This window comes from Mesoplodon densirostris, chromosome 3, assembly GCF_025265405.1.
Source record: "Mesoplodon densirostris isolate mMesDen1 chromosome 3, mMesDen1 primary haplotype, whole genome shotgun sequence".
In the NCBI taxonomy this organism is placed as follows: Eukaryota; Metazoa; Chordata; class Mammalia; order Artiodactyla; family Ziphiidae; genus Mesoplodon; species Mesoplodon densirostris.
Genome location: NC_082663.1, coordinates 45,140,514 through 45,268,563, shown reverse-complemented (window position 1 = coordinate 45,268,563; position 128,050 = coordinate 45,140,514). Strand labels below are relative to the sequence as shown.

Genomic DNA, 128,050 nt, shown 5'->3' with positions numbered 1-128,050 from the left:
TTTTAATTTAGTCCCTGGGATATAGCACTGTTTACAATTTCCCACCCAGGTAAGTGATCTCTGATCTTTATTCTCTTTTCTGTGGCTATCTGGGTTCTCTGACAGAACAGTGCACAGGGTAGTGACGTCATAGTCCTAGACCAGAAATGCTCACATTTTTCAAGGTTTAATATACTATAGCTGGCATATTCACTTTAGAGAGACACATGCTCTATAGTGTACCTCGATTTTGATGACATTGTTTTTACACAAAAAGCCAATACTGCCACAAAGGTGTTTCCTGGTGTAGAATTAATAAAAGCATTTCATAAGCATGTCAGAAATGATATGTCATTTATAAACCTTAAAAAATTATTCTAGTAAGGAGAACGTGGTTCTTTAAAAAAAAAAAATCAATGTTTTATTTTTTAAAAATATCTTCACCTCTCCAGTCCAGACCAAGTCATGGTACTGGGCACGCTTTATAGTCCAATTGTAAGCATTTTATCAGCAGGAACCATGTTTTATTCTTTGAATCTTCCAGGACCCTTCACACAGTAGGCATTCACTAAATGTTTGATGAGTCTTAAGCTGATGGTGACGTTTCTCCCAACTTAAAATAATAAAACTTTTAAGACAAAAGTTAAAATAATAGTATAAAGAACAATCCAGGTTGAACAATTAACTTTTTACCATATTTGTTCTCTTTCTATATAATATGCATTTTTTCTGACATTTATTTATAAATTTATTTTATTTTTATTTATTTTTGGCTGCGTTGGGTCCTTGTTGCAGTGCGTGGGCTTCTCACTGCGGCGGCCTCAGCTGCGGAACACGGGCTCTAGAGCGCAGGCTCAGCAGCTGTGGCGCACTGGGCCAGCCACTCCGCGGCATGTGGTATCCCCCCGGACCAGGGCTCGAACCCATATCCCCTGCATCGGCAGGGAGACTCCCAACCAGTGCGCCACCAGGGAAGTCCTCTGACTCATTTTTAAAGTCTTTGACGTTGCAATACTTCACTCCTAAATACCTAATATGGCCACAGGAGTTAAGTTTCTGTATTTTACATAAAGTTCTGAGTAATAGGATCATATTTTTATTTATTTATTTATTTATTTATTTTTTTGCTGTACGTGGCCCTCTCACTGTTGTGGCCTCTCCCATTGTGGAGCACAGGCTCCAGACGTGCAGGCTCAGCGGCCATGGCTCACGGGCCCAGCCGCTCCGCGGCATGTGGGATCTTCCCGGACCGGGGCACGAACCCGTGTCCCCTGCATCGGCAGGCGGACTCTCAATCACTGCGCCACCAGGTAAACCCAATAGGATCTTCTTGGTCAAGCGGCTTGGCTTTTTTAACAATATGAGTCCCCCTGGCCTCTCAGAATCTTGGCAGCACAAATAAAAAACAAATGAGCCTGAGAAAAAGAGATGCTTCCATGGATTTACATGGACATACATGATAAATGCTACAGAGAAGGAATGGGAATTTTAGGGGTTGGCGGTTGGGCGTTGTAAATTTCCATAGGTTGGTTAGGCAAGGTGACAGGGAATGAGCTGTATGGCTATCTGGGGGGAGGTTTTTGGAGGCAGAGAACTAGTGCAAAAGCCCTGAGGTGGGAGTGTGCCCGGCACGCTCAAGGAGTGGCAAGGAGGCAGGTGTGGCTGGGTGGAGTGAGCAGGACGTGAGATCAGAGGTAATGAAAGACTGGCATTTACTCCAAAGCAAGAGTAGTCAAAGAGTTCTGAGCAGAGGCGGGTTAGGATCTGATTTGTGTTTGAAAGAATCCCTCTTGGTGGTCTACTCTGTAAAAGGGGCAGGAATGGAAACAGGGAAGGCAATCAGGAGGCCACTGAAATTGCAATAAACTGAGAAAAGCTGTTGGTGTAGCAGTGAAGATGGCCAGGATCCGGTTGTATAGGTGCCATTGTTAGGATTTGAGGGGCCCAATAAGTAACACCCCCCTCCCTATCCAAGTTTGGAACTGAGGGCTGGATGCAGGAGTCAGGTTGATGGAGATCAAAGTAACTCTTACTAATAAAACTGGAGGATGTGGCTTCAGAGCTGAGGCCAGGTCAGCTCACTAATACTCCACCTCTGAACTAGACTCACTCCTTCACTGGCTGGGCTGACTACAGGATACTCCCTGCACAGGGCAGAGAGCAGCCCAGAACAGACTCAGCTGGGAGAGTCCACAGAAAAGGAACTAGAGGGGTTTGGGCCTTGGGTGCCTAGTTCTTCTCTAAAGATAATCTCAGAAAATCACTCTTTCTCCAGTGGGTAGAGAAAGAGGCAGGAGAATTACTAATGGAAGCCGTCCAAATATGAGAAATGTGGAATAGGGGATAGGTGTTCTTCCCACCACCATCTTTTAACTATAATTCCATGCCAAAACAATCTTATACTCTTAAACTGTGTGTGTGTGTAAATGTTCACATAAAGTAAATAGTATGATGACCCCCCCATCTTTCCCTTAACCAGCTAAAACAATCTTTTTTTTTGTTTCTGTTAATTTTTTTAAAAAATAAATTTATTTTATTTATTTTTGGCTGCGTTGGGTCTTTGTTGCTGCGCGTGGGCTTTCTCTAGTTGCAGCAAGCCGGGGCTACTCTTCGTTGCAGTGCACGGGCTTCTCATTGTGGTGGCTTCTCTTGTTGTGGAGCACGGGCTCTAGGTGCATGGGCTTCAGTAGTTGTGGCATGTGGGCTCAGTAGTTGTGGCTCACAGGCTCTAGAGCACAGGTTCAGTAGTTGTGGCTCACGGGCTTAGTTGCTCTGCGGCATGTGGGATCTTCCCGGACCAGGGCTCGAACCCATGTCCCCTGCACTGGCAGGCAGATTCTTAACCACTGTGCCACCAGGGAAGTCCCTAAAACAATCTTTATATCACACACAAACACACCCCAATTAACTCATGACAACACAACAAATATTTTTGGTTTTAGAATATTCTGGAAAAATTAAGTCTTTATGGAAGTTAGTACACATCAATAGTACAAGAATTGCTGATGACCTGGCTAAAATTTGATAAACCACCACAGAGATAATCAAAATATACAAAAGAAAAGTTGAAACTGTAAGTTCAGACAGTGGGTTTTAATTTAGTAAACTACTGTGTACTTAGGTGAAAACCAATTAACACTGGAATTGCATTACAAATTTGAAATTGTAATGAAGCAAATAGCTTTCATGATGGAACTGAAACACAAATATCAATAAAAACAAAAAAGTTCCCACTCCAATTAGGTTTCAAAATATTTGCTCTGCAGGTGGAACTCAGAGAAGCAACAAAAACATTTAGAATTAACTCAATAGCTGAATAGAAAACCTTATTTCATACAGTTAGCTGACAATTGTATAGTAGTTTGAAAAAAGCTCTTCTCCTTGTTTGATGTCCCTGAGTGCGACAAGAATGACACATCGAAGTGGACTGAAAACAAAAAGAAACATAGACAAAATTAGGAGTATTAACAGATACAAGCTCATGTTTTAATTCAACCAATATGGATTTTAGAGAGAGAATTTTATTCAGATTCCTTACTGTCATCTTACTTTATGTATTTGATTTCCATGAGGAAATAGTTCTTATCACTGATGAAGGCATTTTAGAGTATGTTTATTTTGTATTATTTAAAAAGACCAAAAATCAATTGTTTATACAACTGACTACTTCTTTTGAAAATGTTGTTTCTATGTTCAAGCCCTCAAAACTGGTATCACAAAAAGCATTTTAAAATGACATTTATTACAATTCAACACTTTAAAGAAATTAATTTGTATCTTTGTATTCTGCAAAGCTGGAAACATTACTTTATAATTTATGGGAATTAAAAAAAATACTTTTTATGGACACAACAAAACATAATGCACACCTTCAATGTTCCTACTCATTTAACTTTTCCTGTACTTGTTGAACAGTAATAATATTATGCCCCAGAGTATAAGGCTAAAAAAACCTCATTGTTAAATACACACACACAGAGAGACATGAAAGTTATCAAGGTTTAAGTACAGGGAATAGTCTAAGTTTTAAATATCATTCATCTTCAAAAGACAATTTAATAGGACCTGTACAAAATAAAGTTTGCTAGCAATTGGCAGCTCAGTGAAATGATATAAAGACAATGTCTTCCTATAGCATTGTTAATAAAGAACTCTTAGCTCTACATAATTACTTATATTTAAAAATTGTTACTTGAGTATTCTCGGTAGACTTTCCACGTAATGATCAATCAGAGAAGAAATGTTACAATAAAAATACAGGGACTTCCCTGGTGGTGCAGTGGTTAAGAATCTTCCTGCCAATGCAGGGGACACGGGTTCAATCCCTGGTCCGGGAAGATCCCACGTGCTATGGAGCAACTAAGCCCGTGCACCACAACTACTGAGCCTGTGCTCTAGAGCCCGCGAGCCACAATTGCTGACCCTGCGTGCCAGCACTACTGAAGCCTGTGTGCTCTAGGGCCTGCATGCCACAACTACTGAGCCCACATGCTGCAACTACTGAAGCCCGCACGCCTAGAGCCCGTGCTCTGCAACGAGAAGCCACCGCAATGAGAAGCCCACGCACTGCAATGAAGAGTAGCCCCTGCTCGCTGCAACTAGAGAAAGCCCATGCGCAATAATGAAGACCCAATGCTGCCCAAAATAAATAACATTATTAAAAAAATACATATATTCTAATCACTTATATGTGGAATCTAAAAAATACAACAAACCAGTGAATATAACAAAAAAGAAGCAGACTTAGAGATACAGAGAGCAAACTAGTGGTTACTAAGGTCAATATAGGGGTGGGGGAATGAGAGGTACAAACTTCTGGGTGTAAGGCCACAAGGGTGTACTGTACAACATGGGGAATATAGCCAATAATTTGTAATAGCTGTAAATGGAAAGTAACCTTTAACAATTGTATAAAAAATAAATTATGGTAAAAACAAAAGCAAATAAAAAAATACATATCTTCTGAATATTTCCCTTTTTTGGACTAAGTTTCTGAACCTAATAGTGAAGTAGGCAAAAGAAGTAATAGTGTAATTTGGTCCCTTTCTTCAACTGGGTGCTTCCATGTAAAATGGAGAACAGGATCCTTAAAATAATTAAAGTAAAATTTATTTGAAGATTTTGTAGGTAGGAAACACAACAGAGTCACCTGAAACAAACTTTAAGGTTGATAACTTATAAAATACTACACAGAATAAAAGTGGGTAATAATAAGCAGAATAAGCTAAGTTAATGGAAAATTTTTAATTTCAAATAACCTACATTAACACACTAAAGTGTGATGCACATAAAAATCTGTTATAATTTTTCACTAAAAAAACTTACCCCAATCTCTATATAGTTTTTTCATAGAAAATATATATTTTTTAGGTACAGCATAAGACAGAAGATAGGAAAAGCTCTTCCAGAAGACTAACCTTTGTTTGTCATAGCTGTATGCAATGTTTGGAAGATATTGCTTCAGTTCTATAGGGAAAACTGCAGGCACATCAAATTCCTGATAACAGACATTAGCTGCTCTGTCTAGGAACAAGTACAAAATTTTTAGAAACAGACATTTTATAAGGTCATGGAAAACAGTACTGAATTATGGCACTTGATGTATGGTTTTCTAAATTATCAGAAAATGTTCAAATTAATAATCACTATTGTGTTCCAGGCACTGCTAGATTATATATCTATATACATATGTTTGGATGTTGTATTTACTTTTTGAAGATCAGGAAACAGGTTCAGAGAGGGTAAAGGTTAAGTAGAAGAATCAGGCTTCAAATTCATGTCTCCCTAACACCAAAGTCTATGTTAAATGTAGCCATATGATCAAACTTGTAGGAAAGTTAAGTCCTAGAGAAGGTAGGTAACTCACAAACTTAGCAACAGAAAGGGGATACCAGTCTAGTGTCTAGTGATTAATCTATAAGGCTATGTTGAGGCACTGACAAAATAATGTCTAAGTTAACTATTAAAAATATTAAAATAATAATGATCAAAAGGGCAGTTATCAATTGCCTATATTTACTGAAAAATCAGAATAAAAATAGTAAGTTAAAGAATTCCAGTTAATGTATATCATTATCTCCCCAAATTCTCTCTTTGATATCAGCTATTATAAAGTTAGAGTTTACTCAAGGGCTTAGAATAGCTGAAATGTTAACTGCCTCTGGCACTCAGTCACATGGCAAAGGAGGAGCATTACCACTGCTGTATTTATATCTCACAGCCCCAAGGTGCCAACTTACCATTTGAACAATTGTTGACGTACTGTCCTACAGCCAGTGGATTATGAATTTCTGACATTAGCCATGTACTATCACTCATTTTTAAAGGGCCAAGTTGATCCCTCCCATTGCAAGATCTGAAACAGGTGAAAGCATTAGCTAAGAGATTGTTAAAATTGAAAGTTAACCCTAGAATTGAAGAGTGAAATTTTTCTTAAAAAACTTTTGTCTAATCAATAGGGCAGCTGCCTAAATGATTTTTCTTTAAAGTACAAACGCTAGTGGTCAGAGTCATTGTGGTGTGGTTCTACCTCCTATAATTGAATTTGAACATGGCACCAGCTTACCTATACACGACTTTTGATATTCCTTTGTCATTTCCATCAATGAGTACCCCATCCAGGCATCTAAAAATAAATGGATTTCCAATGGACTGGAAAAAGATTGGCTCGTAGTTTTGATATACTGTACCTAGTATCCAAGACAAAGACATTATTATAGCAACCTATAAAAATCATAAACATCATGATAAGGACCTTTCTCTGGAACATAAACATAATGTGGAAGAATCTGTTTTAATTTCTCTGCCTTTTTCTAAAGTTTCACCTCCAGTCTAGACCATCAGATTCTCTTCGGATACCTTCCCTCTTTAAAGAGTGGCCAATAGCAGAAGGAGCACAGAACCAACTTGTCCACACAGCCAAATAAAATATGACTATTTTGGTTAAAAAAATGTGAACACCACATTTTAGGTTCAGTTTTACAAAGCTGTGTTTTTGTTATTATTTTTATTTTTTAAAGTAGAGTGTGAAAAAAAAAGTAGAGTGTGATTTGTCATCTATTAAAGAGCCTTTTAAGAAAAGTATTTTTATTAATAATCAAATAATGTAGATATATACGGGAATAGATGAGTCTGACATTCAGGTTGTTTTTCCTTTCATTGGCAATGAAGGAAAGGAGAGAATTAATATTTACAGGGTGCTTCCTATGTTCCAGGCATCTTAATCTATTTAGTTTACTATTAATTTGTTTGTTGCTGGCTTGTCCTATTTAGTCTTTATGGAGTTAGGATAGTTGTGTAGGAGGAAACTGAGACTCACTTGCTTAGGGACACAGAATTAAAAAATAGTAGAATGACTTTTTAAAAACACAGGTCTATCTGACAAACATTCACGCAGACTTTCCACTACACCAAATAATATGTTTAACAAGTAACATTCTACTTAGCATTCTTGTCAATGATCTTTTGAAAAGAAGCTTCTTTACTTTTCAAGTTTAGAAATGGCAGGAAGATCTTTATTCAGTGATTTATAGGTTTAAATTTTATCTTTCATGTTTTAACCCATATCATTTTTTACCTTTAATTATTAATTAGCTAAGCCAAACTGACTTATTCTCTAGTGATTTCTAAGTAATCAGTCTTATCAAAGTAGGCCATACTATAATCTCCTAAATTTAAACGTTGATTAGAAAAATTTCCTTAAAAGAAAAATGTATTTATCCCAACAAATACTCCAGGATACTTTCTAATACATGAGATAATTTACAAACAGTTAATTTCCAAATCAGGGTTTAAAAATCTGTGGAAAAAAGAAATCTGTGGAAATCAGAGTTTCCAATACAACCCCTTACTCTAAGGATTACAGGGATAGGCATTTTGTTGAACTTATATTTTTTTATAAGAAACTCTTGGCCAAGTACTAATTATGTCATTACCAGGATACATAGATACAACCGCGCCTTTTGGTACCAATCCTTTGTTAACGAAGACACCTTTTCCAGCCGAAATTAATGTGCTAGGTGCTCGGGTGACACTGAAACCCAGTGTCTTATAAAGAATTTCTTCTGGTGTAAAGGTATTTTGCTGTTGATGTCTGTATTCAAGCTGTTTCACCCCTGGATGCTGAACTGACAGTAGGTCTTGATATTTTGATTTAACAGGTTCTGGAAGCACAGTCAAGATATCTGATTGTTTATTGAAATCATTTACGAATAGAGCCTGGAAAACTTTCAGTAATGTTCCTAGGACCTCTTCATCTGAGATAACTTTGTCTTTGGATTCCTCTGGAACATATCGGAGGGTCCTGAAAATGGGAAAAGTTTCTATTCACTACCCTCAACTGATAAAAGCCAGACTGTCTTGATGTCTTCTGGGTTACTGGCCTGTATGAAGATTATTCTCATGTGTTTGAAGGGCATAAAACCAAGTAGTTCAGAAAAGAGTTTTTTAGGTTTAGTTCTAGTTACCTGACTCCCAACAATACCTACACAAGTCAACAACAGCTAATGCTTATGAAAGGCCCATTACATACCAAATTCTGTTGGGTCCTTACATTCATTACCCTATTTTTGCAGACAAGGAAACTCAAGCTTGGAGATGTTAGGGAAATTGCCCATGGTCCGAAAGCGGGTAAATGGGAAAGCCAGAAGCGGAAACAGGGCTAGTTCCCCACTACACCCAAAGCCATTATGTGAATGTTATTACATAATGAGAATCCTCATATTGCAATGGCTCTTTTCACACGCGTGTAGTTTCAAAGACAAATTTAAGTTAACATTATATATTTTGTCACATTCTCTCCCAGGAGTAATTACTTTTTTGTTTTTAATTTAATTTTATGTATTTTTTTATACAGCAGGTTGTTATCTATTTTATACATATTAGTGTATATACGTCAATCCCAATCTCCCAATTCATCACACCACCACAGTAATTACTTCTTTAATGATCACTTATTTCCGTAAATAATTTTTAAGTATTATTTTTACTTCTTGGTTTACTTAAAGGAACCAATTTCCGCCTCACAATTCGATAGTAATGATGCAGGTGAATTCACGTTTCCGTAGTATGAAACTCTGGGAAAGCTCTTTGGTTATTAACCAGCCTTCAACGGAGCTCGTTTGCCTATTTAAGTGAGCATTACGTTGACTTCTTCCAGACCACAAGCAGGCCACTTACTAAAGCCGGCAATAACAATGATCCTACGGCCACCCACTCAGCTAGAGCCCCTTCTTCAAGTGCTGAATCCGTATTCTAAATCCAATATTCCGACACGCTTTTATTGGATTTTTACTCGTTTTTATACATCAGCTACACCAAGCTGTTATCCTCACAGCCGAGCTGCGCTGTTTTCTCCATACCAACTACGGAGCTGTGAAAATAAACCACGGTTTGGCTTTTCTAAGGAACTTCAAGCTTCTAACTGCCTTGGCGGAGAGAACGCCACGCACCCTCACGTTGTACAAGTTCTTTTCTTTTTCAGAAGTTCCTATTTTTCCCCCAAACCCAGGCACCCCAGCCCCTCCAGAAGCAAAAGCGAGAACTCGAGCCAAAGCCCGCGGGCGATCAGGTCCCAGCGGACCTCGCCGCGCCGGGGACGACGGGAAATAGGCCTTAGGCCCCGCCCACCTAAAAGCCCCGTACCCTCTTCAGGCCCCCAGCCCAACTCGGACTCCATCAGCCTCCGCGTCGCCCACCTCGGGCGCTGCCCACCTAGGGCCCCGCCCACTCAGGTCCCTGGGTCGTCTTAGGCTCCGCCTGCTTGAGGCTTCGCCCTCCAGAAGCTCCGCCCACCTCGGCCCTCTAGCTCAAGTCCCAGTGGTCTAGATGGCGTCGCTGGGTTAGAGGAAAACGGCCCTGGTCGAGCCGCCCCGCCCTCTCACCTCGGGTTGTGGCTTAGGTTCAGCGCGATCCAGGGTACGAAGCGGTACTTGTAACGACGCCATCGCTGCCAGAGGCCGCGCAGCAGGCGGCCCGGCATGGGTGTCCTGTGGTGCCGTGATGAGGACGGCACGGGGGAGGCGGGTCTTCTCGGGCCCGCCCCGACCCGAGGAGGAGTAGAGGCCGCGCCGTCCCTCCCCTTTGCGGTCTCAGCACTCAGTGCCGCGCTCGGCGACCCTGGTACCTCCTGGCCTCCTGTCGCCGCGTCTCCGTGCCTCTGCTTTATTGACCCCAGCTCGCTGAAACAGAGGTGCGTAGAGCTGTGGGAGGGCTCCGTATTCCCTTTTCCTTTCTCCATTCGCTCGTGTATTTTCACAAACACGCGCGCACATTTAGGAGAGGATTAATTAGACCACGCTTAGTTGCAGGGGGGGGGGTAAACTACTAGAATAACTCAACCATCTTCAAATCAGCAGGTGTTTATTAAAAAATAAATGTGTTGATGCCGTTTCCTCAGTCTGGAAAGTCAGCTTTCCTGTTCTTTGCCTGAGATTGAGGGTAAATAACCTAAAAGTCTAAATTGAACTAGTCAGATCTAGTGAAAATTCAGGCAAATTCAAGTAGCCTTAGGACTAATTTGTTGTATTCCAAAAAGGAATAAAAAGAAAGAAAAAATATCTGTCAAAGTTTCTATTTCACTCTCCTATATAGGATAATTGGCAAACTCTAGAGGCTGTGCTGTCAGGTGTTGGGTTTGGTAAATTGACATCCTCCAGGTTTACCTGATTTGCTAAATGGGGGCAATCCAGTTCCAGGATGTGTAACAAATGGCATTCAAAGAGTAACTTTAAGGTCTCCAAACTTAAAAGGAACTAAAAGGAACTAGTTGACTTCTTACCTATAGTAATATACTTATCTTTAAAAACAAAAAAGTAGTTTTTGTATATATTTCCAGTGCTTTTAAAATTTTTACCATATAGTTTAATCATCTACAATGTACCTCTGGTACAAAGGACCGTTTTGCCCAGATCTTACTTATTTACTAATTTCTTTACTTTTTTGAGGTATAATTGACATATAACATAATATTAGTTTCAAGTGTGCTACATAATGATGAGATATTTGTATACATTGCAAAATGATCACAATAATCTAGTTAACATCTGTCACCATATATAGAAAATTTTCTTCTTGTCATGAGGACTTTTAAGATGTACTCTCTTAGTGACTTTCAAATGTACAATACAATTTTGTTAACTATAGTTACCATGCTGTACATTACATCCCCATGACTTACTATTTTATAAAAGGAAGTTTGTACCTTTTGACCCCCTTCATGCATTTCCTCCACCCCCCAACTCCTGGCAGCCACCAGTCTGTTCTCTGTTTCTATGAACTTTTTTTTTTTTTTGATTCCACATGTAAGTGAGATTATACGCTATTTGTCTGTCTCTGTCTTATTTCACTTAATAATGCCCTCAGGGTCCATCCATGTTGTTGCAAATAGCAAGATAACGTGTTTTTTTTTATGGCTGAGTAGTATTCATTGTATATATATATATACTGCATCTTCTTTATCCATTCATTTATTGATGGGCACTTAGGTTGTTTCCATGTCTTGGCTATTGTAAATAATGCTGCAATGAACGTGAGGGTGCAGATAATCTTTTCAAGACAGTGATTTGGTTTCCTTCAGATACATAACCAGAAGTAGAATTGCTGGATCATATGGTAGTTTTATTTTTAATTTTTTGAGGAACCTTCATACTGTTTTCCATAGTGACTGCACGAATTTACAGTCCCACAAATGGTGTACGAGGGTTCCCTTTTCTCTACATCCTCACCAACACTTGTTTTTTGTTGTCTTTTTGATAATAGCCATTCTGACAGGTGTGAGGTGATATCTGTTGTGGTTTTAATTTGCATTTCCCTGGTGATTAGTGATGTTGAGCATCTTTGCATGTACCTGTTGGCTATTTAGATATCTTCTTTGGAAAACTATCTGTTCAGATCTTGAGGCCATTTTAAAACTCAGGTTGTTTTTCTGCTGTTGATAAGTATGAGTTCTTTATATATTTTGGACGTTAACCCTTTTTCTTCCATTCAGCAGCTTACCTTTTCATTTTGTTGATGGTTTCCTTTGCTGTACAGAAGCTTTTTAGTTTGATGTAGTCCCACTTATTTATTTTTGCTTTTGTTGAGTTTGCTTTTGGTGTCAGATCCAAAAAATCACTGCCAAGAATGATGTTAAGGAGCTTACTGCCTATATTTTCTTTGAGGAGTTTTATGGTTTCAGGTCTTACATTCAAGTGTTTAACCTATTTTGAGTTAATTTTTGTGTATGGTGTAAGACAGTAGTCCAGTGTCATTCTTTTGCATGTTGGCTGTCCAGTTATCCCAGCAATATTTATTGAAGAGACTGTCCTTTCTCCATTGTATATTCTTCTTTCCTTTCTTGTAAATTAATTGTTGTAAATTTATTTATATGCATGGGTTTATTTCTGGGCTCTCTATTCTGTTTTATTGATCTGTGTGTCTGTTTTTATGACAATACCATTCTGTTTTGATTACTATAGCTTTGTAATACAGTTTGATATCAGGGAGCATTTTGCCTCCTGCTATGCTCTTCTTTCTCAATACTGCTTTGGCTATTTGGGATCTTTTGTGGTTCCATACAAATTTTAGAATTGTTTGTTTTATTTCTGTGAAAAATGCCATTGGGATTTTGATAGGGATTGCATTGAATCTGTAGATTGCTTTGGGTCATATGGACATTTTAACAATATTAATTCTTCTAATCAATGATAATTTAATATCTTTCCATCTGTGTCATCTTCAGTTTATTTCATTAATGTCTTATAGTTTTCACTGGACAGGTCTTTCACCTCCTTGGTTAAATTTATTCCTAGGTATTTTATTCTTTTTGTTACAATTGTAAATGGGGTTGTTTTCTTAATTTTTCTTTCTGCTAGTTCTTTATTAGTGTATAGAAATGCAACAGATTTTTGCATGTTGAAATTGTACCCCACAAGTTTACTGAATTTGTTTAGTAGTTTAACAGTTTTTTGGTGGAGTCTTTAGGGTTTCCTATATATAATATCATGTCATCTGCAAATAGTGACAGTTTTACTTCTTCCTTTCTAATTTGGATGTCTTTTATTTCTTTTTCTTGCCTAATTGCTCTGGTTTGGACTTCCAATACTATGTTGAGTTTAAATTTATGGTGTTAAAATTACCTGTTGGTTATCTAAGTAATTCATGAAAACAGCATTCTCCTTATAACAAACAGAAACATGGTAGATAAGGCTAAAAAGTCTCCTATAACCACACCCTGTAACCTGTGCTTCCAGCAATCCTGGTCCTTACCACTCTCCTCAGAGGTTATCAGGCTGATGTGTTTTCTGCCAATCTTATTTCTATGTATGTACCTATCTGTGTATGTTCCTGTAGAAAATCATAGAATTGTGTGTGAGTGTGTTTTGTATATTCAACTTTTATTTATTAAAGATATATTTTAGAATCTCCCCTTATTATTTTGTATGAATATACTTCATTCTTCTATTTCTGAGGTTTCACCTTTGAGTTTAATATTTACTGTAATTTTCTGGTAGGTATAATTTATAGAGTTTAAAAAGTTCTCTTCTATTTTTGATTTGTCAAGAATTTTTGTCTTAAGTTTTGAATGATGAATATGAAATGCTTTTCTTTGCTATTTATTGAGATGATCACATGACTTTTCTCTGTTTTTCTGTTAATAGAGTGAATTATAATGACACACTGTCAAATGTTGCACCATCCTTGGATTCCTGAGATAACCCTACTCAGTTGTGAGTAACACTTTGGTCATACCCTATTGGTTTTTATATGCTTTTGTTGTCATCCCATGTTTATTTTGAAGTATTTTAAAATTTTTGGTTTCATGGCTTGTTTGTAGTTTTATTTCAGGTTTTGGTATTAGGCTTATGCTGACCTCCTAAAATGAGTTAAGAAGTGTTTCCTTCTCCTCTACTTTCTAAAAAAAATTTTTTTAAATATAAGATTGGTGTTATTCCTTTATTAAATATTGATAGACTTCTCTGGTGAAACTGTGGGTTTCTAGTTTTCATTGAAAATGAATTCAATTTCTTTTAAAGATGTAGGGTTATTCAGAATTTCTGTTTCATCTTGTTTCAAGTTTAGCCATGGAATTTTGTTCATTTCATCTAAGTTGTCAAATTTGGTAGCATAAAGTTGTTCATAAATATAATCTTACTATCCTTTTAATGTCTATATGATCTGTAGTGATAATTCATTCTTGATTTTGGTGATATGTTTTCTTTTTTCTTTCATCATTGTAACTGGAAGTTTGTGGATCTTTTCAAAGAAACAGCTTTTGACTTTATTAATTTTCTCTGTTGTTTGTCTATTTTCTATTTTGGCCATTTCTCTTTGTTATTATTTTATATGTCCTACTTACTTTGGGTTTATTTTGCCCTTTTTCTAGCTTCTTAAAGTAGAACCTTAACATCACTGATATTAAGCGAGTTTAATATTTACTGTAATTCTCTTCTTTTCTAATATATGTATCTAAAGTTAAAAATTTCCTTCCAAGCATTATGTTTGCTGAATCCTGGGAATTTTGATATATTGTATTTTCATTAGCATTCAGTATAAAATATTTTTTAAATTTCCTTGTGATTTATTTTTTGATCTATGAATTATTTAGAAGTGTTTTTTATTTTATTTATTATTTTTTAATAACTATTTTATTATTTACTTTGGGCTATGTTGGGTCTTCATTGCTGTGCTCAGGCTTTCTCTAGTTGTGGTGAGTGGGGGCTACTCTTCATAGTGGTGCGCAGGCTTCTTATTGTGGTGGCTTCTCTTGTTGCGGAGCATGGGCTCTAGGTGCATGGCCTTCAATAGTTGTGGCACATGGGCTCAGTAGTTGTGGCTCGGCTCTAGAGCACAGGCTCAGTAGTTGTGGCACACAGGCTTAGTTGCTCTGCAGCATGTGGGATCTTCCTGAACCAGGGCTTGAACCCATGTACCCTGCATTGGCAGGTGGATTCTTTTTTTTTTTTTTAACATCTTTATTGGAGTATAATTGCTTTACAATGGTGTGTCAGTTTCTGCTGTATAACAAAATGAATCAGCTATACATATACATACATCCCCATATCTCCTCCCTCTTGCGTCTCCCTCCCACCCTCCCTGTCCCACCCCTCTAGGTGGACACAAGCACCGAGCTGATCACCCTGTACTATGCAGCTGCTTCCCACTAGCTATCTATTTTACATTTGGTAGTGTATATATGTCCATGCCACTCTCTCACTTTGTCCCAGCTTACCCTTCCCCCTCCCCGTATCCTCAAGTCCATTCTCTATGTCTGCGTCTTTATTCCTGTTGGCAGGTGGATTCTTAACCACTGCACCACCAGGGAAGTCCCTAGAAGTGTTTTTAATTTCCAAATATTTTGAGTTTTCCTAGATATCTTATTGTAATTGGTTCTTAATTCTGTTGTGGTCAGAGAACACGTATGTTTTCAGTTCTTTTAAATTTATTGACTTGTTTTATGTCCCAGGATATGCTCTCTTGATGAACATACCAAATGCAGTTGAAAAGAGTGTATATTTTGTAGTTGTTTTGTCTTTAATGATTTACATAAAATTTTAAATACAAATAAATGAGAAACAACAGACAGGCAGACAATTTTCTAATATATAATATACAACAAGCAAAAGGTTAGCATTGGTAGGCATAGAGATGTGCTGCTGTCCAAAATTACCTTCTTTGCTCTGATTCTTTACCCCTACTTCCTATTGTTTCCAGTCTCTTGAAATAGTCTACCCAACTAAAGATATGTGTGCTGTATTTTTTCATTTAAAAGCCATTTATGCTATTAATCACAAAAATGCCATGTAGGATAGATAAACTTTATTATTAATATCCTTAAAATCCACAAATAGTGTCCCTAAATGGATTGTAACTTCCAGAGTTCAAAATGAGATTTCAACATATAATTTATTGACCACCTACTACATCCCAGGCTCTAGTGTAGGAGACAGATATTAAACACATAAATAATATCAGATAGCGATTAGTGCCCTGAAGAAAATGAGGTAGGGTACTGAGAAGGGAGTGGGATGGATAATTTTGTGTGTGTCATCTGTTTCCTCCTGTGACTTCACCCTCTTTATAAGGGTCAGTTGGGGTGGGAATAGGGGTAGCAACATTGGATAGGGTGGTGCCATGTATGATTGAGACCTAAATGACAAGAAGGCACCAAACTTGGGAAGATCTATGGGGAAAGTCTCTGGATAGGAAATGCAAAGGCACTGAGGTGGGGAGGAGTTTGATATATTCAAGCAAGGAAAAGAGGGCCATGTGGCTGGAACATGATAGTAAAGGAGAAGGGAAAGGTGATGTCAGGGAAGTGGCCAAATCATGGAGGGCCTTACAGGTTTGAGTGAGGATTTAGCATTCTTAGTGTGCATGGGAAGTCATTGGAGGGTTATGAGCAGAGAAGTAACATGATTTGATTCTTGTTTTTAAAAGATCGCTTTGAGTATTTTATGGACAATTAAATGGGCAGTTACCACACAATGAAGGTTAATTAGGAGGCTAGTACAGTAGTTTAGGTGACAGATAATGATAGCTTGCACTAGAGTGGTAGCTGTGGAGATGGAGAGAGTGGATGGATTAGGATTATATTTTGGAGGAGCTGTCCTGACTTGATGATGGATTGGATGTGGGAGGGTGAAGTTTTAAAATACCTGTGAGAAATGACAAGTAACTAGTTGAATATCCATATCTGGAGCTTTGAAATGAAGCCATAGCTGGAGATAAAATTCAGAGTCTTCAGCCAGAGGACATGAAGAAAAAGGAGATGGCAAAAACGTAGATGGATCAGTGACCATGAATTTTACAAGATGCAGGCCCATGATGACTTGATTAAAAGCAGTTTTGGTGAAAAGTTTGAGTGTGTTGGGGAGAAAATGTGAGGTGGGGAAGGAGAAACAAATGTACACACCTCTTTTAGTAAGTTTTACTGAAAGAGAGGCAATTTCTCTGCCAAAGGTGAAGGGAAATTTTGTAAGATGAAAGATCCTATAGTATATTTGTGTGCTGATGAGAATGATCCAACAGAAAGAAAGAAATTTATATAGATGTATGAGTAATTTCCAGAATAAAGTTCTTGAAAAGGTGGGAGTGGATTCAGAGCATAAGTGGAGAGGTTGTCCTCTGACAGGAGCAGGGATACATCTTCAACTGCAGTAAGAGGGAAGGCGGAGAATGTGCACTCAATGGATACTAGGGGATTTGGTTGGAGAAAGTTGAGGGCTAAATCTGATGGCTTCTAGTTTCTCACTGACCTATGAGGCAAGATCTTCAACTGAGAATAGTTATAGGGGAATATTGGAGGTTTGAGATGAGAAGGTAAGATTTAAAATAGCCCAGAATTGGAAAGCCAGTCTTGTAGGGAAATGCAGGAGGGAACTGCTGAACTACTTTGAGTGAACCCACCAATGTTTATCTGCTCCTGGGCAAGCAAGGAAGGGTCCTCTTCCCACCCTTAGAGGAGGGCGTTAAGGTTTTTTCTCTGTGGAAAATGATGAAAAGACTGAGTTTATGTTGACAAACTAGCAGATATTCAAACATTTTATGAATTCTTGGCAGTATTTATCCACTTAATATTCTTTATGGGCAAGATCAGTAAATAACTAAGAGCTTTGACTTTGTCCAAGAAAGAACTGTTTTTCAAACTATAAACTGGAGGACAGGCTTACTTTTCATGAATCATGATTTCACAGTTCTCTGCTGTAAGAGAGTGGATGTTTAAAGTTAGTGAGTATTCTGGAGGCTATTTGAATAGCTACATCATCTAATGTGGGTAACATAACTGGCAAATACTTATTCATTGATAACTGTGTGCCTAGGTACAGCTTCAAAAGATTATGGTGAGTTGGAAAAACATATACTTTAGAAAAAATTAAATATTAATTACTATAGAATTTGAGTATGAGTTACTGGAGTAAGGAGTGCCTCAAAGAGAAATAGGTAGAAGAGAGGTGGAAAGGAAGGGGATAGCATAAACCAGCAGTTCTCAAAGTGTAGCCTAGGAACGCTGGGGGTCCCCACGATCTTTTTAGAGATTGGCAAGGCCAAAACTATTTTCATAATAGTACTGAAAGGTTATTTGCCTTTATTCCCATTCTCCCACAAGGGTACAGTGGCATTTTCTAGGGGTTACATGATATGTGATAAGACAGATTGAATGCAGAAGCAGATATGAGAATCTGGCTGTCTCTTATTAAGCCAGAAATAAAATAGATTTGCAAAAATATTAAAATGCCATTCTTTTCACTATTTGGGGGGGATTTAGCTATTTTTCATAAAGATAAGTTATCCATATTAACAAGTAATAGATTTTTAAATTGTTATTTTTAATGAGTTAATAAGTAAATATTTTAAAATTTATCAGTTTTAATATGATACAATAAATATCAATAGATATAACCCACATAAACAAAAGCTCCTTGAGGATTCTCGTAATTTTTAAAGGTATAATGGGGTCTGAAGACAAAAATGTTGGAGAATTGAGTGTTAGAGCCACATACTGTGATGCAAAATTTTGAGAAGGAAAGTTTGTGACAAGGCATTTCAAACTTTGGATATTGAAGTTAATGTCAATGCTATGAATTACAGTAGTATATTGCATATTGATAAAATTAGACGCAAAGTATTTCAAAGTTATTTTGTGCTTTAGGATCTAAAATACTGCATGAGGGACTTCCCTGGTGGTGCAGTGGTTAAGAATCTGCCTGCCAAATTCAGGGGACACGGGTTTGAGCCCTGGTCTGGGAAGACCCCACGTGCTGCGGAGCAACTAAGTCCGTGCGCCACAACTACTGAGCCTGCGATCTAGAGCCCGCGAGCCACAACTACTGAGCCCGCGTGCCTAGAGCCCGTGCTCCGCAACGAGAGAAGCCCGCGCACTGCAACAAGAGTTGCCCCAGCTCGCCGCAACTAGAGAAAGCCCGCGCACAGCAACAAAGACCCAACGCAGACAAAAATAAATAAATAAATAAATAAATAAATAAATAAATAAATAAATTAATTAATTTATAAAATACTGCATGAAATACTTACCTGGCAGGGGAGATACCATGATCACAAAGGTGGTTTTCCCAGGGTGAGGCTTATCCATTGTACTCCAGATATGTTGACCCCTGTGATTTCCCCAAATGTGAAAAACTCGACTGCATAATTTGTGGTAGTGGCGGACTGTGTTCATGCTCTCCCCTGAAAAAAAAAAAAAAGTAAAAGAAAAAGAAAATAACATACTGCCTAAAAAGGAGAAGAAAAAAATTGTCTCTGCTTGTCTGTGAATTAGCAAAACTCACCTTTGCCTCCAGCCACTTTACTGCCATCTAGTGGAAAATGATTAAAATAAACATACAAATGCCCCCGGGAGCTGTATATTAGTACACAGTTGGTTATGGCAGTTTTGAATATACCAACTGGAAGATTCTATGCCATTGGCTCTCAGCTGCTTCTCAGACCAGAGTATGAGACCAAAACGTTTGAGAACCATTGGCATGAGCAAAACTGCAGAGGTGGGAATGAATACTGTGGGTTCAGAGAACAAGAGTGTAACAATCTGAGTAGAGCAAAAATTTGCATTAGGAATAGTAGTAAATAAAATTTTTAGGCAGAGTAAGATCAGACCATTAGAAAATCTTGAGGTAAGCGGTAGGTAGTCATTGCAGGTTCTTAAGCAGAGCACTAGCATGTAGGAATAGTTTGGGAAGCTCAGACGAACAGTGGTTGGCAGGATGGATGGGTGAATGGCTGGCTGGGTGGGTGGGTGGCAATTCAAGAGCAAGGTCTTGAGAACAGGAAACCAGGAAAAAGGCATCAAGTGTCTTTTTAGAGCCTCTCCTTGGTTGTAACTGTTACTCTTGTCTGAAGGGGATAGGAGAATAAGAATGTCCTGTTCTTATTCTTAAACTGAGTCTAAGTTTTTGATTGGAAAAATGGAGTTATCGGTGAATTGCCTTAGTCTTTTCAGTTTTCTAAGAGGAACACTGAGCTAACTGCTTATTCCTGAGAAAGAGGTGATGTAAACTCTGATTTTCAGATATTTGGCAAAGTCAGTACACTGTTAAGATCCTTTTAATTAAAGAAAACTTTTACTCTGCTGCCCTCTTCTGGATGTTGTGTAATTCCCTAAATAATTCTTTCACTGGTGGTCAATTAGTGTAGGCTGAATTGCCACTGAAATACAGGAGCCCAGCTGCAGGAAAAAAAAAAGAAAAAAAAAAGGAAATCCAGGTAAAATACAAAAAAAGAAATGACAACAAACCAAAGGATATACAAACATAAATATTTTCCCTATTTTTTATTTTGAAAATTTCTAACCTACAGAAAAGTGCAGTGAACAGCCATATATCTTTTATGTAGGTTCGCCAGTTGTTAACATTTTGTAACAATTCCTCTCTTTCTTTCTCTCTCTCTCTCCACACACACATATATAAGAATGACATTTTCTACATAATCACATTACCATTATATCTTTAAAAGTGAACAGTAATTCAATATCATGAATATAGCCCATATTTAAATTTCTCTAATTTCAAAAATACCTTTTGCAGCTGTTTGTTCTTTTATTATTTTTAAACTGGGTCAAAGTTAATCTGGTCTAATTTAATCTACCCCTGCTTTTATTTGTTTTTCATGACCTAAAACTTTTATGAATACTGAAATTGAATCAGTAATTTAAAAACTCCCAATAAACAGAAGACCAAATGGCTTCACAAGTGAATTCTACCAAAAGTTTAGAGAAGAGTTAACACCTATCCTTCTAACACTATTCTAAAAAATTGCAGAGGAAGGAACACTTTTGAACTCATTCTATGAGGACACCATCTCCCTGATACCAAAGCCAGACAAAGATACCACAAAGAAGAAAATTACAGGCCAATATTACTGATGAACATAGATGCAAATATCCTCACAATATCACTAGCAAACCAAATTCAACAATACATTAAGGGGATCATACACCATGATCAAGTGGGATTTATACCAGGAATGCAAGGATTTTTCAGTATCCATAGATCAGTCAATGTGATATACCACATTAACAAATTGAAGAATAAAAGCCATATGATCATCTCATATGGAGATGATCATAGATGCAGAAAAAGCTTTGGATAAAATTCAACATCCATTTATGATAAAAACTCTCCAGAAAGTGGGCATACAGGGAACATACCTCAACATGATAAAGGCCATATATAATACACCCAGAGCTAACATCGTGTTCAATGGTGAAAATCTGAAAGCATTTCCTCTAAGATCAGAACAAGACAAGAATGCCCACTCTCACCACTTTTGTACTAGCCACAGCATTCAGAGAATAAAAAGAAATAAAAGGAACCCAAATTGGAAAAGAAGAAGTAAAACTGTCACTGTTTGCAGATGACATGATAATATACATAGAAAATCCTAAAGACGCTACCAGAAAACTACTAGAACTCATATCAATGAAATCGGTAAAGTTGAAGGAAATTAATATACAGAAATCTGTTAGTTTCTACACACTAACAACAAAATATCAGAGAGAGAAATTAAAGAAACAATCCCATTTACCACTGCATCAATAAGAATAAAATACCTAGAAATAAACCTACCTACAGATATACAAGAGTCATACTTGGAAAACTATAAGACACTGATGAGGGACTTCCCTGGTGGTCCAGTGGTTAAGACTCTGTGCTCCCAATGCAGGGGGCCTGGGTTCGATCCCTGGTCAGGGAACTAGATCCCACATGCATGCTGTAACTAAGAGCCCACATGCCGCAACTAAAGAGTCCACATGCTGCAACAAAAATCCCACATGCTGCAACTAAGACCTGGTGCAGCCAAAAAAAAAAAAAAAAGACACTGATGAAAGAAATTGAAGATGACACAAACAGATGGAAAGATATAGCACGTTCTTGGACTGGAAGATTCAACATTGTGAAAATGACTATACTACCCAAAGCAATCCACAGATACAGTGCAATCCCTATCAAAATACTAATGGCATTTTTCACAGAACTAGAACAAATAATTTTAAAATTTGTATGGAAACACAAAAGACCCCCAATAGCCAAAACAATCTTGAGAAAGAAGAATGGAGCTGGAGGAACCATACTCCCTGACTTGAGACTATACTATAAATTACTACAAAGCTATAGTAATCAAAACAGTATGATACACAGGGAGATCAGCACAGTGCTTTGTGACCACCAAGAGGGGTGGGATAGGGAGGGTGGGAGGGAGACACAAGAGGGAGGAGATATGGGGATATATGTATATGTATAGCTGATTCACTTTGTTATACAGCAGAAACTAACACAGCATTGTAAAGCAATTATACTCTAATAAAGATGTTTAAAAAAAACAGTATGGTATTGGCACAAAAACAGACACATAGATCATTGGAACAGGATAGAGAGCCCAGAAATAAACCATGCACTTATGGTCAATTAATCTATGACAAAAGAGGCAAGAATATACAATGAAGAAAAGACAGTCTCTTCAATAATTTGTGCTGGGAAAACTGGACAAGCTACATTTAAAAGAATGAAATTAGAACATTCACTAACACCGTATACAAAAATTAACTCAAAATGGATTAAAGACCTAAATGTAAGACCGGATACTATAAAGCTCCTAGAGGAAAACATAGGCAGAACACACTTTGACATAAATTGCAGCAATATTTTTTTTTGGATCTGTCTCCTAGATTAATGGAAACAAAAGCAAAAATAAACAAGTGGGACCTAATTAAACTTAAAAGCTTTTGCACGTCAGAGGAAACCATACACAAAACAGAAAGACAGCCTACAGAATGGGAGAAAATATTTGCAAATGAAGTGACCAAAAAGGGATTAATTTCCAAAATATATAAACAACTCATACAGCTTAATATCAAAAACAAAAAACAAAAAAACCAACCCAATCAAAAGAATGGGCAGAAGACCTAAATAGGCATTTCTCCAAAGAAGACACACAGACGGCCAACAGGCACGTGTCAAGATGCTCAGTATCACTAATTATTAGAGAAATGCAAATCAAAATTACAGTGAGGTATCACCTCACACCAGTCAGAATGGCCATCATCAAAAAGTCTACAAACAACAAATGCTGGAGAGGGTGTGGAGAAAAGGGAACCCTCTCGTACTGTTGGTGGGAATGTAAATTGATACAGCCACGGTGGAGAACAGGCACTTTTCAAACTGCTGCTTTTACACTGGTCCCCAGGGCAAGTGAGTCTGCACGTGAGCCCTTTAAGAGAAATGTCTCAGTTCTGTACAGCCCTTTGGGTCCCCTGGACGTGAGCCCTGTTGGTTTCCCAAGCCAGACCTTTTGGGGGCTCACCTCTCCTCTGCAGGTCCCAAGGGTTGGACACCCGATGCGGGGCACAAACCCCTCACTCCTCAGGGAGAAGCTCTGCATTTTTGACATCCCTCCTGACTGGGGGTCGCTGCACTGAGGGTGGGGTTTTAGTGAGATCACTTCTCTGCCTCTATGTGGCCCTTCTATCATTTGTCGTGAAGGAGCTGGTCAGCTAGTTTTCAGGTCTTTTCCAGAGGGAAATATTCCATATGTAGTTGTAGATTTGGTGTACCTGTGGGAGGAGGTGAGTTCAGGATCTTCCTACACCGCCATCCTGGACCACCTGTGGCCTGTAGTTTTCTTTTTTGTAGTGTCCGTATCTGTCTTTGATATCAGGGTAATGCTGGGCTCATAAAATGAGCTTGGGAGTGTTCCCTCCTCTTCAGTGTTTTTGAAGAGTTTGAAAAGAATTGGCGTTAATTCTTTAAATGTTTGGTGGAACTCACCAGCAAAACCATCTGGTCCTGGGCTTTTCTTTCTTTTTTTTTTTTTTTTTTTTTTAAGAAGATGTTGGGGGTAGGAGTTTAGTAATTTATTTATTTGTTTTTGCTGTGTTGGTCTTCGTTTCTGTGCGAGGGCTTTCTCTAGTTGCGGCAAGCGGGGGCCACTCTTCATCGCGGTGCGCGGGCCTCTGACTGTCGCGCCCTTTCTTGTTGCGGAGCACAGGCTCCGGACGCGCAGGCTCAGTAGTTGTGGCTCATGGGCCCAGCCACTCCGCAGCATGTGGGATCCTCCCAGACCAGGGCTCGAACCTGTGTCCCCTGCATTAGCAGGCAGATTCTCAACCACAGTACCACCAGGGAAGCCCCGCTGGGCTTTTCTTTGCCTGAGAGGTTTTTGTTTACTGATTCAGTTTCCTTACTCGTTATTGGTCTGTTCAGATTTTCTCTTTCTTCATGATTCAGTGTTGTTAGGGACATTGTATTCTGCCCTGATGCTGACATCACTCTCCCCTCACACTTTTTTTTTTTTTTTTTTGGGTACGCGGGCCTCTCACTGGTGGCCTCTCCCGTTGCGGAGCACAGGCTCCGGACGCGCAGGCTCAGCGGCCATGGCTCACGGGCCCAGCTGCTCCGCGGCATGTGGGATCTTCCCGGACCGGGGCACGAACCCGTGTCCCCTGCATCGGCAGGCAGACTCTCAACCGCTGCGCCACCAGGGAAGCCCTCCCCTCACACTTTCTTATCTAGATAATGCAGTTGTCTTCGGACTTTCTTTCTGCCTCTGGTACCGCCCCTTTGATTCCTTCTTCAAGATACTGCTGGAGTGATCTTTATAAAATGCAAATGTGGTTGTGCTACTCCCTGCCAAAGATTTTTCAATATTTCCCCATACCTTATTATTCCTCCTCCTTTTCTTTCTTTCCCTTTCATCCTAGTTACAACCCTCATCCTCTGAGTATGTCTACGTAGATGTTGTGAGATCTCATTAAGCAAATTGACTTTAAGGGAAAATAACAGTTATCTCAAAAATAAACTCCAATACGAATTTCAGCATTGTGGGAAAGGAACTTTGGGGCATGAAGACTTTGCCTCTTATGTCATCGGCTTAGCCTAGTTTTATCTCTACAGGTTTGGCAAAGCTATGAACTGAGGGTCATGGGGCATGGGCCACAGTAATACCAGGTTGATCGCAAGTGATGAGACTGGCTTCAGTTGTGGATGAAGTTCTTTAGTCACAGATCATGCAGAATACCTACTGTAAAATGAAACTCACAGACTAGCTATACCACTGTGATGGCATATTTGTTTGTTTTTTTAAGATTTTATTTATTTGTTTTTGGCTGCATTGGGCCTTAGTTGCAGCATGCGGGATCTTCATTGAGGCATGCTGGATCTTTTGTTGTAGCGTGCAGGCTCTTCCTTGCGGCCCACGGGCTTCTCTCTAGTTGTGGCGTGTGGGTTTTCTCTTTTTTAGCTGTGGCGTGCTGTTTCCAGAGTACGTGGGCTCTGTAGTTTGCGGCATGCAGCCTCTCTAGTTGAGGCGTGTGGGCTCAGTAGTTGTGGCCCACGGGCTTAGTTGCCCCGCGGCATGTGGGATCTTAGTTCCCAGACCAGGGATCAAACCCATGTCCCCTGCATTGTAAGGCGGATTCTTTACCAGTGGACCACCAGGGAAGTCCTGCATGTTTGAATGCTATATACATAGTCTTCTACATGATAATTAGGCTTTAGCGGTAAGCATTTCACATTAGTGCATAAAATTAGACATTAATTTTCTCTTCATAGGTTAGTTCTCTAGCATCTATAATCAGCATCTCCATTTCCCCCTTATCTCATATATCTCAGAAGACAAAAGTCCTGGATCCAGTTTCCTAAAGCTGAGATTTCACTCTGATTTTCTACTTCATTTTTTGTTTTATAAGCCTGGACCCAGGTCAGAGGTCAAAAAGCAGCTAGTCACAGGCCAGATCAAGCATATGAGTTTTGTTTAGCCTACTGTTCCTTATAAAATTTAAAGTTAGATTCCAATGTGTAAACATCAAGAAATTGCATGTAAAATCCAGATCTCTCCAGCTTCTTTTGAAAATTCAGAGGCTTTGGAAACACTGGGCTTTTTTTTCCTTCATTGCAACATGGCAACCATGGACCCCCTTGGACATGAATTTGGCATGAACTCTCAGGTCAGCCAAAAGCTCTGCTAAGGACACTTCTAGGCCCACAGGCATTTGAGTCTGTGACTTTTGGGTCACTCATTCGTTCATAAAATACATATTGTGCATCCACTGTGCCTGGTACTGTTCTTAGCCATTTACATAGGCTCTCTTCTCACAAAGCTGTTGGTTTCATTTTACAGATGCAGAAATGGAGGTTCAGAAAGTCAAACAGGGGTTACACGGCTGGCAAGTGGCAGAGCCAGATTTGACCCAGGTGATGTCTCAGGCTCTGTGGTCACGAAGTCCATCATCATCACCTACTTTTCCTCCCTTATGTCAATTCAACATGCGATTTTTGCTTATAGCAGAAATTTTTAAAATGACAAACCTAAAAATTGTTATGACATGGAAATATGGCAGTTTGCATACGTTTGTCACTGTGTTCTCCAGTGACTGCAGTATTTCATGCATTTTGTTTTATAACAAGTGAATTACTGTATCAGTTCACAAATGCATTCATTGGCATTTCCATGTGGGCATGATACCCCAACATTCTTCTAGATTCCATCTAACCTGCAGATTTGGTCATTTTGTAAAACTGTTAATATCATTGAAGTAAAATCAAGGAACAGAATTAATTTATTAATTCCTCTGAAACAGAAAGCTTTTCTCAAAGTTAATATTTTCCTGAAATGACTGAAGTGTGCCCTTTAGGGAAAATATCCAGAGCCTATTTAAAAGGTGTACATTTTAAATCACGTTATACAGAAAGTTTAAAACAAATGTCGAGACACAAGATAGCTTCTGAACTCACAGTTTTCAGTGACATTACCTATCTTGCAGGGTGATCATGTGAGAAACAACTACTGAGCAGAAATACGAAGGATGAAAGTAGAAAACAGTAACATACAACCACAAGGTACAATCTAAGACTAAGACTCTGGGGTAGGCGAAGTGAGTTCCCTGGTACAGCCTGAATTGCAGAATGATTGAAATTGCCTCATTTCCTCATTTGTGAAATGGAATATAATCACTGTGTTGTAAAGTATGCCTGACAAATAGTAGCTGTTGAATAAATCTTTATTCCTATTCCCAACAGTTTAACATAGGAGGATGGTTTTTATGCTTTTTTTTATGTCTGATATAGAGTTGTATGAACAGGATCAATTAAGTTTAATCTGTGCTGTCTGGGAACAGTAGTAGTATTTATGTGCAAGGATATAACATGTCAAACCACGTAAGATTTTTTTTTAAAAGGTATAATTTTCAGTTAATTTTTAAAAGAACAATTTTAAATAAAGCTTTCCTTTATTTTGTCCCACTTCAGTGCTGATAGTGGGATAGGCTGTGCAGGGTGTGCGGCCAGGGGTTACAGGGGAAATCCCTGAAGCTTCTGCTCCATTTTGTTGTGAACCTAAAACTGCCCTAAAACATAAAGTATACATACGTGTATGTCCGGCTTTAGGTAAGCTGGAACAAGGGCAGTCCAGCAGGGGTTGGGGCCCATGCAGAGAACGCAGCCGACTGAGCTGGCAGCCTAACGGGGATCAGGAGATGGGTTACATGGGTGGGTGGAGAGCTTGAGCAAGTCAGTCAATATACTGAGGCAAATGGGAGCCAGGTTTCTCACTGTCCAGAAAAGGAGGTACAAATATGGAAAGAGGGAAAGCTTGAATGACCCTGGGCGGTGGTAGATTGAAATGGAAAGGTTGGTGTGAACTCATGGTTTATGTGTGTGTATGGGTAGGTATATGTATATGTGCTTTGCATACGTATGCAAAAAAACATATATTCTAGCTTTGTCTACCAAGAGGGCCTGAGAGCAGTGACACCCAGGAGTAATGAGTGTATCTAGCACCCAGTTTTTAAATACCAGTCAGGGCTCTTTGGAAAAATGGCTGATCCCAGGGATGAACCAAACTCACGAGATGGGTCTGAAAGTATAGAAGTGTTCAAAGAATAATGGTGGCTTGTCAGTCCATAGAGAAGCTAGCTCTGAGAGGCTCCCAATGGCTAAATGTGACAATTTGAGCAAATATGTGATGACAGTAATGGATTTTATCTCACTGAATAGGAATCCACAAACCCATTTTGATATATATGAATAATAAAGAAGAGAAAGCTCTTCCTTATAGCAAAATGCCCATTAACAGAATGCAGAAGGAGTGCAGGAACCAGAAAACCAGTATCTGGCAACCATCAGAGTAATAATTCAGGCAAGAAAGCTAAGAGCAGAGAGCTAAAGTTGGATGAATAACAAGCTATTTATGTAGCCTCAAAGTATCACCTCCACAAAATATTTAATATAAAGGTAGATATTAATTATAAAGGGAAAGAGTAACTTTACAGTGGCAAAGCCTTCTCAGATGATCAGTTTATATCACCAGCAGTGGGACAAACTGACCTTGTATACCTCCACATACGAGACACTGAAAAGAACACTGCCTGCACCATCATCTCTGAGATGTTCCTGTCACAAATGCATACTCTGAATTGAATCATGAGGAATCACCAAATGCAAATTGAGGGACTTCTATAAAACAGTAAATTAAGGTCGTGAAGGTCAAAGAAGGCATAAGGAATGGTTCTGGGTTGAACGGGACTCAAGAAACATAGCCAAGAGCAAAGGTGATCTTGGTTTGGATCCTTTTGCTATAAAGGATATAACTGGGCTGCTGGCAAAATCTGAATGGGGCTTTTGGGTGAATGGTATATATGGGAGCACTTTATGGTGTTCTTAGGACTTTTTTGTCAGTATGAAATTATTTCAAAATAAATAAAAGTAACAACCTTTGTTCAAAAACTTTTATTTACTATAAAGACAAAACACCAAAATAGGTACAAATACTATAAAAGTGGTTCAATGGGGTAAAAATTTTAATTAAAATATCTTGATATATTTAAAATAACAAAGGATACATTTAAGCCAAATTATCTTAACCCAGAGATTTTTTTTGTAACATTTGCTTACACAGTAAGGTGCTAATAGAAGTTAGCCCTTAAGCCCTGGAAGTCTTAGGAATCATAGTCATACAGCAAATATAATTTCATTGTGAAAGTGAACTTTGGTAGAAGAAAAATCTATAGGACACCTGAGGTAGTAGAAACTGGAATAAACAGCAGTAGACGTTATTTACAACTCGAGTACCAAATAACATTAAGAACACAAAAATAATTACACATTACAATTTTCAGTCCAGCTTTGATCCAAAGAAAATAAGAATATTACATCACATTTGCATTGAAAACAAAACAAAAAACAAAACACCACAATTACCAGCAAGCTGAGGGAACTGCAAACAAACTCAAACAATGGATTTTTGACATCTAGAGGCAGTCTGAGTTTGAAATGTGGTGGGCATGGTGATCTACAAAGTAATACTGATTAGCTGAGGTTCCTCAGTTTATACAGTTTACATCTCTGTCAGACACAGTATTAATCTGACCAATGATCTTCCAGTACATAAAATGGCAAGAGTGCATCCTTTAAAGCTTGCACATGAGAGACTTGGAAACAATCTTATTAGAACTGTGAAAATTCTAAGTAGTCAAAAAAAAAAAAAAAAGAAAGAAAGAAAATACAACACATTTAGAGCTACCAAACTTCACATTTCTGTACTATGTTTAACTCTTCAAATATTGCCAATCATCTTCCAACCAAAGGAATGTAAAATTTCACTAAGAAACACATTCATATAAAAAAAACTGCCTTTTAAAAATTATATGCAATATATCCCTGTAAACTTATCTTGTAACTTATTTTACTTCCAATTTGTGTTGTACATTTAAAATGTACTCAATATAGCTTATTTAGCTTATCCTGAGTCTTTGAGAATAACCAATTTTATTTAACTCTGCAACAATTCAACTGGCTTCTGAAGAGTTAAAACTTAACATCTCAAAAAGCTGTATTAAATACTTAATCAGTACTTAATTTAAAAGACTCACAGAAAAAAGGGTAAAAGAGCTGCCATTTTCCTTCAGGATTCCATGCATCTGAATTCAGTTTAGACAAAAACCATTAGATAACTGGCAAAATCCAAGGAATTAGTGTGTAAATGAAATTCAATTTCACTTATCTTTCTGAACACATTTTCCAAGTTCAAAGCAAATTTATTGTTTAGAAACACTTGTTTGTAGTTGAGTAAGTTAATTTTTCTTTATCTATCTATCTGTCTATGTATCAGCCAGGCCTACTGTAAAGAGATAATGCATGGCAGAAGGAAAACAGCAGTTAACGTTGTTATCAGTGGTGATGATGCATGATGGATAATTACATACAGAGTAAGACTTAAATGGTGTGAAGTTTCCTACAAAAGAAACTGATACATTAAAAAAATTCAAATACATTTCAAGGTCATCTTGATCTTGGTTGTGAGTTGCATCACAGAGAACAGTTGATTTTCACTTAATTTATATTTAACCTGCATAAGAAGAGCAGTGACTGACTCAGTGAAGGTAGTATTTTATCATATTCCAATTTTAAAAACAAACAAAATTAAATCTGTATTTTAAAAAACTCTTGCAATAGCAAGATATTTAATAAACTCTGGTTCACATCTAGTTCTTTTTTTTTTTTTCTGGTTTGAAAAGATCACCTTTCCCTGAATATTAAACATAAATGAAGGTGAAATGAAAATATAGAACCATAATTTCCAAAAACGAAATGAATGGGCCAACAGTAAAATGCACAATGAACCACAATTGCCCAGGCATTTAAAAAGATAAAGGTCAATTGTGGGTCATAAAGAAGTTATCAACTTTTAAAAATATATTTATTTACTGCTACTTATAGCATATTCTGACCTAAAAGAGGCAGACACTGATTTTTATAGCCAGTGACTGAAAAAAAAAAAAGGAACTGCCGAACCCCCTGCTTGTGATCACAATATGAAATGGAAGAATAACTGAAACATTAAAACAGATCCTGAGCCCCTCAGCTGCTAATATTGCTGAAAAAGTGCTCCAAAAAATTATGCTTCTGTTAATTAATCATGCAAACTTCATTGCTTTCCTGTTTACCTAGGGCCAGTTCTTTGAAAGGCACAGTTTACAGTTTCTGCACAAATTGTGGACTTTTGCATACTAAGCTTAGGTACAAATCATGATTTGTCAATCACATACTTAGGTAAGGGTTCCCCACTGATCTTGTTCATAGCTGCTCAGTGGCATGAAGGCCAGCAGATTATCAATGTGGTTCCCCACAAAAGTTTTTTCTCTTGTTGAGCATCCTGTCTCCATTACAGTTTATTTGTATAACTGGCTACCATGTAGTACGGAAGACTGGATGCTTCAGTAGCTCTCTTGATGGAGGTCTGTCCTGAGGTTGAAGTTCTAAACAGCGAAGAGCCACATCTCGTAAACCAGGAGACAAATGTGAAGGGATTGATGGAGCAGTAGTTGCACTGGCAATCTGTAAGAGAAAACACTAGGGTTAAAGTTCTCCACAACCGGAGCTTCTGATACAGAAGTACACGTGCATGTATTTCATAACCTCTATATATGCATCCTATACATAGAGGAATTAAAAGTGGGTGGACTTTTTGCTAACAAGGTGTCTATGGAAAAACTCATGAATTTGACCAAATACATGCTGATCAGATGGAGCTACAGTTCTCTTTATTGTCTCAAATGAACAAGGCTAAGTGCATCACAATGATGAGGCAGGTGAAATAGTCACTCAAATCAATTCTGCTTTCCTCATACTCACTCTCCAGAATGGTTTGTCCTCTTTGCTTCACTGCACATTTTCTGTTTTTTCAGCACAGAGAGCTATTCAGAGTAAGTCAGACTAAACCTGGCCAGTCAATTTAGTGTATCAGAAACACAACTGCACTGGTTTTTTATTTTCAGGTGACTGAGGAAGTTATATAAGCATGGGGAGACCTGGAGGAGATTATGGCAGGGGAGAGGTGCTGGGGATCAGCTCAGAGGACTAATACTACCCACTCTGCACAGACTGTGTGTTTTAAGTGCTTTACTCAGGCCCAGAGGTAATTCTGTTTATCCTCATAATATAATGTAATATAAATAATTCATCAAGGAGGTGCTATTATTACACCCATTTTATAAACAAGAAAACAGAGGATAGACAGAATAAGTAACTCTCCTAGTCACATGGCTGTTAAAGGATGGAACCAGGGTTTGGGACCAGGTCTGTATGACTACAAAGCCCAAGCTTTTAAATGAGCACATGTGCAACTCAAATGCTAAAAATCTCAAACATTACATTATTCTCTGGTGGAAATGGAGAGAATGGATTTGAAAGTTGTCAGAAAGGTGGAACAGCCTTGGCCTCTGACTTAGATGTGAAATTTTTAAATATAGGAAATAACAGATTAAAAAATTTGTGACAGTATAATACATAAAGAGCTTCAAGTATTTTAATTTAAAAGTTTGGTGTGCGTGTGTGTGTGTGTGTGTGTGTGTGTGTGTGTATATATATATGTACATATTTCACCCAGGAGCAATGACTCAGTATTTGCTAATTCAGTGTTCTCAGTGACTTGATAGAGCATGACTGCCATGAATAATGAGAACTGACAGTTCATGCTGCCAATGTTCACCACACCATATCAATTCCTGGAGATATATACACATACATTTATTTCAAGGAAGATACGCCTTCACGTTAGATTGACAGTGAAGGAGAACCCATGAAAATTTGCCTTCTGCCAATTTTAGCAGAAAGAAGTAATTTTTATCTCATGATTACCTTAAATATCAAAGCAAGATGATTGGAGTGTTTTTCTGCATTCCAAGGTGGTTTAGCACAAGCCATTTCTATAATAGCACAGCCAACACTCCATACATCACAGCTCCTACCATACTGCTGACCTCTTAGGACCTAAAATAAAGCAGAGAGTTAATTTGGAAATATGACTCATTAGAAAAAGAGAAAGCCATTCTGTAGTTATGGATTCTGGTTTTTTACTAAAGAGCAAAACAATGTACAAAGAACAATTCCACAGACTACCTGATGTCTCATTTATTTCATAAACATGCTCAATCTCCTATGTGGGACAAAAATAGTTTGGAGAATTGTGAGGTTCTGAAGGAGAGTCATATCATAGAATTTCAAAGCCGCCTCAGTACGCGTAGTAAACTACAGAGCAAGAGGACAACCAATTATCAACTACATATGAACGTGAAGAGTTCTGAACATAACAGAAGAGGCCAAGTTCAGAATAGCAACTATGCACCTTGGGTTTACTAGAAAACAGCTACTATAAATTACCGAATAATCCTTTGTTAGAAATAGGTTTTAATAGATTTGCTTAAAGGCTATGGAAAGGCAGGGATTAAGGGTCTGAAATCAAGGATATCATTAAGACCTTAGCTTTAGGGCCGTGGACTTCTAATTAGTAAGCACACAGTGGATAACACTGCAAAATTATTTGGTGTAATGCTGTCACACAGAACTCCAAAATATTTTCTTTCATCCCACTCAAAGCTGCTTCTCACCTCAGGTGCCATAAATGCAATTGTCCCCAGTAATTGTCCCTGAAACTCTCCTGCACCAGTTCCTTTTGATGCCAACCTGGCTGCAGCTCCAAAATCAGCAATTCTCAGTCTCTGACCTGTGCTGTCAATTAGCAAATTGGCACCTGTCAACAAAAACAGCAAATGACCTTATATGTTAAAAACAACAGATTAAAAACTCAGTAAAATACTACTAATGAAATAGGACAATGACAAAAGAGAGAAAGTAGACTGTGTGTCAGAGAAATCTACTCTTCCTCTCAAATCACTTCATTAGTAAAGGCACATAGGTCTCTGCAGTGTAAAAAAAATCCAAAGCCTCAGAGGGAAAATCAGACAAAGCATCAAGGCATAAGGAACAAAACCAGAGATTTCGTAAAACTTTAAATAGTAAGTGTTAAACCTTTACTATAATGATTCTTAGCAAAATCTTTACTCAAAGTTCCAATTTTAGTGTAGTTTACACTTTGAGACAAAGCTCTGTTGAAACATACTGACCTAGACCAATTCAGACTTTATACTGTAATTTCATAATTATAGCTTAATAAAAAATTAATGTTATAAAATTACTCGAATGTGTTATATCAAATCCTAAAGGCATTCATGGCAGAAAACCAAAGTTGCTCTCTTTTTTTGGCCACGCAGCTTGCAGGATCTTAGTTCCCTGACCAGGGATCGAACCTGCACCCCGGCAGTGAAAGCAGAGTCCTAACCTAGACCACCAGGGAATTCCCCGAAGTTGCTCTTTAATAAACCAAACTGCAAAAGATTTGAGAGGATTTTTCTTAAAAGGAGTTTACAATATCCCAGTTATTTTCAAGTTCCTTTCACTTCTGATAACTCTAGTGATCTGAGTTACTCAGGAGAAACAATCCATAGTTGATTTCAAGTTAGAAACTATCAACAAAGGTCTGAGTTTTAAAATTACATTTGTTTTCTGCTTATTGATAATAAGAAGATAATAATTAAAAGAATTCCTACCTTTGACATCTCTGTGAATGATCTGGTTTTCATGGAGATATGAAAGGCCACGAAGTAATTGTTCAGTATAGTTAATGACTACTGATTCCTTGAAGGCTCCATATTTACTGAGCAAATGAGCCACAGATCCCCCTAAACATGTAATAATAATAATTTGTCATAAACTTAAGCCAAAATTAAAATTGTTCATTACACTTTGGTTACATAAGCTTGCACTGCATGAACTCACATTCACATTTGAAATATTAAATTTATCATCTGCTTCAGAAGTGAAACTGGTTTTAAAACTAACACATTCCAGTAATCTTAAAATCTATCAGTTAGGAGACATTTTCATGGAACCCTCATGAACTGGTTTTCTGGAAGGTCAAGGTTTCAGAAAGCTTTAAAAGTTAACAATTTTGGATGGAACTATTTCTCTTATGTACAATTCACCTCTCTGTCTTTTTGACCAAGATATACAAAATCTCTTTCTTAATGACGTAAGTAAACAGTGGTAACATGTTATTTAACAGAAGGTAAAAAGAATGGGAGGAGCCAGAAGACCCAGAGTTAGGCTTCATATCCTACTATTTACTAGCTCTGACCTAGGACAAGTCACAAACTCAATAAGCCTCATCTAAAATTGTTTATAATAGTCAACCTATATACAACCATCAACCCAGGTAACAACCAACATCAGAGAATGTACTAAAGAACTGATTTGTAAACAGAAATGACACTCTTCAAACACAAAAAAATCTAAGAAGTTAAATCAAGTGCTTATGTATTCATTACATCCCAAGTCATTTATTTTACTGTATATACGGTATAATACAAAATAAAACTCAGTCTCTATTTGTTCAAGTAGATGGCAAGGTTCAACTTCACGCTTCAGTGCTAGTTTACCTGTTAGTTTTTAAAGCTATATCTTAACTAATTTTATTTTTATATTGTTATGTTAAAATATTTCCTAAATCTGTCCTATTAATGATGGCCAACTGGACAAATATGGATCTTACCATGGCAGGTTTAAAAGAATTATTCCTATAAAACAATGGTACACAATCATTTTAAAAGACACACTGAAAAAGTTTAAAAGGTAGAGGTAATGAATATTTTATTTATATTTAAATGAAAGACAAACTATTCACAGTTCATACTACTATGTTGAGGCAATTTACTTTTAGGAATCTAAACTATTTAATAAAAATAAGTGTTCATTAAATGGTTTTTCCTAAATTTAATATCAAGCAAAAGTTAAGTCTATGTATCACTATTTGTAATTTAAAACATGAACATACCTGCCATCCATTCAATGAAGAGATTATAATTGCTCTTCTCACATGTGGCTCCCAACATCCTAATGATGTTTGGATGATTCAGATGGCTCATCATTCTTATCTCCTCCCTTAATGCTTCTACTACTTCTTCTTGCTCAGAAGATGTATTTCTGACATACGTCACCTATTTCGGTAAACATGTTTACAAAGTTTTGAATTCTGATGAGTTTCTATTTATAATTTTCACTAACAATCTAAAATGGACAAACCCAAATTAACTTATGTATCAATATTAGAAGGCACTTATGCTCATGGATGCAATGTAGATACTTGATAAAAAAACCAAATCAAACTCTTTTAAATAATAAGAATCTAACAAGCAGCAGTAAAGTATCAGGAGATGAAAAAAGACTGAGACATAACCAATCTTTCAAAACTGTCTGAAGACAGACTAAAAAAAATGAGAAAAGCCCAATCATAAGAACTAACATGACTTAAACATGAAAACTTTACTATGGCCTCGCCATGAGGCTTGTGGGATCTTAGTTCCCCGACTAGGGATTGAACCTGGGCCCCAGCAGTGAGAGCGCTGAGTCCTAACCACTGGACCACCAGGGAGTTCCCAACTACTGTCATATATTGATAAGCACGCTCATTATAAAAAGTAAACCACAGAAATCCCAAGATGACATTGCACCAGTAACTTTGCTGAAGGGAGTATAAAACCATACCTCTAATAAATATAAAAAAGTGCAAACAAAAACTGCAACCTTTATAGGGCCCATCCTGATGTTTCATCTTGATGAACCATGACAAAAATCATGCTTCAACTTTCAAACGTAACTCATGATACTTTTGGTGCTGTGGCAACATCTACTTTAAAATTTAGGTTTCTCAGGACTTCCCTGGTGGTCCAGTCATAAGGAATCTGCCTTCCAATGCAGGGGACGTGGGTTTGATCCGTGGTCAGGGAACTAAAATCCCGCGTGCCGCAGGGCAACTAAGCCCTCACGCCACAACTACTGAGCCCACATGCCTCAACGAGAGAGGCTGCGTGCCGCAACTAGAGACAGAAAACCTGCAAGCCACAACTAGAGAGAGGCCCACGTACTGCAATGAAGATCCCGCGTGCCGCAACTAAGAACCAACGCAGCAAAAATAAATAAATAAATCAATAGAATAAATAAATATTTTAAAAAAAGAAATTTAGGTTTCTGAAAGCTTTAAAAACTAAAATATATACATATGGGGATATAACCTTTATTTGCTCATTTTTCAGTTTTATAATTTTAATCATTTATATGCTCAGTAGATATTTACCTGTTTAACGGCCATTAAAGTTCCAGTTCCCACATCTTGAGCCTGATAACAAGAAGAAAATGCTCCAAGGCCTATCTGCTGACCTTTCAGCCATTCAGTGTCTTCTCTATAAGGTTGTTTTGCTTTGGTATGTCCTGGTAGAGTCTCTGGTGTCTGCATATTAAATGAGAGCAATCCTTTTACTGTTAAGTTAAAAGAGTAAGAGTTTGTGAAATCAGCCTGGCAAAATATTACTCTTGTTCAGTCTGGCTTCCCAAGTCACCTATAAACTTGACCTCTGAATGGACAGTGTTGGTGACCAATGTCAAATGCATAAGTGATCACCATTGTAGAATCAACCAGAAGTGCCTCTGAAATAGGCAATGAGTATTTCTGTTCAAATAATGATTAAAAAAATTGTTGTATAATTAATTCTATGTGAAAAATCTGCTTCTGTCAGTTAACTCATGTTAAAAGCTGTATTTCTGAATTAGTTTTATTTTAGCACGGCCCGAGGAAACTCTCTAACCTCTTAAAGACCATACTTACATCTTGTTGAATAACGATGATGTCTTCTCCATTTTCAACCTGTAGTTGAGGAACTATGGGGAGGGCATCCTGAGATGCTGACATTGCCATGGCAATCGCTAAAGCTTCTTCTTCTTCAGCTTCCATTTTTTCTTTGCACTTTTGATTATGATTCATATCATCTTTGTAGGTATCATCATGTTCATCCTTTTCAGGAGACAGCACAGCAACTTCTGACTTAAAGGTTACTGTTGTGTCACTTGAAGGCATAGACGCTTCAAGAAGGTCCTCAATACTGGAGTTGAGCTCTGTATTGACATCTAATCTGCATTTCTCCTCTACTGGGGTGAACACTGTCTCGTCACTAGGTATAACAGCATTACTGCTATTGCTGCTGCTGCCAAAGCTGTCATCACATTTGGAACTACCGTTCAAATCAAGTGTCATGCTATTTTTTGAGGCATCTCCCTGTTTACTTGTATTACCTGGGGTAGGTCGAGATGGCTTTGGCCTGTGTATATTACTGGAGGGCAGGGGTCTTGACTGAGTAAAGATTGGGGAAAGTTTATCTGAGTCTTTGTTTTCAGAACAGTTTCTCTGGAACTGTAGAGAAAACTTGCGCTGTGTTTGAGGAGATGCAGAAGGTATTTTGCAGGGAACAAACCCCTGAGGTCTATGCTTAGAGACATCTGTTACGGTGCCAGGTGGTACAGATGGGGCAGATGAAGAAGGGCTTGACAAGGCTGGGAACACTAGTTGGGAATGATGAGATAAAGGAGAGGAGTTCAAACACTGACTGTGGGGTCTGCCTTTTGTTTGAACCATTGGCTTTGGCTGTTCCATTGTTGTTGAACTAGGAAGTCCTACTGAAATGCTGGCCAGTCGGTCAGAAATGTCCTCTGAACTGGCACTCAATTTTGTAGCACACAGTCGTTTTCCAGTTTTCTCTAAATGGTCTGTGCGCTCAAAGGAACTGTTCTCTGTGGCTTCTGGACAGCTGTTAGGGACTGATGCCTTCAAAAAGCTGTCATGTCGACCATCCAAAGTGTCTTCTACGCCCAGCTGGATGGCCTCAGCGATTTCTACCTCATCTGCAATAGCCATCAAACGACGACGCATCCTGGTAAAATGAGTAGAACTGGAAACATTCAGCATTTCTAACAGTTTTGAAAATACATGGGGTACTGCAGTAACCATTCTTGCAGAACTCAAATATATCCTTCGGGAGAGTTTACCAACCATTGAGTGGGAATTATCAATGGACTTCAAAGCAAAGTTTAAGAGGGACAGCAGCTTCTTATACCTGAAAGAAAAAACACATTCAATTATGAAACAAATTAAAATTACTGCAAAATATATACAAATAAAGAAAACGGTACTAATTCACAACTTTTACATAAAAAAAAATCAGTATAAAGGATCTATAAATTTTTAATTAAATAGCCTAGACTTCAGGTGTTTGCCAATCAAATATTAAGGTATCAGTAACCTACATGTGTGCTGTAATTTGAGTCTTTCATTCATCTAAAATGTGTCCTTGGATGGGTGTGGCGGGGGGCGGTGGGATGGGGTAGGTAAGAGGAGGAAAAAAATGTATTTTCAGAAGAAAAATTACCTGACTTCAACAGGCTCAGCTTGTGAAACATCAGTACTGACAGTATGAGGGTAAAATTCAGCAGGAAATTCCAACAGCAGTCTATCTATGAGACAAAGGCGGCCCAGGAGTTCTTGCCAGTTGTTTGATTCAGTTTGGTTTCCAAGAATACAATTTAAGACATAATCAACACCACCAATACCAATGGATCCTACAGAAAGGAAAGTAAAAATAATTGAAAAACAGTGATATTAAAATCTAAAACAAAACATGATCAAATGGTTTAAGGTTAACAAAAATACCTGAATTATATTAATTTCAAGAATCTCCCTTTTAGATTAATTCCTATTTCTAATGTTAGCTGAGTCAATTTACAAAATTATTTCAAAATCCTGTAACTGCCCTATTAGAGATTATGAGATTAGACCGTCTAAGGAAAATGATAAAACATGCTATATTAATTTTAAGTAAAAAGTTATTACCAGCTTTAAGTATTTCTCTGCCAACGGCCAACTCTCCTGCTTGGCCTTTGCACAATTCCAATAGCGTTGATATAGACAGCTGACTTGTGCGACTAAAAATGAAAGGAAGCAACATCAGACTTGAATCTTGGATAAAATACATATTAAAAGGAGAGTAGTAATGTAATGCCTTGTGAAAAGGTGGGAAAAAATGTTTTTAGGAGTGTTTGCTTCTCAACCACTAAGACTGCATTAATGATGTCACTATAAGTAATAATATTTATTATTAGGTCTAATTTCATAAATTTTACCTTATCTTCTGTGTTAAGCACAGAATCTTCACTACTGGCTCTTAAACAGCAAGTATTAAATACAAAACCAGATAAAAGGCTTATTTTCATTATCATATCTTGTTAAAATAAGAAAGAAAAGACTCAGACATTTTGATTTCTGAATTTTCACTAAGTCCTCTTGAATTAAAAACAAAATCTTCCCATCCAAAACCTTTATATTCTCTTTATATAGCCAGAATGACTTCTAAATATCATAAAATCTCTTTACCATATTTCTTATGATGTTCAGTCATTCAAGTGACCAGGTAAACAACCTAACTTTAGAATTTCAGAAAGCAGACAACAAAACAAGTGCCATAAAAGCATTGAAATTCTTAGGGAAACAAAACCCTATTATAATATTAAGAAATGAAATGATTTTTCTATGCATTTTGCAAATTACTTGTTAATTTTTTTCAGATATTTATAGTATTCTCTCTAAGCAACAAGAAAACCTCTAATACTTACAATGTGTAGGCTTGTGTAGAGAAACAATGGAGACAAAAGACAGACTTTATGAGATGAGAAACAAGTCAAAGTTAAGTGCTTAATTTCTGAGATCCTCTACAGACTACATCATGTGACTTAGGGAGGAAGACAAAATTGGACTAGAAGAGCTCCAAAAGGAGGTAATGGCAGAGGCAAACCAAGGGAGAGTCAGTGCTTCTTACCACCTGAGATCTGCTGGGACACGAAGAGGTGAGAACTGCCAAAAAAGTGTTTACTGTAGCTATGCTCATTTTATGAAAAGTGGTCTTTTCCTCCCATTTTATGGAAAGGGAAAAAATAAAAGAGAGAGAACCAGCAGTCTAATAAAAGCATAGCTTGTGCTCATTTTCCCTATCTCCATACACTCGTTTCTCTACCTCCAGTTAGGGCTGTTCCTGTTCCTTGCTGATTTTTAAGGATATTGCAGGGATATATGGAATTGTTGTTATTTGACAAAACTATCACAGTTAGAGTAGAATTCCATCACAAAGAAAATAATGGAATGGGGTTTTTGTTTTTTTGGTCCTGATAATGCAAAGCACGTATAATGATTTTATTGGTTCCTATCCTGTGTAACTCATTCTCTAAAATGAGATATCTCATATATCACCTGCTGTTCTTATCAACTGGACTTCAGTTTTAAGAATATTACTTTAAAATAAAAGAGAATCAATCACAATACAATAACGTGGAGGTCCATGCAGTTTGTTAGCCTGGTTTTTACTTGCCATTAGTTCTTCCTAGGCCTTAAGAGCTTTAAATGTTACATGTTAATTTCAAATCTCACATTAGAAAACAGTATTCAAAGCCTCATTTAGTAAGTATGTATCAAATACTCACTAGGTGTGAGGCTCTGTGCTAGGCTTTCAGGACAAGATGGTTGGTTTGAAGCAGTTCATTTATAGGGCCTTACCTATTGACGTCTGCACACTTGACTAGGATGGTGTCTACAACTGGCCGGAGAAGTCTCTGCAGTTTGATTCTTTCTGCCAAACTATGGCAAGGAGTATATACTAGCATGGCTCTCAGCGTTTTCTGGGGGAAAAAAAACTGAAGGTCAGTTTAACTACATTTAAAAAGCATCAGAGACAATGGCCTAATCTGAGACAATTTGAGAAATAAAATGATAGGAATAGATTATAACCCATAAATAAAATAAGAATCCATGAGTTAATACTGATACAAATAAAAAATTGGATAAATAAATAGATAAGGTAGAAAGGAACTCTCAACTATTTCTGTAATTTTTAAAAGTCTGAATTAATTTCAGAATAAAAAGTTATTTTAAAAAGAAAATGAGGAAAGGAGCCAACTTGAAAGGGCTCCCAATGGCTAAAGATGGAATAACTGGGGCAACAAAGTAAATGATGACAGTCCTGAATTATAACCCATAGAATAAAATAAATACCCATGAGTCTACGGTGACAGAAATAAAAAACTGAATAAATACATAAATGGGAGAGAAGAGACGGCTCTTCGTTATAGACAAATTCCAATTAACTAATAAAGGAGGAATATGGGACATAGAAGATCACCGTTAGAACACCACAGTAGTCATTGCTATAGGCAAGATCCACTGACAAATGCTAAAATCTGTGAACAGAAACAGGATATTTGCAGTCTCAAAGTATCTCCCCCAAGACATTTATTAATAGTGATTTTACAGTACCCAGTAGACAGCACCTTAAGCAAGTGATGAAGGATGGCATCACCAATAATAAGACACACTGACATGATATACCCCCTGATAACAATGCACTGAGAAGGGCACATCACTTCTGGTGTTCTTGCGAAAAATCCATAATGTAATCGTGAGAAAATACCAGATAAACCCAAATTGAGGAACATTCTTCAAAATAACGAGCCAATACACTTCAAAAGTGTCAAGGTTGGGCTTCCCTGGTGGCGCAGTGGTTGGGAGTCCGCCTGCCGATGCGGGGGACGCGGGTTCGTGCCCCGGTCCGGGAGGATCCCGCGTGCCGCGGAGCGGCTGGGCCCGTGAGCCGTGGCCGCTGGGCCTGCGCGTCCGGAGCCTGTGCTCCGCAGCGGGGAGAGGCCACAGCGGTGAGAGGCCCGCGTACCGCAAAAAAAAAAAAAAAAAAAAAAAAAGTGTCAAGGTCTACAAAAGACAAGTAAAGACTGAGGGATTGTCACAGATGGGAAGATTAGGGGGGGCATGATAACTAAGTGCAATGTGAGATTCTGGATTGGAGCCTAAAAGAGAAAAAAGACATTAATGGAAAAACGGGTGAAATATGAATAAAGTCTGTAGTTTAGCTGAAAAGAACACTGTTGGGACAATTTGGGGATATCTGAATATGGACTTCATAGTCCATAATAATATTGTTATTAATGCTAAATTTTCAGAGTTTGCTGATTGCATGGTAATTATACAGAAGAATGTTATTTGTTCTTAAGAGATACATGCTAAAGTATTTGAAGTGAAATGTCATGATGCCTGCACATAACTTTCAAATTGTTCAGCAAAAAATTATATATGGGGAGGGAGGGGAAGGGAAAACAAAGAAGGGCAAGAGGGAGGGGAGAAAAGGAAGGGAGAGCTCTAAGGGCAGGAACCATGTCTGCCCTCACTGTGCCTGGCACACTAAATAACTGTAGAGGAATCAGAATACAGTATCATTCAGAGTCCCTGCACTCCAGGAGCTCATGAACACATTGGGAAACCATGTGAAGTGATAATAAACAGCCAGATAGTAAGGCATAAACAACTAGATACTAAGGCATTATTTTGAATGGTCAAATATATCTGAAGGTTTGTGTTGGAAAATGGTAAGAAGAAAGAGGTAAAAAGTTGAGCCAAGAACACTGGTCTTTATTCTACACTATGCTGGTCTTTATTCTATAGTACGCTGGTCTTTATTCTACAGTATGCTAGTCTTTATTCTATAGTATTCTATAGTATGTTGGTCCCTCAAGATGGTATATGAAAAAACAGACCATGGTTAAGATAAATTTGGGAAATAATGCATCTTATGCCATGATTAGATTCCCAATGTATGTTAACTTATGAAGGTTCCTAGAAGCCTTTCAGTGAGCAGACCCATTTAACCTCATGAATTTAGTATTCACCAATTTTAACTGAACACAGAACTCTTTCTTCAGGGAAGAAAGGGAAGGAACTTTTCATAATCCAGCCAAACTTCCACAGAATATGCCTTAGGAAATGCTGTTGAAGAAACAGAAACCTCTATAGGTTTCTGAGCTGGGGAATAAAGTGGCATTTAAGGAATAATGATGACTATTATATTCAATGTTCTCATAATGTACTAGACATTACAGTTAGAGGTATCTAACACAATCTCATTTCAGACCTAAGAGGTACATATTTTCATTATTTTATAGGTAAAAAAGCTGAAGTTTAAGAGTCCTAAAAAGTTACACTGCTAGCAAACTGGAGAACCAGAATTCGAATCAAAGTCTCTCTGATTTTGACCATATATCCAGATTGCCTAGGCCAGTCCCAGTTGAGCAGATTATCCAAGTATCCCAGTTGGGATGATAAATTATGAGGTCACTCAATTTTGACTCCAAACTAATGTTCATAAACACTATACCATACTACCTTTCAAAAAGAAGATTTGCTAGGCAGAGTTGTTATAGGATGGATTAGAAAAAGATTAAGAGTGGAAGCAGAGAAATGAAATGAGTTTTAAAAACAGACCAGGGGCTTCCCTGGTGGCACAGTGGTTAAGAATCCTCCTGCCAATGCAGGGGACACAGGTTTGATTCCTGGTCTGGGAAGATCCCACATGCCGTGGAGCAACTAATCCTGTGTGCCACAAGTACTGACTCTGTGCTCTAGAGCCCACGAACCACAACTACTGAGCCTACGTGCTGCAGCTGCTGAAGCCTGCACGCCTAGAGCCCGTGCTCTGCAACAAGAGAAGCCCGCACACTGCAACTAGAGAAAGCGTGTGCGTAGCAACGAAGACCCAACTCAGCCAAAAACAAATAAAATAAATAAATTTTAAAAATGAAGTGGAAGAATTAAAAGAAAAACTGGACCAGATAAGAATTAAACTAAAGCAGTGGTCCTAAGAAGAACTACAATCCTGCAGCCTGTGGAACAAAAACCACATTCACAGAAAGATAGACAAGATGAAAAAGCAGAGGGCTATGTACCAGATGAAGGAACAAGATAAAACCCCAGAAAAACAACTAAATGAAGTAGAGATAGGCAAGCTTCCAGAAAAAGAATTAAGAATAATGATAGTGAAGATGATCCAGAACCTCAGCAAAAGAATGAAGGCAAAGATCGAGAAGATGCAAGAAATGTTTAACCAAAGACCTAGAAGAATTAAAGAACAAACAGAGATGAACAATACAATAACTGAAATGAAAAATACACTACAAGGAATCAATAGCAGAATAACGGAGGCAGAAGAACGAATAAGTGATCTGGAAGACAGAATGGTGGAATTCATTGCTGCAGAACAGTATAAAGAAAAAAGAATGAAAAGAAATGAAGACAGCCTAAGAGACCTCTGGGACAACATTAAACCTAACAACATTTGCATTATAGGGGTCCCAGAAGGAGGAGAGAGAAAGGACCCGAGAAAATATTTGAAGAGATTATAGTCGAAAACTTCTCCAACATGGGAAAGGAAATAGCCACCCAAGTCCAGGAAGCGCAGAGAGTCCCATACAGGATAAACCCAAGGAGAAACACGCCGAGACATACAGTAATCAAATTGGCAAAAATTAAAGATAAGGAAAAATTATGGAAAGCAGCAAGGGAAACAATGACAAATAACATACAAGGGAACTCCCATAAAGTTAACAGCTGACTTCTCAGCAGAAACTCTACAAGCCAGAAGGGAGTGGCATGACATATTTAAAGTGATGAAAGGGAAGAACCTACAACCAAGATTACTCTACCCGGCAATATTCGATGGAGAAATCAAAAGCTTTACAGACAAACAAAAAAGCTAAGAGAATTCAGCACCACCAAACCAGCTTTACAACAAATGCTAAAGGAACTTCTCTAAGTGGGAGACACAAGAGAAGAAAAGGACCTACAAAAACAAGCCCAAAACAATTAAGAAAATGGCCATAGGAACATACATATCAATAATTACCTTAAACGTGAATGAATTAAATGCTCCAACCAAAAGACACAGGCTCGCTGAATGGATACAAAAAACAAGACCCATATATATGCTGTCTACAAGAGACCCACTTCAGACCTAGGGACACATACAGACTGAAAGTGAGGGGATGGAAAAAGATATTCCATGCAAATGGAAATCAAAAGAAAGGTAGAGTAGCAATACTCGTATCAGATAAAACAGACTTTAAAATAATGTTACAAGAGACAAGGAAGGACTACATAATGATCAAGGGATCAATCTAAGAAGATGTAACAATTATAAATATATATGCTCCCAACATAGGAGTACCTCAGTACATAAGGCAACTGCTAACCGCTATAAAAGAGGAAATCGAAGTAACACATTAATAGTAGGGGACTTTAACACCTCACTTACACCAATGGACAGATCATCCAAACAGAAAATTACTAAGGAAACACAAGCTTTAAATGAGACAACAGACCAGACAGATTTAATTGATATTTATAGGACTTCCATCCCAAAACAGCAGATTACACTTTCTTCTCAAGTGCACACAGAACATTCTCTAGGATAGATCACATCTTGAGTCACAAATCAGCCTCAGTAAATTTAAGAAAACTGAAATCATATCAAGTATCTTTTCTGACCACAACACTATGATATTAGAAACCAGTTATGGGAAAAAAACGTAAAAAACACAAACACGTGGAGGCTAAACAATACGTTACTAAATAACCAAGAGATCACTGAAGAAATCAAAGAGGAAATCAAAAAATACCTAGAGACAAATGACAATGAAAACATGACGATCCAAAACCTATGGGATGCAGTGAAAGCTGTCCTAAGAGGGAAGTTTATAGCAATACCAGCCTACCTCAAGAAACAAGAAAAATCTCAAATAAACAATCTAACCTTACACCTAAAGGAACTAGAGAAAGAAGAACAAACAAAACCCCAAGTTAGCAGAAGGAAAGAAATCATAAAGATCAGAGCAGAAATAAATGAAATAGAAACAAAACAATAGCAAAGATCAATAAAACTAAAAGCTGGTTCTTTGAGAAGATAAACAAAATTGATAAACTATTAGCCAGACTCATTAAGAAAAAGAGGGAGAGGACTCAAATCAATAAAATTAGAAATGAAAAAGGAGAAGTTACAACAGACACTGCAGAAATACAAAGCATCCTAAGAGACTACTACAAGCAACTCTATGCCAATAAAATGGAAAACCTGGAAGAAATGGACAAATTCTTAGAAAGGTATAACCTTCCAAGACTGAACCAGGAAGAAATAGAAAATATGAACAGACCAATCACAAGTAATGAAATTGAAACTGTGATTAAAAATCTTCCAACAAACAAAAGTCCAGGACCAGATGGCTTCACAGGTGAATTCTACCAAACATTTAGAGAAGAGCTAACACCCATCCTTCTCAAACTCTTCCAGAAAACTGCAGAGGAAGGAACACTCCCAAACTCCTTCTATGAGGCCACCATCACCCTGATACCAAAACCAGACAAAGACACTACAAAAAAAGAAAATTACAGACCAATATCACTGATGAATATAGATGCAAAAATCCTCAACAAAATACGAGCAAACAGAATCCAACAACACATTTAAAGGATCACACACCAGGATCAAGTGGGATTTAACCCAGGGATGCAAGGATTCTTCAATATATGAAAATCAATCATGGGATATACCATTAACAAACTGAAGAATAAAAACCATATGATCATCTCAATAGATGCAGAAAAAGCTTTTCACAAAGTTCAACACCAATTTATGAAAAAAACTCTCCAGAAAGGTGGCATAGAGGGAAACTACCTCAATATAATAAAGGCCATATACGACAAACCCACAGCAAACATCATTCTCAATGGTGAAAAACTGAAAGCATTTCCTCTAAGATCAGGAACAAGACAAGGATGTCCACTCTCACCACTATTATTAAACATAGTTTTGGAAGTCATAGTTGCGGCAATCAGAGAATAAAAAGAAATAAAAGGGGGCCTCCCTGGTGGCGCAGTGGTTGAGAGTCCGCCTGCCGATGCAGGGGATACGGGTTCGTGCCCCGATCTGGGAGGATCCCATATGCCGCGGAGCGGCTGGGCCCATGGGCCATGGCCGCTGGGCCTGCGCGTCCGGAGCCTGTGCTCCGCAACGGGAGAGGCCACGACAGTGAGAGGCCCGCATACCGCAAAAAGAAAAAAAAAAAAAAAAAAAAAAGAAATAAAAGGAATACAAATTGGAAAAGAAGTAGTAAAACTGTCACTGTTTGCAGATGACATGATACTATACATAGAGAATCCTAAAGATGCCACCAGAAAACTACTAGAGCTAATCAATGAATTTGGTAAAGTTGCAGGATACAAAATTAATGCACAGAAATCTCTTGCATTCCTATACACTAATGAGGAAAAATCTGAAAGAGAAATTATGGAAACACTCCCATCTACCACTGCAACAAAAAGAATAAAATACCTAGGAATAAACCTACGTATGGAGACAAAAGGCCTGTATGCAGAAAACTGTAAGACACTGTTGAAAGAAATTAAAGATGATACAAACAGATGGAGAGATATACCATGTTCTTGGATTGGAAGAATCAATATTGTGAAAATGACTATACTACCCAAAGCAATCTACAGATTCAATACAATCCCTATCAAATTTCCAATGGCATTTTTTACAGAACTAGAACAAAAAATCTTAAAATTTGTATGGAGACACAAAAGACCCCAAATTGCCAAAGCAGTCTTGAGGGAAAAAAACGGAGCTGGAGGAAGTCAGATTCCCTGACTTCAGACTATACTACAAAGCTACAGTAATAAAGACAATATGGTACTGGCAGAAAAACAGAGATACAGATCAATGGAACAGGATAGAAAGCCCAGAGATAAACCCACACACCTATGGTCAACTAATCTATGAGAAAGGAGGCAAGGATATACAATGGAGAAAAGACAGTCTCTTCAATAAGTGGTGCTGGGTAAACTGGACAGCTACATGTAAAAGAATGAAATTAGAACACTCCTTAACACCATACACAAAAATAAACTTAAAATGGATTAGACACCTAAATTTAAGACTGGACACTATAAAACTCTTAGAGGAAAACATAGGCAGAACACTCTATGACATAAGTCACAGCAAGATCTTTTTTGATCCACCTCCTAGAGTAATGGAAATAAAAACAAAAATAAACAAATGGGACCTACTGAAACTTAAAAGCTTTTGCAAAGCAAAGGAAACTACAAACAAGATGAAAAGACAACCCTGAGAATGAGAGAAAATATTTGCAAACGAATCAATGGACAAAGGATTAATCTCCAAAATATATAAACAGCTCATGCAGCTCAATATTAAAAAAACAAACAACCCAATCAACAAATGGGCAGAAGACCTAAATAGACATTTATCCAAAGAAGACATACAGATGGCCAAGAAGCACATGAAAAGCTGCTCAACATCACTATTAGAGAAATGCAAATCATAACTACAATGAAGTATCACCTCACACCAGTTACAATGGGCATCATCAGAAAATCTACAAACAACAAATGCTGGAGAGGGTGTGGAGAAAAGGGAACCCTCTTGCACTGTTGGTGGGAATGTAAATTGATACAGCCACTATGGAGAACAGTATGGAGGTTCCTTAAAGAACAAAAATAGAATTACCATGTGACCCAGCAATACCACTACTGGGCATATACCCAGAGAAAACCATTAATTCAAAAAGACTCATGCACCCCAATGTTCACTGCAGCACTGTTTACAATAGCCAGGTCATGGAAGCAACCTAAATGCCCATCGACAGATGAATGGATAAAGAAGATGTGGTACATATACACGATGGAATATTACTCAGCCATAAAAAGGAACAAAATTGGGTCATTTGTAGAGACATGGATGAATCTAGAAACTGTCATACAGAGTGAAGTAAGTCAGAAAGAGAAAAACAAATACCATGTATTATCGTATGTATGTGGAACCTAGAAAAATGGTACAGATGAACTGGTTTGCAGGGCAGAAATTGAGACACAGGTGTAGAGAACAAATACATGGACACCAAGGGTGGAAAGTGGCGGGGGCGCGTGGTGGTGGTGGGATGAACTGGGAGATTGGGATTGACATGTATACACTGATGTGGATAAAATTATAAAATTGATGACTAATAAGAACCTGCTGTAAAATAAATATATATATATATATATATATATATATATATATTTATATATATATATATAATAAAAATAAGTAAATAAATAAAGCAGTGGTCCTGAACTGGGGGGCAGTTTGGGCCCTCAGGGGACATTCAGCAATGCCTGGAGACATCGTTGGTTGTCATGACTAAGGGGAGGATAGGATGGCCATTGGTATCTAGTGGGTATACACCAAGGATGCTACTAAACATCCTAAAGTGCATAAGATAGCACCCCTGCCCCCAACAGATAATTATGTGTCAATGTCAGTAAGTGCTGATGTTGAGAAACCCTGTTCTAAAGATGTATATACTCATAATGGAGAAAGGCAAATTTTAGCCTACAAAATTACAAACAGAACAGCCTCCTTGTCATTCCATCTCACTCATGAAAGACAACTTCTAACAGGTTAAACTAGAAAAACAACTTAGTAATCTATGTCATGGAATCCTCTTTTGTGAAAAGGTTTCTGAATTTCCATAAAACATTCATTAAAAATCAGTTCTTTTTTTTATACTTATTTATTTTATTTATATTTTTGGCCATGTCAGGTCTTAGTTGCGGCACGTGGGATCTTTCGTTGAGGCACGTGGGATCTTTTGTTGCAGCGCTCGGGCTACTTTCTAGTTGTGGCATGTGGGTTTTCTCTCTCTAGCTGTGGTTCATGGGCTCCAGAGTGTGTCAGCTCTGTAGTTTGCAGCACATGGGCTCTCTTGTTGAGGCCTGTGAGCTCAGTAGTTGTGGCCCACAGGCTTAGTTGTCCCACAGCACATGGGATCTTAGTTACCTGAGCAGGGATCAAACCTGAGTCCCCTGCACTGCAAGGCGGATTCTTTACCACTGGACCACCAGGGAAGTCCCCCAAGTCAGTTCTTCTTAATGTCTAATATCAAATTAATAAAAAATATATGTCTAATATAAAATTTTAAAAAAATCAAAGTAACTCTGGTTACTTTGCTATCCCATAAAGAATCTTTAAGTTGGTCATGTATAATGTAAGGCAAACGTGAAGGTATGAATTGCAAGCTATTGCTTTTTTTTGGCTGTGTTGGGTCTTCATTGCTGCGCATGGGCTTTCTCTAGTTGCGGCGAGCAGGGGCTTCGTTGCAGTGGCTTCTCTTCTTGCAGAGCACAGGCTCTAGGCACTCAGGCTCAGTAGTTGTGGCACGTAGGCTCAGCAGTTGTGGCTTAGCTGTTCTGTGGCATGTAGGATCTTCCTGGCCCAGGAATCAAACCCGTGTCTCCTGCACTGGTAGGCAATTCTTAACCACTGTGCCATGAGGGAAGTCCTGCTATTGCTACTTCAGAGTAGAGAAAAGTAAACAGCATATAAGAAAATTTGACCAGATTAAAACGAGTAAAATCCAAGTGAAGAGGTTAAATGGAAGACTGCAATTTCCTGGGATTATGGAATAAAAAAAATTTTGGGATTTTCCAGAATTAAATTAGGTAAAGTAGTTTTACTGAATCTTAAAAATGATATCTGCAAACTGTCAAAAAAAAAAAAAAACAACCCAAGAAACCCATAACGCTATGGTTGTAGAATAAAGCTACTTACTAAAGCAGCAACGTACACTTTGTAGACAGGGTCAGCACAGACCATTGACAAAACGTTGCAGCATGCCTCCACCACATCTCCTGAGACACTGGTCTGGGAAGACCCACTGGCAGCTCCAGCACTCGGGCTGCTCCGGCCGTTGCTCCCGGAATTTCCAGTGCTCTCCCCATTTGCCAACAGCAGAGCCCCGCTAACATCATGGGAAAGACGTCTGAGAGCCATCTCTCTTACATTCCAGTTTCTAGAAAATAAGCAGCCAACGAGTTCCATTCCAAATACCTATCATCAAACAAACAAAATGAATTCAATGTGAAGAAAAACTGAAGTGTTTTGAATTAAGTATGATTTTTGGTTACTAAAGGAAAATTGGGCATTTCTTAAGTCTTCACCATACTATACAATTTTCAAACGTGTCTGTAAGGACATACTCAAGTTAACTGATAATTAGCAAAAGTCCTTAACATTTATTAGCTCAAGTAAAACTAAGAGTGAACGCCATTAAGTAATTAGATGGATATATATGCATTTCTGTACTCCGGTGCTTACCACAAAACAAAATAAACATATCTGTGAAGAACCTCAAATTTGTATTTGTGTTAAAGTAGTTTACAGAGAAAAAACTGAAGATTAAAAAAAGCCAAATCAAGAAAGGCACTGGGGCAGGTGTTCAAGAGATAAGAGTATTTCTCCTACCAATGATAGTAGTAAGGCAAAGGCTCTTATTTGGTTAACTGGAAAAAATATAATGAATAGAGTGGAAAAATCAAGACTAAAGAAAAACACTGTGTTCAAATCAGCAAAGGATAATGAAATACTTAAAATTAAAGTGCATGTCATTATAGTCATCATTATCACATCTGCAAAGCCAGAGAATCCCTAAAGAAAAGAAAGGGTGCATGGTCTTGACATTATGGACCAGTTAGCTGAAAGTAAACTTAATATCTAAGATAATGTATCATTTGAAAAAGTTCTAAATATTAGGGATGAATAAACACATTTTTGGGGAAAATAAATCATGATTTTTTTATGTGTTCTGTTTTAAAGTGATAGTAAAGGAGAATAAATCAATTAGAGTTGTATGCCTGGCACTGTTAAACAGCATACCACTAAGTCTTAATTATGTCTTATATGATATTCCTAATTTTAAAAAACTAGGGGGCTTCCCTGGTGGCGCAGTGGTTGACAGTCCGCCTGCCGATGCAGGGGACACGGGTTTGTGCCCCGGTCCGGGAAGATCCCACATGCCACGGAGCGGCTGGGCCCGTGAGCCACGGCCGCTGAGCCTGCGCGTCCGGAGCCTGTGCTCCGCAACGGGAGAGGCCACAAAAGTGGGAGGCCCGTGTACCGCAAAAAAAAAAAAAAAAAAAAAAAAAAAAAAACTAGGAATATATAGCCTAGGCCAACCTAAAGCTTAAGCAAAACAAACCTGAACCACTGCCTTGAAAAAATGGCATCCAATAGCTTAGTATCAAATTGAGAGTTTTCTTGAGGACTCATGAAGGGGCAGGTGAGGGCCTATGTTAAATACCAGTAATGAACTAGATAAAATAAATAATATATTTATTAAGTTTGTAAATTTTATTAGATTCCTATTAGGCTGTTAACATGCTAAGAAAAGAGAATTCAAAAGCTGCAGGACTATAATGGTCACAAAAAGAAAAAGGACATAAATCCTTCTGATGTATAAGCTTAATGAGTTATTGTGTCTGTTAATGAATTTAATGGAATTTCAAAAACATTTTACTTCTCTATAATCTACTGGAGATGTCTGGTTTTGGATTCTACATATGGACTAAGCAGATAACAACAAAGAAAATCATTAGAATCCAACCAACCAACTGAAATTCCGATTTACTAAGGATGAAAAAGTATTTAAGCAGAAGAGAAAGTAAAGGAATGGAAACTGTCCTTACAAATAAAAATGACTAATACAAGGTAAATACCACGTTCTTTTCTTACTCATCCACTCAGCAATTATTGAGTATCTAACATATGCCATGAGAATATGAATAGGAGAAACTGAGTTTAAATGGCAACAAATAAGAAAAATGACAGATTCTTGGCAGGATTAAACATTGGAGCAACTTAGCATTAAATGGTTCTAGTGTCTATCCTTGAATAATCTTTTGTGTCTGTTAGTTTAGAAAGATGTTTCTAGAGATGGGAGGTGAGATTACAAAGAAATTTTGATTAAGCTCTATAATAAGTGGCATAGTATTAATATCAAAGGTAAAATTAAAATTTTCAATGGAATACGAGTCATGATGGAGGCAAGCAAAAGTACTTTCTTAAATTATAAACAACTGGGGAGACAACTACATTAATTAGTCTATAAATGTTTCTTTGAGAAATGAAGAATCAGAACTACTAACCTGAATCCATGGCTCAGCTAAATCTTTATAAGCAGGAGGGATCTGCTGAGTTCCATAATGAGTAAGATTAAAATTGCTCTCTTGATTCCTTCGTTGTGATCCAGCCAAGGGATGCTGCTGTGTGGTTTGCTGCTGTGCAGCTCGCAGGGAAGGGGAATCCACAGGGCTTGACAACTCGTGGCTAAATGAAAAATTAACAAACCTTGCTAAAAATAATTAACAGATTTGAATAACACTTTGAGAGCATTTTTATTCTTTATTAAACATACCCAAATCATTAAGTCATAATTGTTACCTGTAGAAATCATGGGATCTCCACTTAGACCTACAAAGGGGACATATTAAAGGTTCTCTGTTTCTTCTACATTCTTCTGCCCCTGAAAAATTATGGGAAAAAAACTTAGAAAAGTATAAATGTTTAAAGTATTTATGTAATAATTGTTCATAATGGTTAGTATAGGATTTATATGGAAGGAACCTCAAAACATTATATGTTTACCTAAACGCAGGCAAACACGGAAGGTTAAATTATTCTGATGCTTGTAATTGTTGCAAATGCTATTTTATTAAACATGCTATATATAACAAGTACTTTGTTTACTGTTTTTCAAAACATGCTGCCCACTTGATAACCTGGTAATGGTATTCCAAAACTTGCTTTGGCATTACCCTCTCTGGAAGGCCTGCCCAGACCTTCTTCCACCTCCTCCCCTCCACGTGCATCTTCCAGATCAGAACTGTTTCTCATTCTGTGCATGCCTTCCATTACCACACGTCACACTGCATAATATTTCTTTGCTCATCCCTAAGAGATCCTAAACTCCTACTTGTTGAAAACTTTACAGGGCCTAGGTATACTTCTTTTCTTCTCTCACCAGTCTTGCTGAAGGCCACGTTAAAATCCTAAATAATATAGTTAGCTGATAGAGGAACCACACTGAGTAAGCACAGAGAGAAAAAGAGCCACATACAAATTGACATGCAATGGTGGTGCAGCTTGTTCCTGCAGCCATCTTCACACACTGTAAGACTTTCTTCATCAAGCATGCCCAACAAGCAAATAGGACACATCTGTTCCTCTTCATCTTTTATACTATAAAGAAGGGGAAACAAAAGCATTAACCACAAAAGAACAGAATTAATGCCATATGCTAAACACAATTGTGGCTTCTTTAGACTATGAAAAAATTAATTAGAAATGCTTGTTTAGGAGTGTCTTGTATATGAACTATTTGAGAAATACTTCTCTTATTAATATACAGTAATTTTGAATCAGACTCATACCACCATGTATTTATAGGTTGTGGGTATGGTTTTTTCCTTGCTATGAATATAATTCAATATATGAACTACAGTCTTAGAGAGATATGTATCCCCAAAATTCTGTTATTGTACCTTTTGAATAAACACACTGCTATAAGATTTGACTATGGGGCCTCCCTGGTGGCGCAGTGGTTGAGAGTCTGCCTGCCGATGCAGGGGATACGGGTTCGTGCCCCGGTCTGGGAGGATCCCATATGCCGCGGAGCGGCTGGGCCTGTGAGCCATGGCCGCTGGGCCTGCACATCCGGAGCCTGTGCTCCGCAACGGGAGAGGCCACAACAGTGAGAGGCCCGCATACCGCAAAAAGAAAAAAAAAAAAGATTTGACTATGTACAAACATACTACATGCCAACAGTTTCAAGATTTCAAGTATTAGAAGGACTGTAGAGCTTATCTTTTCCACATCCTTAAGTATGAAGACCCATCTCAGACAATTTTGGTGCGTGTGTAGTCCAACTTTCCTAGAAACAAGTATGTCACATTTTTAATGCACACAACCTTTCAACTAGACTTCTAGGAAATAAAGAGACGTAATAAAGATATATGTGTGAGAATGTTCACTGCAGAACTATTTAGCATAAGGAAAAAAATCAACCAAAGGAACATCAAAAGAAGGGTAAGAAAATGGTACACCCAGACACTATGAAGCCTTTGAAAAGGATCAGAGATCCATAATATACCATATGGTGAAAAAAAGCAGATAACATGACAGAATTCAAACTTGTATAGAATGGTTCCATTTATGGCAAAATTGTAACTTTATTATGTGTATCTGAATTATATTGTATATATTTGACTATTCCTATTATATACAAAGTAAATATAAAATCAGTAAGAAAAATATTAACAACTCAACAGTGAAACAAGCAAAGAAGATTAAAAGGCAGTTGAAATTAAAAAGACCAATAGCCAATAAATGTGAAAAGAGAAGTACAAAATACATGTTAAATTAATAAAGCTCTATCTTATTTTATTTGTCTTTGTGGGGGGAATGGGATAATCTGATCGACAAAAATTAAGTAGGTTGACAATGGCATAGGAGAACAGGCTCTCATATACACTACTGGTGGGAGTAAAAAAAAACCCTGAAATTTTTAGAAAGGAATTTGCTAGTATTTCTTAAAATACTAAATGTATATATCCATGACCTAAAAAAACCTATTTTCTAGAATTCTATCCTTCAGAAATATTTTATGTAAACAAAAAAATATAAAATTTATTGCATTTAATAGGCCAACAAAAAATTAGGTGTACTAAATGTCCATTCATTATGGCAATGGCAAAATATATTGTCATATCCATACACTCTTATATAGCTGAAGTAGTGTATATTTTTTGTATTGAGGAAAATGTTCTTGATATATAAAGTAAAAAATTTTTTTTAATTTAAAAAGCAAGTTGCAGATCAAAATATATGTCATGACTATAGTGCTTAACAATAGGAAAGATGAGAGAAGTATTGGGGTATGTGTCTGCATACCCATAGAATGCAGAGAAGAGTTTTATATTCCTTTCTTTATATAATTTTAAAAGATGTATTAAAAACTGTTAACAGTAGTCATTTTGTGTGCAGCCCAGACTGGAGGGGGGGAGGTTTGTTTCTATTTTACAAATTTTTGTTTGAACCTTCATGATGTGATGAATAGCTTTTAAAATCAATAACAATATTTCCATTACAACATAAAGACAAGATTCTGGGGTATTATAAGTAAGCTGCCCAAGATCACAGAACAGTTCGTGGCAAATCTATCATTTGGCTTTAATTTGAGGAGAATATCCCATAACCTACTTATCCCTACAAATTCGTGTTTCTACTAAGCTCAGGCTTTCGCCTCGGCTCAATATTACACTTCTACTATCTTAAGCTATAATTCCTGAAAAACAGGTCTGAGTGACTGACAGCAAATAACAGTTCCCCAAAAAACTTCCCTGAAAGCTGAACAAATATGTCATCAATGTCACGATGTGTGACTCCTGAGCTGAAGCACACTTACTAGTCTCTCTCCCTCCCAGTTATCTAGCCTGTCTCTCTCTCTCTTTTCATAATTATGGAGCTATGAGGAGGGGGGAAAAGCTATTAAAATATGCATGTATTAATGATAGAAATTAACAAAAACACTGCAGAAATGATTTACACAACAATCTATAATAAAAATACTAATGGCAAAGATGACCCAAGATCAAATAATTTTTCAAATAATTACACCAAAATTAGCTTATTCAAAAGACTTAAATACAGGAAAAATAAAGTTTCACAATTTAGTCAAATTGTAAGTACAACTTATTTCTTAAATGCTTTTCTGACTTAAAAATATTCCATTCTGGGGTATTTTCTGCCTTTTTTCCAAGTACATATTTTGTAAACATTATTCAGATCATTTATCTATATACATGTACAATTTCATGTTCTTAAGAGATTTATCGTAAAAATTCTACTTATTAAACTCTTCAAGTGGTGGCATAATTTTTCATTGATTAGACAGATCCTAACTTCTTAAGAATCCACTTATTGCTGGACATTTGAGTTGTTTCCACATTTTAAGAAACCGTTAGAAACCTCTTTGTGCCCTCTTTTTTGACATTTCAGATTTTCTTTCTAGCAGTTTCTTCAGAAGTAAAATCACTTGAGTAGAGAGCAGGGATTAGCGAACTAAAGGGGGATCAAATTAGTCAAGCTTCTGTAAATAAAGATTTATTGGAACACAGCCACACCAATTCATTCACATATTGTCTACGGCTACTTCAGCTACAAGGGCAGAGCTGAATAGTTGTGACAGAGACCCAATGACCCTCAAAGCCCAAAGTATTTAAAGTACAAAAATGTCACCTGTCATAATACCACCCATTAATAACCATTAATTTTTAATTCATTTCAATATTTATGTACCTATAATACCTTTTATATATAAAAAATGGGTTCATGCATGACAGTATTATAATCTGGATTTTATTTCATGCCACTCAGTATTCTTCAAAAGCATAATTCTAATGGCTGCATGAAATATTCATAATATGGGTATATTTTAACCATTCATTTGCTGGATATTTAAGTTGTTCCCAATTTTTCACCATAGTACTGTGAGAAACAGCCATATATGTAAGTCTTGTACATTTCTCAAATTAAAATTTTTTTCTTAAATAAAAAATACATTTACTGGATCAATGACTATAAACGTTTTAAAAAGTCACATTATTTTTTTCCAGAAAGGCTATACCACTACATACAATAAAGCATCTTATATGAACTGAACTGTCGCATTACAAAGGATCTACTAATTCTGTAAATAAATCTGATATATATATATATTTTTTTTAAGTGAGCATTTCCTTAGTTATTAGGTTGCCTGAACAGTTTTCATATGTTTGTCAGCACCCTGAAATTCTTCTTTTGTGAAAATTCTCTTCATGTCCTTTGCCCATTTATGTACTGGACCATAGGTTTCTGTTTGCAGCTTTTATTTTGTTGGTAAGGTTTTGTTAATTATTTTTTCTACACATATTCAATCTGTCCCAATTCTGTTTTTCATTGTTTCTTATATACCATTTAAAATTAATATACTGCAATAAGATCTCCAGATAAATTTTTTTAATTAATTTTAGTCTTAAAATATTTAGACATAAAAATTTGTGATTACATGAAACATTAACCTACTTACCTACACAGTATAATCTTAGGAAGATTATAACTTCTTTGGTTTCCCCCCTTGGACACAAAAAATTCAAATGAATCAATAAAACCCCCAAATTATGGCCAGCCCATATTGAAAGGGTACTTTTTTTCATCTTAGAGAGAGAGACTTTCTATTTTAACTTTGGCCACCTGGTTTTAAGCAGTTATTATTTTTTTCCAAAATAAAAAGCTACAGAAATATCAATCAAAAAGAGAAAGGCTCTAGAAGTTTGGATAAGGAAGCTTGAGAAGTAAAGCTAATTTTTTCATTTACTTAGAAGAGATAACAGGTAAGAGAAAGAGCTCTGAACTAGAAATCAGGATACTCAGGTTCCAGTTCTGCCTTTGTTCAAATGACCTCTTCTGGCTTTATTTATCACTGAACCATGTAAACTGGAAAATCTCTAATGTCAAAAAAACCTCATAAAACTCTCATTCTAAAATCAATTCATTTAATAAAAAATAATAAAATTCAAACATTTACTTTTTCCATAGATGAAAAAACTTCTCTCTCAATTCTTTACTTCATCTTGCCCTTGTCCTGATATCATCACTTTCTATTCCTCATGAATTTTGAAGTAGTTACAATACTTAAAAGATTGATGGGATGAGAATGAGACTTAAAAGCACTTAGACCAGTGCTTCTCAGGCTGAGGTTCCTGGGAACACATAGTGGGTGCCCTCCTAAGAGAAGCGGCACTCCTTTCTGGAGTAATTTTTAAGAACCTCATTTTTTCATTAAAGCAATAAAGAAATCTTGGAAAAGAAAGAAAACTGACATGACTTTTTATGACAATACTCTTAATTTTTTCACACCTGTCATATTGGGCTACATCTCAGATCCTTCAGGGTTATGAGTTTATTCTTATCAGCAGCTAAGCGATGGAAAAGTTTGAGAAGCACTGCAGATTTTAATTAACAACTATGATTAACAGCTACTGTATCTCTTAATTACAACTGATTAGTCTCTTTGTTCAGAAGAGCCTGCTTATGTTCTCACATGTAAAAGAGGCTGTAATGAGGATTCCCTGCGAGTATCTATGAGAGAAGTAGGGACGTCATGAAATTTAAACATCCTATATTTGAAAGTGATTCTGGATAACCACTTTGCCTTGTACATAATTTATTTATATCAAAAAATTATAGACATATTTATATAATACCTCAGGTTCATTATCTGCAAAAGTGATAAAACCTACCTAATGAGACCAACATATTAGGTGCTTGGCACAAAGTAATGATTGATAAACAGTAGCCACTTATTTTATACCTGCCACCTGATTTTTCTTGTGAAATGCACTTTTATTATATTCTGATATTTAAGGTGCCGTTTTCAACACTGTAGTTTTCAGGACAGAATATCCAAATATATATACTTAGATGACCTTTACTATTTTTTACCCTTGATTTTACCTTGAAAGCCAAGATTCAATAATTAAATCATTTTAGAGCAACTTAACAAGTATATATATATAAATTATCCCTAAAATTAAAAAGTAACACTGGATTAATGCTTTTAATTCCTTAAAAAGTACTAACCTGTTTTCTGAACTAGATGTAGAAGTGCTAGATGATGACAATGTATGAGAATTTGACATGCGTGAAACAAACTTCTGGATGGTGTTACGAGATGGAGCTTTGATCCTTGAGCTACGCCTACTGTGATATTTCTGGAACAAACTCTCAACCTAACATTGAAAAAAGACAGTAACAATGACATTTGTGCCATAATATACATAAGAAGAGTTCTAGAGATTGAATTATTTGCCTTTTATTTTTTAAGTTTTTCACAAAGCCAATTTAAGGGCTTCAAAAATAAGAATACATATAGCTTACTAAGGATAGTATTTTTACAGCAGGTCAGTGTTTACTTTTTTTTAGTCTAGAAGGAAAAACTAATTAGTCAGTAGACTGTAAGAGAACTATTTACAAACAGCAAGTAATCCTTACATACCTTCACACCTTTAAAATGACCACTGTCTATTTAAATTTAAAGCTCATGGAAAAATGTGAGGAATATCATAAAAATCTGTAGACAATTTTACTGTAAAGCATTTATTAAAAAATTACCTCAAAATTCTTTAAAGTTTTTCTCCATAACATTGGGTCTGAAGGTTCTAGCTGAAACACTCGGAGCATAACAAATAGTAGATGAATACAAAATGTTCCACGCCCACAGCTGCAGTTCTAAAGAGTTAAAAAAAACAAACAAACCTATAGTTTAATAAATCTGTGTCCTATTAGAACTCCTAAGTTGATCACTTTTAAATATTTCCAAGTTTATTATACTAAACTTTCTATAATTTTCTTCATTATCCTTATATAATAAGATATATAAGGATACGCAAGAAAAGCCTACAGCTATCTCCATGAATTAATCTCTTATTTTTGGTTTATTAAAAAGACCAAATTTGTATTCTGAAGTATATTAAATCATAGTAAAACCCTTCATAAACACATTAAATGAAAGTGTTTATTAGTTCCCAAAATATAATTTGAATTCTCTTTAGTTTACTAAAGAGAATTACACAACTGATCTAAATTTAAGAATGTTACAGTGCATAGAGTTAGTACCAGATCCTAATAAAATGTAAAATGGTGACAATTCCTACCTGAGGCCCAATAAACACCCGGTATTTATTGTCTGGGCTGTCTCCTCCAATCAGGAAGGAGTTGGGCCCTATTTGCTGCAGTAAGTACAGCCTGGCCCGCATCACTTTGTTTACACGGCGGTTTGTTTCCTCAGGGCTGTATGGTGAGAAGCCATCTGGTGAAGGGGCTCTTCGAGGTGGTGTGATTCTCCCGCTCTGAAACTTCACAACATTTAAAAATTAGGGGACTTCCCTGGTGGCACAGTGGTTAAGAATCCACCTGCCAATGCAGGGGACATGGGTTCGAGCCCTGGTCCGGGAAGATACCACATGCCCCAGAGCAACTAAGCCCATGCACCACAACTACTGAGCCTAAGCTCTAGAGCTCACGAGCCACAACTGCTGAGCCCACGTGCCACAACTACTGAAGCCCGCGCACCTAGAGCCTGTGCTCCGCAACAAGAGAAGCCACCGCAACGAGAAACCTGCGCACCGCGAAGAAGAGTAACCCCCGCTGGCTGCAACTAGAGAAAACCCAAACACAGCAACAAAGACCCAATGCAGCCAAAAAGAAAATAAAATAAACTTTTTTAAAAATTAAGAAATGCTTTAAAAAAATAAAAATTAGGTTAATTGCTCACTTCTCCATTAGAAAAAAGTTACCTAAAAAAGGCCATAGCCGACACCATTTTCATATTCTGAAAAAATGCCTCAAAATATAATATGATGGGACAAAATGTATTTTGCAAATGCATTTGTCTGACATACTCGTTATGAGTAAACTTCTAAAGTCTGTCATCCCTGTAACTAAAAATGAATCTTTGGCCGAGAGAGACAACCATGTGGTAATTTTACAAATTACTATATAAGTATTTGACTTCTTTGAAAAGTATTACGTAAATCAAAATAAAAAGCACAGAAAATTCGCCTTATAAGCAGGTAAAATGATTTGTTTCTAGTGATAAAAATTAAGCATCCAGTTTCCTGGCTTCCACTTACGGGATTACTAAATGCTCTTTTGTGACTGGTAATTTACAAACAGCTACATGGAATTCCCCCCATGGTACACTCTGTAGAGAACTAGTGGCAAGTGACTCTTCCCAGATTAAGACATCTCACTGGAGGCTGATAAAAACTCTCCTGTGGTGAGGGTGATATATGTTGCTCTCACTCCACTTCACTGATTCCCCTGGAACTTGGTCTTTCCATCAGTCCCCAGTGGAAATTCTAGTTCTTTTTGATGTCTAACTAAATAGTTAAAAGGTAATAAAAGTTGGCGAGAAAATGAAGCAATTGGAAGCCTCATACAGTGCTGGTGGGAATGTAAAATGGTGGAGCTGCTTTGTGAAACATATGATCCAGCAATCCCCCTCCTAGGTATATACCCAAGAAAAATGAAAAGATATGTCCACACAAAAATGTGTACAGAAATGTTCACAGTAGCATTATTCATAATAGCCAGAAGTGGAAACAAAATGCCCATCAACTGATAAGTGAATAAACAAAATATGTATATCCATACAATAGAATATTATTCTACAATTAAAAATGAATGGAGTTATACCATGGATGAACCTTGAAAACATGATGCTAAGTGCAAAAAAACAGTCACAAAAGACCATACATATTATATGATTCCATTTATATAAAATGTCTAGAATAGGCAAATTATATATAGTCAGAAAGTAGATTAGTGGTTGCCTAGGGCTGGGGAGAGACTGCTAATTAGCCTGGGGTTTCTTGTTGGGGTGGTGAAAGTGTTTTAAAATTTATTGCAGTGATGGCTACAACTACGTGAATACACCAAAACTCAATGAACGGTACAATTTAAACAGGTGAATTGTATATTATATGAATTATATCTTAATAAAACCATTATTTTTAATAGGCAATTACTTAAAAGTAAAACAAAAACAAGTACATATGCATCTGCTATTGGACTTGCTAAGTATTCAGACTATGGATATGCTCAAAGATGTGCAAAATGATGTATGCATAAAAAATATTTTTGCAGCATTGTTTTTAGTAATGGAGTTAAGAAGGAATATAAATGTCCATTAGGATGTAGTTCACCAAATAAGCCATGATTTATCCAGATAATGAAATGTTAGGTAGCTGTTATAAAGAATGAGGAAGTAACTTTGTCTAGCACATATCCCAAAATAGGGGTAGGGGGAGGGGAGACACAATTCTGTATTTACTTGTGGTAGACTTTTACTTTGATGGCCCCCATGAACCACACCTCCCAGTATTTACACTCTTCTGTAGTCCTCTACCACGTTGATTCTTGATTTGGGCATGTAACTGGCTTTGGGCAATAAGGCATTAGTAAACATGATGCAAGTAGTGGCTTGATAAGAGCTTCCACGCTGAGATTTGCCCTCTTGAATCACTTTTTTTTTTTTGGACTTAGAAATTTATTGTCTCATAGTTCCAGAGGCTTGAAGTCCAAGATCAAGGTGCTGGCAGGGTTGGTTCCTTCTGAGGGCTGTGAGAGAGAATCTGTCCCTTGTGCTTTCCTAGCTTGAAACACTTGTTGCAACCCAATTTCCACACTGTAAGAAAGAGATGCCAACAGCCCCCAACTGTTTGAGGTGAAGCACCAGATATGTGAGTGAAGAAGCAGTCTTGGATATTCCAGCTTCTGCAGATGCCATGGGGAGCAGACATAAGCCACTCCTCCTGAGCCCTGCCCAATTTGTAGATTCATGAGCTAATAAATGATCCTGTTTTGAGAAGCTAATTTAAAGGTTTGTCCACATAAAGCCAATAAATACTATTGAGAATTTGGGGCTTTACTGTAAAAAGTTTTTACTTAAAATTGACTTTCTGAAGTATTTATATGCTTTAACCACCTCAGATGTGAGGAAAACCAAATCTCCCCTTGTGGTCACTATATCTCAGTCATTTTGCCATTCACTCATTTGTTCAAGGTTAGAATGTTTAACTTGCTTTCTGCCAGTGGACGTCTGTCTGTCTCTCTCAGAGGATTAGCACCTATCTTTTTGTAAGTCTCTTTGATGTCTGGCTCAATACAGAAGACACCTACATTCTCATCTATGCTTCTGCATTCAATCTGCTGTGATACAGTGTTTTGATTAAAGTACATGAAGAAAATCTGGCCTCACACAGATATGTATTTGGAAAATCCTTTTCAAATAATGATGAATATTCTTCTTTGATACTACATCAAAGGAGTGGTTTCCGTAAAGGAGGCTGTAATGTGGAATCTGAAACCACATAAACAAATTTTTCCTACTGTTACATTAAAATCTAGATGGTTTATTTTATATACTTGGAATGGATCATTTACTAAAGAATGATTTTGTTTCATCATTCACTGGTCATATGGAAAATTCTGGTTCACTAAGTTATGCAGATCTTCTAAAAGTTCATACATTTCATTGTGCAATATACAAAAAAAAAATCACATTTGATAATATCACTGGCCTATAGAAAAGTCTAAGTATTGGGAAGCTTTCAAGCTTACAGTGGTGGATATGAGTTTTCCAAAACTCTTAATTTTTGCTTGAAATCTCAAATTTTACCACTAGTGAAGAAACGTATCAGTTGTTTTCCTTGAAGTGAGTCTTACTTAATTTTTCTTAAGGGAAATGTTTACCAAATACCCAAGTGAAGAATACAGTTTCTACTGTCATAGCTTTAATTCAGGCAAATTCACCAGCAGTTTTACCCACCACTGTAAATGTCAATGCAGTAAAAGAGGCAAATAACATCTCAGTTTTATTACAAAATTAATTTTGACCTAATGGATCCACAGGAAGCATCTCAGGGCAGGTTCCCCCAAGCAAGGGTCTGCGGGCCATACTTTGGGAATTGTTGCTCTAATAGACGGCTAGCCAATCTTTTCCGTGTTATAAATAAGTTTAAAGATTGTAGAAACTTAACATATTTGCTAAAACATTAACTTACAGGCACCGGGGAAACTTTTTTTCTCCTTACTCCTGGAGATTCAGATTTCACTGTGCGGCCTGATGGGGAGCTGCCAGGGGAAGGACTGCGTCGGCCTTTGGGAGCTGAGGAAGCAGCGCTTGCCTGGCCCTCTCCTTGAGACTCAGCTGCCAAGGTATTAATTTCAGATCCATCTCCTTTAATAGGGATTGGTTTTACCACCTAAATTAAAATGCCAATATTTTTATTAGTTAAAAAATAAAAAAATAAGTAAATTTGAACATCAGACTAAGGCATGAGCTCAGTGAGTGTTTTATTATGCAGTATTATACAAACACAACAGACAATATATCAGCTTCCTTTATTATTACTTTAAGCCATAAATGAAGACTATTTTTTACCCATACAGATTTTAGTCATTTAGGCTTTATCAACTAAATGTTGATAATACATAATACATTTTAAAATGTTGTCATACATGATTTTAGAAGATTTGGAATTAAGATCCTTAGATCCTACCTTAGAGATAAAACATCAAAATAAAATTGGAAAAATTGCTTTTCTTTTTTAAGTACAATGTAAATCTCTAATTAAAGGATTTTAGATACTGACATTAGAGGGCAGTATTGCTTTAAGCATTACCTCTCCCACTCAACCAAAGGGACTAGTTCTTAGAACAGTTTAAGTTGCTTAATGAGAACAGTTTTAGCTATGTTTTGTTCAAGTGTCTAGAAAATATCAAGGCAAATAAAACCACTGCATTTAAAATGAAGAAGGAAAAAAAGCTTACAAGAGGATCTATTTATGCTTAATTTTTCATTTCCTCTTATGCTTTCTTCCTTATTAGCAGGTAACCCACAGTCACTCACCACAGGGCCTCTCCTGTTTCTCCTTTCCAGCCATTCGTGCTTCCAGGCTGGCATACAGGTTGCCTTCAGTTTCTCCCTGATCATTCGTTCTTCTGGGCGATCGTCCATCTTGTGCAACCCCTTGAGAGTTTCTTTATTCTCCATCTCACGCCTAAAATGGAAGGAGAATGAGATTTATATATGAAAAAAAATTTCCAAGAACAATACGGTTCTATTTCATACTTTCAATGGACATGTAACTAAAAAGATAACTGCTAAAACCCCCAAATGATTTAAGCAAGATATGAAAATATCATTGTGAATCACATTATATTGTTGAAATTATAACATGGATAGTGCTGAATGTTGCCTGATAACATGAGTTTAATAATATTAGCCTTTAAAAAGAAAGGTTCTGGGCTTCCCTGGTGGCGCAGTGGTTAAGAATCCACCTGCCAATGCAGGGGACACGGGTTCGAGCCCTGGTCCAGGAACATCCCACATGCCGCAGAGCAACTAATCCCGTGTGCCACAACTACTGAGCCTGCACTCTAGAGCCCGCGAACCACAACTACTGAGCCTGCATGCTACAACTACTGAAGCCCGTGCGCCTAGAGCCCGTGCTCTGAAACAAGCACCACAATGAGAAGCCCACACACCACAACGAAGAGTAGCCCCCGCTCACCACAACTAGAGAAAGCCTGCACACAGCAATGAAGACCCAACACAACCATAAATAAATAAATTTATTTTAAAAAAAAGAAAGGTTCTATTTAGAAGGTGCAGGCTTACTAGTAATATTAATGCAGACCTTTGTTTCTAGGTAGTTAATAAAAAGCATCCTAAGACATTAAGCACTGCATTAACAAATACATTCATGAAAACTGCAGTTTCTAATTACACCATTCTAACATACTCAAGTATATAACAGACAAATATTTAGAAGAGTATTTCACTACTATTTATCCCAGGAATTCCAACAATTTAAGTCAATATAGATAAAATCTGGTAGATATGCTCATTTGCTGAAATCAGCTAAATATTTAATAAGCTAGGTGAAACCTAACCACATCTTCTGTGATCCCACAATATTTTTTCAACACCTCAATGATTAAATTTGTTTTCTCAGAACATGATATAGTACTTGGGGTACTCCATATATAAATAGTAAAAATGACCTGGTACAAACGTTTTGACCTTTACTCCATAATATATTGTGGAGTTACCATAATAAAATAACCTGCAGGTTGGTAACTTTTGAGAACTATTTCTACAAAGCCTAATAGGTAAAACATCCACTAACTTCAAAATACACTCATATCCATACATGGATATATGCAACACACAATATATACAGGCATGGGTTTTAAAACTGGTTCATAAGGAAAGAGTTAAAGCAACTGCATTCTGGGAGAAGTAACAATTTTAAAAATACTAAGCTAACTTCAGTAACTATTTTGGAAATTCTGTAAAGCTACAGAATAGTTATTTTTTTACACTGATAGGAAAAGGAAATACTCAAGGAAATACCAGAGATGATAACTGCAAGCTTACCAAAAAGTCAAATTTAAACTCCTCTAGGAATTTTCCAGCTAATCATAACTATAAAGCAGTAGTATTTGAAAAGAACCAGCCAAAAAAAAAAAAAAACAACTCAAAGAGCAAGACAAAAAAAACCTACTTAAAACTAAATATGCACTAGAAAGGAAATAACAGTTAACTGGTTTTACTTAAGCATCAACACTGTGAGGGGAGTGAAAACCAGTATGTTTAAATACCTCTGTGCCAGAGACTGGCCTAGATATTTTTAGTAATGCAAAGAACACTAACATTTGAAACTTGCAAAGGGGCATTAAGACCGTATAGTAAAATATTTCCACCACGGAGGTACAAAAACTGTCACAAAGAAAGGTAATATGGGAGGAAGGGAGGGAAGGAGGGAGGAAGTTGATTTTATTATTTACTTATAAGTGTTTGGCTGTTTTTCCTTCCCTAAATATATCATGAAGTGTAAATGTTAGGGGTGGGTCAGAGGAAAAGGGAGGGACGAGAGGCTAAGGAAGGGAGGGAGGAAAGGGAAGGGGAAAAGTAAGGGAGAGGGAAAGAAGGCGGGGAGGGGAGAGAGAGAGAAATACTCTCTCAAAACTTCATCCTGCTCAGTCAATACTTACCCAGGGAAGCTCAGATTTATAGGCAATCAAATTCATAGGCTGACCGCACACTACAAATTCACTTACAACTCTGGTTTGAAAAGCACTTTCCCCCCTGTAACAATGTTGCAAGGCATGGCTTAGGTTCCCAGGCTAGTAAGTCCCATTGTAGAACTGCAGTGCATTTTTACACCAGATGGTGCAGCACTCCCTGACAAAGATGCTTATCTTCCCCTGGTCCTAGATGTCTCTCCTCCCCCAGATTTGTTTTATGAGCATCTCTTCTCAATTCTGTATTTTCAGTGTCTTTTCCCTAGTACCCGCTCAAACACACAGAGAACTCTCCTTATCTAAACAAATCTTCCTGGATGATGTGGCTTCCTTAAAGTCAGTATGATTTTCCTCTTTCCTTTCCACTTGTTTTCAAAATACTATCATCTTTCAAACCAATTTCTTATTATAAATAATAGAGGATAAACATACTAGCAGCTCAACTTCTGCACACATCTAAGATTATTTCTTTAGAATAAATGCCCTGAAATGGAATTGCTGGGTCCAAATGTACACAAAATTAAGACTTCAGGTAATACTGACAAATTATTTTCAAGAAAACAGATCTTCCATTCAAAACACCCAGGCCAAGTTGCCAACTTAGTTGGTCTGAACTAGCAACAGCTTCTTCACTTTGAATCTTACTCCAATCCAGGCTTCACAGAGCAGCCAAGGTTACCTCCCCCATCAAAACCCTCTCTGGTGGCTTCCCCCTGGGCTTAGACTAAAATCCAGAATTATGGCCTGTGAGGCCCTGCATCATCCAGTCTTACCTCAACTGAAGTCACCCAGACCGCCCACCCCCTTCTGCTGTTTCTTTCACTGCCTGGCTCCAACATCTTTCCTGCTCGGGTTTTTTGCTCAGGCTGTTTCTTACTTGTCTACTTTTTACCTTGTTCATTTCTACCCTCTCTTTGGCTTTTCTTCAACTCCTTACAGACCTTCACAATCTCAAATTAGGAATCTCGAGTTCCACTCTTTCACAGCTCTGTGCTTTTGCTTTAAAGCGCTCATTGCAATTTGCAAACCTATAAACCACCACAATCCCCAAAATGTAAGCTCCACAAAGGGAGGGAACAGTGAGTGTTTCATCCATGGCTATACAACCAACATCTAACAATGTCTGGCTTACAATAGGTATTAAAACAAATATTAAATGAATGATCATTTACTAACATCTTTGGCAGCTCTAAGGATCTTCCTAGTTTTAAAATTTAATGATTACTCATGTTAATCTTTTTACAGTTCTGTATTTAATTAAGACTCAGTTTGTAACTTAGATCTTATTCAGTAGAACAATTTTTGTTGTCCCTAAATTGATCTGCAAATATAAACCTAAGTGTTTTTTCTAATGTCTTCATAAGTAATAACTATATATCATTAATTCTAAAATGTGTATTTTTTCACATTAAAAAAAAAAATTACCCTGCCTAAGGCAGCTAGGACCGGACCCTCAGCGTGTCCTCCTGGAGCCCCGGCTCTGCCGAGCCTGCCAAGGGGGCCCCTGGTCCCGGGCCCCATTGCGACCTCCTCCACTAAACTTGTATAAACTTTCCTTTCTTAGTTCAACTTTCCCATGCCTGTGCCTCACATTTTAATATCTCTGAAATCTGAATGCCTTTTAGAATCAAATGCTGTTATAATTTAATGGACAGGGTTTTAAAAATTTCTTCATGGTATAGAAAATAATGGTACAATTTATAACCAATGGAATCTTAGATTCAATGAAATACACAGTAAATTCTATTCTACTTGCCAGGAAAAAAAAAATCATACCTACTTAGCTTCATTTATCTCTGAAACGAAAACCAAACTGGGAAGAAAAACAAGTTTTTCTTACATACTTACCGTTTTGTTATAACCTTAACATATAGTCTTCACAGATCAGACATAAACAGGGTTTTTATTTTTACCAGCTATGTGTGTATGTCTGCATGTATATAGCAGTGATTAGTCATCTTATCCAATTAATATCATAGCTATAGCAGGAAAGTTGTTTTGTTTTTTTTTAAACACAAACTAATCTAAACAGATAGTTGCAAAATCACTGTGAGATTAGAGGGCCTCTAATCCATTTTGGTTAAACATGAATAAGAGAGTTATTCTTGCCCTATCTAGTACCTAGAACCATACTTCTTATTTTAACTAAAATAGTAGCTTGTATATTTGACTTTTGAGCAAAACAAACATATATATTTTGAGAAACTACTTTGAAGACCTAATAAAATTGTATTCAGATTAACTATGAGAAACTTAACATTGTTACAGATTAAGCTTTATCCTCCTTCCCTATTTATTTAGAAAACATGAGGTTTCTTGCTTTTTTTGGTTTCTAAACATCCCTCAGAATGAATCTGTGATTGACCTAGAGCTTCAAAAAGCCTTTTCCCCCTGAGGTTAGGTTTCTAGTTTAGACTCTTTCTAGACGTACAGAATTTACCTGCTATAAAACGAGATGCTTCAATGGCCCCTTCTCAATGAAGCCACTCAGTCCTGCCTTTATCTGACCCACTGTGGTACCAGCCATTGTTGATTAGACTGCCACTCTTGTAGCTCTCCCCCACCTGTTTTCTAGGAGATGATTTTTCCCTAGTTCTGTTTCTCACACTCTGACTAACCTCACTGGTATCATATACTAGACCCTCTTCCTGGAACCCCTTAAATGCCAGCCATTGCCCTCTTCTCACAGCACTAAAATACTCTCTTCTTAAGCACACCAAGATATTTCACATCTCTCTTGTCTTTGCAGAAGATTTATATCCTGCAAGGAATACGCCTTTTGTCATCTCATATGCCTTCAGTAAAGAATTTCCTACCACCATTCTACAGCAGTTAGCCATTCCCTCCCCGTGTGCTAGTATTAATTATCATACAGCATAAACTCAAGTATTTGTTTAAATATCTGCTTCCCTCACCACACTGGGAGCTCTTCTGGGACAGGCTGCCACATCTTATTCATTCTTCTATCATCAGTGCCAAATGTCCTGGACAGGCCACGAAAGGCACCCTACAAGAAGCCAGAGGGCCTATCCAGCCATAGCCAATTCCTCTTCCCAGGGTGGTGTCTGACACCCGGGGCACCATGCTTTATATATTTGAACCCATCCTGCAGTCCACAGCTGGCTGGTGTAAGAATGTGCCCTGATCCAAACACCCTCTACACTGGATGGTGCTATACATCTTAACCAGACCTCCTCTCTATGGAAGTTTGAGTACAAGATACATGGAGAGTGTTATGGCAGGAAGAATGGCATCAAAATAGAGAAGAGCCAAGTAGTAAATAGGAGCAATGAGCCAGAAATAAGGCAGAAGAGAGAGAAATTAGTCAGAGGGAAGACGTAGTTAGAGACAGGGAGAAGGGAATAAGCAATAAACATAAGAGTTGTACCTGGGTCCCCTGTCCATGATGTCAGCCAGCTGGAGCTACTTTTACACATACCTCCCCAGGTGGTGAATCACCGTGTCCTCCAGAGGCCACATGTATGTGCAGAAACTTCACGGGTCCTTTATTTTGCACTGAAATAAACCCTAACATGTCTCTCTTCCCTGCAACCCCGAAGAGCCGGATGAAAACACGAACTCAGCACATTCCCTGGCACACAAAGGACATTCGATAAACACTGAAAAACGGAATCCTACAAGTTTACTATAATTTCTTTAAGGTATTTCTTAAATGGTTCATCTTTAGCATGAAAATATAATGTTAGGCAACAACTAGTGATCGGAGAAGTAACTGCCAGACTTATGTCATAACAGAAAAAGTGAATGTTATGTGTCAGGCAAGGTGTTAGGTGCTTTACGAGTATTAACTCATTTCATCTTCCCGACAACCCTATCAGGTCTTTACCATCTGAGGTCTGGAGAGGCTGGGTTACAAGCCCAGGGTCACACAGTTTTAAGTGGTAGGAAGAGGCTTCAAACCCCACTCGATCTGACTCTGAAGCCTGTGCTCTTCACTGGTCTAGCAGGTCACTGTCAAATCTGATTTTGTTTTTACAGCGAGTCAGCATCAGTCAGCATCTAAGTTGATATCTACTTGATCAGGATTCAAAGAAGTTTAAACAAGTTTTTTAAATGGTGACTTTCGTTATAAGAATTAAAGAAGCACATTAATTTTATTCATTAGTAGAGTACGTCACTGTAATAGGAGTAACAAAGACTATAATGATTATATGAAACCTTTCTGGAAATTAATGGGGTTTAACCTTAGTATACATAAAGATTTCCAGAACAGTTTAGATTATGGATAACTTTATTTAGAGAGAATCTCAATTCTCTCAGTGTCCAAGCAATCTCAAAGAATCCTGGAAAATGCACTGAATTATTTGGGACAGGCACAGTTCAGAGCCACCCAACTGAGGTCTGCTTGGGAAGTTATCTTAGCAGCAGGAATCCACATACTAAAACCCACAAGCTTTGTTACCAAGAGGAGAGAGAGCAGGGAGGAACCATCTCCCAAAACAAAACTAGACCACTCTGGGACCCTTAAAATTTAAGCTGCCAGGCCAAAGGCAAGAGAAGGAATGACTTCGGAAAGGATGACGAGAATGTGGTGAAGCATAAAGGCTAACAGAGGCTAACCATCCCTTACCATCGACAGGGCACTGTGCTAACAGTGGGTCATCTCAGTCAGTTCTCATGAGAATGGGACTCAACTATCCCACTGGCAGATAAGAAAAAGGGCAGGGAGGTTATGTGTCCAAGGTGATAAAGTCTGTGAAAAATACCGGATTTAACTCAGATATGAATGATTTCCAGGGCAAAAGCAAACTTAGTATTTACAAGTGCTTAAAATTCATACACCTAGATCTGAGGCCAAAAAATCTGTATCTCAGTGGTGGAACAACTCTGTTTTTCCTTAAGATAATTTCTCCAGAGATATATTGTCATTGGCAACTGTTGGCCTTTTCCCTCTTCTGAGCAAGAAGGATTAGATAAAATCATTGGTAAGGCCAACCCTTCCATCATTATGTAATGCAACATTTACAACATGTCTAATTTTACATAAGAAATAATATATAAAAGTGGCTCACATTATGAAAATTAGTCCCCAGAAGATTTCATTCCAGGTTGTGCTCTGTAATGTTTGGCCCTAAGAACTAAAGATGGCACAACTCCTATTTATTTATACCAAGAAACAGGCAACTACTTTTTTATCCCTCAATACAGAGTAAATATCCTCTCTTTAGCACAACAAAGGACTTTTGATTTCTTAATATGGGTATGGCCATGGTATAATCAGTTTTATAATATGTTGAATCTCTATCAGAAATCTTCATCAGGGTGAGAAAAACTATTTCTAGTATTGTGTGCAAACCTTCCTATTTAGTCCTTTGAAGGATACAGGCACAGAATTTCATCCTCAAAAATCTCATGTTCTGGTTAACTACATCAAAAGTTAAATAATATGGAGGTCAAATAACAAAGATGATAATATAGCTTACTATCAACAATGATTACAAGCAGCTTAACACCACCTTAGTTATTCTGATTGATTCATATTTATAAATTATTCTAAATTGTCTTGCACATACTAAAAATCAACTTATATCAAGGATTCCTTTCTATTAAAATATCACCCCATTTGAGTTTTAAGATTATAATTATTCTCCACTAAAAATTACAGAATTCTGAAAAGTAGAACATGGTATAGAGTCGTGATAAGTATGTTTGAAATTAACCAAAATTAAACCAAAAAAATTAGCGGATAATCATACTGCAAATACTCGCTCTCTAGCTGACCTAGGTCAGCCTAGACAAGGAAAGTGCAAGTTCTTTGGGGGCAGGTCCTTTCCCCTGGCATGTCCTGCAGCCACAAACAAAGCACCCAGAGCAACAGATGCCACGGACTTGATAAGCAACCAATGATTTGGAGTCAGAGCAGCTCGTTATCACTTCAAATCTACAAACATCTGGGAGGACCTCCCTGGTGGTGCAGTAGTTAAGAATCCGCCTGCCAATGCAGAGGACATGGGTTCAAGCCCTGGTCCGGGAAGATCCCATATGCCACGAAGCAACTAAGCCCGTGCGCCACAACTACTGAGCCTGCGCTCTAGAGCCTGCGAGCCACAGCTACTGAGCCCATGTGCCTAGAGCCTGTGCTCCACAACAAGAGAAGCCACCACAATGAGAAGCCCGCGCACCGCAATGAAGAGTAGCCCATGCTCGCCACAACTAGAAAAAGCCCGTGGGCAGCAACGAAGACCCAACCCAGACAAAAAATAAATAAATTTAAAAACAAACAAAAAACTCATCAGGAGGAAAAGATAATTCAGACAGCTCAAACATACGGCATATTCAGGCGGGAAGTAGTTATGTAGAGACAATCAAGTATATGCAATGACTATTAAAATTGATAAGAAATTTAAAGAAAATTAAAGGAAATAAGATGAATCAAGTCAGTAATCAAGTTAGGTTAGTAAGGAAGTGAATATCCTAGAAGATTTAGCAATTTGAAATAAAAAATATTATTTTTAAAAAAGTAGTCAAGGAGAAAAACCAGAGAAGGTGAGGGCAGGTGTCTCTTCAAGTGAACACCCCTCATGTGTGGGCATAAAAGAAAACAAATCAGACTAAAGTGAAACCAACACGTCAGTTCTATAATGTCTTATGATTCAAGTTCAATAAAATTCACTGACTTGTCACAAATTATGAGCTGAAATTTGATGGCAATATTTATGCAGACAAGTGAAAATTGTAAAAATAGAACTGGACAGAAATGAGTTTTGTGATTTTGTAAGATTCATTGTGTCACAAAATATATGAATATCTTAGTGACAGAAAAACTGAATGCAGTTCTGTTACCAATGATAAACAAAACAAATGGACTGAAAAGTTGCTAGTTGTCCCTGGAACGGTTATTACTTAAACTAAATATTTTACAAAAATACTTTATTTACTCATCAAAGTAATCACTTCTGTAACAAAATTTCTAAGTACTACTATTCTTCTACCCATCTTCCTATGGGATAAGATTCACACTATTCTTTTCTTCTCACTCATGAACTCAAGAAAATCTACAGGTGTAATGTAAACTATTTTTTAAGAGTCACTGTTTACAGGGGGAGTTTAAGACCAATATGGTTGCATTTCTCATTTGTTCCTTTCCAATAAAAACCCATGAAAGCTTCAAATACTTTTTACTCTGTAAGCCTGTATTCTTTTAACATTCAGTGCTAAAAATTCCACTGTTTATTCCTTCCTTTGTTGTGTCCTTGATAACTGACAAAGAACCTTTAGAAACCTTTGGGGAAAAAAATGGGACGTATGAACATCCTCTTCTTTAATTGTTGAATATAGATCATGGGACGTATGAACATCTTCTTTTCAGCTGAATATAGATCAGTAAGCAAGGAAAAGGATGCTAGTTTTTTTACAGTATTTGGCTAAATGTATATTTGCTTTCAAGAACTCCCCTTTCATGCTACTTGACAAACCTAGGGTTGGGAATGTGTACAAGACAACTGATGCATACGTGTAAGTGAGCTTTTATACTACATTACAGAAGTATATCGGAACTCCCTACACTACTACTACTGGGGCAGTTTTCAGAAAAGCAATGTGTGCTGTCCTCCATCTAAGGGCACTGGTACATAATCCATGGCACAAAGCAGGTATTCCAGGGGGAAAAGATGGCTGCTCCTTCACCATTTTGGTTTTCATCAAAAAGCTCCCAAGTCAGTGTTATGGGGGGCTCTGATGTATGTTGTTTTTCTTTGGAACCTTCTCCAATGGGTGTGTGATTACATTTTTACTAAGTCAATTATCTTGAAAGAAATGTGGCAGCTTCAGTTTGAATATTCTAAAAGATCAAATGAACAAAACTAATAATTGCAAAAGTGGTACGTTACTGCACATTTTCCCTCCCACAGTTTAAGAAAAGTGGTTTAAAGTTACAAAGGTAACATTTTGAGTACCTTCTGTGTTAATAAAAACCCTTGGACTGTTTTAACATTCCCAGATTAACGGATGAGAAGGCATATAGTGCTGAAGGAGAGCACAAAGCCCTCTTACAGCCTCTTTGCTAGGAGAATGATTTCTTTCAAACCCCGTGGAACAGCTAGAGCTAGCACTATTTCTGCAGTACTTCCTCCTAGCTGGTGGAAAGGCATGTTAACTGGGATGCTCAGAATGAGGAAGAAGGACTTCCTGACAAATGTAGCTTTTCTTCTCTATGCTTTTAATGCTAGAAAACCACTCTGTTCAATGAATGTTGGCATGCCTACTACGTGTAAGCTCTGGGCTAGGCAACAGAGATACAAATACAAAGTGGGATAAAGAAAAGTAAGACAGGATCTCTATCCCTCTAGGCGCTTAGTCTAGCAGAACAGAGAAAACAGATGCCAACCCTGCTATAATAGAAGTATTTTAATATATCATAAATAGTTGCAAGGATGGAGTGGATCTCCATCTTAATTTTATCTAGGAGAGTCCTAGAAAGATCTACAGAGGAGGTGATGCCTGAATAATATTTAATGAAAGAACAGGACTGGCAGGCTTGGAGCCAATGAAGGCTGAAAGATTTTCTTGACAAAAGAAACAGCTCTGGTGAAAATAATGTTCTATAGAATATTAAACAGTTTATGATTCTGCTGTTTAGGAAACACTAGATAAAATAAACACATTCATTTAAAGACCTATGTGCATCATATTTTTCCAAGAGGGAAAAAAAGAAGGTAACACAGTATTCCTTGCACTTATTTGGCACAGAAGTCCTTTAAGCAAAACATCTTTGACAGAGTTGTGGTCCTTAGAATATACTGTGAGAAATCTGTATGGGATCATCTCTATATCCTTTCTGGCTCAAATGAGTCAATAGGTCTAAGAAGAAAAATCCAGAGAAGAAACTAACACCAGCTGTTTTAATGACTTAATATAAGGCTTCACGAGCTATCATAAAATTCAGCAATTGTCTTTAGTGCAACTAAGCCTCCAAGAATCAAAATATGTGGGAAAAAGATGATCTGACAGCCGGCTTGAGATGAGTAAATTCACCTGGTACAAACTCATCTTAAGAGAAGTGGATGTCAGACATACAGAAGTGGCCCAATCTAACCACTAGCAGAGGCCAGAGTTTGTCACTAACATTTGCCCCAGGCCCAGTCTGCTCACTCTCTGCCAAGGACTTAGGTCCGGGGTGAAGACAAAGAAGGTATCAGCCAAAAAAACAGAAACAAAGCCAAAACCCCCTGATAAGCCATTTGCTCTAAATATCTCTATATGCCTAGGGGAAAGCCCCAGAATCTGAAATAAAAAAGGGGCCTGGGGCACGGTCCTCACTTCACTGCAAACCCCTGGAGCTCCGGCGCAGTGGAAGCACTCGTGTGTCTTCAGCACTGATGACAGCACTCCTGGCAGTGACTGGGGGGAAGCAGATCCGGGCAGACGCAGCATCAGTGCTCAGCAGAGGCAGTGAGACCAGTGTGGCTGAACGAGGCGAGGGCGGTGGCCGAGGAGGCAGAGCTGTCCAGAGGTGGCTACGGGGAACTGACCAGATTCGTTCACTAGTCCTGCCAGGCCCACACTGGGGAGTGTAGAAAGGACGGCGGTGGGGTTTGTTAGGGGCGTTGATGGGGCAGTAGCCACCCAAACCAGTAAAATCTTGGTTGTATACATAGCAAATTCAAAAGGGCTTCTTATTCAACAGAAATGACACAACTTGAAGGACATGTTCCTAGGATAGGGTACATAGAGAAGTCATACCACAAGCATCATCAAGGCGTATGGCATGGTGATCAGTGGCATGAGCTCTGGAGCTAGAATGCCTGAGTTAAAATCCAAGGTCTGACACCTACTAGCTGTATGGCTTTGGCCCAAGTTATTTAACCTCTCTGTACCTCAATTCCTCACTGTAAAAAGGATAATAATACCTACCGGGGCTTCCCTGGTGGCGCAGTGGTTGAGAGTCCGCCTGCCGATGCAGGGGACACGGGTTCGTGCACCGGTCCGGGAAGATCCCACATGCCGCGGAGTGGCTAGGCCCGTGAGCCATGGCCGCTGAGCCTGCGCGTCCGGGGCCTGTGCTCCGCAACGGGAGAGGCCACAACAGTGAGAGGCCCGCATACAGCAAAAATAATAATAATAATAATAATAATAATACCTACCATATAGAGTGGCTACTAGGATTAAATAAGTTTATAGGTAAAGTGATTAAAAGGAAGTTCACCTCCCTAATTTTCTTCCATTAATTTCTTTTTTCTGTAAAATGGAGATAATAGCCAATATTTATGATGTACTTCCTACGTGCCTTTCACTGTTTTAAGCCCTTAGCATATAGTTCTCATCTCACAGTTTTAAAATGAATGAACATGGATGAAGCACTTAAAATAGTGCCAAGTATATGGTAAGCACACAATAAATGCAACTACTACAACTATTACTATGATCATTACTTATGATCTGCTACTCTTTATGGAGCACCTCCTCTGTACTGGGTATCATGCTAGGTGCTATCCTTACAGGGGCTCCAACTCTCACAGAGGCTACGATGTAAGTAAGACACATTGTCTCCCTTGTGCAGACAAAGAAACTCTTACAGAAAGATAAGTAACTTGACTAAGGATCCACAGTAAGTGGGAATTCTTTGTTTCAAAACCAGGTCTCTGGCTTCAAAGCCCTGTGCTCTTCCTTCTAGTCTATGTTACACATAATTTCTTTTAACAATATGTTAGTTGAAAAACAGATGAAAATAGCAAAATACAACTATTTTTTTCTAGTTTCAGGAGGTAACAATGTTGATTAGACATCTGTAATGTGAAAACTGCCAAACAAGGCTACTACGTGGCCCACTACCCGTGGGGTGCAAGGAGGGAGGTAAGAAGACAAAGGAGGCTCCAACTGTGTCTTTAATATTCGTTTCTTTAAAGCACAGATACCCAATTGCAGCAAATATGATAAAACATTAATATTTATTAAATACAGGCAACAGTTTTATGGCTGTTCATTATATTATGCTCGATTTTTTCCCTCTGTATGGTTGATATATTTCCTTAAAAATAAACATGTGCTACTGAATTACTCTTCTCTACATTGTGGGAGGCTTCACAGAACAAAAGAAAAATAACAGGACTGGGGAGTCTTGAGATTAAGAGCCAAGTCATAACTAGGCCATTAGCCAGCTACATAATCTTAAGTAATTCACAACCTTTCTGGAATTCAAGAATTTACCAAATCAGATCAGACTACAAGATCCAGGGCCATCCAGAATGAACATGATTCATTTATTAATGCCACTATGTAAATGCTATATAGTTCTGTGAGGGAGAAATAATATCAAAAAATATAAAGCTCAACAGGATCCACAAACTCCCTCTAATTGTTATATCTGGAGAATACCTCCCAATAGTTTATTTGCATAAAATATTCTTTGTACATCTATAATCCAGTGGCTCCTGGTGTTTTAAAATGTGAGAATCCTTTCTCAACATTACCAACACCATAGAACAAATACGGATCCACAGACCCTGTGAAAACTCAGGCTAGAAATTACTAAACTTTTAGACTCAGTACCCCTGATAGGCACTATGATAAAAGCAACTCAAATCTAATTACTAAAAAGGGTATGTATTATGTACAAGGGACTCTATCAAAGCTCTCTCAGAAAGATAAAACAACCGTTAGGAGAAACATTCAAGAAAGGAGAGACCACAAAACATGGATTTCAAGCGTTTTTTTTTAAACACTGAAAACATTAACTTTTCTTGTTTTTTTTTTTTTTTTAATGAAAGAACCACAAATTTCTCTTCCTTAAAAGACACAACCATTTTGCATATTTAAGTGTTCTGAGTCAAAAAGATATGAAGTAGTAGCCTGAAATGAGAAATGAAGCATGGTGGCTTTCTGGCCAAGTCTCAGCTTCAGTTGTGACAATGTTCCAATCTGAATTCTAACTCCCGAGTCCAGGGCTCTCTGCAGCCACAAAGCCTGCTTTTCCCATAATGTGGTATCATTTCAGAAATGCTTAATCTGCGTCAAGTCAGAGAGGTGAGAGTTTGCTTTTTTTAAATGGAGAAAAGCTGGGATACAGTGTTAACATTTAATGAGTCATTCTGACTGCTAATCTGAAAACACAATTACTGCTAAAATGTTTTTGCTTTTGTATTATTAAAAATCATAATATTTTCACAGAATGCTTGCCATTCAGCCAATTAATACTCCTTATTTAAGTAACATGACTAGATGTCACTGCAATTTACTTATTTATTTTACTTTTAAGACCTACTCTCTTAGATGCAATTTATTCTTTAAACTGAAAAAAAAGTGACATCTTTGGTTAATTACATCTGGTATTTAGGCCATAAGTTTGACATATTTGGGTTAGACAACTTAAACATTTTATATGGAATGAATTTTAATACCTTACACGATATATTTTTTCGTTTTTTTTGTTTTTGCGGTACGCGAGCCTCTCACTGTTGTGGCCTCTCCCGTTGCGGAGCACAGGCTCCGGATGCGCAGGCTCAGCGGCCATGGCCCACGGGCCCAGCCGCTCTACGGCATGTGGGATCTTCCCGGACCGGGGCATGAACCCATGTCGCCTGCATCGGCAGGCGGACGCTCAACCACTGGGCCACCAGGGAAGCCCTATTTTTTTGTTTTTGACTTTAGGATTTTAAGACAAAATATCATCCCTCAGTGGGTTGTACAATTAATCTGTCTACATCAGCAAGTATAAATCAATTTAGCATACAGTTCACCTCCTTTAAAAAAAATCACTCCCTACTTGCACAGTCCAATAAACAAGTGGAAAAGCTGGAGACAATTGATGCCTAGCAATGTATTGAGCCAATACACCACAAACGTGCCAATAAACTACAAATAATGGCCACGTAAATTCTCAAATGAAATCTTTTACTTCTGATACTGGTGTGTTTGCTAGTGTTCATGTTCTCAACCTTTCACAGATAAGAACTACTGAAAAGTACCACGTGGTTTATTTTGAAGTAGGTATTTGGATTTGAACCTCAGGAATCTCCCCAAGTGACCTATGGCCAAGTTGTGATCCAACAATCTCTGTACTAATATCCCCTGGGAGACAGAGGTCTCCCCAGTAGGTCTTGACCAATGTCATAAATTCCTCAATCCCTTTCAATTATTCCGGAATAATTCCTATTCACTGAGTGTCCATACACCCATCTTAAAACAAACAAAAAACCCTTCAGCTAGAGAATACATTAAAATAATGGGAAGGTTTTGAAACTTGCGAAGTGCTGAATCATGCTTATGTTTAGGTTTTGTTTCTACAGTTGGTTTTGGAGGCACAAACTCCCTCTAAGAATACTAGCCACCCTAGTTAATCCATTGGAAGATAGGATCAAGAGTGAATCTAACTTCTTTGTTCACTATCTGGCATAAATTACCTATTGGAATTAATTATAGTACACAGTTGGAGAAACCAAGGATTCAAAGTGAAACAGAACATTCTAGGAATGGAATGGGAGGAGAGGAAAAAAACCTTCATTCAATAGGTGGCACTCTTTCCTTAAAAATGTAACTTAGGCAATTATTAATATTAAAGATGTCATCTGCCCACAAATAACTTGAAAGAGAAGCCACATTAATTCCAATATCCTGTCCCAAATACAGTCTGAATCATTACATTCTGTCTACCTGAATAATGTCTTCTCATTTCAATGGAATTTTGTAGGTGTTCATAAATATGCTAATTTCTTTTCACTGTAGCAAAAGCTACAATTTAGGAGAACCAAAGAATTGCATTTATTTTAAACTGGCAGGTTTTGACTTACAATTTAGCCTGATACATGCTTCAAAAGCCATTCTTCCTAACTGTTTTCTAATTTTAAAGAATTCAATTATAAAAGAATAACCTGAATGGAAATGGGGCAAAGAACTATACTGTACTTTATAAATTGTATTATTGTTTTTTGTTTTAAAGCATGACAGCAACTCTTTCATAAGCATGCATATTAATATTCTTTTTAATTAAATTAACTGACTAAATTCATTATCATTCTGGCTGATACTCAAACTCAAAACTTTTAAAGTTGAAAAACAGAAACAATGTTGACAATTAATAAAATGTGAGTTTATCTAGTAAACAGAAGAAGCAAAAAATAAAAATAAAATTTGTCTAATTTTCCTTAGGTATATCCTGTAGTTCCCACCTCATCACAAGTTCTAGGGTCCTCCCTTCCTTGGAGAAACTATCCCAGAAGGTGCCTTCAGCCTTCCCCACTGGTCACAGCCCTTCTAACTCAGTCGGGGGTGGGTGGTGGTGGTGGTGGTCCTTCCTCGGTCCCAACTCAGCAAATAGCACTCTGTTATCATGGTTTCTTACTTGTCTGTCTCCAACATTTGACTGTGAAATCCTTGAGAGCAGAAATGAGTCTTAACTTTATGCTCCTTGCCCTAGAAGAAAGCTTGGCATATGGCAGACACTCAATAAATATGTGCTGAATAAAGGAATAGATTGATCTTTCCCCTCGGGCTGTGTTTTTTCTTGATGGCAAGGCCTGTGTCCTACTCATCCACCACACTAACAGTACTGACTCTCCAATGCCTGGTACTTGTACACAGCAGGCTATGAGGAAGTAACACCTTTCCAACAGAAAGATCTCTAAGATGTAAATAAGCTTCACTGAGGCCTTTGCGTAAACCAACTCCCCACCATTAGCTTTAGGAACACTGCAGAAAGAGACAAGAGCTGGCAATACCAGCTGTAGTAAGAGTGACAGATTTCACCCCCAGTAAAACACTGAGATGGTCAGTAAAAGAAGCCCAAAACCATAAGCCTAGACACATGTATTTCAGTGGAAAAAACTTTTCCGTAACTTTGGAACTTGTCCATATCTCTAATTTTGTTAATACCTATTGATTTTCCTGTAGTTAACAGGAAGAAAGAATTCTGAAGAAAATCCCCAAAGATGTTGTGCCTGGGAGGGAAGCGGCAGAAGACAAGACTACATCCTATTAGGAAGAAACCTGAGTGGAAGGAAGGGAACTAGCTGAGGAGGTCGGTGAATGGGGTGTCTCCAGGGAAGGGAGAGCGCTAGAACCCCCAATCCAGACTCCTGAAACCTGGATTCTCCTCATTTGGAGGGGATACGGCTAGCAGGATGCATTTGAAACCACAGCATAAGCATGAAAAAAAATAGAGCATCTACTTCTAGAATGTCAATTTTATTCCAAGATTTAGGAGAGGGGTGCAGTGACCGTTTTGTGTTAAAAATACAAATGTGACTAAAACATAAAATTCAAATGAATTAAGGTAAACTATGAGACGAGGGACTTGAATCAATTTTGTTCAATGTTCCAAGTAAGCATTCCCAGAATGGCAGGCTGCAGAGCATGCTCCCGGGTCCTTTCTCTTCAACAGAAGTTTGCCGAATGGATGTTCACCAATAAGCTAAAGCAGCTGTTGTCAACAACTTTCCCACAATTTGACGATCACGTATATATGACAAAACTTCAAAAATGTGTTTAGGGGACATAAACAAATGTTTATCAATGGTACAACCACTAGCGACATATAAGTAACAAATCACCCTCTACCTGAAGCAAAGATAAACTGCCTAAGTGCCAAAGTATCAGCCATATCTCTATTACTTTCCATCCAAGAAAGTCTATCAGTTATGCAAGATAATAAGCAATATTTACAAGGATATTTCTAAATATGTCCTAAATTATTCTTCTAAAAAGCAAGCATTTTAAAACTTTGATATTTTATTATTACTAAGAAAGTACTCTTGGGTTACTTCCCCAGACTATCGCCACACCCACACCTTCGACATCAAAATCTGACTGGCTCCCAGTCAGGTACACATGCTGCCCAAGTTAAAATGGGACCTGGACAGTATTTCCATAAGGTAACTACTAACAGCAATTAGGAAGAGGGTAGAAAAATGCAAGATCCACCCGGAAGGCTTGAACAGAAAGCAATCCTCTGAACATCTGGTGCAGGAAGGTCACTTTAGTGTTCACGTCATTCTAAGGGACGGCCACAAAGCATGAAAAAACGTGCAAGTAGAAACCACGAAATGGATTCCAAAAATACTTACAACCATGTTTTTGTGAAGACATAATCTCTATGGGGGCAGGGATTTTTGTCTGTTTCATCACTGCTATATTCCTAGTGCCTGGCATGTAGCCAATTCTTAATAAATTTGTCAGGTGGATGAATGTTTTGTTACACCATGAGCAATAATAATTTAAACACAGAGAAAACTCCTACCAACATATTTCATAACCATGGCAAACTTAATCACAGACTGGCTTCCTATTCACTATGCAGTCAAGCGCCCTCCAAGCCCCTTCCTTAAGAAATGTCAAGTGTTTCAGGAAAGCACACTCACTACTTTAACAACAAACCTCCCCTCTTTGCTCCGTCTCTTCAGCCTATAAGCATTCTCCTTCTTCTTGCCTTAAAACAAAACCCAACCCAACCAACCCCAAAACTCTTCCCCGCTTTTGCAAACTCTCAGGCTTCTGCCTCTCTCCCACTCGGTCCTCCTCCAGCTTCTCAAGAGGAGCCTGGGCTTCCTCACTGCCCTGTCATCCCTTAAGGAAGCTCAGTGGCTCCAATGCTCAATACTCCACTAAATTCTGGCCTTGAGACAGTCATAACCCTTGAATCCTGCCCAGTGGCATTACTACTGCTGACCATTTTCTCCTTGGGTAAAGTCGTCTCCTCTGCCTCTCAGGTATCATTTTCCTGCAGGTTCTTCTCTGCTCTCTTCCAGGAAATCCTGGCACTGCTCGGGGGAATCTGAGCTAGAATTCCCCACTATCCTTTCAGAGGTATGAATATAAGCCGGGGCCTACCTATCAAGAAATCAAAATTGCCCATAGGAAGTCCCCATTCATTCCTCAATTCTTGGCCATTGTGAGAGATTCTGAGAAACCCAAGACTAACTGAGCAAAGGTACCATTAAAGAGAAGCGTCTCAGCCAGGAAACTTCAATCCCAGAGGTGGAATTACTATCAATGTAATAAGATAGAAAGCTAAGCATATTTTACTTTCTACAAGTTGTTTTCTTAAAAGCTGTATATAAATACAATACACATAATAAAATCATTTTCAGGAGTGTGACACAATCATTCTTGATTTTTTTTGGGGGGGTGTCAACTCACGTTTTTATTAAGAGGGCTTTCTTAAAGCGCAACAGTATTTCTTTCTTCATCTTTTTTCTTCATTGCCTACATCATTTGTACCCTAAAAGGACAATCAACAGGCAGCATTCATCAAGTTGTCTCATATCCAGTGTGTACATGAAAATGGTCAAACCCAGGTAGAACCTACAACTACTCCTCAGTTTTCTCCAAGAGCTTCTCATGAAACTAGCTACTGGTAATCAGTAACTAGCTAGAGAACATAAGAACTGAATTATCTTGTTACCTACCAGCTCTTATCTGGGGATAACTCAGTTCCTAGAACAGTAGTAGCCACATGGTATATGAGTAAACATTACTGAGTTTGGAATGATAGTGAAACTGTCCAGAAGCAGCACATATATAAGATTTCTGGGACTGCAAACACATTACTACTGTTATTTAAGAAACAAAATAATGGAATATTTGAGACCCAGTTAAGGGCAAAGATATTTATCTTGCCTTAAAGGAGATTTCAGTTTTACCTGAGTGACCTTTCTCTAGTTAAACTCAAAGATAATCTCCTTTGTTTGTTGGGGAGGCATAGAGTCAGGGAAATTACTGAATTCTCTCAGAGCCACTAAGCTCTTTTAATTATAGAAGATGCCTGCTGAAGACAAAATACTTGATAGGCAGGCATTTGTTAACTTATATTACTAGTAGAGAACAAATAACAGTAAGAGAATAAATGAACTGAAGCCCATTTAGGCATAACTCTATATTGGATGTGTGCCTTAGAAATTAGTATCTTTACTCAAATGAGTAAACAGGCACAACCAACATTCAAAACACGCCAATTAAAAGAATGCCGAAGTCTAAATTGAGCTTTAATTTGAAACCACTGGAAATGAAAACTAGCTATTATTTTCATGACCCATTTATAAAGAGCTCTAACAGCTATGTTTAGTTGTAAACAAATATATTTTAAATGCCTGAGCTACCCAAGGCAGCTACCTCAGAGCATGCAATAGGACATGCAGGTGTGAGCCTAGAAGAAACCCAGAGGAGGGAGCGTGGGTATATACAGAGCAGAGGGTCAGGAGTTTTCACTCTGCCTCTTGCCCCCTACCTTTTCTGAGGTATTCCCACCAGCTGTAAAATGGGAAGATGCCTGTGTCGCAGGGTGAGGATGAGACAGTCTGTGCAAGCACTCTGTAAAGGGTGAAGGCTCCACAAGTGTTAACACTGACCACACAATCGAAGCACATCTCCCATTCTGCTGGCAAAGGTGTGCGCGTGAAGGAAGTTCAGCCACATCTGCACCCTGAGCCTACTCTCTTTTCTGATACAGTAAACACACTGAAGTCTAAATTTGTGTTTACAACTGGTCTTGTTTTATAAGAACTTTACATAACAAGGAAAAATGTTAAAACATTTCACTGATGCTTCCTGTATATTTTGGAGGACCTAAACAGCCAAGACAGGGAAATGAGTAACAGACAATGAAATTTGTTCTCTGATATAATGCAAACCCATCTCCTGATTTAAAAAAAATATTAAAATATGCATAAAAGATTACCATAAGGTTAAAGAGCACAGTCTTGGAGTCAACCTGCCAGGGTTCACACCCAGGCTTCACCCACCCACTAGGTGACAGGTTACCTCACCTCTCAGGGTCTCTGTTTTCTCATCTGTAAAATAGGAATAAAAACCGCACTTACTTCACAAGGACAGTACAAAGCTTAAAATGAGACAAGCTATATAATGTACCAGTGTACCAGGCACAGAGGAAATTAACTACTACTGATATTTCCAATAAGACAAGCACAGCAGGAGAATGCAGCTAAACTAGGATGGACTAAGGTGAGCTAGGCAGGGGCACCCTAGCCCCGCACCGCACTTCAGTGCTCAACCTCCTTACAATGACGGAACCTCTCTAATGCCACTCTAAGAGTCAGGAGGTTGTACTTTTTTTTTTTTTTTTTCGGTATGCGGGCCTCTCACTGTTGTGGCCTCTCCCGTTGCGGAGCACAGGCTCCGGACGCGCAGGCTCCGGACGCGCAGGCTCAGCGGCCATGGCTCACGGGCCCAGCCGCTCCGCGGCATATGGGATCCTCCCAGACCGGGGCACGAACCCGTATCCCCTGCATCGGCAGGCGGATTCTCAACCACTGCGCCACCAGGGAGGCCCAGGAGGTTGTACTTTTGAATTCTAAAATACTGTGACCATAATTCCTACGGCTTTATTATTTTTTTTTTAATTTAATTTTTTGGCCGTGCCACGTGGCATGTGGGATCTTAGTTCCCCGACCAGGGATCGAACCTGCACACCCTGCACTGGAAGCGTGGAGTCTCTGGACCACCAGGGAAGTCCCTTAGGGCTTTATTTTCACCCTTTGAAAGTAATTTCATATCCACCATCTCATTCAATCTTTTCAAATTCTGGTAGTAGGAAAGGTATCATTATTTCTAATTCACAGATGAGGACAGTCAGATTCAAAGCAGTTAAATAACTTTACCCAATGTCCTGCAGAAGTGGTAAGATAATACTGGAGACGGGCCTGATGGGCCTGAGCCAATGCCAACACTCAGTCCACCACAATAAGCAGTCGGAAAGCAGGTTAAGTACTTTTCAACTAAAGACACCTGGCAATTCCCTATCCAATAGTTACAAGGGAGAAAGAAGGAATCAGATATGTCCATAAGGAACTCTTGAATTTGAACTGCAATTTGAGTAGGCTTTTCATTTTACCTGAGACAGTAAAGACAAGTTTTGCATCAGAATAATTTTGGTTTTTAAAGTATTATCCACATTATCTCATCTTCAAGTAGTGCTACTTGACTACTGAAAGGTCAAAAAAGAATTCTCATGGTTAAAAAAAAATTCTCATGGAATTCATTTGTTTCTAATTTTTTTATTAGTCCGACATAAACAATCATAGATATTTTGAATAGACTAGAATGTTCAAAAGTTTTTTTTAATATTTAAAGTTCTAAGGGAAACAAACGGTCAATGATTCTAAATATTTAATACGTGTGAAAGTTGGCATGCTACCAATTTTTTGAAATGGCAGTCTAAAGGCCCACTTGGTGGTTAGTCGTATTAAACTTTAATTACAAAATGAACAATTAGGAGGACTTAAGTTACAAATCAGGAGTTAAAGCTAATTTAGGCCTAGGTCTTTGTGGCCCACCTTCCTCGCTCAGAGTCTAACTAACTACCTTGGAAGCAGCCCGATGAGGTTTCGGAGTTCACTGGTTCTGGAGACTGATTTCTAGCCGCCGCCACAACCCGCCCTTCCTGCTCTCCATCCCATTCCTGACCTGTCTCCTAAAAAACGTCCCGGTGGCTGCTCCTATGCTCCAGCAGGCAAGAACAGTTCGGCATCCTGTTGAGCCAGCCTTATGCAGGAGGGGCAGCTCTTAGAGACATCTGAAATGGTCCAAGCCGAGGAATCCACCCTGGCTTCAGCTGCAGCACACCAGCGGATCCCTCTGCTGCCCAGGATCCAACATGAGACTAGTGATGTTTCACTTCCCAGACCTCTAGGAGAGACTCCAAAATAGTTCCTGGGCTGTGAGGCAGATTCTGAAATTATAGCAGCTAAGAGTGCTGATGTCACCATTTCCCCCATGACAATTACAGGTGACATAATCCCGGAGAAGAGTTGGTGACGGCTGTCAGATCACCATAGTGACCACAGTCTCTGAACCTCAAATTCACACACATGATCCTAAGAAACCAAAATTTTATCTCATTTTCATGGGTAAAAGAGTTGTGGAAGGCAGAGCTGGAATGCTGAAGTTTCAGTGGTTTATGGAAAGAAGACAGTATTGTATTTAAAAAGATTTGACATGCGGCTGCCTAAGCATACGGTAAAGAATGAATCAACATTTTAAATATGTTATTCCTGGGCCTCCCTGGTGGCGCAAGTGGTTGAGAGTCCGCCTGTCGATGCAGGGGATACGGGTTCGTGCCCCGGTCTGGGAGGATCCCATATGCCGCGGAGCGGCTGGGCCCGTGAGCCATGGCCGCTGAGCCTGCGCGTCCGGAGCCTGCGCGTCCGGAGCCTGTGCTCCGCGACGGGGGAGGCCACAACAGTGAGAGGCCCGCATACCGCAAAAGGAAAAAAATAATAAATAAATAAATAAATAAATAAATAAATATGTTATTCCTTACGTAAAAGCTTTTTACAAAACTTGTGTGTTATTATCCATGTTTTTAATGTAGGCAATCTCCACAGAACTCTAAAAAAAAAATCCTAGATTAGGTATCTAAAAAATGAATAATTAATAGCATGCAATTTTCTACGTCTTTGGGCTAACCTTTGCCACAGATTTAAAAACTCTCTGGCTTTTAAATAAAATGTATTTTTTAAAATGTATCTTTATTGGAGTATAATTGCTTCACAATACTGTGTTAGTTTCCTGTTGTACACCAAAGTGAATCAGCCATATGCATACATATGTCCCCATATCCCCTCCCTCTTGAGCCTCCCTCCCACCCTCCCTATACCACCCCTCTAGGTGGTCACAAAGCACCGAGCTGATCTCCCTGCGCTATGCGGCTGCTACCCACTAGCTATTTTACATTCGGTAGTGTACATATGTCGATGCTACTCACTTCGCCCCAGCTTTCCCCTCCCACCCCGTGTCCTCAAGTCCATTCTCTATGTCTATGTCTTTATTCCTGCCCTGCAACTAGGTTCATCAGTACCAATTTTTTGTTTTTTTTAGATTCTATATATATGCGTTAGCATACAGTATTTGTTTTTCTCTTTCTGACTTACTTCACTCTGTATGACAGACCCTAAGTCCATCTACCTCACTACAAATAACTCAATTTTGTTTCTTTTTATGGCCGACTAATATTCCACTGTATATATGTGCCACATCTTCTTTATCCATTCATCTGTTGATGGACATTTAGGTTGGTTCCATGTCCTGGCTATTGTAAATAGGCTGCAATGAACATTGTGGTACATGTCTCTCTATGAATTATGGTTTTTCAGGGTATATGCCCTACATTCACAAGAAATGATATACCAGGGCAGGGGTAACCCAACAGTATAGGACGGGAAGTCAGCCTAGGAGTAAAAGTATGGTATAGGTAATCTAAAGTGTAAAGCAGATTTGATAAAAAATGCAAACCCTATAAATGTTCAATAAATAATTTATAAAATGAGATTTATTTTTAATAAAGAACAGAGGAAAAAGTGTGAATGCACTGGCACTACACGAGCCTTGCTACAGCACAGAATTCAGTGTAAATTGCTTACTGAAGACCCTGTAATGGCAAGTTCCAGCACAACTTGTCAGCATGGAATGAAAAGTCAGTACTTTAGCAAGACCTGTGTGTGTGTGTGTGTGTGTGTGTGTGTGTGTGTGTGTGCGCGTGTGTGTGTATGGGGGAGGTGGCAAGTCTATGTGTTGGGGACTGGGGGAACATGAAACAAAGACACAACTCAGAAAAAACAATTTCATCTTGGCTCAGTACATGGCTGACCATATTTTCTACTTAGATAAGAAATTTCTACTAATTTGTTTTTAGTAATTAAAATACATTATTTTGGTGAATCTTCAATAAGAATAAAGCATTATATTATACAGTGTAATTCTGAACACATTTCTTTTTCAAGTTGCTTTATTTAGAAATAAGCTGACTTTACACACTAATGGTTTTATATGTTATCACCAAAACTTGGCCTAGGAAGTAAGAGGGAGAATAGAAATCAAGTAGTTCTTGAACATAAACCTTTTCTCTTTGATGCCAAAACTGCCTTTATGGACCTAAGTGCCGAAAGGGAAGGCTTTGTTCTCATGTGTTTTGGGCATTATTTAAGACTCTCCTAGCAAATCTTCTTGCAGTGGAGGGAATGTTCTACTATCCACTTATAAAACTGCAGGATGATTTCAGTTTGCATTATGCAAATGACAGTCTAGCTGCCTTATTTATTGGTGACAAAACCTATAGCCAGTTACCATAATCAGTCACGATCGGATGGAAGAATGGTGCTAAGGCAACCAAGGCTCAAAAGGACTTTGCTCTATTTCTTATCACAGCCTTGTCTGGAAATCACGTGCTGGCAGCATACAGTAAGTGCTCCCAAATATCTGAATAACTGATCACAACAATCAGAAGTAGAGAGCTGTGTGGGTTTTAATGGAAGGAGGAAGGGTCAAGCATTCTTCACTACCAGGAATCTAAGACAAACAGTAATTACTGTTGGATGTCCGGGCGCTCTGCAATGAATTATAAGCAGCTTCAGTTCTATATATGAAGAATAGTGACGGGCAAGAGAGTTTTGTGTGAATATGCTTCAAATTGGTGTAACCACAACGATTAAATCAGTTAAAAAGTTCAATTCCAAAGCTATTTGAAACTCAAGATTTTCCACCACTTGAGCCCCAAATTACTAAAAAGAAAAAAAAATTCATAGTGAAATTCATACTTTCCAGCAACTGCCAACTCTATACAAATCATGTGAAAAGAACTCCTAAAACAGAATGAAATCTGAATTTTCACAATTAGGAAACAATACAACTGTCTCTTAAAAGTTTTAGTTAAACAAAAGAGTATGTATACATATGCATGTTTACAAAAAGGTCTTTATAAACATAGGAAAAAGTCAAAGGGTTGCTTTGCTTATTACAGGTTAACCCTAGGGAATGTCCCTTCCTTATATAATTAAAGTTGAGGAAAAAAAAAGATAGTTTTTAACAGCAGTAAAGTTACTAAAAATTAGGCATAAAAAGTTATTTTCAAAACTACTCTCTAAGCATATTTGCTAAACACAAACATGCAAACGACCTTGCCCTAATTTATTTTCTCCATTTTGCAAAATACTGCTCTCCCGACAGTTATATGCTTTTTAAAAAATACTTCTCATCATATAATGTCAGGTAATAAATATGATTATCTCTTTTCTGAGCCTTCATTGCTTTTCATTTGCATTTCTTTTTATAGTTGGTACCCAGCTTTAAAATTTCAAGAGTTTATAAGTTCAAAAATCTACTTGTTTTAATAATTAGAACTAAATTTAGCCACGAGAAATAATTTTCAAATTAAAATTTTGGAATATAATTTGCTGGAGCTTGAAGGGAACGAAAAAATTATGTAAGCCAACCTCTTCCTTTCACAGATGAGAAAGAGACCCAGGGGACCAGCCTTAGGTCCTCACAAAGTGATGAGAACCCTCATTATGTCCTACCGATGACACGCTTTATCCCACATCACATAATTTCGAAAGTTGCATTTTCCACTATTCTCGTTAATAATTTCAAAATAATAAGGAAAACATACTGCTCCCAAGATGATGCATAATCTATATAAACTGCCTTTGTTAAATTAATGGTAACTAGTAAGGGAACCGTGAGTCTCTTTACCTCATCCTCATCTGTACAGTCAAGGTTTAAGCAGTGAGTCTTCATAGTTACTTGCAGTTATATTATAGACAGTTAACTTTTATTGAGTGCTTTTCTAGGTTAAGAACCGGACTTCATCATCCTGTCTAATCACCCCCACTCACCCCATTTTCAAGATGAGAAATCTGAGGTTCCGAGAAGTTAAGTGACTTCTTTGGAGTCCAGCGATAGTAAGTGCCTAAGAGGCTCTGACTCCTCGTGTCCAGCATCCTCATCACTACCCTGTGCTGCCCCTGAAATGTAATCGTGCAGTTCCAAAACCACATTCATGACCAGAGTGGATGGAATTCATTTGCCTGATTACATTTCCCAATCTGTGAGCCTCTGAAACTATGGGAAGCTATTGGAAATGCAAGAGCCACACAGCTCCCAGACTGTGATCTCAGACTCAGACTGTCTTGCACCAGCTTTGATGTAACTCCCCCTTTGGGCCTCCTGACCGACTTCCTAGGGCACTGTAGTTACTTACCCAGCTACAAAGGCTTTTTATTTTGTCCCAAGCATGGCGACCTAAGGATTGCCCAGTGGCGGCAATGAGGAGGCAGGGAGCTCTGCATGGTTCTCTGCCCAGAGCCAGGAACCTTGTCCCAGGCTTGGCTGCTGAGCCTTGTCCGCACCCTGCTCCCACCCAGACAGGGCTACCTGCACTACACTCACAGTTCTCCACGTCAGCGCCCAAGCCTAAGACTTCCGGGCCTGTGTGTGTTCTCCACACGACCCCACCCGCGGGCCACAGTCTCCCTCCAAGTCCCTTTCACTTGTTTAGCTCCTCGGCATTCTTCACGACTTGGTGGACCTCCCATTTCCCAGAAGACCCTCCCTATACTCTCCTCATTCCCAGCTGACTGAGGTCAGCACCACCCTTGTCACCAGGCAGTCTGTTACCTTGTTAAACTCCTTCATGGGCTTCCCCACTGCTGGGTCCCCAGCGCCCTGGTGCCTGGCTCACAGCAGTCACTCCGAGAGTGTTCATGAAGGCATGACCCTGCCCGTGTCAGGAGCGATGACATGGGCATGCATCCTGGCATGTTGACTACTCTGCCCTTTCGTTTTTCTAGAAAGAGCACCCACAGACCAGACAAAAAGATTTGGAATGACCCTACATCTGATGTGCTTGTTTTCCTATAACCTATCAGCTCCCCGGCACCTTGCCCATGGAAGCTGGGCAGCTGATAGAAACCTTGTGATGGATGTGCCTAGGCCATCATCAAGCTCTGTGCTTGAAGCATTTGAGCATATTTGTTCTCTGACTTGAGATGGTCCTGGATTATTCTGGATGACAGCAATACAGTCGTCCCCCAGTAGCCACGGGACACTGGTTCCAGGACCCCCTGCAGATACCAAAATCCACAGATGCTCAAGCCCTTATACTATAAATCTGTTTAGTACAGTCGGCTCTCGGGACCTGCGAGTTCTGCAACCGCAGATATGGAGGGCTGACTGTACACCGCTTGGCACCAAAATATTTTCCTGAGACTGTACCTCTGAAATTTTAACACAAATTAACAGAAAAATCTGATTCACTTTACAATCAAGTATAATTTAAAAAGAACTTTTCGTAAACACTTGTTCAGTCAGACATGACTATGTATGCAATGACAGAGGAAAAACTAAAAAGCTTTAAAAGTGGCAAATCTAACTCAGATACCAAGGAACTTTAAATCAAAGAGTTCAGCAAAATTCACAATACAGTACTGACTTCTGTAAATAGACACATTTATACTTAGTAGGATACCAATAATTCTTTATTGCAGAGGGAATAAAAACATATTAAAAAGTATCTCACAGCGGAGACAAAATGAGCGTTCCAGACAGAAGAAACAACATTTAGCACATTGAGAGAAAAGAAAGAGTTAGCCGGGGAAACAAACATGTGAGCATAGCGCTGAATGACTGGAGCAGGGTGTTCTGGAAGGGGAGCTGCGAGGGGAGCGGAGCCAATTACCAGAGCTTCTGAACTACACTAAGGAGCCTGGACTTGAGTCTCAGGATGAAGAAGAGTTGTCGTTTTTTTTTTTTTTTTTTCCTCTGAATTCATTTATCTAAAGATAGAACACAGCCATTTGAAAGTGTGGAACGCAAGATCAACACAGAATAAAGCTGGGGAATTAAATTGAATTGTTACATTGCCTTTACATGAATAAGTATCTTAAAAGAAACAATTGTAGATTTTAAGATTTATTAAGACACTAATGACTCAAGTAACTAACAGTATCTAAGTTGAGTGATACTGCTTGATTTTCAGGTTGAAAGATTATAATAACCTATATATTTCAATTAGATGGCAGCAAATACAAAAGCATCTTTTGAATTGTACAGTATACTGTAAGCAGTTCATTCTACAGCATTTCATCATTCTCCTGGCCTCAGTTTGTGTGTAGAAGGCATGCTGAACACCAGCCATTCAAATCACATAAATTATCCACCACTCACAAGGTGCAAAATCTATTATGCATCTATTGGAAAAGAAATTATTTTTGAATGCCAGAAAAAGTGCCAATTATTTTTGACAGACTTGGGATTTCCCAGCTTTACCACTGATTAGCTCTCTGAGCTGTTTAAGCCTGTGTTTCAGTTTCCTCATTTTTAAAATGAGAAGACTAGATTGGACTTTTGTCTACTGAAGTGTCAAGATCAGACTTGCATCATAGAAGCCTCACTCTACCTGCAGTGTAGAGAAACGACTGAGGAGAACGTGTCCAAAAGCCAGAGGCTAGTTAGGAAGAAGGTTTGCAAGAACTGGGGCAAGGTGACAGAGGCCTGACCCTGGGTTAGCAGCTGCGCGGGTGGATTCCAGGGCTAGCAGACAACTGGCAACAACAGAACTGGACACTGACTGGAAGCTGAGGGTGAGAAAGCCAGAGGAGTAAGAGCACGGCGATGAGGGAGGTGGTGACAGGAATTACCAACAGCATCCCAAAGGACCAGGAGATCTGAAGGGGAAGACAGAGAGGCTGCGGAAGACAGGGATTCAATTCCGACACTGTGCCGGCTGCAGTGCCTGGCAGAGCTGTACCTCCTGGTGAAGCTATCCCAGAGGCTCTGTCATTGAAGCCAAGAGATTTTAGGCACCAAAATATTAATAAGAACGATTCAGCAAAGATACAGCTAATAGTCTTCTGATAGATCTTCTTCTCTCAGTCAATGACATTCTTTTAGAATCTTCGTACAAAACTTGAAATGTGGTTATATAGGAATTTAGGCCCTTGGTGCAAGAATAAGATCTAAAGAAATGTATTTGGGAACTTCGAAATATTTGAAAATTTAGTATATGATAAAGGGGAAACTTTTAATCAATAAGCAGTGCTGGGACACCTAGCCAATCATTTGGAGAAAATAAAGTTAGGGCCCTGTGTCACCCCTTAAACTTCATACAGATCAGAGATTTTTTTTTTAAACCTAGAAAAATAGTATTAGAAAAGACTGGTGAATTTTTATAATCTTGCAGTAGGGAATAATAATAGCTATTACCTATACAGTGTTTGCCTTGCACCAAGCACTGTTTTAAGAACTATACAAACACTTTGTCCTCACAACACTCTGAAGTAGTATCTTCATTTTATAGTTGAGGAAACTTAAGTGCAAAGAAGTTAAGTAACTTCCCAGGTGCACTGCTTGATAGTGGTGAAACTCTGACTAGAACTCAGGCATCTGTACTCTGAACCACTACACAGCCTACCCTCTCTAGAAGGCAAGGAAGGGAGGGAGGGAGGGAGGAAGGAAGGGAGGGAAGGAGGAGAGGGGGGAGGGAGGAGAGGAGGGGGGAGGGAGGAGAGGAGGGGGAGGGAGGAGAGGAGGGGGAGGGAGGAGAGGAGGGGGAGGGGAGGAAGGAAGGGATTGAAATTTGAAGGAATATTTAAAGCTTCTTTATGGAAAAATACTATAATTGAAATTCGTAACACAAAAGTAGAAGAAAACAATTCCAATAAATGTCAGAGCTAATATTCTAATATACAAAGGATGCTTAAAAATCAACAAGAAAAAACAAACAATTCTCTCCCATGTGTGAAAGGAAATACACAAAAGAAGTAGGAAATTGTTAATAAACACAAGTTGTACCATGATGCTAAAAAGCTAAGAAACGCAAATTAAAATAAGAAAACATCTTTCATCCACCACATTGGCAAAAATGAAAGATTGATAATATCCAACGCTGGCAAGAATGTGGGGCAATGCGCACTCTCACCATGAGAAAAATGTAAACTGGCACAGTGTTTTGCAGGGCAATTTGGCTACATGATAAAATTTTTAAATATACATGTCCTTTGACTCAGCAATTTCACTTCTGAATATTTATTTTACAAAACCAAATGCACAAACACATGAAAATGTAGGTACAACGGTAGTCACTACAGCTTGATATAACAACAAAACATTATAAATGTCTAAAAATAGGAAACTGGTTAATGAGACAGCCAAATGATAGAATGCTATGCAGTCATGGAAAATGACAGCTCTACCTTCATCATTAAGATAACGAACAAAATACTAATAAGAAAAAAGCAAACTGTATAGCAGTCTACATAATACTGTTCTTTTGTTAAAAGACAAATAAATTAAAAAAATAAATTTTTCTGTTGCTTTCAAAAGGACTGTCTAATCATTTTATTAATGAAGTTTAATTCTATAAATTCTGAATCCCAGAGAAATCATAAGGACCTTGTAAAACAGTGTGGAGGTGCCAGTGTACCAGAATAATTGAAATATATTTTCAAAATTCAAAATAAATTTATATTAAGACACTAAACCTTCTCCAGGAATATTAACATCTACATTAATATGTCACATCTTTTTTAAAATCTAAGGTTCAGTGAAAATAATTTGATTACCCAAGAAGAATTTAAGAAGACCAATAAAATCCAGACCATAAATAACAGGTAGAGCCAATTAATTATTTTGAAAGAGAAAAAAAGAATTGTGAAATGTCTTTTTCAAAACACTGAGCATCTTAAGAGCATGTGAACATCAAGAATCCTTTCACAAGTAGCCATCTTATTAAACCAAAGTCCTTGCAGTAATTAAATAACTTGGTCAACATTGCAAAGCTGGCGCTTACTGCCTGACTTCTCAAAGTCTAGCTAGGAGAAAGGGCAGTACATACTGGTGGTGGTGATTAACTATCAAGCATTTTTTTAAAACTGCAGGATATAAAATGACTCAGGCCAACAAATAAAGCAAAACGATTTTCCCACAAAGCCAATCCACAAGACATTTGTAATGAGCAGCATCCAATTTTATGTAATTCCAAACAGGACTGTATTTATTCAGCATCATCAAGGCTACAGGACCACCCCTTCCAGATAATTTAGATGTTTACCACTCAGGATCAAAATACTTTCTACAACTATAAATACAACAACCTTGCAATAATGAGCCACAGTAATCATTATTACAAAAAACGAAACCAATCATATAACCCTGATCACTCTCATTTTACAAATAAGGAAGCTGACGCCCAAAAAGTAATGTTGGAAAGTGCTGTGATTTAATAAATTTATAATCTTAGAGGCAATCCAGGTATGTGGAACCTAACGTTCAAACACCAGGTGGCCCCAACTGCAATGTTTTAATGTCCTCTTATCTCTCCCTTTCTCCTCCCTTCTCTCTCCTCACCTGTCAGGTCTTTGCTTATATGCTGCCTTCAGGAACCTGTCTCTTGCTCACACTACTCGCCTTCTAATTGGCTGCTTTTAATTGCTGCATGTTAGGGACACCAAATGGACAAGACTGCAAGAATAATAACTTAAATAAATGTCAGCGAATTCTGAGTGAATGCCCTTGGAACTCTTCTAAGTGTAAAATCAAAGAACTTCAAAGCGCAGATTTTGTTACAGGCCCTTTGGCAGCTCAGAGCCTTTTTTACTTACTTCTTAGTGCTAAACCATGTTCTAGATAAGGGAGGCTGCCAGGTTTAGTTACCACCGGTAAATTGTTTTCTGTTACGTGGGTTCTTGGCTCCTGAAATCTCATATAGTACTTGTCTAGCAAACCTCTTCTTTAATGCAAATGTCAACTATTTATCCCAAGTTGAATTATTATCAATAACAAATTAAATTTTGGATGAAGCAGGGTTATTGGGACAAAAATCCTAAAAGTGGTACCCGAAGTTTAGATAACACTGAGAACTCGGAAGAAGGAATCATTATATTAATGCATAACACCTTCAGGTGTATATTTATTCATACATATGCACACACACATGAGCCCACACATATACTCTCTCTCTCAACTCCCTGGTAAGAGCAGGAGAACTAAATACACATAGCAAACACTTCTTCCTACAGCATACAGTCATGCAACATAGCTATTTCCTCTGTACCACATTAAGCTGTCCTACTTCACCTGAGGCACTTGCTGTGTTTAATAGTCCAGATACGGCCTAATGAATCTATCACAAACCGACAAGGCTTTTGCCATTTAACCCCGTCTTAGCTACGTCCCAGACTACATCTGACAAAGGGGAAGAACAGATGAGGTTTTTGCCATTTAACCCCGTCTTAGCTACGTCCCAGACTACATCTGACAAAGGGGAAGAACAGATAATCCACTAGGTTGAACTTGCCATGTCATTATTACCCTCATCCATTTATTCAACAAATATTTATCGAGGGTCTACTCTGTGCCAGGCCTTTTGCCAGGTGCTGGGTTGCTACCCAGCCAAAGGCTCTGCCCACTCAGATTTTACAGTCTTCCAGGGAAGGCAGCCATTCACCAAATGACATAACAAATATAAAAAATCACAACACTGACAGTAGGGACACTGAGCTACAAAGCCAGTCTGGGAGATCAGGGAAGGAAGGCTTCCCTGAGGAAGCATCAGTGAGCTAAGATCTGAGCACTGAGGAGCTGGCTCGGGACTGGGGAAGGTGCTCCTGGCAGAGGGCCTATGCGGTGCGTGCCAAGGCCCTACGGCAGGAGATGGTGTGCTGAGTCTGAGGAAGTTAAGGCAATCCTTCAGAGAACAAGGGTGAGCGTGATCAGAGATGGGCCTGGAGAGGCAGGCAGGGGCTAAACCAGGCAGGGACTCTGTGGGGCATGTTAAGGATTCTGTGGTCTTTATCCAAATGGAAAGCATTTGAAAGTTTTAAAATTCAATTTAATTTACTTTTCTAGAGGAAAATTGTTATAATAAGATTTACATTGTAAAATGATCACTCTGGCCACATAATATGGAGAACCAGCTGGAAGGGAGAAAGTAGGAGAGAGTGAGCAAGTTAGAAGGCTACTTCCTATTACATTAGTCCAAATGAGAGATCACGGAAGGTGGACCAGGGACGGGATAATAGATGAAATCACCTGAAGACCAGAAGTTGTCAAGGACAACTCCTAGGTTCTGGTTCTGCCATTTCATGAGCAGGGAATGTATTAGTAGGGCAAGGTACAGGGAAAATCCTAAATTTGGTTTTAGATATCTGAGTATGGACGTGTCATGTAGACAGGTGCGGCATTTAGGAGAGATCATGGCTAGGAAAATAAACTCTGCAATCATTCGTGAATGGCCAAAAATTGATCTAAATGCATTAATGAGCCTGGGGTGGGGGTGGAAGAGAGGGAATGACAGAAGGCCTGGGCCTGAGTATCTTCTAACATTAATGTTCAAGAAGGTGAGGAGAAGGCATTCAGGAAGGGTTGCCACAGGGTTAAGAAGAAAATCAGGAGGGCTTACCTATCAGCCCAAATAACTAGACACTCAAATACCAGAAACTCAATTTTCTCAATATTTGACAGTTTATACATGGCTCCAATTATTCTGTAACTACACTTAGTTATTAAACTAATTACTGTTTGGTTTACATTATATAAAATTGGTCATTATTATTAACTACTGCTTGCTAAATACCAACTACTGCTACAAAATACCAAGCAATGCACAAAAACTCATAAGAAATAGTTCCTGCCTTCAAAACCTGCCTCAAGCTAGATTATGATTAAAATCACATCACAGTAAGTCATGAGTTAGTGTATCTTCTTATACACTTATTTAAATATAACCACTTTGGGAAAATGAATTCATCCTAACACTCATGTGCATCCAATATTCATGGGTGCTAGACATTAGCCTAGGTGCTGAGCAATGACAAAGAATAAGACAGAGTTCCTTGTCTGTTAGCAGTTGATATTTAGTATTCAGAATGCTGTAAGACCAGTTTGAAGATTATTTGATGCTGTATCAGTCGAATGGCTATTCAGCAATAAAGAAAGGTAATAATCACATCTTATCTGTCAAGAGTACAACCTGCACCCACCGCCCAGTATCTACCCTCTCCTTGCTCCACATATATTCATCATCATCATGCTTACATGTGATAAACTTAGTAAACACACTAACTACAGCACTGTGTGAGCTCCAGGCACTTCCTCCGGTCTTCAAGAAGTCTGACTGTCTCATTAATAATTCCCAGGTGACAGACTGTACTTACAGAAATACACGCTTGCTGGGTCTTAAGAACTTGAACAGTTATTGGCACTCTACAACATCTCAATCTATTAAACCAAAACTAACCAGACTAGGACTTCAAAGGACTCAATCACTAACAGTACAGAGCGCCTCTCCATACCAGACATACCTAAACCAACCGTGATATGTCACAGAGTAAATGAAGACAAGGATATCTTGATTATCTTACATCCTAGAGCATATTTTACATTTCCCAATGTTGTTTTCTTAACTAGCAGAGTTGCTGCTACTAATAATGAATTCTAACGCCAGCATTGGTAGATACTCGCTTTCTTGCTCCTATACCCCCATTTTAATTTTCTCTTTCAAGAAAGAAAAAAATCATGTCTGAACTTGCAGTTCCATACATATACCTCTTAAGAGTAGGCAGAAATAGTTTGAAACTAATCTGTATCTAAATTCCTGTTGCCATTGCTGTGGAAATGGAAGAGCTACAGCATATACCTGTCCTAAGAAAAGGTAAAGAGACCAAAGGGAAAGAGCAAAAACTAGCAGACCAAATGTACAAGCAGAAAGCAGAACAAAGCTACCACCGTTAACTACAAACCTAGAAGGTCAATGAATTCCTCAGAAAGGTTTAGTGAGGTACTACTGTATTCACTGCAGGAATACAGTGTGGGATGTCGTGGGTGAGATTCATGGCACTACTCTTTAATCTGGATGCCCCTCTCTGTTCCTGTCTCTCTTACAACGCTTAACATGGTAGTGTGAAACATGTTCATACTAAAATCTGACAACAGAAACAGAGGCTGTGCATTGATGATATTTTTCTCTACCACCCAGAACATCACCTTGCAGAGGTTCATAAATGTTGGATTCATGAAATCTAAAACAAGTACAAAGGGATGGGGTCTAGCTATGCTGGAACAGTTTGTCTCCATGTGTGATGATTAAAAATAAATACGTGATATTATTTCAGCTTCTTTATTTCCTTCCACTTACGATGTAAACAGCACAAATCAAGAAACCTAAAAAACACTCAACGCTAATCAATTATTCTCCCTGCCTAACATGATAAGGTGATCTAAGCACAGCTTACTTGTATTACAGGGATGAGGCCAGGTTACAGAAAGCTATGCATTATATACACATCAGGAGACAAATGTATTGGCAATGGCACTGGGTAGAAACCTATCAATTGCTTATTGACTCTTGAAGAACAACTTTCTCCTTCAAAATCGTTAGTTAATCTGATTATTAACTTGAAAAAGAAAATGGAGACATTAGAGAGTGGTGAAAAGAAATGGACTGTGGAGTGGACTAACTTGGGTTTGAATCCTAGCCTGTCTTCTAGCTGTGTGATAATGGGGCTTTAGCATTGCACATGAGTTTCCACCTCTTGAAAACAGAAACTACAATGCACTGGAAGGCTGCAGCGATGATGAAATGAGATAACATATATAACTTGCCTGACACACAGAAGGCAAGAAAAGTGACTATATAAAAGGTATCTAAACACATCTCTATGCTCAATGAACATGTTTAGCCACAGCAAAAAACCTCTTATATTCTTGCAATAAGAACACCCAACTCATCTCACTGCTTTCCAATGAGCATTTGTAAATGAACATTTAATTCTGTTCCTGATTATTTCTTTCCCGTTTAAAAATGTTCTTAAATTATTTCTTAAAAACAACTTCGGTTGATTCCTAATACTGCACATTTCCTCACATTAATCTTTTACCCGTTTACATTTTAAAGTAGCTCTAATTTTTGACTTAGGATATAAAAGGAGGCCAAGACTGAGGAAAACAACCAAGTCTAAGGAATATACTTGGTATATCTGATATAGCAAGGCATTTCAAGGTTAGAAGTGCAATATACTGCAGCTCTTAAGTAGCCTCTGGAGACTATTACTTTTCCATGCCACGTTCTCCTATTGCCTTCTTCATAAAGAAATAACTCTCAACCCAAGAAAATTGGGTACAAAATGCAAAAGTTGTGCCTTCTAACTCAGAGCACTTCTGAATGCCCTACATTTTTCCTCAGGGGAATCCACTCCCCACTAACTGCCTTGCCACCCCATCATTTCTTCTTCTGGAATGCTCACAGCAACTGTCAAGGGCTGATCAGCAGACAGCCTAGGCAAGCTGTAGCTGGTTCTTCTGTTCTTGTTGAAAGCAAAGAACACTCCTTTCATTCCATATTTTGGAATCTTTATGTCAATAAGTCTGTGACCATTTCTAAAACATGCAACATATGCTTGAGGTACTACAGGAGATGTGAAAGAATATAAATGAACAGAGCTACTTCCTGTTTTTTGTATCTAACAAAATGGAGTTATTATAGTGTATTGGGGATAATATATTAAGGAATGTTGGTTAACCAGTCACCCTTGCCAAAATCAGATATGAAAAGACAACAAAAGTTGGCAACAATTCTAGTTCTGATATTTCTTTTTCAGAATTACAGTTAATAAGGTTAGTCTTTGAAGAATGCATTAATTTCCTTACCTAATTTAAAACAGAACTTGGAGACAATTCATAACTACAAAACTTACAAATTCATGTAAGACTAACTTATGTAACTACCTCTATTGTTTTATAAAATCACCAACTTAACTTTTTAAAAAACTTATTTTTGGGTAATAATGTTCCTATACCTCCTCTAGTAAAAATTCACTATATTATATTTATAGTCTAGCAGCTTCTAAAAGGAAGTGAAAGCTGAGGGCTCTATAAGGATATAAAATCAGCCTATGAAATAGCTTTAGTTTAAACAAAAACTAACATTAACAAGTACAGCATATCTTGTTCTTTCATGGGGCCAGCAAATTGATAGTTGTTTTTTTTTAAGCTACAAAAATAGAATGGAGTAATTATATCTACCAACTCACAATACCCTGTTCAATGGAGAGTAACACTGTAATTTCTCTTCAAAGACAGTAAATAGGAAGAAAAAGCCCCTAATTCTGTAATATAAAGAAAAATCCCAAACCCTTGGGCGCCACTTACAGGCAAAAAACTTCCACTGATTTCAGTTACTAACCTGAAAAAGAGGGATGTACTTAAAATCTTCTGTTTTAATATGAGTATTCTTTATATAATTTATACTACAAAAATGTATTTTCTACAATTTAAATTTCTATATCCAAAGGTCAAAAACTGGAGGAAATTATGAAATTAAAAAACTCACAGAATTCTCTTTAAAAGAATACAATAAGTCTTTAAACAGAAGGGGTCTCCAGACCTATAGTACCACTGAAACAAAAATATTTCAAAATCTCAATGTTAGATTTTCCTCCTGAAAGTATGAATGTAACTACTGTCAAAAAAGTAAAGTTCAATGGAGATTTTTACTAACTGCTTACAATCAAAGTGTTTATACCAATAGAATCAAATGAATTTCAACCCCATTAACAAGGAAATTGTAAAAAAAAAAAAATCACTATTTCAAGAGGAGAGGGAATCAACATTTTACTATAAATGAAATGTTTAGGTATAAGATTTGGGATGAATAAACAGCATTCTGGCTAGTGACATTCATTTTAAAAAATGATTAGGCTGATTAGCCCATTATTTCATATACTGTGCAATTATTATCCACCCCTTAAACAAAGAGGGGGGGGGAAACCTAGGTTACAAAATGCAAAAATTAAGCATGGACTACTCAGTCCCTGAATTCTATCTGCTTACACCTTCATCCTCTTATTTTGTGTGAAGACAACACTAAACAACATCTATATGTTAATTTTACAGTAGTTCCTCTTCTGCTATATTCAACAGCTCATTAAGATGACTAGAATGCTGACACTTGCTAAACTATTTACTGTATCTAAAAATTCGGTCTCATGAGAACAGACAAAATTAATCTCTCAAATTTTGGGTTTAATATTTTTATCTGGAGCTCACTTGTAGTAACAATTGCCTACAACGAATTATTCTAGTCAAGTTTTAATCCAATCTTCCCAGGAGCAGTAGTGTAGAGGAATAACCCTGTAAGACTAAGTTACATGGACAAGAGCACACAGAAAACTACCACAGTCACAAATCTTTCCTATCAATATTGTATTGCCATGGCACAGTGCTGACCATATTCTTAGTTGTTTTTTTTTGGGGGGGGGGGGTTGAGGCGGGGAGAGGGAAAGGGGCAACTTCCAAGGAATCAACGAACTGTGGTCTTAAACAATCAAGTTCCCCCCAAAATCACTTTAGATAATTAACCAAAGCCAATGAGTCCTACTGTCAAATTCGTTTCACAAGGGAAACAAACCTGAGGCAGTCTTTAAAATACTCAGAATAAAGGTCAGGAAACCCTATAGGGAAACGGGTGACTATCACAAAAACATTTCCAGCAACTCAAAATACCTCTCAAGTTTGTGCTTTGCATACACTAGTCAGATTCTTTTAAAAACAAGGATGATGGCTGTCACAGTCAAAAGAATTTCCTTAAACATAAAAATTTCCAGTTGCCAAAAACGGTCAGGCCAGGAACGGCTGGTCTGAGTTCCTTACACACACCGTAGCGCACAGGCGGTTCGGCTCTATCGGAGCCGGAGCCACAGCTCTGTGTCCCCTGGAAGCCGGCAGTCGGCGGCGGCCGGCGCAGCTGCACGGAGCAGGAAGTACCGCACCCGCGCCGCGGTCCCCAACCACGCCGGAGAGGCTGCGGGGAGCAGTCACCACTGCTTTGAAACTGAATGGCTGACACATCCGGTCCTGGCTCTTACACCACTCCGCCAAATGCAAACCTCAAAGGCCAAATTCAAACTCCAAACAGAAGTCACTCAAAGTCTTAGTGGTGCAGTCTTCATTCCCAAGGACATTGAGGGAAGCAATCAGAAAACCCCACGTCCTGAAAGACCGCAAGCCCCCACGCATTTGCAGCCGGTCAGCCCACACCGCTTTGACAGGCGTTACGGAGCCGTCCACCCGGAGCCCCCTGCGGCCGCGCATCGGGCGCGCAGCCTTCGTCCCGGCCCGGCCCCCGGTACCTGCCGAGAGACTCTGCCTGTCACAGCCGCGGGGACCCCACCGCTTTCTCCGCCGCGCTCCGGCCCCCCCACCCCCGGCCTCGGGCGGAGTTCCCCACCTACCCCGCCCACCTACCCCGCCCGCCCGCAGGCTGGGGCCTCACCCCGGCGCCCCCGAGGACTCTCCTCCGGGGTCGCCGCCGCCGCACGGCTGCCCGCCTCCCAGCCCGGCCCGGAGGGCAACGCCAGGGTCCCGCTCCGGGGCTCCTCGGAGAGCTCCGATTCCGGGAGCCCCCAAAAGCCAGCCCGGGCCCCCACACCTTACCTCAACCGGTACCCGCGGCGCGACTCGCACGCCTGTCACATGTCTGCAAACAATAACAAACTCTCCCGCATGTCCCCGCCCCGGGCCCCCGTCCCGTCCCGTACCCCAGGCCAGGTCCGGGGCGCCGCCCGACGCCGGAAGGGTCAAAGGGGGTGCCCGAGGGCTCCCGGCGAGCGGCGTGCAGGCTCGCTGCACGGAGCCCCGGGACGCCCTGCGCGGTGCCCGGGGTTCATTCATTGCCCTCGCCCGCCCGCCCCCCAAGTCCCCACCGCGCCCCCGGCCGCGCTGCTCACCCTGCTGGGGCCGCCGCAAGAGGCGGCTCGGCGGCGGGCGTCCGCTTCTCCCCGGGCTCGGCCCCCGCGGGGCTCGGGGCGCCGCTGTCCGGTGCGGCCGCCGGTTCTGCAGGGTGGGCGCCGCTGCGGCTCGCGGCTCCGTGGGGCGACGGCACCGCCACAGGCTGGAAACCGCTCCCGCCAGCGGCCGCGTCCGCGGGCTCCGGCGACGGGGAAGTGGAGGAGGACGGCGGCGAGGCGGTGAGGAAAAGCGGCGGCTCGGGCAGCTGGTCCAGCTCCACACTCCGCACTTTGCGCAGCTGCCGCCGCCGCCAGTCCGCCCGCTCGCGGCCCCCACTGCCCGCCTCCCGCAGCAGCCCCGCGGCTGCCGTGGGCGTGCTGCTCGCCTTGAGGGTCCCTCCGCCGCCGCCCGCTTCGGGGCTCGCCGCCCCGGCGCCCGGGAATCCCGAGGACGAGGCGCGATTCCCCGCCGCCGCCGCCATTTTCTCTCGCGGGCTACATTCGCTCGGCCCCTGCGAGGGAGGGAGGGGGCGGGGAGAGTGCAGGGGGCGGGCGGACGGGCGGGCGCTGCGCCTCTAGCGTAAGGCCGCCTGCGCCAACTGCGTGAGCGCGGCCCTCTGGGCGCCCGGCCGGGACTGACGCGCGGGCGCGCGGGGTTCGGTGGAGGGAAGACAGTCGGCCGCAGGTTGGTGGGGAGCCGGCTGTGCGCTCTGTCCTGCGCGCCGGCTAGCAAGGTGGGCTCCGAGGTGGCCGCCGCGGGGGCGCGCTGCGGTTTGCGCGCCGCACCCGCCGCGCCGCCAGGTAGTCCAGGGCTGCACCGGCGAGAGGAGGAGCTTCGGCGGAGGAGCGCCGCTTCCTCTCCGCCGCAATCTCGGCCCGGCTCGGCCGGGACTCGCCTCACGGGAGCTGCAGTTCGAACTTCGATGTATGGGGCGTTGAAGGGGACGCAGGCGAGAGAGTCTGCAGTCTGTCATTCGCATTGCCCGTTGCAGTGGGCGTCGGGGAACCCGGGCGCGGACCAACCCACCCCCGACCCCGCCTCCACTCCGTACGGGGCGCGCAGGTGGCGCCCAGGGCTGTCGCCTGCTGCAAAGCGAAAGAAACCCAATGTTCAGCGGCCCTGGTGCCGCGCACCAAAAAAAACAAGTTTTATAAAAGCTTTCCTCATCTTTTGCCCACCCCCCACCCCCAAAATCATGCTACAAATAAAAGTTTCCTGGAATATCTTGTTCAAAACCTGAAGTCAACGATTGGGACACTCTTCTTACCCTCTATCCCGCCCCCGGCTAGAGGCAGACAGGAGCGGGCGGCGGGGGTCCGGGGGATCTCTATAGATTTCTATTTTTTCCTCCGCTGTCTTTGGGGAAGGCAGCGATATACAGGACCACAGAGAGCACGTTTGGGGAAGGAACCAGGAAGTGCTTGATATTGTCATCCTCGGCCAGGTTCTGGCCCTCCCCGAATCCTATGCCTTTAGCTGCACGTCCCTCTTCGCAGCAGGGTCGGGCCGCCGTCCGGGTTCCCTCCGCCCCCGCCCCTGCAGTGCCCGAGCTGACTAACGCGGAGTTCCGAACCCTTCCAGTCCCTGGGGGCGTCTGGCGATAAGGTGCTTTGGAATAGAAAAAGCACCATTTACATGTTAATGATTTTCGACCTTTCTTCACGCTTCCGTGTCGCGTTTATTTCTCCCCTCCCTTCTCTTCCTCCAGCCTGTTTGTCTGTGATGAGAAATCTCCCACAACCCGGGAGCAGAGTCCCTAGATTTATTTTGTGAAACAGGAATTAAGGCGGGGGCTGGGCTGCGGGGGAGGCAGAGGGCTCCTCAGGAACAGAAGGAGAGCGGTATCCTGTCAGTATTCATATATTTCGACAGGAGTCTAAACTGTCTACAAAATAATTCCTTTGATTTTTTGGAAATAGATAAAGTGAAAACCTCCTTCCTGGCTATAAATGGTAACTGAGGAGGATGGTGATATCCGAGGGATTTTTAAAGCGGGTTCAGATTTCATATTAGCTCAGTGTTTTGAGTACTGCAACATCTGCCATAGATAGTTTTAGATAATTACATCCAATGGCACAAATTTTGAAACTTTAGATAAATCTGTTAAAAGTTTAAGTCTACATTTAGGCTATAATTATACACTCTTTTAACGGTAGCCAAGTGTATCATCCAAAGAAAACAGTAGTTATTTCCCAGGTCTTCCCGGATTGCCACACCCACCAAATCCTACAATGGAAAGGATAAACTTTTTTCTTTCCTATTTAGATCAGAAAACCTTTAAATTTGCACACACATATTTAGGTAACTGTAAATGAGAAAAGTAAGTAGACGCCTTCAGCTTTTCAAAATTGTTCCAGTTTTGAAGCTTGGCCAGAGTAGAAAAGTGGAATGGGATTCCAGCAAAACATTTACTTTTGCCTCTTCATTTGTACAGTGAGGAAAATGGAACCAAGTGAGAGGATCACCAAATACAACACTATCAACTAGCCACAGTTCTCTGAACTCCATCCATCACACCACCATGGAGAAACCTTAAGTGCTGGTCTTTCACCCAGCTTTTGGTACTTTGAGTCATTTCCCTCCCCTTAATCTTTTTTTTTTTTTTTTTTTTTTTTTTGCGGTACGCAGGCCTCTCACTGTTGTGGCCTCTCCCGTTGTGGAGCACACGCTCCGGACACACAGGCTCAGTGGCCATGGCTCACGGGCCTAGCCGCTCCGCGGCATGTGGGATCCTCCTGGACCGGGGCACGAACCCGTGTCCCCTGCATCGGCAGGCGGACTCTCAACCACTGCGCCACCAGGGAAGCCCAATCTTTTTTTTTTTTTTAATTAACTTATTTATTTATTGCTGGCTATGTTGGGTCTTCGTTGCTGCGAGCGGGCTTTCTCTAGCTGTGGCGAGCAGGGGCTACTCTTCGGTGCGGTGCGCGGGCTTCTCATTGTGGCGGCTTCTCTTTTTGCGGAGCACGAGCTCTAGGTGCACTGGCTTCAGTAGTTGTGGCACTCGGGCTCAGTAGTTGTGGCTCCTGGGCTTAGTTGCTCCGCGGCATGTGGGATCTCCCCAGACCAGGGCTCGAGCCCGTGTCCCTTGCATTGGCAGGCGGATTGTTAACCACTGGGCCACCAGGGAAGCCCTTCCCCTTAATCTTTTATGTAAATATTCATGTTGTCATCGTGCATCTATATACATCGACAAACTTTTTTTTTTTTTTTTTTTTTTGCGGTACGCGGGCCTCTCACTGTTGTGGCCTCTCCCATTGTGGAGCACAGGCTCTGGACGCGCAGGCCCAACAGCCATGGCCCACGGGCCCAGCCACTCCGCAGCATGTGGGATCCTCCCAGACCGGGGCACGAACCCGTGTCCCCTGCATTGGCAGGCGGACTCTCAACAACTGGGACACCAGGGGAGCCCCAAACATTTTTTTTTAAGGTAGAAAAATAATCAAAGGACATGCTTGACTGAAAAGGGTGTTCTTCCTCTGCCACATGTTGATACAAAGTCTTTTTGAAGAGATTTTAACCCATGGAATTGCTACCATAGTTTTTGCAGCTTAAGCATGGTTAAGATTCTAGTTCTAGTTTGGTGCTGTAGGAGCCTGCTTTATATTACTGCATAAAGGCATATGCCAAATTGCCTTAATTTGACTTCTTTAATGACATAATGGTGTCTCTTCCAAGGTTGCTTGTACACTGAAAATTCCAGTTCCTATTTCCAAGCTCTTTATTTCTATCCTCACTCAGATACAAATGTTGCAGTGATTTCATTTATGCCATGACAGCTATGGTAACCTTTACGCCAGTGCTTTACAATCACTGCTTCCACATGGTGCTTCTGGGATCCCTAAGTCACACTGCAGTTCCTACATCACATTCATCTGGAGGATCCAGTTTAATATTGGTGCATTTCCTCATCATGCATAAACATCACTGATATTAGAATGAATGGAGTTAATATGCGCTGGCAGAAATATTTCAGCCCATGCATCATTCATCATGTGTTTATTAAACACCTACTATGCACATGCAAGAAGTTTTCTTCTTCTCTGGGGATATTGTTGGTTGTTTTTCATATTTATAAAAGTAAATAAATAAACCATTCCCATCTGCAAATATTTTTATTAGTGGGTATTTATCAGGCTGACTCTGATAGAATTTCAGATCCATCAGTGTGTGTGGTTTCACTCCTCTGTGAGATCTATGTCTTAGGTAGACATAGAGAGTAAGAAGATAACCTTGAGAATAGAGTAAAAGCTGGTGTCCTATCAGAGTTATCAATCTTATTATGGAATACTTGCAGGAGAATTAGGGCTGGAACTTGGTTTCTCTGTGCTCTTTCCAGACACCATAATTCTCAGATATTTCCAGATGTCCTAAGTCAGGAAATCTTGTCATTTATGGGATAGTTGTCCCTCTACAAGTACACTATGGGTGACATTATAGTAAAAAGTTTCTTAACAAGCCTCCACTTAGCTGACTCATCCAGTAACAGATACCTGTCATTCCCGGTGTGGTGTGCAGCAGGCAGAGGGATGCTACAGCACAATGAATGCTCGTGACACCTGCACACCAGGTGAGTTATGGACCCCAAGAGAATCCATCATATTTTTTCCCAAATCTGACTATACCTGTTATAACTGTCCTTATGGAATTTAATTAAATACTATTAAACATGAGTATGTAAGTGCAAAATGAAAGTTGTTCCAATGAAAACTAAGTTAAATGCTTTGAAAGAATGAATGAAGGTGAGACAGAAGAATCTCTGTCACATTAGTTGTGGGTATGATGATTGTGAAAGATTGGGGAAAAAAGCATTCAAATCTGTAAGAACTTTGAACTTATCTATCAGTTTTCACTTTGCTTGAAAGAGATTAAAAGTGAAAATTGTCGACAACGAGTTATGGGAGAAAGATACATAGGGCTCTGAATAGTGGACCCACACTCAAAAGACCAAGGCCCTACAGCCAAATACTGGTTAAAACCCCCCAACTATACAAAACAAAACCCTGTTATTTATGTTTTAAGCTAAAAGAAAATATTTTATATTATATATACATATATGCATATATATGATATTCCTTTTTATTAACTAGCCATCTAAACATTTTGCATGTATTTACATGTATTTAAAATCAGAAACTAATTTTATGGTAAATAATGAAAGCCAGTTGAATTGGGATTTTTATATTTAAAAATACAACTACAACTAATGAAATTTCATTTATCTCACAGTTAGCAAAATTCTGTTTACCTTTACAACTCTGCACTGATTCTTTGAATTCTTTGCATGAGCCCTGTTGCTTGCTTTTTTTTTTTGATGTATGATGAGATATTCTTTTTCTATTTAACTTTTGTGGCTTAATCATGACTATCATTTTTGCAAAAAAATATTTGAAGACTTCCTGTGTTTCCCCAAGGTCCTCCTGTAATATTCAATTTCTTTCTTTGAATCAGTGTCCTTGTTGGTTTTCTCTTCCTTTATGGTCCACTGATCCAACTCTGCTAAATCCTATGCTGACAAGACTTTACATGTAATCTGGGAAGTTTAGTACCACTTCCAGTGGCTTAGTCAACTTCTGCATCTTTTGCAACATTTGCACCTTCAGTTTGCAATCGATGTGCATTGTTTTGGGGTCCAAACTGCTAAAGATGTATACAAAATTGGCATCCACTAGAACAGTGCCGCCTGATAAAATATAACGCAAGCTACAAATGCAAGTTACATGTGTAATTTAAAATTTTCTAGTAGCCACATTAAAAAAAAACTAAAAAGAAACAAGTGAAATTAATTTCAATAATATATTTTATTTTACACAATATATCCAAAATATTATTATTTCAATATCAACATTGTAAAATATTACTAGTGAAATCTTTTACCATTTCTTTTTGTACTAGATCTTTGAAATCTGGTGTGTTTTTTACTTTCCAGAACATCTTGAACATCATTTGAGCCACATTTCAGGTGCTCAAAAGGGCACATGTAGATAGTGGCCAGTGTTATCAGACAGCACAGCCCTAGAGCTGTTGTACCTAAGACTCAGGAGTTTTATGGACCATTAAATGTCTGGTTAGGCCAGATTAGTGTATAATTTTAAATATCCACATCTGTATGTTCAGGAAATAAAGAATCCCAATAGATATAAATTGGTAACATATAACTAAGTATATTCGTCTTTCTACTTCCAGTAGCTAAACTTTCAAACAAATTTCAGGCACCATTGTCAGCTGTCTTTCCAAACTACGGTTCTGATTCTGTCCCATCTCCTCAAACTCTTTAGTGGTTCTACATTACATACAGTATAGGGTCCAAATTCCTTCTTTCGTTATTCAGTGAGTATTAAATGCATTAGCTCCTATGTACTGGGCACCATGCAAGGCCGAGGGGTGTCACAGAGATCAGAGTAGACCTACCATCTGCCCTCATCACACTCCCAGTCTACCACGTCCCTCTGCCTCCACCATTGACTGTTCAGTTCTCAACACAGCTCACCCTGTCCTGCGCCTGGGCTCCAGCCACAGATTAGGAACAGATCATGCCTTCTTTCCTCCGTGCTTTCACCCATGAGCCCTCTTCTTCTGAAAACACTTCCTTATATCCACCCCACCCCCAAAGTCTGGACACCACTACCCCTGGTCCTGGCCCATTCCTAACATTTGGAGGGCCAGGGTGAGTACACATGAAGGCCCCATACAACATTTTAAATTAGTTAAAAGTCAAATTGTAAACCAACAGTAAATAAAATATGTTCTAGGCTCCTACCTGGATATATATAAAGACAAATTTGAATGTTACGTGTAAAGTTGTGATTTTTATATGACCGGCAACAAAATAGTAAAGACAATTGTATTTCTATCTGGTGTTCCATTGATGGGCTGAGAGTGTTTGGATGAGGACTAAAATAAAGACACACATTAACTTCCTACTTTTATTTCAACAAAATTACTAATTATGTTGTTATAATTGGGATTTTCTCATAATTAACATTTGATCACTTGAGACAATCCAGTTATCTGTTATTATTAAAAGGCAAAATTCTATTTTAAACTACAAATTTGATGAATATCAAAAGTTTAAATAAAAATTATTCAGATAAAGCTGAATCTTTAACTCTTTGAAAATTTAATTAAATGTCATCAAATATTTTATTAGGATAAAACTATTTGCAGTCCTAGCATTCAACATCCATACAGTTGCCAATGTAAGGAATAGCAACATACTTCACATATTTTATTTATACCTCCATAAATCCAAATCTAAGTCATACATATTGCTTAATACTGCAAAATTTTTCTCAGCATTTGTGAGCAACTGTTGTGAATACTGGCCTAATGGGTGAGTAGCTCAAGACCTATGAAATAGGTCAAAAAGAGAAGCAAGAACAGGAGCACTCAGAAGAAGAGGATATGACACGTTGTTATTCAGGAATCCATTGCATTCCTGTTATCAGAGGGGCAGATCTGACAAGTTAGCTTATCTCTTCTCTTACTGAACACTTCAACTAGTGAAATTCTCCCCGACTGCAAATTAATGTTGATATCCAACATCAGCAGGAGCACAGCCACAGACCTCGACATGTCAAGGTCATGGGACAAGACATGTGAAGCAGTGTTTCCCTGGGGCCTGAAAGGCACTGGTCTCTAGAGCAGATGTTTAGGGTTATGGGTCATGCTAAGCCAGCACTGCACACCAGACCTGAGTGACCAGGGCAGCTGTGTGTTCTTTAATAAATTTGTTTTTCCGGATTTGTGATGCATGGTGCACTGTATTCTCCTGCCCAGGTCTGAGGGAGGTACCGCTAAGCACCTGCTAATGAGCAGACCCTGTTCCAGGTGCTGGGAGTAGAGAAAGTGAGATGATACCCTTTCCCTCAGAGGACTTCCAGAGCCTGCCCTTGTGGGAGAGCCACTTTTGTCCGTGTCTGCATTTTCCACCAGCTCATGAGACCCTGGAGAGAGGAACCATCTCCTCTTCATCATCCTTGTCTCCCCAGAGCCCCTAGCTCAGTGCCTTTCATGTAGTAGATGCTCAATTAAAAGGAGTTGACTCCAGTTGTTACAAAATACCAACTGTCCAAGACTCCTTAGGATTTGAGCTTCAATCACAACATTCCATCCCTAATGGGGGAAAAGTTCTCTTTCCTTAAAAGGATGCATCTGTGAATATAATTTTGCACTTTCTTTAGAAGAAGGTGAGAATTTATTTCTATATGCATCCTAGTTGTCTCTTATTGGGGATAATTGAGAGGGAGGGAGGGAGAGAGAGAAGGAGGGACATAAGGAGAGAAGGGAGAAACAGAGAGAAAATGAGAGAGAACTGAGGAGTGGGAATCTAAAATGCAGAAGAAGAGAATGGCAGAAAAGGAGCCATATCTGTAACACATGAAACAAATCTGAAAGTTTGTAGGAACAGGATCCTAGAAAGTTTATAGTTATAAATGATTTATTGAGCATTTACTATATGCCAGTATGGTGATAAATGCTTCATATATGTTAACTTATTTAATCTACACAATAACCCTATGAAGTAGGCACTATCATCATTTCCATTTTACAGATGAAACTGAACCATGGAGAGGTTAAGCAACTTAACCAAGGTTACTCAACCAGAAAGTGGTGGAGATGGAGTTTGAACTTATATACTCTGGCTGCACAGCCTGTTCTTCAAATCTTAAAAATGCAATATATATCCATTATAGATATTGGATATATATACTAATATAACATATTAAATATATTTGTTGATTTTCACTGGTTAGATATCATTCTCTTAGTGACCATAAAAATATTCATGAGATCTTTCAGAGTTCTTGCCTCAGTGAGAATGGGGAATTTTTATTCCCCAATGATTTAAGCATCTCAAGTGAAAATTTTACCATGGGGATTTTTACTAACACATCCCTTTGAATGGGAAAAAGGATATTATACTCTGTATTATTTTTTAACCCAAAGTTCCAAGCTGTTTCAAATCTTATATTTGAAAAAAAATCAGTCTATCAAACATAAAAATTACCTTTGAATTACTATAGATCTTTAAATTTATTATACAAAGAAATGGAAATTAATATCTAGCCTAAATATTCTCTGGAAAGATGTGTTAGAGACAGTTAGCTGCCCACCAAATTCCCTCTCTCTATCCATTACGATATAGTTATAGTTGGGAAGCAGCTGACCAGCCAGGGACTATGTTTCCCAGCCTTCCTTGCAGCTAGGTATGGCCATGCAACTGGTTCTCACCAATAGGATATGCGCCATGGCACTGTCTGGATACAGATGACTATAATGCCCCATGGGATGGCAGAGCAACAGAATAAAAGGGTCCCCAAATGATTAGGTAGAGGACAGCCCCATTAGACAGCCTCCTGAATTCCTTCCCAGGGAAAAAAATCTATTTTGCCGACCAAGGAATAGAATTCTAGTGTACTTGTTTAGATCTATTTGTTATAGCAGTTTAATCTACCCTAAGTAACACAGTATGATTTTCTTTGTTCACTAATGCATTGTAATACAGCTTTCTATAGGAGAAGCAGCATGACATAGAGACAAGAGGGCTCTAGTATTAGCCAGGTCTCTGTTTGAATCTCAGCTCTTCCATTATAGCTGTGTGACCTTTGGCAAGCTGTACACACTTTAGTCATTATTAACATGGGACTATACTGTTGGAGCCTTGCCCTTTTCCTCTCACCCTTACCATTACTTTGGTACACATCAGCCAGATTTCCATGCTGGCATCTCTCTGGCCTCTGAAGCTCACTTTGTTGACCATGTGGCCAGCTGGAAGTGGGCCGCATTTTCAATCCTGAGCGGTCCTTAACCAATATTGGGAGTTGCAGTGGTATACTACAGGTGGTTTGCACCAACTTATGAGAACCTGGAATGCACATCTCTTCCCAACTCCAAGTTCAGTGATGTCACATTGACAGCTTAAAATTGGCCATGATGGGAGTATTTACACCACGGGAATAAATAAACGCTACAAATCAAAACTCTCCCACCCTCTCCCAGAGCTGTTTGTTAAACAGTGACCAACATACCAGCTTTCTTACCCTCAATGTGGGATAACCCAGGAGTGCGTTCTACAATGATTTCTAGATTTTTTCCCAGCAAGACTAAGCTCCAGTTACCCATAGTAGTAGCCAGCTTGGAAATAAACCTTTATTAGCTGCCTTCACTGTATCATTTCTTCACTACTCTGCCTTCACCTCCCAAACAACTATTTGCATTAGAATCTTGTCTCAAGGTCTGCTTTTATGGAAACTCAAACTAGGACAGGGGCTAGCAATGAAGTTGAAATCATGTAAAGTACATAGCACTTAGTAGGTGCACCGCAAATATTACCTCTTCCCTGTGCTGAAATACTATATGGTTAAAGCAAACTCAGCAGAGTTATTATAGGTTAGTTAACCATGATAGGAATTGAAAGTATGCATTAAAAACTCAATTGCCCAAATACATGAATCACTTCCAATGACTTTTGAAAACTTTCATTATTTTAAATAGAGTTTTACCATAATAAATAAAAACTACACATATGAAAATTCAAGGTGAATCTCTAATATATCCAAAGAGACAAAGTTAACTCTGGAATCTAGTCTTGTGAGATACAGATCTCCAGTTTCCCTTTACATTGCTGGTAGCTATAGGCTTCTAATAAATTTAAGGCCTCTGACCTCTTATTGATCTTGATGTCTCCTTAGCAACTGTCAGTTTCGTTTTATTTTGTTTTTTATTTTAGATATTTGTGTTAACCTCATATTTTTATGTCAACTTGGAACAGTGACGTATGCCAGGATCCCAGGATCCTAGTAACGAATCACAATTTTGGAGCCACCAGAAAGCTCTTTCAGGAGGTCACTGTTACAACGTTGCTTACAAAGATATAACCTCTCTGGATATTTTTCTTTAAAAATAGTCCCTTGTGGTGTCTTTATGGTGAAATTATGAATAACATTTCTTTTCTTATTTCAAAATAAATGGGGTCTTGGGACTTCCCTGGTGGCACAGTGGTTAAGAATCCGCCTGCCAATGCAGGGAACATGGGTTCGATCCCTGCTCCAGGAAGATCCCACATGCTGCAGAGCAGCTAAGCCCATGCACCACAACTACTGAGCCTGCGCTCTAGAGCCCGAGAGCCACAACTACTGAAGCCCGTGTGCCTCAAGCCCATGCTCCACAACAAGAGAAGCCACTGCAATGAGAAGCCCACGCACCACAACAAAGAGTAGCCCCTGCTCGCCACAACTAGAGAAAGCCCACGTGCAGTAACGAAGACCCAACGCAGCCAAATAAATGAATAAATGAATAAATTAATTAATTAAAAGAAAAACAAAAACTAAATTGGGTCCTAACAGACACCAGAACTGAGGATGTTTTGGAAAAGCCAAATGATCAGTTTCCAAGGAGAGGGCATTATGATTTAGTAGAAAAAGTGCCAAACCAAGGGCCATGAGTCCCAAGTTGTTGCCACCTCTGTCTGTGTCATATAGGGTGAGTCGTTCAGGCACTTCCCTTCCCTGGGTCTTAGTGCCTCCATTTTCAAAGTAAGGATCCTGAACCAGAGGACATTTAACATCTTTTGCAGCTCTAACATTTTATGAAAGTCTAACACATATGGACAAAAGTTCCAATTCAAGTTAAGTAGTTATCATTTGCCGGTCCTCTTTTAGCATTTCAAGGGCTATAAGGCAGTAGGAAAAGACTTCTGGTCATGTTGTTTCCTTGCTATTGCCTTTGTTATGTCAATGATTATGTGAAAATCAGAAAGTACTACCTTGATGGGGAGGGAGGGAGGCAACAAAATGTTTTTCCTTAGGTGTTTTTTTTTTTTTTTTTCCTTAGGGTTTTAATGTTAGACGAAATGACTGATTCTTGATTGTGGTTCACTTGCTGATTTTTAAACATATGTTTTATGTTTAATTTACTGTTAATCGGACATGCAAATTAAAACAGTGAGATTTCCTATCAGCTAGACAATATTGAAAAACGTAGCTAGTGCCTGCTGTGGCTGAGGACAAGAAGAACCAGTCATCAGTGGTAAGGTTTAATCTGTACCTGTGTTAGCTGAGGTCCCCCCAGAAAGTAGAGCCTGAGACAGGGGAACAGGAGTAGGGGAGTAAAAAGTGAGAGGAAAGCCAGTCCAGGGGACCCTTTTCCAGCTGGTCACCACCCTTGTGGGCAATCAGGGCTGGATTCTTCCAGGACCTACTGAGAAGCTATGTAGATCTGGCCTCCCAGTTGCCCTCTTAAAGAATGGGAGAGGGGAGGGGAACATTTCCCCACAAGCTCCTGTCCTCATTGGACAAGGGTTGCACCAGGAGATGTCAGCCTTTCACATTCCAAGGTTTGCGCAAGTGCCAAAGCTGATCAGGGTCCCACAGGCACCCTCCACACAGCCTAAGAAACCTGGAGCAGAGGTTAGAGACGAGGTGAGGCTGGAGTGAGGTGCTGTCAGGCTGCAGACAGCTGCACCAAGCTGCAGCAATAGTGGAAGTAAACGGTGGGCCGAGATGTGAGGTGGACACAAGAGGCATCCAATAGAGTCCCATAGTTAAAGGCCAATGTGAAATATTGTTCAAAAATTTAAATAAACCTATCCTCTGAAGCAGCATTTCTACTCTGCAGAGAATAATTTCTATTCTACAGAGACCAAGAATGTCCTTTAGGGAAGTGTTTATATTCATTAAAGAGTAACAATAAGCCAAATGTCAATTAGTAGTGGCTAGATTAAAAAAATTATGCAAACTGAATTAATATTCAGTAATAAAGAGTGAAATAGCTCATTCTGCCTATTTATTGTATTGACGCAGAAAGAAAGGTATCTGAAATGTAGTTAAGTGGAAAAGCAAGTAGCAGAACATTATATAATTCCAGTTTTGTAAAATCTATATGTATATTATTTTATATATATTTATATTATATATAATGCTAATATGATATGATAAATTTTTAAAAAATATATTTTAAATACATGTAAGATGGTTAATAGTACTCTTGGGAGTTGGATGGAGGAATTTTTCACTTTTTACTTCTGTGTTATTTGTACATTTTAAAACAGACATATATCAGTTTTTCAATAATAAATAATAATACATTTAAATAATATGTATAAACATAACATAATAAATATTTCCAAAAAGTGTTCCTGATTATCAGTGATTTTGTTTTGGCTAAGTTTTAGTTAGATTGATATAACTTGCCTAACTTTTGAAAATAAGTGTTTCTATAACGAATCCCCCAATTTACATACATTACAAAGTTTACATTTTAGGAAATAGCCAGGGTGACATTAAATGCTAGAATGGGGCTTCACTGGTGGTGCAGTGGTTAAGAATCCACCTGCCAATGCAGAGGACACGGGTTCAAGGCCTGGTCCGGGAAGATCCCACATGCCATGGAGCAACTAAGCCCGTGTGCCACAGCTACTGAGCCTGCATGCTGCAACTGCTGAAGCCCACGCGCCTAGAGACCGTGCTCCACAACAAGAGAAGCCACCACAATGAGAAGCCCTCGCACTGCAATGAAGAGTAGCCCCGCTTCCCGCAACTAGAGAAAGCCTGCATGCAGCAATGAAGACCCAACACAGCCAAATAAATAAATAAATAAATAAATAGGAATGAATAAATAAATAAATAAATAAATGCTAGAATGCCAGGTTCTCTTCTGGAAGTATAAAACTTTACAACTGATTTTATTTACTTATTTTCCCCAAATCTTAGTGGTGAACATTTGAATTGGTTACGAAGACTTTGCATTTCAGTCTGAAATTACAGCACAGAGAGACTGATCCTTGCTATATATTCAGTGCACGTTGTGGACACAGTATGCTCTTCAGTACATTAAGTAATTAAATTGATTTTACCAAGTTAAAAAAAAAAAGACCAAAGTAAAAAAGAAATACAACTCATGAGGTGGGGGAAACAGTCTTGATCTGGGGACTTGGTTTAGTACCGCTCTGCCTTTTCTAAGAGGACACCTATCACTGACTTCCAGCTCTAATTAAATTATAAAGAAAAATAATTTCTAAGATGAAAAAGTAAAAGTGTCAATGTAGTAATGGCTCTAAACCACAGGAAAAGCCTGCAGAGAGCCCTCCCCCGCCACATATTTACTGGCAATTGCAGAATGCATCTGTTGCTTCAGATGATTTAGTGGGCAGAGAGCCTGCAGGACCAGTTGTAGGAGAATAGGGCAAGATGTGGAAGCTTAAAAAGGAGCATTTACTCTCCTCAGCTTTGTAGTCTACAAAGCAAGTTGTATCCTATCCCAGTCTGAGAGAGGAGGCAAAGGTAAACTAAGAATGGCTTTTCTTTGGGAAGTCCTCCTAATGGTGGGGAAACCACAAGACTATCTTCTTTATTACTACATAGATTCATTTAAGTGGGTGGACAATTGTTGTTATAGCTCATTAGTACATATGAAAACATTGGAATGCCAACTCCTTTTAAGATAAGAAAACAGTGGACTACGCAGAATGAGACCATGTAAAATAAACACTTCCTCTTATTCACATCACTTGATATCTCAGAAGGTCTCAAAATTTTGTTTTAAAAGAGTCATCTCCTTCTTTAGAATTAGATACTGACAAAGTAAATTGAACTAATTCCAAGAAGATCTAGGTTTTTTAATTTTTCAAACACTAAAATTTGCAGGGATGAAAATTATATGGGAATATCGTTGGAAATCAAAAGCTTCTGAAATTAAGGACATTTCAAAGCCAATTTTAAATTGCCATCTTTTCCTAAAAGTAATTCTTTTCTTTTTTAAAACTAAATTTATTTATTTATTTATTTTGGCTGTATTGGGTCTTCATTGCTGTGTGCAGGTTTTCTCTAGTTGCGGCGAGCGGGGGCTACTCCTCGTTGTGGTGTGTGGGCTTCTCACTGCGATGGCTTCTCTTGTGGCGGAACATGAGCTCTTGGCGCGCGGGCTCAGTAGTTGCGGCTCCCAGGCTCTAGAGCGTAGGCTCAGTAGTTGTGCACACATGCTTACTTGCTTCATGGCATGTGGGATCTTCCTGCACCAGGGCTCAAACCTGTGTCCCCTGCGTTGGCAGGCGGATTCTTAACCACTGCGCCACCAGGGAAGTCCCTAAAAGTAATTCTTTATGTTCCTGAAACAGCTGACTGTATGTTGGGTGGTACTTAGGTTCTGCGTTGAAAGTTAAGAAGACCCAGGACATTTGCATTTTCCTATTTCCCAACTGCTTTGCAGTCTTGTTGGCTGGAACTGGTGTTCCTCACTGCAGTTTCAGGCCCAGGCCCAGCTCTGCCTGTTCATGTGACAGTTACTGATTATCATCTGGTCTGGACTGGAAGAAAAGAGACAGCTCCCAAGCAGTCTGGCCTGTCACAGACTGGAGCTGTCAGTCTCCTATTAGGCAGAGCATATCTTCAGAGTGGCCCCTTTCCAACTCAGCTGAGTTTTGGCCCCTTCACATGTATGTCTTTCTTCTTCCTTGGACGCTATTTTCATTTTACTTGAAGGGAAGTATCTCAGCATCTGTCATAACTTTTCATATTAACCTAATAATAATGCCAGCTTAGGTAACTGCCAAGAGGCCATCCTTGATGAGAGGATGGCATAAAATTACAATCAGTTGGGTTCTCTGTGAACAGCACAGTTGTTTTTACCCAGGGAATTTACCGTTGGATTCATCGCTTCCCTTACTAATGTACACTTAAGAGCCTGCTCTGTGAGCTTACTAGGTATCTCAAAGAAGGTCTTAATCCCTTTTTATTGACATTGTAATATTTAATATTCTTATTATTTTTGCCTGCATCTGTACTTTGCCAAAAATGAGTTGATTATTTTTAAGGGAGGAGGAATACTAAATAATGCAGAGAACAAAATAAATATATAGATAAAAACTATTGGTGGAAAGACTAAAATTAGGGACAAATTCATTCATGAGAATGAGTAATTTCGGATTTGATTCAACCAGCATTTACTGAGGTTCCCCCCTGTGTGTCAGGTGTTTTTGCGCTCTGTCACCCCATTTAATTCTCCCACAACTGTTTTTCGAGACAGAGTTCTTCCTCCCATTTTACAGACTCGGAAATGGAGCCTCAGGGAGATTTTTTTTTTATGCTGCCCCAAATCACTTAGCTGGCAAATTGGCAGGATAGGTTGCTAACGCTAAATTTGGTATTCTTCCCACTCTACGTCACTGCTTCCAGGAAGAATAAATGTATTCTTCGTATAACAATCAGGCACCACTTAATCCGTCAACAAATATTTATCGAGTGCCTATGAGGTACCAGGCACTTGAAGATTTCTTGAGTATCGATAGTGTTATCACTCGCAGTCCTCGGCCAGTGCTATTGTGAGCAGTAGCACAAAATGTCCCAGCAGTTCACTGGAGTTAGAAGTTTAGCTGGTGGTAAAAGTAAAATTTCTCTGAATGATGCTGAGTAACTCAAACAGGAGCCATGCCTGCCACGTCACCTCATTAGCATTATACTTTAATTCACAGAGGTAGCAGGGCCACACCAGAGAACGTGGGACCGGAGTTGCACAACAGATTCACATGCATTCAGTAGGACCATCCAACACGCACAGTAGGCATTCACGATACTCAAATGCCGATGTAATACTCTCAGTTTTGTATTTTCTCAGTTTTGCAAACTGAGTACTTCACATTCACCTTATTTATTTATATTATTTATTTATTTATTTTGGCTGTGCCGGGTCTTTCTTGCAGCATGTGGGATCTTTTTTTTTAGTTGCAGCGTGCGGACTTCTTAGTTGCGGCATGTGGACTCTTAGTTGCGACATGTGGACTCTTAGTTGTGACATGCAAAGTCATAGTTGCAGCATGCGTGTGGGATCTAGTTTCCCGACCAGAGATCAAACCCTGCATTGGGAGCGTGGAATCTTACCCACTGGACCACCAGGGAGTCCCCACATTCATCTTCTTAAGTGAAGTCTGTTTCAAAGGGCAGCTCTTTTTTCTCCTTCTTCTTCTAAAGATACTCACATGGATGAAGAAGGGAAAAAAACTCTAACAAAAGTGGCAAGAAAACATTTTGCTTTATAAAGTCCTCATAACCGAAGGAATGCTAATCAAACTTTCTCTCTAAATTAAGTTTGGGTTGACGCCAATATGGGAAGTTCCAGCTGCAAAGGATATAATCCCAGAGATTTGCAAATCCCAGATATTTTCCTTATTCTTTGTCTTTGACTCGCATCTTTTCTATTAGCATTCAGTAGCATTGATACAAATCCAGTGGAGATGAACAAATGGAGATAGTTAAAATTGAACAAAATAGTTAAAATTGAACAAAATGAGCTCAAAAAAAAGCACTGTTTGGTCATCAGTGAAAAATAGCACATAAAAATATTGTTTTTCAACCCTTAACTTTAGAAAAATCTTTGGGTGAAATGTCACCTCTCTTTCCTGAAGTGCTTCACTTTACCAAGTAATTAAAATTTTAATTGGACTCAAAAGAGCAGAATAGGCCTTCAGCATTTTACACTTGAAGTATAATCAGCATCTAACTTGTTTAAATGCATGGCTAAATGAAGGGACATTATATAATAAGCACATGGCGTACTTATTAAAATTATTGTTCCCTCTAATATATGTCACTGAATTAGAAATAATATCATAAAATAGTGATTTTAGCCAGACGATCTGAAAGCCCAGTCAGACCCGCCCAAGTCTGGTTTTTCTTGAAATGATGATGAATCAATGTTACTGTACTTGACAACCCACCACAAGAATCTATGTGCAATTCTGTCGTTCCTGCATGGCCCAAGGGAAAAAGAAAAGGATGAGGCAAACACAGCGGAAAACTTCCATCCCGTCGACACCTTCTTATCACCAGCACTATATCCCCCTAGAAAATCTCGAAGGATTGATGACTTGATTCCAGGACTTGAAAGATGCTCTTTGGTTTATTAGTGGAACAAGGGAAAGAGCAATTTCTATGGGCACCAGAGAGCAAGTTCTAGAAGTGGAAAGTGAAAGTTGCAGGTTTGGTAGAGGGAAAAAAATGGCCCCACTAGTGAGGCATCTGGTGGTCAAGGCATATGCCCCCCAGCCCCTTAACTAGCTCTACATCTACCCACCAGGCCATGGCAGCCATACAAGCTATTTGGATCTGCAAGATCTCCCTACAGCCCCACAGCAGGATTTAGAGTAGACAGAATGTTCCCGGTTTCATTGTAAGTGGAGAACTGTATCCTGAAACACTGAGTTGGAATTATATCCATTATTATCTCCAAAATAGTATTACACATGTTAGTTTGGTGCTACAGGACTATTAATCTCGTACTGTATCTTCAAAGTTACAACAGGTTTTCTGTTAGGAGGTTTTCTAAACTGCAGGTCATAACCAACTGAGTGATGATGAAATTGTGTTATTGGGTTGTAATCAGTATTGGAAAAAAAAAAGAAATAGAATAGAATAGAAAATACCAGAATGCATTGCCTGAGGTAAGGGCAATGTGAATCTTGTGTGCATGTGTGTGGTCACACTGTAAAGTGTAAAAGTGTATTCCTTACTGTAGGTTACAGTAAAAAAGGATTCAAGGTCATTGGGTTGGGGATTGTAGGATCAAACCAACGTTTACACATTCCAGTTCTAGATGTTGAATCAGGTGCATGCAGCAAAAATCAACTCATTGGCAGTGAATTTGCCACAAGCCAGCTCACCAAAAATCAGTTCCACAAATGATTAATGTGCTGAATCATCAATTCATTGACTTAATGGGGACTTTTCCCACATTTCAGTTTCCTTAAAGCTGTGCTATAATTCTGTAGCTAGAGACTTGTTAGACTTGTCAAATGACTATCAATTTTGGCTATCAATCTTGCAACTTAGATAGCTCTGTCCCTTTCTGCTCTTGGCCATGTGGATGGCTCTTGTAATAACATAGCTGCAATGAATGTTTTGACAAATTTTAGCTAATTTGTCATTTGGCAAATTGATCATTTGATAAATTGACTTAGAGCAAACGGACCTAAGGCCTGCTCATATCTTCTCTACTTAAGAAATTCTTTTCCAGTCATTTCTATTCATAAGGACCTCTCTCTTCTCTGATCCCTTTTACATTCTCTCTCTGAACCACACTGTACATTATGGTATGGCATGCTATTCTCTAATTACCTCTACCACATAATGGTATCACACCATGTTGATATAAACAGGTGACTGATACACACACACACACACACACACACATAAACTTTGGAGCAAGACTGTCCAGGTTTGAACTTGACTCTTCAACTTAATAGTCATGTAACCTTGAACAAATTACTTAATCTCCATGTGCATTGTTTTCCTCATCTGTAAGATGGGATTAATAGTAGTACCAAACTTGTGGTGTCAGTGAGAGGAGTGAATGAGTTTAAATAGGAAAAGCACTTAAATAGTGCCTGGAACACAGAGAGTACTACATAAGTGTTAGTTATTATACTTCTATATAAAACAACATATATGAAGTACTTACAGGTAAAGAAACTTTAGAAATTATAGATTTGGATTTCTTTTCACTAACTGCTATCAACATTTAAAGCTGGGTTTTTTTTGCCTAACGTCATCAATTAACCATGGATTATTTGGATTGTTTATAGAGAATCTATTATATCCCTAGCTATGTGGAACCAAGAGGGCATTTGAAAGAGGTATAAAGCAAAGAAGTTTATAGTGTAGTTAAAAAGCCTATTATTAAGGCATTCCCTCACTCAGTTTCAGTTTGGGCAGTTCAACTGCAGTTATCAGAGATAGAGCAATTGTCCTGAAGGTCTCAAGAGTTTAAAAAAACAATGCAAAGAGACAAGATCTGGTTTAAGAAGGAACTTTGAGGAAGAAGGAAGAACTGCCACCTTCACAGAAGGCTTTTGTTTGGGAGCTTTGCCTCAGTCAGTTCCAGCAAGAGGAGCCTTGATGTTTAACATCAACCCAAAGAAGAGAATGACAGGACACCTCCACAAAGAGGAAAAGGCAGATTTTATGTAAATTATCACTAGGACTTTGTTTCAAAATCAACTATAAAAGGGATATGTGGATAAAAAATGAAATATGTTATAAATAAAAAAATATATGCAGTCTTGAAAAATAAAATTGGAAGACTCAAACATTTCAAAACACTTTAAAAAGGAACAGTGATCAAAACATTGAGGTACTGGCATAAGGACAGGCATCTAGATCAATAGAATGAATCGAGAATCCAGGAATAAACCCTCACATTTAGAGTCAGTTGATTTTTGACAAGAGTGCTAAGAAAATTAAATAGTGAAAGAATAGTATTTTCAACAAATGATTCTGGGATGAGATAACCATATGCAAAAGAATAAAGTGGAATCCCTACCTCATAGCATATACAAAAATTAACTCAAATTGGATCAAAGGGCTAAATGTAAGAGTTAAACTTATAAAACTCTTGAAAGAAAACATAGAGGTAAATCTTTGTGACCTGTGTTTCATAATCGTTTCTTAGACGTGACACCAAAAGCACAAGAGACAAAAGAAAAATAGACAAAGTGGACTTCATCAAAATGAAAAACTTTTGTGTTTCGTAGGACACTTAAGAAATTGGAAATACAACCCTGATAAAGAACTGGTATCTAGAATACATATGAAGAATTCTTCCAACTCAATAATAAAAAGACAGATAACCTGATTTAAAAAGGGGCAGGACTACCCTGGTGACTCAGTGGTTAAGAATCTGCCTGCCAATGCAGGTGACACGGGTTTGAGCCCTGGTCCGGGAAGATCCCACATGCTGAGAAGCAACTAAGCCCGTGCACCACAACTACTGAGCCTGTGCTCTCGAGCCCACGTGCCACAATTGCTGAAGCCTGTGCGCCTAGAGCCCATGCTCTGCAACAAGAAAAGCCACCTTAATGAGAAGCCTGCGCACTGCAATGAAGAGTAGCCCCCACTCACCACAACTAGAGAAAGCCCATGCGCAGCAACGAACACCCAATGCAGCCAAAAATAAAATTTAATTAATTAATTATTTTAAAAAGGGAGAAAAAGATTGAAATAGACATTTCTCCAAGGAGCATATACAAGTGGTCAGTGAGCACATGAAAAGATGCCTAACGTCACTAACTGTCAGGGAAATGCAAATCAGAAGCACACTGAAATGCCACTTTACACCCACTATGATGGTTATAATAAAAAAAGACAAATAATAACAAGTGTTGATGAGATTGTGGAGAAATTACTTATGGGAATGTAAAATCATGCAGCTACTTTGAAAAAGTTTGGTGGTTCCTCAAAATGCTAAAGATAGACATACCATATGATGCAGCAATTCCATTCTTGGGTTTATACCCAAGAGAATTGAAAACATATGTTCACACAAAAACTTGTGCATGAATGTTCATAGCAGCATTATTTCATAATAGCCCAAATGTTATCCATTCAACTGATGAGTGGATAAAACAAAGTATGGTAAATTCATAGAGTGAAATATTATATAGCCATAAAAAGGAATGAAGTTATGTACTGATTTGTGCTGCAACATGGATAAACCTTGTTATGCTAAGTGGAA

General features: G+C 38.9%; 2 protein-coding genes, 1 long non-coding RNA gene and 1 other non-coding gene across 5 annotated transcripts; 2 read left to right on the top strand and 2 right to left on the bottom strand.

Annotated features, from left to right (window-relative positions):
• Positions 1 to 2,540: 2,540 nt before the first annotated feature.
• SETD9 (SET domain containing 9) lies at positions 2,541 to 10,112 on the bottom strand. The gene is made up of 6 exons (XM_060091706.1): positions 9,861 to 10,112; positions 7,914 to 8,281; positions 6,545 to 6,668; positions 6,219 to 6,334; positions 5,397 to 5,502; positions 2,541 to 3,406 (listed from the first exon to the last, which is right to left on the bottom strand). Exons 1-6 carry the CDS (start codon positions 9,956 to 9,958, stop codon positions 3,319 to 3,321), a joined length of 900 nt encoding a protein of 299 aa, XP_059947689.1. The 5' UTR covers positions 9,959 to 10,112; the 3' UTR covers positions 2,541 to 3,318.
• Positions 9,798 to 26,230, top strand: LOC132485215 (uncharacterized). Its single transcript, XR_009531397.1, has 3 exons — positions 9,798 to 10,168; positions 13,617 to 13,685; positions 26,086 to 26,230. It is a non-coding gene; the product is annotated as an uncharacterized LOC132485215 (long non-coding RNA).
• Positions 18,983 to 19,146, top strand: LOC132487279 (U1 spliceosomal RNA). Its single transcript, XR_009531569.1, has one exon. It is a non-coding gene; the product is annotated as a U1 spliceosomal RNA (small nuclear RNA).
• A 2,530-nt stretch (positions 26,231 to 28,760) lies between the features above and the next one.
• Positions 28,761 to 107,087, bottom strand: MAP3K1 (mitogen-activated protein kinase kinase kinase 1). 2 transcript variants are annotated; one of them, XM_060092902.1, is made up of 21 exons: positions 106,549 to 106,575; positions 85,178 to 85,259; positions 65,910 to 66,060; positions 65,062 to 65,262; positions 61,150 to 61,350; positions 60,608 to 60,724; positions 60,077 to 60,225; positions 54,516 to 54,637; positions 53,840 to 53,921; positions 53,545 to 53,725; positions 51,173 to 51,451; positions 41,227 to 41,348; positions 39,514 to 39,605; positions 39,053 to 39,242; positions 37,459 to 38,740; positions 36,931 to 37,083; positions 35,632 to 35,794; positions 34,349 to 34,480; positions 33,350 to 33,492; positions 32,601 to 32,732; positions 28,761 to 31,298 (listed from the first exon to the last, which is right to left on the bottom strand). In XM_060092902.1, exons 2-21 carry the CDS (start codon positions 85,225 to 85,227, stop codon positions 31,149 to 31,151), a joined length of 4,092 nt encoding a protein of 1,363 aa, XP_059948885.1. In that variant the 5' UTR covers positions 85,228 to 85,259; positions 106,549 to 106,575; the 3' UTR covers positions 28,761 to 31,148. The 2 variants fall into 2 exon arrangements, with proteins under 2 accessions (XP_059948885.1, XP_059948884.1); XM_060092901.1 differs by lacking the exon at positions 85,178 to 85,259 and having other exon boundaries at positions 106,549 to 107,087.
• Between the last annotated feature and the right edge of the window lie 20,963 nt (positions 107,088 to 128,050).

Coding starts and splice junctions, on each gene's coding strand:
- SETD9 (XM_060091706.1), bottom strand. CDS start 9,958: ATGCCGGGCCGCCTGCTGCGCGGCCTCTGGCAGCGATGGCGTCGTTAC. Junction 8,282..9,860: donor AACCTAAGCCACAACCCGAG/GTGAGAGGGCGG, acceptor TCCCATTTTCAG/GACCCTCCGATATGTTCCAG. Junction 6,669..7,913: donor GGTTGTATCTATGTATCCTG/GTAATGACATAA, acceptor CTTGGATACTAG/GTACAGTATATCAAAACTAC.
- MAP3K1 (XM_060092901.1), bottom strand. CDS start 107,030: ATGGCGGCGGCGGCGGGGAATCGCGCCTCGTCCTCGGGATTCCCGGGC. Junction 65,263..65,909: donor GAAACAGGAGAGGCCCTGTG/GTGAGTGACTGT, acceptor ATTTTAATTTAG/GTGGTAAAACCAATCCCTAT. Junction 53,726..53,839: donor AGATCCCATGATTTCTACAG/GTAACAATTATG, acceptor TTTTTCATTTAG/CCACGAGTTGTCAAGCCCTG.